Genomic DNA, 111,863 nt, shown 5'->3' with positions numbered 1-111,863 from the left:
ATGTATTCTCCTCATGAGTTACTACAAACAGTCTTTAAAAGGCACCTTTTTCCTATTTTCAGGTCAGTTTACTAAAAAATTTCAGCTATATATATATATATATATATATATATATATATATATATATATATACGAGTGTGTGTGAGTTTGTTTGTTTTGTGTGATCGAGCGCCGTTGGAAAGTTGATTTATGATTTTGCCCCCCCCCCCAATGTGAAAAAAAGGATCGACGCCCCTGTGTATATATAGTAAAAAAAATTGCATCTCAATTAATATACACAAGTATTGGCCTCATCGCAATAAAAGGGTTGGGACACGAGATTTTGAAATCGCACATAACATGCATAATTTGTGTTACTTTTTGCTTGTTTCTTTCTTTAATAAGTTTTTCAATCTCTCTCTATATATGTCTAAGAAAGATTATATGTCTAAATTCATGTATATTTTATGTTGTAATGATATATGTTTAAGTGGATTTCAGGGAATGGTCGTACGCAGCAAGGGGGAAGGGGGGGGCAAATTCCCGATCAGTTGTTGTGAAAACACATTTTTTCCCTTAACATTTCATGAAAACTATGAAAAATGTGCAAATGTGAGATGTGTACCAAATACTTTTATTACACTTTATAAAAAAAATAATCGCCGCATGAGCAGCTCGGTCCGTTTACTCTATCGTTTTTATTTTTATTTTTCAAAAATATGTTCGAGTTTTGCCCCCCCCCCCCCCCCGGAAATATTATCTGCGTGTGGTCATGCAAAATGGCATGACTGGAAATCCTACATTTTGAAAAGAGCATTTGACAGGGTCAGACTTTACCCCTTTTTCAACATTTTCTTTTATGGTGCAAAAATATGTGCGCCGCTCGGCGGTGCCCCCCCCCCCCTTTCGCCAAAAGCTGGATCCGCCTATGCAAACTACATGTAAAAGTTACACTGCAAACGAATAGTTACTAGCAATTTAATTAACTGGCAAGGTACATGTAGATCTGAACATAACGCTCTTTCATAATGGCTGCAAAAAATATATTTCATAAATACTGTACTTCAAAGGTAATGAGAAAATGTGCCTTCAAGTTTATTTATAGATCCAGACCGGACCCGAAATGAAATTGATAAATTATATACCAATCGAAAGCTTATAAGCTACTAAATACAGCAAGGTATGCTATATTAATTTTCACCGCTTCCCAGCTGAGTAATTTGCTTAAGAATATTCCAATTATCGGCCTTCGAACCCCGCTTAGAAAATAGGCTTTATTGTGCTTTTCACCTGCCTCGAGACCGTGACGTCACGTTGTGTAAGAAGCGTTGTGATTCCATAGGTTTGTACACAGAAAAACAGGGTGATTTTTTTGCTTTCCAGATAACGCATTTCATTCTCTTCACTTCTATCACAGAGGGATATCACATATATTTTTACCCACAAGCTTGAAATTATGAAATCTACAGTTTTGAACTAGTTTTTGCCATATTTATTTCCTGCTTACTTGGCGCAAATTTCAATTCTATCTGCATTTAGATTATGTATAATAACTTTTCCTGACATAGCAATTTAGGCCCAATAAGAGCCAAACAAAGAAATCACAAAAAAGGTAGTGAATAGTTGTAGGTTTACAACAATTTGAACAGTGAATAATTTTGAGTGCCATTTTCATCTGAAAACGAAAAAAAAATGGATTCATAACATGGAAATGGAAGAAAATACCCAATGCTTTTGTACACAAACCTACAGAATCACAACCCTCCTGACACAACGTGACGTCATCATTTCCAGGCGACATGGGGGTGCTCAATCGAAGCGTACTTTGGAGGAGTAGTTTCTTTGATTTTTATTTAATATTTTTAACTATTGGAAGAATCATTACCTTTATTTTAATATATGATTGTTTTTACACCGGTCAGGGTCTTTATCGAAGAGGCTTCGTGTACATCATTGGCAATATCATTTCCTGGCTACCTGTAGCTAGATAATAATGTAGCTGAACAACAAAAAATAATTGTACGCATTATCTATACGTCCATGTAAAGTAAATAAATAAACTAAAAGTTCCAAGGACAATTGCAAAGATTTTCTTCCAAAATCTGATGCACGCATCAAAATCCGCATTTGTGAGATTAATCTACTTTTAAAAATCAATAATGATTTTTATTCTGTTTTCCTTATCCCTTTCACAGCTCTGTACTAATCTGTACAAAGTACATGTACTTCTCAACCCTTTTTGTCATACTCTCTGCCCATGGGTGTCGATCGGTATTCTTGGTTGGGGGGGGGGGGTGATTGACACAAATGTTCTTGTGGATGGGGATCTTTCAACATTACCCCCACTAAAATCACAAGTTAGGACATTTGAGAGTGGTTGATATGCATGGTGTTCTTGGAAATTGCTTAATTGTTGCAGGGTACTTTACTTATATAATTTTTTTTTAAATTCAATTTGTGTTACAAGTAAGCTTATTATAAACCCATACGAAAGAAAAATGACAAAAAATGTCTGGACCATGTACAAAGTGATATGTTTATTGAGCATAATGTATACAACTTCTCTCTTAAATCTAACCCGACTGGCAATATCTTTTTTCTTCTTAATGCATGATGATAAAATGCACATTCGGACAAAAAATATAAGATTAGCACAAATTACAAACTGTGTGGCTTCTCGTGTGCCATCGGGCTTACCGTCATTCCTTAGACGATTTTAACCCTGGATTTTAACATGTTTTAAATACTTTATAAGTGCATGAAACAAAAACAAACATTAAAACAATCAAAACTCAACTGTCATGTCATGATATTTCTCCAACATTTTCTTGAACCATCAGCATGATCAGTGTGTAATATCAGCTAATATACATTATGTGTTACAATGAAATTTACGTACCGCATGAGTGTGCTCATATAGAATGTAAAACTGCCATCCTTTTCCAAACTCAAAAGATATTTCTTTTTGCCAAAATAAGAAAAAAATAATCAAGTTTAGTTATTCAAGTCCATAACAATAACAAGAATAACATGAAAAAAAAACATCCGATGTTCATATCCTCATATCCGCTTTAGAGAGAATGAATGATTATTCTTTCTGAAACCATCAATTGATTTCACTTATTAAAACATTTGTAAAAATATGATCATATTATATTGAGCTCACTGAACCTCAATATTTTCATGAGAGGTATCTGATGGGGTCACATGATAAAATGTTTTAATATCAATTACATCCAACCGCATACAACAAAGGCACCATATATTATGAGCTACTGATCACCAAACGACTATATATTATGACTTTTTTAAAGTGAATTTTTTGCATTTGATGTGGGCTCACTCTTTCATGACTATAGGCACCTCATTTCCACATAGATAGATAATGAGGACATCGATGCTCTCCTGCAAAATATTATTGACCAAAAGTTATCGTTCAAGCATGGACCTACTAGGTCCATGGTTCAAGTCAAGGTATTTGGATATACAAGTAGGGGTGACTTTCGTTTTGTGCACATCTTGCTTTTGGTATATTTTCTTGTTCAAAGGTTTACTGAATGCCGAACTTAATATATAACTAACATGACATACATCGGTAAAGTGTGTATAACCAGGCAAATAAATGAAGTGATAAGCCTATACTCTATAGAAACGCAAAGGTATTTTTCTTTTTCTCTGAATTTTCTGGGAATGAATAAGAAAAAGGGTGAAATAGAACAACATCTATTTCAGGTAGTCTCAATAATGTCCGAAAATCTTTCGCCTCATGTCAGACCTCATTGCAAATAACTTTTTATGAGCGGCGATCCCTGGCGATTTACTTATTTTACATAACAAAAAGGAAGTGATATTCAAAAGGGTTGTAGATTAAATGGAACAAACATCATGCACTTGGATGTGGGAGGGGTAAATCTGAGAAAAGTTATTTGTACTTTTTCAAAATTTACCCCTCTGGGATTTACGTCCATGGGGTTTTCCCTGTTTATCTTGCCACCCTTTTACTCCCGTTTATTTTTCCACCCGTTTATTTTTCCACCCTTTTGAATTAATTGATTTATTAAAATGTATTTATTCACCACTACCTGGTGGGATAGAACACCCTATCAACAAAAGTTGTTTTTAGTTCGTCGGGGTCCTTTTATGTCATGTGTTAAAACTTACATAAACATTTAAATTTTTGTCATCTTGAACCTCCACCCATCTGTTTTAAAGTCCTGGAAAATAATGTTTTTATTTAATAACAATATACACACATTGCGACGGAAACAAACTGATTGATGGCATACTATAATCATCACTATAATTATCATGATCATACTTTTTCATTTTTCATCATCATTATTATAATTTTTCTACCCTAAATTATTGGGGGGGGGATGATAATACAGGCCATCCCCCACTTGAAATATTAGGGGGGATATATCCCCCCATCCCCCCCCCCCCCCGTGATCGACACCCATGTCTTTGACAGTGAAATATGTGAAGAAGACTTTGAAAATGATATATTTACAAGTGCCCACAGTAAAATGTACCGTGATGTGATCCATTCACAAGAATGAGAGTTTAATTACATGTATGAGTCTGAATTTTCATTACCCATACTAAGACAAAATGCCTTTATGTAATTACATGTGTAGATGAAGAAGAATATAAAATATATCATTCAAACATGTACATTAATTATTCCATCTGAGTAAAGTGGAAAAACTATAGTCTGTATTGTTTTGAAGTTTGAAATTTGTGTACATTAGCACCTTCTTTCATATATCATGATGGTAACATCATACCCACAGATTTAACCAAGATATATGCACATAGAGTGAAATAACTATTATGCATGTAACGTAAGTAATTTCCCAACAGTGAAATTTCTATTTGTAGCCTTAAAAGTAATGAACTATCTCAAACTGTCGTATGATACATGTACATGTATTTACATCACATAGATCACGGACGCTCACGTCCCTGCATAGATATACTACATCAATCCCACGTGCACAATGTATGCAAATAACGAGTGCAAAACGTAAACAACGGTTCGGCGCAGCGAGATTGACAAGTAACTCATGCATATTCATGAGCACTCGTCCGTTGACCTTTGACCTCTGACGTCACCGCTGAGCAACTGTTCTAGACGATATTTTTCTCGGAGTACAGGTTCTCGGTTTTGCGCGCACACTCGGCGGGGCGTACGCACGGAATAGAACGTATATATCGGTGAAAACAAATTCGTTTAATATCGTCTAGAACTAGATATTTTTCTCGGAGTACAGGTTCTCGGTTTTGCGCGCACACTCGGCGGGGCGTACGCACGGAATAGAACGTATATATCGGTGAAAACAAATTCGTTTAATATCGTCTAGAACTAGACTAGTATCGGTACGGTCCGATAGGGTTTGCCCAATCAATAAAAATCGTCCAGGACGTGGACTACTCGAGCTTAGGAAGAGGAATAGGAAGAAAGTCATCATTTTCATATATGATGGGTCCTAAATCAAAATAAGACTATTATAATGCCCAGAATCCAGATCTCATTATTAATGTATAGGAAGGTACCCAATTACCCATCCTTTTCATGATTTCCAAAACATTAATAGAGTGTCTCATTTTTAGGTTTACCTGTCAATTTTTACCGCTCGCGCTTCGTGCTCGTATCATTTATTTAGTTATATACCTATCTTGTTCATGATCACAAACATTGCTCATAATGTTCAATGTGGATTTGTGAGATGTCAAGGTTTTTTCTTTTTACTCACACGGTATATATTTCATTCAGCGTTACACGTTAAGTATACACATATGCCCTTTACACTCTCTTGTTCCTGTTTTCTTTTCTCAAATATATTGACAGAAGCAACAACGTTTGTCCATCTCTTTCATATCCTCGATAAATCGAAATGTTCAGGTAAATATTAACATTCAAGATTTGTTTTTAATGATTAAAGCTATTTGAAATCATGCTTCAGTTTCTTTCTTTCGTTTTCTTTGAATAATATCAAACCGTTCAATTAACAAGAACTTCCAAAATGTCATGTATGTATTTTCTGTAAATATCGGGGTGGGTTGTCAAACAGTAAAGATAAGATTTTTCAGGTATAATTTCATCTTGTCAGGAAGAAATTCCTCCATAACCGTGAGCACCGAAATATTTTGTCAAGAGTAAATCTGAAATAATAGACTAGCGTCTTGAGCACATAACAAGATCGATTATGTGCAAATTGTTCTCGTTTGTCACTATTTTTTATTGTTATATACTTTATTATTATAGATATCGGAGGGTTTTTTTTTTAGTTTGACTATAGCATTCTTACTATAATTGTACTTGGTGAACGGGAAAACATGAACAAATCTCATACTAACATAAATACACTTTATTATCGTTATCGTTGTAACCGAATTAAATGCATTTATTATCATCATTATCGTTGATTTATGCAAATTGGTAATTAAAAATATACAAGCGTTTTTATCTTTGCAATATTTCATATTTTTGTTGTTGTTGGTTTCAGCCTTATATATATTTCATTGTTTTATGGTCCAGAGGAGCTATTTGTATTCACGAATAATTGACCCCGGGGTCACTGTCATTACAAGGTGGGCAGCTGCATGTTCGAGCACAAAGCATGTAATTTTTTTCTAAGGTATAAAAATTGTCAAAATCCGGGGGAAACTGTATACTTTTCAACCTTATCGTAAAAATTAAATTTGTTTAGAGTACTGCGAGATCAGAAATGAATATTTGTTTCTGGTCTATTATCGGCGTATTCTCTAAATTCCGCAGATTGAAAGTCAATCAGGGGCCAATCTAAAATTGGATCGTAAGTTCCAATCGAATAAGATTGAATTCTAAATTTATTAGATTGAAAACTTCAATCCAACTTTGCATCTGTCCCTGATCACAATCTGTTTCAATCAAAGGAATTTAGAGAGTATGAACAGGGTGTCAACCTGGCCCCCGTCAACCTGGTCCCCGAGATATTTAAAGGTCAAGTCCACCCAAGAAAATGTAGGTTTGAATAAATAGAGAAAAATCTAACTTGCAAAACGCTGAAAATTTCATCAAAATCCGATGTAAAATAAGAAAGTTATGACATTTAAAAATTTTGCTTATTTTTCACAAAACAGTGATATGCACAACTCAGTGACATTCAAATGCTGAGAGAGTCGAAGATGTCACTCATTCACTATTTCTTTTGTTTTTTTATTGTTTGAATTATACAATATTTCATTTTTACAGAGTTGACAATAAGGACCAACTTGACTGAATCATACAGTATTAAACAATGCTAATTCCACATGTTCAGGGAGGAATCAATCGTTGTTTCACTTGACAATGAGGAGAAAATTAGAATATTTCATATTTTATAAAATAAAATACAAATGAAATGGTAAGTCAGGGGCCTCGGAAACGGGGGGGGGCTGGGGGCTTCAGTCGCGCCCTCCCCCCCCCCCCCCTCCACTTCTTTTTTTCAAAACCGTGTACAAAAACGTAAAAATTACCATAGGATTGTGATTTTTTGCATGGTCAGCCCCCCACTTTTGGCTCAGCCCCCCCCCCCCCACTTTGAAAACCGTTCCGCGGCCCTCGTGAGTGGATGACGTCATCAGTCTTCTCATTTGCATACCGACCAGGATGTGCGTATAACTGTTTTGTGAAATTAAGCGAAACTTTAAAATGTCATAACTTTCTTATTTCACATCCGATTTTGATGAAATTTCAGCGTTATCATGGTTATTCTTGTTAGATTTTTCTTTTTATTCAAATCAACTTTTTGTTGGGGTGGAATTGTCCTTTAATGAAAGAATCGAATGAAAATATACTTTGAAAACAATTTCTCTAATTTATATTCGAGTCCCCATTGACTTTACGCACAAACGAATGCAAATATCGACCCCCCCCCCCGTGTAAATACCAAGCGAAAGTGTGACGTAACATACGTCACTCTGTAATTGTGCATGTAGAGCAATAAATACGCAAATTCTCAAAAATATAAGGAAACGTGATGAATAGGAATCGAAAACCAGCCAAAATTCTACCACTGTCCCCCTTCCCTGTGTAGGCATTTTTTCACGAAATGTAATGAAGTTTCAAAAATGGCATTCATGCGATTTCTTATAGCAACATCCGTTGCAGCTGGATCTTTTCTCCATGAATTTATTACCAATTCACTAGAATTTCTTTTCATAATCAATATCTTTTTTTCTAACCTTCGCTCTCATTGTTTTCATATCGCTCTCTTCCTCTTCACTTATCTTGCTCACTCTATTAATCTGATAATATTGTCAATGTTTATTCCTCGCTAATACATTATATCCCCCTCTCTTTCACACACATCCACACCCCCCCCCCCCCACACCCCCTTCCCTCCATTTTTCTCTCTCTCTTCCTCTTCTCATCATATTTTCATATACTTTTTATTCCTTCCCACCGCCACCATCTATACCCCTATCACGTAAACATAATAGCCTCCAATCATGGTTGAAGCTCCTTTCATATACTTGGGTCTTATAAACCGGTCGATGAATTTAAACACCTTTATTTCACACGACAGAAATACAAAGAGATAATCTTTTTATTTTCAACATATGATTGATATTTACATATAAAACATTATTCGCCATAACTATACAATGAAAGACGTGTGAGAATTACAAAAAAATCCCTGTCAGCCAATCTTGCTGTACCATTCGGACTGTTCTTAACGACAATAAACATTATAGACTGGACGGCATATCTTGATTAAACAATAAAATTAACTGGTACACGATATAAAAACACATTTCTTCAAAATCGGTTTAGTTGTTAGGTAACATTCCACAGCCACATAGAAATATCAAGGTGAAACAGAATTGCGTGACTATACCAAACTCAGTGTCATCATGTTTTGGTAAAAATACACCACCCAATAAAACCTGAATATTTACAAGATTTACACAAAAAAATGAGCGAAATTATCCAGCCTCATCCAATCATGTGAGCATAATCAAAGGAATAACTGAGATTTATTCTATATTCGGATTTGTGTAGAGATCAATTAAAGGAATACCATAAATACCCTATGACAAAAAGTATGGAATGTTTTCGATTTATATAATATCGCTTTCAGCTCAATACTCTGACAACTCTTGAATTTATTAGCTTTACTTTTAAACCAGAAATCTCAGCAAAATCGCATTATGTCACCTAATGCAACCATTTTTGAGGGTAGAAGTCGAACCTTCGCGAAATTCTCAAAAAACAATTCCTATCATAAATACTATAATCTCGAATTTCGCGGAAATTCAGCATCACACACGAGTTTCTGGTGTTTGGGGGAAGGTGCAGATCTTAGGTGTCTCGTTGAATTTTCCGTAATCAAGATCTAAACATGCATGAAATTCATGGGACACGCCTTTGCTGTACATGAGTTTATATCGATAGCATCGAAATATCTAAGTGCAGTTTAATGTCCAAGTTGAAGATCTCGTTGGTGCAGGATCAACATTTTAAGACACAATGTTCGTTATTGCCTATTCTCGGAGGAGGAGTTTAGTTGTTGATGACCGTGGTTCCGCCTCCACCGGTAGCTACGATTGTTGTATCTCCGCCAGAGTGGTAGTCAGCTGTAACACGGAGATAAAATATATATACATCACATTAGATTTCTCATTTTTAATGCCGACAGACAAAACAAATATTCATGTACTAATGGCTTATATGAGAGATAGCAAACGAGAAAAAAAAATACGTTTCAGACGCAATATAATCCTTGCACCATGACAGTCGTGAATTGACTGCATTCTATTGGTAAATAAGATTGGTTTATTCGAAGCCTGAAATAATTAATGTATCGCCCAAAAAAATAGAATATATGTAAATGTCAAAGCAAACTTATCAGTAAATGGAACAGGAAATACATCGGAAAGTTCTGATTATGATAACATTACTTATAGTACGAAAGATATATTTTTCTAATTACTTTAGATTTGGCATATCGACAATAACTGGTACTAATTATGAGCCTTATGTAACAATGATAATGATAAATGATTTTAACTTACCTGACATGCCGATGAAAGCAGCACCCCACATGATGGACCAGATCCAACCAAGGAAGAAAAACCAGACGGTTCCAATTTGAAGTAACCCTACCCAGAAGTTGATGCACATGGTTCCGACTTTGCTTCCTTCATCCTGTCCAGGGTTACCACAGCAGAATACAGCAAAACCAGCGATTATCGTACCTGGAGAAGTACGATGACAAGAGAAAGAAAAATCATTAACAACTGGAAAAATCACGGGGAATAAAATGGAGAGGGGAGTGGAGTGCATTTTCATTCTCTAAAGTAAAGATACCTCGGGAATGAGAATGCATGTATTTTGGTGTGCATATAATTTATGATTGCAAGTAGAAACATTAAATAAAACCTCACAAATAAAGCCAAACTTGCTTATTAAAATAATAAAATGATAATAGAACCTGGGGAGGGGATATTACTTGGGTAATTAATGTGGTATTCTGTTTGGTGCTACTGTGCACTCTCACCGCGGGAAGGATAAAGTTATGTAACACCTCGATGGAGACCGTGACGCAAGAGTTTTGCTTTACGCCTATTCAATCGCGCTGGTGTATTGGTGCATTATGCTCGTTGAGAAGGTCAATTCTATAGAATACGGAGCACATAATATAAATAGATTGACTGGTTGCTACCCAATATCGATCTTGTTGACTTCGCGATTCCTTGTTGCTATGTAACCCGGAGTAAACTCCGTTTCTTCTCGTATCGCTTCGGTACATCTATTCATTAAGATCGTACTTTCTAACAAAACCACATATATCCTATTCATGAATGGCGATAGAACGAATTCCTGTGGTATCACGTGGTACCGAAAACAGCAGTCTACCAGTGGTCGCATTTATCTTTGCACGATGATATATCGTATTGGTAATTTCTTACAAACAGCGAGATAATGAAAAATTTACATTAATTTACATTCATTCCAAGATAAAAAACACTTTCGTTTGAATTATTTTATAACGCTGTTATTGCATAGGAATAAATTTACATAGGTGTTTACCATAAACGTTTTTTCCCATTAAATGTTAAGATAAACTGTTCAAGATTCCATACTGATATCAATGATCGTGATTATTGAATGGAGAAATTTTAATAAAACTCAAATCAAAATCTTCAGACAATCATAAATTATTTATGGCATGGATTCGAACTTTTCTTGGTGTAAAGTAAAGTCACTCGCTAGGTATAATTTTATTATTGCGTGAATGTGTAAGAATCAATGTCGACGTTGACTTGAGCAGAACTCGGTTGCTTTTTAAGGGTAAATTAAAGCAATTTTGAACTAAATATTCATCGTTAGTGGGAGCTGAACTTTTACGAGTTAGAGTTTTTAGTTTTAACTTTTCGACTTTCCATCATTCTAATATTATTATTTTTAAATACACGCTACATGTATGTTTTTTTCGTCTTCAATTTTTTTTCCTTCGCCCTCACCATTTACTTTTCTTTTTTCCTTCTTCTTTCTCTTCTCCTCTTTCTTCTTCTTCTTCTTCGTCTTCTTTATAGTATTTAATAAGTTAATAAGAGTTGTGAAATGAAGACGAATCTAGGAGTAGAGTTAAAAGTATTCTGAAGATTTAAAAACTTACCGATGCCGGGGAAGAAAATGTTGAATATGAGACAGATGACGGCAGCGGCGATGTGGAGGGCGGGGATGGCTTGTCTGCAGCAGTTATCCTTCTTCTGGTTGATGATGACGACGTTGTTAGATGGGGCTGGGGCGGGTGCGGCAACGACCACGGTGTTGTTCATCATCATGTTGTTATTCTGAGGTGGAGGAGGATATCCATAACCTGGCTGAGGTGGTGGAGCCTGTTGAGGAGTAGGATATCCATAACCTGGCTGTGGTGGTGGAGCCTGTTCAGGAGGAGGATAAGCAGGTGGTGCTCCTGCAGGTTGTGCTTGTGGTGCTACTTGGGCCATTTTTGGTATTCAAGTGATATTTCAAGTTAAGTGAAAGTTAAGTGCTGATAGCTACGAGAGTAAGTCCCCGAACAGATGTTTGGTCAGTTCGATCCGAGTGGCGTCGCTTCCGTAAATGGCGTTCCTTCGCGACAGAGCGCCCAACTTATTTGTTCAGACAATGTGTGTGAAATTTGTTTGCGTTGGGAACACGTAGCAACCCTCACTAGCGATACCCGGATGCGATTAGTACCAACCACATGAGAGACCCTGATGTTTACCCATGCCTGGATCTGTTTATCTCTCCCACTTTGGTATACAGGTGAAATGAATGCAATCGCTCTGCGAGTATCTCAGTCATTTGTGAATGTAATTGGAAATCAAACAAACGAAACACTTCAAATTATTTTTGTTATTTCCTTAAATGAAATGGATGCGTTTCACTTCAAAATTAATGTTAAAATATGTAACGTCTCTTAACTATCATGACTATCATGGGAGTCTAAAATTTCGAAAAGGTTATATCTTTATTGGGATGATACAAAAAAGTGTTTAAAAATCACTACAGATAGAATGGTGCCGGTGTTGCATCGTATAGACGAGAAAATTCGTTTTGCCATCACTCGTATGTGCTAAATAATTTTAATGACGTTTGAAAATATGAAATTGTAGGAATCGTCTGAAATGATGTTATAGGAAAGAAAATATGCCCTATACGAGACATATTCATAAATCATCTGAAATTGAAACACTTATTAGAAAAAAGAAAAAAGAATACTAAATAAATGATATAAGGAGGATATTTATGAATCAAATATGATTATTCTGAATGTAAAGCTATCATAAAAATAAAATTGGTTGTTGTAGTACTTTCTTATAATTTGTTTTTTTATGGTCGCATTGTGATTCCTATTTTAAGCCATCTATATAGGACGTCTTCGCTGATTATTCCGAAAGAAAAAAATGCAAAGCGTTAAACATCCATATAATTATGTCTCATTAATAAATGTCTTTTTTCAAAGCGGTTTTGTCAAGTTTGTGGATCCCTCGCATATTTTATGATAGGCAAAAAATGAAAACCTTCAAAACGTAAAACAAGTCCGATGAATCAATCATATCTGCACGATTGAATCTTTGTTGCATAAGCCTACTCCCTCTCTCTCTCCCTCTCCCCCTCTCTTTCCCTTATCATGCTTATCCACCCACCCCCGCTTTCCCCTCTCCCTGACACAAACTTACATGCGCAGTATACAGATCGATGTGTGTAGTATTATCGATTTCTATATCCACAACAAATGTTGAATGGTCGTGCAACGTGATACAATGTATCATGATTTATTGAGAATATAGATGTTTTCACTTTGACAAAATGAAGAAAGTTTAAAAAAAATCAATGAATGGAGAAAAATAACATTGAAACGCGAGCATCGTCGCCCGTTATGAGGTTGATTTTGTATATACGATCGTTATAAACATGATATAAATGCATGTATGAATATTACTGCAATATCAAACTGAAAAGAATCTTGAAACTTTCGCTAAAATTTGAATTGGTTTTAACGAATTTTCTGTATATTGCATATCATTTTGTTCATTAAAATAACTGGGCTCTCCCATCGTCTCCACTTGAACAAAAATTTAGATAGAGACATGGGCGGAAATCCCAGGGGGGACAGCCCCCCTACTCAAAATAGTAGGGGGATACAATATCAAATGCCCCCCTACTATTTTTTGTCTTTCATGGTAAGAAATAAAATAAAACATGTATTTTGGGACGAGTTGGGACGAGATGACCGTACTTTTGGGATGATAACCTTTTTTTTGCTTGTCAAATTTTCCCGCCCCTTGTCCCCATAGGCGGATCCAGGGGAGGCCGAGGCCCCCCCCCCCCCCCCCTATTGGCGGAGCAAAAAAAGAAAAAAAAGGGAAAGAAAGAATGAAAAAGGAAAAAAGGAGGGAAAAGAGAGGAGAAAAGGAAGAGAAGGACGACGAGTGCATAAAACAAGATTAGGGGAAGACTTGGAAAATAAAAAGAATCTTTCGTGCCACTATATAAAATTTTCGCTCGCGCTTCGCGCTCGCATTGCCTGTTAGGTGATTTACATATCTTGTTCAATATGGAGCTCAAATATCAAGTTTGGAAGTCAATGTACAAAACATATTTCACCTCGGAAATTGAACTTTCATTATTTTGTGTGATTTACAAATTGATTTTTTTTAAGTGCTCTGTAAAAATGTCAGTTTTATGGTCTGAATAATTATATCAACATTTGCTGCTTGCGCTGCGTGCTCGCAAATTTTTATTTATCAGGTACCTATCATTTTCGTGTATTCCATAAAGTTTTCAAAATATCCCTTTTCAGGTCTGATTGTCAAGACGTATCAGCTGGCGCTGCACGCTGGCATTTTGATTGGCGTGTTATGTATGTTTCAATATTGATTATACAACAAACTACTTAAAATTCCCTTTTCATGACAGTTTATCAAAAATTTTAGCTCGCGATTTGCGCTTGCATTAATGTTTAAAAATATATTAACTGATGCATCATATTCATAATTACAAAAGTGAAATGTCCAGTTTTTATGCCATAACATCATCAGATTTCGCGCCCTCATTAGGCATTAATAAATATGATATTAATTTAATAATTAAATTGTCCCTTTTGTTTCATCTCGCGCTTAGCAAGAGGAATAGGAAGATAGTCATCATTTTCATTACATGTCGTAAGGATGTCCCGGTCCTATGTCAAAACTCAAAGTAATTATAATGAAAATTTTAGCTCTTTTTTTAAAGTGCGATCCATATCCACTTTACAATTTTCCTACAAAGTGCTTGAAATATAAAGCTTTAATTGACTCTTTTTCAGATCGGAATATCAAAGTTTCATGATTAAAGATGTATGCCTAGATTCTAGGTCTAAATATGAAACACGCGCGCGCATGTTTATTCAAATACTCAACTTGTTCTCTATTTAAATCAGTATCCAGTTTCAGATCACAATATCAAATTTTTTCTGCTCGCGCTTTGTGCTCGCATAATTAATGTAGGAAGACCCCCTATTACTCATCCTTTTCATGATTTACAAAACATTGATTTTTATTGATTTATTTTATTCAAACACGGTAAAAAGCCCTCGATCAGCCTATAGCTGTTTACAAAACATGAACAGAGTGGCCCATTTTTAGGTCTAAATCTCGATTTTTTTTCCTGCTCGCGCTTCGCGCTCGCATCAATTGTTGAATTATATAGCTATCCTGTTCACGATTACAAAAATTGATTAAAATTTTCCATTCTTTCTTTAGAAGTTTTCTAAATTTTTCAGCTCGCGCTCGCATTTTTTGATTGTTGAAATATGTAACGCCTTCATGGCTAAGTGCAAGCAGTCATTAACAGGTACCTTTTCAACAGGTACCAGTTCAAAACGTATATAAAAATTTTCTGCTCGCGCTTTGCGCTCGTATTATTAATACTCATCCTTTTCATGATTTACAAACCATGAATAGAGTGTCTCGTTCAGTAAATATTATAGGACTAAATCTCGAAATTTTCCGCTCGCGCTTCGCGCTCGCATCAATTGTCTACTTTTATACCTATTCTACTTGAGTTACAAAAACTGCTTAGAATTTCCATTCTTTAGGTGAAAATGTCAAAAAAATCAGCTCGCGCTTCGCGCTCGCAATATTTGATTGTTAAATGCTAACTGCACGCAGTCTTTAACAGGTATCTTTTCCATCAGTTCATTTCTGCTCGCGCTTTGCGTTCTTAGTAGTTATTAAGTTTCATACACATTTTTTTCAGGATAACAAACATTGCCCAGAATGTTCAAATTTTAGGAAAAAAAAATTCCAAAAAATTAGCTCGCGATTCGCGCTCGCATCATATAAATAAGGATTATGATATTATATATGAATTCATAAGAATAAAGCTAAGAAGTGACTAATGAGGACTATTCCTTCAAAGAAACAAACACAAATCATCTTCGAGCTGCTGATCGGGGAAAATATGGCTGAAACAAATTTCCGCCGCCCCCCTATTGGCGAAGGCTGGATCCGCCCCTGTGTCCCCCCACCTTTTGGGAGAGATTTCCGCCCCTAGATAGAGAGTATAAGATATAACGAAACATTGTAAAATTTCATGGACCGTGGATTTTATTTTATTTCTCACAGAGAGCATAATAACAATCCCTTCTATAATTGATGCAATATATCGTAGAAGATATTTCATCCATCACTTAACTTCTAATTTCAAGCACACATCTTGTACTTAAATGGATTAATTTGATAATAAATAATAATATACAAAATTTATAGAGCGCTTTATACAAAAGTTTCAAAGCGCTAAGAAAGAAGGGGGGGGGGAATACAAGATATCTCAGAAAAAGAACAACAAAGGAACTGAAAGTGAAAACACCATTACGAAAAATTAATTATACGTACAAATAAAGAGATAATCGCTGAATACACAACTTAAATATAACGGGTCGATAATCATGTATGTAAATTTAAATAATCCTAATAACTAAGCTTACAATCCGACTTTAAAAATCTGAACACAATATGATAATGCAAATTAACTAAGGGGGATGATTTCATACAGAACACAAAAGAAGCAAAAATAGGCAAGTGAAACTTATTAAAAGAGGTGGGTTTTAAGGAGGGACTTAAACAGTTCTAACGATGATGCCTCACGTACATTAATGGGGAGATTGTTTCAGAGCTTCGGGGCAATAACTGAGAAGGATCTGTCACCGTAGTTGGTTTTAGTTCTTGGTGATGAGGCATGTTAAGAGTTGCGCTAATGTAGAAAGTGACAAAATGTAGATTAAACTTCCCGAAGATATTGTAACTACATTATGCATACATATGTGCGATTCCCATGCTGAATATCACTTAGTTTTCTTTCATTAAGAACAAAATGAACACCCTGGATTAGGAGAGCCATTTTGGGTTCGACAATGCATGTAAAGTGCTTAACTTTCAGGAGGTGATAATCTCATCGTTGCGAGGAATTGACAATACATGTATATCGATTTTCCACGAGACCAATAGGTCGCGACACAGTTTTCACTTACCTTTTATCTTATGTGTGAGTATGAATGTGGGTGGGTGTGCGTGTATGATTGAACGTTGATAATGAATTATTTTGGATGGAAATATATGGGTACTAAAATATTGGAAGTAAATGGACCCGGGATGAAATCTGGAATTCTAGCTACTTTTTTTTTATATAGTATTGAATAAGCACAATAAGAAGAAGTAGTGGTAGTAGTAGTAGTATGTAGTAGTAGTAGTAGTAGTAGTAGTAGTAGTAGTAGAACAAGTAGTAGTAGTAGTAGTAGTAGTAGTAGTAGTAGTAGTAGTAGTAGTAGTAGTAGTAGTAGTAGTAGTAGTAGTAGTAGTAGTAGTAGTAGTAGTAGTAGTAGTAGTAGTGGTGGTAGTGGTAATGGTAGTGGTAGTAGTAGTAGTAGTAGTAGTATTAGTAGTAGTAGTAGTAGTATAGGAGTAATAGTAGTAGTATAGGAGTAATAGTAGTAGTAGTAGTAGTAGTAGTAGTAGTAGTGGTAGTAGTAGTAGTGGTAGTAGTGGTAGTAGTGGTAGTAGTGGTAGTAACAGTAGAAATAATATCAATAACAGCAATACAACTTTAATATTGTGATGATGATGATGATGATATAACTAGCTCCAAAAACCCGTTTATCTTACACGAGAAATGATTCCATTCTGATATTAGGCTACACTTGGTTTATAAAATATCAATAGGTAATAGAAAGGGCATAGTAAATATTAGTAATACATATTAATGAAAATAATACCAATATATATATATATATATATATGGTTAATAGCAATAACAAAAGTTACAAACGAAACAGGCTTAGTTTTTAAGTTTTTTTACAGGTCAGCCCAATTACTTATATGAGTCATTCTTAGGGCTTAGGCCTAATTCTACGCGCTAAATTGTGAAAAATAATGACATTGTATTTATATTTCATTGACTCTTGATTTTCACACTGCACCATTGATACTCATAATTATTGTTTTGGTGTCATATTACACAAGAACTGTATCTACTAGAATTCATTAGTCTCTAATTTTTAATGCACACAGTGGTCGTATTTGTAGTTTCTCTTCTTTGTGACGTTTGTAATATGCCTCATTATTTATCATGTATTTGTATTATAAATATTCATTCATGAATACTAGTAACATTGGCCAATTAAATGAAATTAGTAGGCCAATATGTATTTCAATTAAATTTAATTGAATAAACTGGATGATATATACCTTTGTCAATCGGACTGGTGTGATGTTTAGCAGCAACATCAAAGCAATTATATTAGACTTTATGACAAATAAAACCATCGCTTTCTACCTCATTATGTTATTATGTAATTTACATTAATTTGTCTTTGCATCATTAATATGATACTGCTTTACCATCGGCAAGCTTTCGGCTGTCAAGTAATTTGGTGGCGCTGCTCACGGAGGGTAAGCAATTTTGCATAATATTATATGCCCCATGCTAAATGTAATCTATCAGTCTTTCAATTTCTGTCGACGATATGCTCTGATCATAAATTCATTCAGTTTTCTTGTTGAGATTTATATCATTTTAGCTGCATTGTTTTTTTAACAAGTTGACACTACACATTTAAACGCTTTCTACAAAAGAACAAATTGTGTATTTGTTTCTTTTAGTATTTATTACATAATGCACTATGTCTATTAAGAGAACCGTGATAAAAAAAATTACTCTGATCCTGTACTCATGTTTGAATGAATAATCAACTGAATAAATACATGTATGATATTTTTATTCCAATGATAATCAAACAACGATATCATCACTCGAATGATATGGATTGAATAACAAGTAGGAAAATATTTTCAAGGACATTCCAATAGTTATAGCAACATCATCTTAAAAGAAGGAATGCGTTTTGGGGGCTTCTCTACAAACGGAGTGTGATCAAGATGATGTAACCATGGACCCTAGGATGTAACAGTGAGCACTCAAAAGAACTTTCTTCAATGCACTCTTTGAAGGTCGATAATTAGTATGCATTGGTGGACAGTGACAGACAGGAGTGAAGAGGAAGAATAAAATATAAGGAAGACCGGACATTTCTTTCACATATCACGCACAATATGCGTGCTGCTTTAAGCCGATGAAATGAATTTAGTTTACTGAATGATAGAGGAAGGTAGGATATAGGTTATAGGTCTAGTATTTATTGTTCTCGAAGTAAAAACATATTTTGTATGTAGTCTTCAGTGCGTAGCGGAATAGATGTATTATGCATGTATACATCTAAAGTAAACAAATAAACAAATAAGTAAAACAAAATTGAAAAATACTATTTATTTATATGAAGTATATGAAGAGTTTAGTTGCAAAAGGGGTTAGGTCCACTTTGGACCATTCCGAGAAAAAACATGTTTTTTATTCTCACTTATTGCAATATTCTTATGAGAAACTAAATTGTCATGATGTACTACCCTATCATGTGAACATAAGATTGGGTATAAAAGAAATCTACCTATCTTTAATTTTTTTTCTATATATTAAAAAAAATATCATTGTGGACCTAACCCCTTTTGCAAGTAAACTGAAATTAATCCACTCTCTTTTGATTAAAAAGTGATTTTTCTTTGCCACTTTCATTCACGTTTTCATTTGAATTTCAAATTGTCTTTAGTATCATCAGAGTGACTAAAGATTTAGAAACAGACAAATGAGTTCGTCAGAATAGTTTGGTTGCAAAAGGAAGAAAATAATTTTTTTAATTCTCCCATTTTGCAATATTCTTATGCGAAACTGAATTATTTTAGTTCTTAGTAGAAAAAAATACAATAAACCTAATTTCATATAATAAAATACAGAAGAACAAGTGGCGATATGACACAATCAGCACACCTAATGAATATTTATGAAGATATGCCTAGAACTGTTTCACCAGAATAATGCGAATCTTTAAAATTCAATAACTTTGTTATTTGTTATCCGATTTTGATTAAAATTTCAGCATTTTGCTTTGTGAATTGTGCTCTATTTTTTTAGATATAAATATCTTCAGGCCGGAGCATCCCTTTAAGTCGCCAGCGAGCAATTGAAAATGTTGGCCTGTTTAGAATAAAAATCTAATTTTGTGATAGATTTTGACATGATGTTCCAGATAATTTCATATTTCACAAGTTTCCTCTTTTTCTCCTTATTTCCATTATTGTAAGTTGTTAAACTTTTGGGGGCCAGAGCCCCCGAGCCCCCCCCCCCCCCCGATGTACGCCAGTTGGGATGAGGATAGTGGGTGAGAAAGAAGGAGGTGCGAAGAGGAATGAAATCACTGAGAGGGGAAGGGTAAAGAAAGATTCGGGTCCATGACAATCCCCGTTTGGGGGGGGGCAGTCAAATATATTGATGTACACATGCGTGACCAAAAAAACGCGTTTAAAGGGGTGTTTGTTTAGGTTTTTTTGCAGTTTTGGACGCGGGCCTCGCGTGCACTGATCGTTAGGGTATCAAAAACACAGATTTTCAAGAAAAAGGGTGGTTCTGAAAGACTGGTCAATGGTCAATCGCGGGCTAAAACGTATTTAGGGTATTCTTTTTTCCAATGCTTTTCCCCGGGGTCATATTCTGGCGACAACTTGTTTAGGAGCCAAAATGTGTGAATAAAACCCGCAAAAAACTTGTTTAGGGGTTATTTTGCACACAGAGAAAAAACACGTTTAGGGGGTGTTTGGAAATAATTTGGTCACGCATGTGTATACAGCAATGCATTAGACTGCCCCCCCCCCCCCCCACCGGAGACAATCACAGTTTCCAAACAAAAAGGGTCATCCCCGTTGGCTGCCATATCGAGTATATACATTTGAAATCAATGTTCCATTTGAGAAAATCGATATCAGATTAAAGAATTTTAATTAGCACTTCGAATGAGATCTAAATTGGAAATTTCGTATGAGCCATGGCCCATGGGTAAATATTTAGAGATCCTTTAGTTATTGGTTTGATTGGTGTGAATTAGGCATAAACAACTCCATACAAACCAGGAAAAAAACTTCACTGAAACATTAAAATTGTATTTTATGTAAGTTGTATAACAAATCGAGATATGGAGGGGGGGGGGGGCTGATTATACAAGCTACGAAATAAATACTTCAATGTATGTATTTGTTAAATCATTACTATATTCCTCTTATTACTTGTTTTGCATTTACCAAAACTGGCAGACGTCAGGGTAATATCCCCCTTTTAAAACTAAAATAATGTTCCCATTAACCTACTCCATCCACTTAAGTCCTAACTCATCCCCCATTCTCCTGACTCCAATGAACACTCTCACTCTGATGGGATCAACATGATAAAGTTAAAATTAAATTGCATTAAATTTCAATTTAATAATTCATGGAATTTGATTAAAGAACCAAAATTGATAATTAATTATCAAAACACTTTCAACATTGCAAATTCGAAAAGGACCCCCCTCTAAAAATCTGAAAGAAATTGAAAGGCTAATTCCTGCCCAGCCTATATGATTTTCAAACCCTTTATTTAAAGGTCAATTAAGTCCACTACAGCAAAATGTTGATTTGAATTAAGAGAGAAAAATCAAATTGGCATAACGCTAAAAATTTCATAAAAATCGGATGAAAAATAAGAAAGTTATGACATTTTAAAGTTTGGCTTATTTTTTCACAAAACAGTGATATGCAGTATGCACAACTCAGTGACATGCAAATGAGACAGTCGATGATGTTACTCACTCACTATTTCTTTTGTTTTTTATTCTTTGAATTATGCAATATTTCTTCTTTTTTCTTTAATCTGACAATAGGGACCAACTTGACTGAACCATATAGTATTAGACAGTGCTAATTCAACATGTTCAGGGAGGAATTAATCATTGATTCTCTTGACAATGAGGAGAAAATCAGAATATTCATATTTCATATAATAAAATACTAAAGAAATAGTGAGTGGATGACGTCATCAGTCTCCTCATTTGCATACCGACCAGGATGTGCATATAACAGTTTTTTTTAATTGAGCGAAACTTTAAAATGTCATAACTTTCTTAGTTTACATCCAAATTTGATGAATTTTTCAGTGTTATGCTTGTTGGATTTTCCTTTTTTTTCAAATAAACTTTTTGTTGGGGTGGACTTGTCATTTAAGTGGACAGTGCTCATCCAATCATGATTAGTTTTCTAACTTTTTGGTTTCATTTCAAAGTTGACTATACTGGCTTTCCATACATTTACAAATTTTCCTCCAATATTATATATTTGTTGTTTGGCCGCCATTTCAAAAGTGTAGTTTTTTTTTGGAGATGCACCGTATAACCAACTAATACTAGGTACATGCTTTTATATAATTATATATATTTAGAATTATTATAAGCCATATACCTTTACACTCAAAGTAATACCAACCAACCTATAACAACCCGGGAGCACTTTGATGTTTTTTTATGCTAAGTGGCAGTTGCTAGCAGCATGCTTTCTAAATCAACTAATAGTTAAAGGTCTAATAGTGAGATTAAAATTCACTTTCATGTTTTGCTGTACAGTCCAGATTCTGGCCTTTTTCCCACCGTAGATGACGTTATCAAAATACGCCCCGTGAATAGATCCATCAAGCGAGATACAACGCACCCTCACTGCTCACTGCATATTGTTGTCATAATTATTATTGTCCCGTCGAATCGTTGATTTTGGTTTCATGAAGTTTCTTGTTGTTGCGGCTTGTTTTTGTTTTCTAAATCATTATGAACTTTGTATGAAAAAAACTATTATTCGCATGTTAATAAAATGTTCCTGATGAAAATTCTCATATCATGGGATACGGAGGGAAGGTGACCCCGCCTTTTTTAAAGTAATGAAAAAATATTCAAAATGAAGAAAAGGGGATAGAAGAAGAGGGAGGAAAGGAGAAACCACTGGATGTTATTGTTGGCCATAAATAGACCAAATATTACAACAAAGTAGCGTGTTAATTGATCAACTGTTTGCACGTGACTGTTAACATTGGACAGATATTTGAGGGATATACACAATTAACATGGTTGGCATGAAAAACTAACATAATGATTCATGATAGAATTCGAAAAACAAATTTCTGCAGTTTTTTTTTTCTGCAACATAGCCTGCCAAAATGTTTTATTTTAACATATTATTTACATGCGGTTTTAAAATGGGAAAGACTGCCAAATACCACAAGGTATTCCTTTTTTTTGTATCAAATTAGATTATTATCCATTCCAAATTTAGGGATAAAAGTGCGCTTTACTCAACTGCTATAATGGCATGTATTTTTTTTAGAAGAATCAATTTACGTTACCAAAATACAATTTAAGAATGGTTTTTCTATTGAATAATAGCAAGGGGGTCGTGTGGAGACTTTTAAATATCAAATGAACACATTTTTAAATGTTTAAGGGTTTTCCAGTAGAATTCTAACTACTTAAACCCTAATCATGAAGTTGTTTCTTGAAAAGTTTCAGGGAGATTGACCTAGCCCTCATAATGGTGAAAATGTAGACTGTTCATTGGTTTAGGCCAGAGCCTTTTAACCCCCACCCTTCCGATTCGTCTGTTTATTTCGTTTTATTTCTTACATGGCTCGAACAAGACAAGGTGGTTTGAATGTAGGAAACCAAGTCAGAATATTATTCCCATGATAGAAAACATGTTTGAAGAGCGCAATTTAATGAATTCCCCCAAATTCTCAGCGGTTTCTGCTGTAGTGAATGTTCATAGAGCGAGTCTGTTAAAGTATTCGAACCCCGGCCGGATAAGTTTGCAAGTGGGGGCGGCAGCCAAAGCCAGAATGGGTCATCAGAATTGCATGACCCGTGGCTGCGTGGTATACAATCCCAAGATACTTCAGAAAAGAAATGAATATAGCAGTATTTTTGTTTTTCAAGGTTACAACAAAATGAGCCATAACACTCGTCGTCTGTTGGTTACCGTGATAAAAACTCGGCTGTGGCCATGGAGATACGGCTGATGCACTAGACGTGACATGACCGAAGAAATGTTGAAAATGCAGAAGCACTCTTTCGCTTTGTCAACCTAATAATTCATCTAAATTCGCATTTATCATGATCATGCGCGCATCACAAGTACAAAACACCACTAGTAACACTATCCTTGATTTAAGACATATGGGTCTATTTCTAAACAGTATATTCGTCACCCATTAATAATTTAGTGGGCATATAGGAGCTAAATTAATATTCTAGTCATGTTAATAATAAATAACGAACATTTTATATGGATGGTAATTTTGGTGCATTCTAAAGTATAACCAGGGAGCACTATCGTCTGGTAGGCACTCAAACTCGACAAAATAATAGGCCTACTTTTTACCATGCAATTGGGATCGTAGAAAACAGAGAATAATAATACATTTTGACCTATATGCCTATTTGGTTTACATCTTAATTACGTCACAGATGTTAAATAGAGCGGAATCATTGGAATAGGCATAAGGGGTCATAATCATGATGCTCTGCGTTTTATTCAGGATGCCAAGAACACGAAGATACCAAACGCCGAGAAAACATATATATGGCTGTTCATTGTGCTACATTCCACTCTGGAGGTAGATCGAAGCTCTGCAAACCAGGTTGAATTTATTCGATGAGAAAAGGGCGTGGCCGACGAGGGAAAACGAGAGAGCCCAACCAACGCACTATGCACACTATCGTACATGTATACCATCATTCCGCACTCTCTCCCGCGCTCGTTCACGTTCCGCGAACTCAAAGGTAAATAATTATTTTCCATTCATTCATTGATTTGCAAGCACCAATCTCATACCGTCCACGCGTTATCTCGTGTATTGTCTCGCATATAGCGGTGTTTTTACATCATCTCCATCATCACCATGCCCGATCTAGGAGACATCAAGCCTAAAGGGCCAAGCAAATGCAAGCTATGCTTTCTAAGATGTTGCTTCTGCTGTGTTCCTAGACCATCGGTTCCAGGAAAGGTCAGTATCAATATTTTTATACTCGGTCAAAATACAAATATATCCACTGTAGCCTACTCATGATGGTTACTACTGCTTTATAGGTGAATACAACTGTTGTTCATTGAGTCCGACCAGGGAAATCTTTGCACTGACCATGCATTGACCCTGGTGACCAAGTGTGACCTGGCATCAATATAGAGAGAGAAGTATTATCATGATTATACAGGAAAATATGGGATGTAATGAATGTGAAGGAATGAATTTGCAATCATGTGTAGGCCTACCCCGCGGAGGCCTACGTATTTTGTTTTGTATGGTAACATTTATTGGTAGGGTTGTCTTTGTTTTCAAAATGAGATGGGTGAACAGGAAACGAAACTCTTTGTCCTCGACCAAGGGGTCAACTGTAATTCAATTATCTATTATTGATCGTGTCATAATTCAACGAAATGTCTCTATCAGTTATTTGCTTTGCTTGCGTTGTGACACAACATATTTCTATAGTAGGACTGCTGAATATAGACCTAAAATGTTGCCATTTCATCATTTTTAAGTATAGAGAATTATGAAATCTCATAGGCCTATGTTTGGCGGTAGTGAGGGGTGTATGTATATGTGAAAGAGAGAGGATGAGTAAAATTTGGAGGTAACAAAATCTGTGACACCTCTTAGCTTAGCCTTCTTACATGGGCCTGGCGTATTGTTATCAAATATCAATCCTACATAATTTTGATAGAGCATTATATAATAACATAATGCTTCTGAAACAGGCATACACCCTGGGCTATGCCTCGGGCGTTTATCAAAGGTACATTGTGAGTGTAATTTTTACCATTGTGCCCTTGATGATTATAATGTGTCTGAAAAAATGATATACATATTAAGAAAGAAAGAAAGGTGCAACTCAAATCGAGAGCCTATACCATGCAGGTATAGTGTCCATTATTTTTATCCAAAAAGAAAACACGACACACACTGGACACAAAGAAGCAACTCATTATTGTCCTAATTCAATTGGTAGGCCTATATCATGATTTCAAACGTCATACACTTGAATAAACCAAGGACATAAATACTAGAGAAGAGTGAACATTATAGTGATTAACATAATTATGTAGCGGCATTATGGCATAATGACAAATGAATTTTACCAACTATATCGACATACACTTCTACCCCAATATGCCTTCATGTAATTTTGATAATTTTATGTACTTGAAAGATTAATTCTTACTGATTTTGATGAACTATATCAAAATCCTTTGGTAAAACAATACCTATGTACCCGCATGTCCAATATAATTATTCTCTGACATTGCGTTCGTTAGTTAGAATCATTATACATACAGTTTCCCTTTTCAACACGGCTGAGCCATTATACCACAGGACAGTGTATTTTCATGAGTCATTTCTATGCAGGGTCAAAACCACGCAAAATTTGAAATAAATAATTCCTCTTTGTAAATAGACTCCATCAGACATTCGAGTTTATTGTTTGATTATTTCCGCACAGTTACCCCCGAAAGTCATTGTGATTTTTAAAAGCTCTGTTATTCTCCGTTGTTAACTCGACCATAATCTGCAAGCGTGGGTTTCAGGTTGAAAATATTATTGCAATATATGTAACATTCTGGTAGAAAATAGAAACAATAATATTGTGTACGCTCCGAAAATAGGAAAGGATTTTTGTGTATGAGGTATGTAAGTTATGCGTTGCTATTGTCATGGATGATTATTTCCAATTAATGAAATGTGGAATGGCTCCGAGGAAAGGCTTTACCATAAATTTTCAGTGTAAACGAATCCCGGTTAGGAGTTGTTGATAACAGATTCACTATCAAAACAACTCTCAAAACAATCTATTCAAATTGATAAATTCCTTATCAGAGGATCGCTTTATAGAATATGAAAAGAAAGGAATATTTTCTTTTTAAAATGAATATATCATATATGTTTATTTGCAAAATATTTTTTATACTCACAAAGTGATCACAAGATACTACAACGCATTCTGTTTGCAATAATAGAATGAAATACTACAGTAGTAGTAGTAATAGTAGTAGTAGTAGTAGTAGTAGTAGTATAAGTAGTAGTAATAGTAGCAGTAGTAGTAGTAGTAGTAGAAGTAGTAGTAGTAGAAGTAGTAGTAGTAGTAGTAGTAGTAGTAGTAGTAGAAGTACTAGTAGTAGTAGTAGAAGTACTAGTAGTAGTAGTAGTAGTAGTAGTAGTGGTGGTAGTAGTAGTATATAGTAGTAGAAGTAGTAGTGGTGGTGATAGTCGTAGTATGCATGATGTTGTTGATGATGATGATGATAATAATATAATAATAATAATAATAAATGATAATAATAATAATAATAAATGATAATGAAGATTACGGTGATGATGGTAGTGATGATGACGATAATGATGATGATATTATGATATGATGATGATGATCACATTCAAATTATGATAATGATAAAAATAGTAATGATAATAATGACAATAATGTTAGTAATAATAATAATAATATTGATAATTCATAAAAGACTGACAAATATTATGTATATTATAAAATAATGCAGGCATACTTGCTGCCAAGCGAGTTTATGAACCAATGAATATGTTGTCCTTATAAATTCACAATAAAAAATATAAATTAACATATGAACATATGAAAGCAAGAAATAAAATAACAAATAAGAAAAAACATGTACAAAGAAACAACAATATGAAAATGAAAATCGGATGGATACCCAGTTCAGCTCTGCCCATAGACACTGTACTGTTATTCCATGGGGTCCAAGGATTAAATCACAAGTAATATAAGAAAAGCCTTACAAAAATATCTTGAAACAAAAGGGGAAAATTATGGATATGGGGGGATCCAAAATACTTCATAGGGCATAGATCAGAGAGGACCATTGTATTTACAACATCGTCTGTTTGATAAGGTTTTCCAACCCAAACGAACATCATAACTCACGTATAGACACACGACTGAATGGACTATTTTCTTCTGTATGCTCTATTTTGAAGTATCTGTAATGAATCGATGTATTTTGCACATGCTGATCCATATATCACTATAGTAAAACATGGGAAGGATAATGGCATTGTACACAATTTTCATATTTTTCTGATCAATAGAGTGACGCAATCGAGCTAATAAACGAGTTACTTTATCTCTTCTTTTTTTACCTTTTCAAATTATTGACAAGTGAGCTAGACATTTGGCACTAGGCCTATGGCTCGCATTTTGAAGTCCATTTTAACTTAGGCCTTGGTCTAACTCTGTGCTAAAAGTATGGGAAGGCGAAAATGCCAAAATTGTTTTGATCATCCTATATTTTTGTTATGTTTTCTGTACTCTTTCTCCATGCTAGAATATCAGTTATAATTCTAAGACAATTAAGAATTATTCTAGTGGGAAATGAGGTGGAAAATTGACATGTACTGTCAGAGATTGTGTGTCTCAATTGGCTATCCATATAGTTAAACCACAACTTCAGACTAGGGTTTATTAAACCATAGTTCAGAAACTGGCCTGTGTCAAACAAAAAAACGACGTTTTATGATAAAGAAAAGAAAACATGACAAATTAAGCTGTTTTTAAAAGGATGTTATTTATTAAACAAGGTCGATACCATGATTTGATAGGTAGGTATAAGCCAACCTGAATGTGACGATCTTCTCAATTGAAAAAAAAAAGAGGTAATACATTGTCACCAGAGGCGTCGATCCGGGGGGGGGGGGGGGTCGCCCCACCAATGAAAATGTTGGGGGGGGGCAAACATATAAGATTGTAATGTAACACAGAAATCGGCAAACGAGATTGAGATACACAACTCGTTCTTATTTAAAATCGTGCTCAAAATGTCCGCTTTTCAGATTGGAATAAATAAAAATTCAGCTCGCGCTTAGTGCTCGCATCATTTCTTTACCAAAACCATACTTTTCATGATTAAATAGGTGAATAGAATGTCCCGTTTTAAGTTATAAACCTCAAAAGAACTCCCGCTTCGATTTGCAATGATCGTTTATTGGATTTATATCTTGTTCTTTATTAAAAACGTCCATTATACTGTCAATTTTTTCAGATCGAAAAATCAAAATTTCAGCTCGCGCGCTTCGCGCTTGCATCAATTGTTCGTTTAGATAACCATCTTAATCATTGGTACCAAAAATGCTTAGAAAGAATATCAAGCATTCAGGTCAGAATATAAAGAAATTTCAGCTTGCTCTCTGCACTCGCATTATCTGTTTAGTGAGTCACTACATGAGTCACTACAAACAGTCCTTATAACAGGTACCCTTTTCCTGTTTTCAGGTCAGTATACTGAAAAATTCATTTATATATATATATATATATAGGCCTATATATATATATGTGTGTGTGTATGTGGGTGGGTGAGTGTGTGTGCGTGAGTTTGTTTTGTGTGATCGAGCGCCTTTGGAGCGTTGATTCATGATTTTGCCCCCTTCTGGAAAATGGATCGACGTCCCTGAGTGTCACACAACCTAGACCTCCCCTTTTCATGCTTTTGTATCTTCTTTCCTCGTCTCACTCATATTTTTACCCTTTTCTCCTTAAAATAAAAAACGTTTGAAAAATTATGTATAATAGGGCGTTGTACCCCAAGCACAGCCCTGGTAATAAATTAGGCATTCTTCATTGTCCACTTATACTCGGGCTGAAATCATTCTGTATATTAATATCATTATAATAATTATAAGTAATGACCTTTATTGATGATTATATCTGTATGGGCTTTACGTCAATATGTTTTTTCGTTATTCTTTTTGTTTTTCAGAAAAAGAAATGCGGGTGCTGCTGATAGGAGTGAGATGTACCAATGTATATAAAGGTGATATAGGCGTATAATATTACAACGTAAGTGTACAGCTCTTCTGTCATTCTTTTTAGATCAAAATGTTTATCGTCCGTCCCATTTCATATAGAAATAGTGCTTGACACTTAATTTGATTCAGCTTTAAAATCGCGTTTGATGAGATTTGCATATTGGCCGCATATTGGTTCTTTATTTGCATTTCCAATATGCGCTAATCATTTGAATGGACCATTACACTAATGAATATACAAGCCCAGTAAACTGCCCATTTGATTATTAAAGTGTAATACACCAAGAAAATCTCTTCATGGCGTTATGTGGAAGTAGTAATAGAAGCTAGAGTAGTGTAGTAATGTACATAGTAGAAGCAGTAAAAGTATAAGTGATAGTAGTAGTAGTAGAAGTAGTGGTGGTGGTGGTAGTAGTAGTAGTAGTAGAAGAAGTAGTGGTGGTGGTGGTGGTAGTAGTAGTAGTAATAGTAGTAGTATAGTAGTAGTAGTAGTAGTAGTAGAAGTAGTGGTGGTGGTGGTGGTAGTAGTAGTAGTAATAGTAGTAGTATAGTAGTAGTAGTAGTAGTAATAGTAGTGGTAGTAGTTGTTTAGTAGAATTAGTAGTAGTAGAAGTAGTTGTTGTTTAGTAGTTGTTTAGTAGAATTAGTAATAGTAGTGGTAGTAGTAGTAGTAGTAGTAGTGGTGGTAGTATTAAAGGTAGTAGTAGTAGTGGTAGTGGTGGTAGTAGTAGTAGTAGTAGTAGTAGTAGTAGTAGTAGTAGTAGTAGTAGTAGTAGTAGTAGTAGTAGTACTAGTACTGGAAGTAGTAGTTTAGTAGAATTAGTAGTACAAGTAGAAGTAGTAGTAGAAGTAGTAGTAGTAGTAGTAGTAGTAGTAGTATAAGAAGTAGTGGTGGTGGTGGTGGTAGTAGTAGTAGTAATAGTAGTAGTATAGTAGTAGTAGTAGTAGTAGTAGAAGTAGTGGTGGTGGTGGTGGTAGTAGTAGTAGTAATAGTAGTAGTATAGTAGTAGTAGTAGTAGTAATAGTAGTGGTAGTAGTTGTTTAGTAGAATTAGTAGTAGTAGAAGTAGTTGTTGTTTAGTAGTTGTTTAGTAGAATTAGTAATAGTAGTGGTAGTAGTAGTAGTAGTAGTAGTGGTGGTAGTATTAAAGGTAGTAGTAGTAGTGGTAGTGGTGGTAGTAGTAGTAGTAGTAGTAGTAGTAGTAGTAGTAGTAGTAGTAGTAGTAGTAGTAGTAGTAGTAGTACTAGTACTGGAAGTAGTAGTTTAGTAGAATTAGTAGTACAAGTAGAAGTAGTAGTAGAAGTAGTAGTAGTAGTAGTAGTAGTAGTAGTAGTAGTAGTACTACTACTACTACTAGTACTTGAAGTAGTAGTTTAGTAGAATTAGTTGTACTAGTAAAAGTAGTAGTAGTAGAAGTAGTAGTAGTAGTAGTAGTAGTAGTAGTAGTAGTAGTAGTAGTAGTAGTAGTAGTAGTAGTAATAGTAGTAGTAGTAGTAGTGAGTCACTGCCATTGCAGAGTGGACGGCATACGCGAGAAAAAGGGTTGTTTTCGCGGGTAGACGCGAATAGAGTGTCAAAATTAAGTGCCCGAATTGAGAGAAAAAAAGACCCCCAAATCCGGCCTGAAACGCGAATAGAGTATGTATCTTGCAAATCTGGTGAATCTGCACCAAAATAAACAATTCCCGTTTAGAGTGTGTAATTCTTGGACATTTAGAGAGACATCTGCTTAAAATCCACGTTTAGAGTGTCCTTGAAACCTGGGTTAGGGTGGTTTTTTTTTCAGGACTCATTCTGGCGAATGCTGTCCACTCGATCGATCTTTAGCAGTGACCCCCTTCCGGATTAGTTTCAGCAGTAGAAGTATCGTTAGTAGTCATTGTAGAAGTAGTATAGTAGGATGAGGAGAAAGAGGATATGTAGTAGTAGGTAGCAAACTAAAAAATATATATAGCATCAATGTATGTTTGTGTAAAACTTGAAATAACGATGTAAAGTACATAATCATTCTTTACAGGGCACCCTTATCCCTGAGATTGTGATGAACCTAATCTTGAAGAGTATAATAATGTTTATAACTTATCTGTTTTCTTCTCCTTCCTGTTTCAATTACAGGGGATTACACATGAGCTAATCTCTCACACAGGAACCATCATCGCAACATATGCATGGCTTGGCAAACTTGTGATTCACACCAAGTCATCAGCATTCATCCACCCTCGGACCTGGGGCGATGTGCCTAGATATTCTAAACAGCAAATTGCGATGTTATGGGTTGTAATGTAAAAGAAAGTTCATGTATGTTATGTAAAAGGGCCTATATTGTATTGATAATGCCTTATGAAATATTTTGGGCATGGTCGATTGTGTGAAATCCTCTGGATGCATTTCTAAACATTTCTAAGTAAAAATAGTATTTTGTTATCCTAAAACTCAAAAGAATGATGTAGACATATTTCTTCGTTCAAAAAATTCCCCTTTTTCCGAACTATCAAGATAATAGTCTGCAAAATTCAGGGAGGCGTCAGTGTACGAAGGGGGGATGACGATGAATTAGTCGCGATATTGTTTAGTCCCAATCAAGTCGATTTTTATCCCCATTTTATTCTCTATGCAGGCTTGTAAAATCAAAGGGGTGCCCCTACCCCCTTCCTAGCCTTTCCGCTGAATCGCGGAAACAGTGAGTGAAAATGTTATACCCAGGAAGGTACCAGTTTGCCAAAGTTTAATTAATAATTGACTGTGCGGTTGTGAATCCCATCCAAGTTTTAGACTACTTGTAATCCATCGGTTTGTTATAGCTAATTTGTTTGGCAGCAACCGTTGTGAATGATCTGTAAAGGAGATCACAAAGATCGAGAGACACTTTGAGGGGCACCGGTTCGAGATCGAACCTTGAAATTTAGGGGTCGTGTGTGATGGTGGGATACTCTGGTCGTTCACTTTGACATCCGCTCGATTAATAATAGAAAACATTGACGTTGTGTTATGTAAAAACGATAATGTTAATACCAATCATCTCAGACCATTGAAATTGTATTTCATCGCGGATTTTGCTTTGCTGATGACAATTACAGATGAACCTCTGCATGCCGAGGAAGGCTTGCAATACCCTGCAATACTCACACATAAAATTTCGGGCGTAATCATATTTGATTTGTTGTTGATTTTCTCACATTGATAGAATACGCTGCATTAATAAAAAGTAAAGAGTGGTATAAATTCACTTTTGCTTATGAACCCCGAGTAAATATCCCTATATAAGTCACTCACACTTTACTCCCTTCAGTGTTAAAAATAGCCCCCAAAATAGGATTTCACAAGTCGTGCACCATTCGGTTTCCATTGATTGTTTTCATCAAGGCTCATTCCAATCGACAATCTGACCTTGTCCTTGTTAGCAATAGACAACGTGGCTATATAAGTTCCGGAAATATGGGAGGCCCTTTGAACTTTTGGATGCGAGACTATTTCTGCTACCAATTTCAAATACGTATTGTACACATCGAGGCACAATTTTATGCGTTTCTTATTGATCAACGCAATACTTGCAAAAAAAATGTCCAACTTTTAGCTAGAAAACGGGTATTTTATTTGTATGTGTAACTGTACTTTAGATTACTCTAAAGCGACTTATTATAAAGTGACTTTCATTCCTTAATCAATTGCCTTGTACTTTGTATGTTATCTCTGAAAACTTATTTTTATAATTTTGTTTACCCTAAAGAAAAACATATCTTAGTAAGGTAATTCCTTGTTTACCACTATATTCACACCCACCTGCGAGATATTTTTTATTTACCCATCACCGTTATTGTCATTATATGATTACGATCGATATTATTATGGCATTCATTAACGTTATTCGTTTTGTCATTATTCTGTTATTTTTACTACTACTTGTACTTTATATTAACATTGTAGTTTCATGAATGTCATTGATATCATTTGACTCTCAGTGAAATATTATTTTATATAGTTTAGCCTCACTATTCAAATAAAGTGCTCGATTGTGGGCCGGATTCAGACTGTAGCAAGAATCGTGTAAAATGTAGAAATTTGTTTGTTTTTCTTGTCTGCTACTTAGGTTCATTCTTTTGGAATAATCATACATGTACAGTATAAAGACAGGTCCCCCCCCCCCCCCGTAAGCCAATTATTATTGTACGCTCTGGCAAAAGTATAGACAGTCCCACTTCCTTTCATTTCCGTGGACAGTCCTCCAAATGGTAGGTCTAGCGCCATCTACGTTCAGTAGAACCTGCTACTTTGGGAGAGCAGAAATGGAGAAGACAAATGAGACACACGTACGGAAATGGAGGAAAGAAATAAAATGGTGTACAGCGGCTAGAAAGGTGGTAAAAGTTGGTTCATCGGTAAAATTTGTGTTGAATGTAGGGATATGTTTCTTACCCCATCCTACTACAAGAATTTCTAAGTTTTGCACATTTTAGGGGCTGAGTTTGACCCCCATTCCATTGTTCCCAGTCCTATATAGCCCTATTGACTTGCATATTTCTTTAAAGGTCAAGTCAACCCACAGAAAAATTATGATTTGAATGAATAGAGAAAAATCAAACTAGCATATCACTGAAAATTACATAAGAAAAATAAGTTATGACGTTTTAAAGTTCCGCTATATTTATAAAAAAAAACAGTGATTTGCACCACTCAGTGACCTGCAATGAGGCAGTCGATGATGTCCTTCACTTTTTTTTTAAATTATACAAATTTTAATTTTTCACATATTCGACAAGGACCAACTGAACCATTTAGTCCGGGTTATAATTGAGCAAAGTGCCACACGGAAAAGGAGAAATTTTCATACAGTGCTTCTAGACCAGTTTTTTACGCTGAATATGAATATATGAGGTAACCAGGCTGTATCCTGAAAATTAACCCGTGAGGGCGCTTTTTTCAAAATGGCCGCCAAATTTTCAGAACATTTGAATTTTCGTACATAGATTTTGACATACACATTCCATTGCCACAAAATTAGTGTCATTTAAAAGACAAATAAATTCCCTACAATTTGGTACTATTTATAGGTGATAAGTAGGTCATTTGGCTGAGATTTTTAGTAGAAAACTGCATTTTTTGTCATTTTTTCCCAAAAATTGTAAATTTTGCAAATACATGATTTTACATAATTCTAAGAAAAATGAATCAATCACCTTGAAATGTTCCAGAAAACTTTATTGATATACTATTATCATGTGGATGAAATTCCAACTCTGTATCAGTCTTTTTATCAAATTTATAAGGTATCAAACTTGAATACTTCAATTTCAGAAATGTCGCTTTTTGTATGCATTTCCATAGACTAATACGTATAACATGTACATGTATGATATGTATAATGTATAGTTTAATAAAATTTGAATGCAATTATCTCCGCTTTTTAACCACTTGGAGAGTTAAGAGTATAGGCTTTTTTCTATAGCTACATAAAACAAAATGTTGGCACAAATGAGGCCTAACACTATCATGGGGTGGGGGTGTCAAAGCCCCCCCCCCCCCACCGGCCCACCCCCTTTGGCTATATCATATTGTTGTATATTGCCCCTTTCTTGGAAAATCACTATTTTTTTAAGCACCCATTGAGGCAAAAGGCATTTATGCTATACAGTACAGCCACTTTAATTACTTTGAAACCACTTGGAGAGGAAAAGAGTAAGCTTTGTCATGTTTGTTCTACCAGCTACATAAAAAGAAGTGGCACGTACATCGAAGCCAACCCCTCTCGGGGGGGGGGGGGGGGGCGCTGGGGAAATCACCCCTCCCCCTTTTGCTTATTGCCAATTTATTTGGAAATTCACCATTTTGGACCCAACATTGAGGCAAAAGAGTGTTTGTGCTTTATAGTATTTTATTGATTTGAGAGAGTAGAGTTCGTTCTACCAGCTATATGAATAAGCGCTAGCACATCGAACCCTAGCCCTCTCAGGGGCTGTCTAAGTCACCCCCTCCTCTATATCATGTATATTGCCTATTTATTGGATATTTCACCATTTTGGATCACCCATTGTGGTATAAGGGCGTTTCTATATCATACAGCCAATTTTATTTTCTTGCAGTTACTTGGAGAGAAAAGCGTAGGCTTTGCTCTATCAGCTACATATTATTAAGAAACGCTGGCACATCGAAACCTATCCCTCTCAGGGGCTGTCTAAGTCGACCCCTCCCCCTCTATTATCATGTATATTGCCTATTTACTGGAAATTACACCATTTTGAATCACCCATTGAGGCAAAAGTGCGTTTGTACTATATAGTACAGCCAATTTCATTGCCTTGCAATGACTTGGAGAAGAAAGAGTAGGCTTTGCTCTATCAGCTGCATATAAACAAGTGCTGGCAAAGAAAAGCCTACCCCCTCCGGGATGCTGTTGAAATCACCCCATCCCTTTTGCATTATAGCATATTTATTGAAAAATTCACCATTTTGAAGCCCCCATTTAGGCAAAAAGGCGTTTCTGATATATAGTTCTGCCATTTTAACATGCCTTGAAATCATTTAGGGAGGAAAGAATAGGTTTTTCTTTATCAGCCACATATAAAGAAGTGCTGGCAAAGCCTACCCCCTCCGGGAGGCTGTTGAATCACCCCATCCCTTTTGCATTATTGCCTATTTATTGGAAAATTCACCATTTTGGAGCCCCCATTTAGGCAGAAAGTAATTTCTGATTATGTTTCTGCCTTTTTTCACCCTTGAAAACACTTGGAGAGAAAAAGATTAGGCTTTGCTTTAACAGCTACATATAAAGACATGCTCGCAAATAATAGTCTATCCCCATCAGAGGGCTGTTGAAATCACCCCATCCCTTTTTCATTATTGCTTATTTATTGGAAAATTTACCATTTTGGAGCCCCCATTGAGGCAAAAAGGCGGTTCTGATATATAGTTCTGCCACTATAACCGCCTTGAAACTACTTGGAGAGGAAAGAGTAGGCTTTCCTCTCACAGCTACATATAAAGAAGTGGCTCTACTATATACCAGAAACACTTTTTTGCCTCAATGGGGGCTCCAAAATGGCGAGTTTTCCAATGAATTGGCAAAAATCTTAAAAAGGTGGGGTAACATCTATAGTCCCCTGAAGTGGGTCAGGCAGCAATTCGTTATATATAGCTGAAAGAGGGGAACCTACTCTTTCCTCTCCAAGTGGTTTCAAGAAAATGAAATACTGCAGGTGTTTTATATATACAGCAGAAGTGCATATCGCCTCAATGGGGGCTCAAAAATTGTGAATTTTCAAATAATTAGGCAATAATGCAAGAGGGGTGGGGTGATTTGACAGCCACCCAGATGGGTAAGCTTCAATGTGCCAGCACTTCTTTATACAGCAAAACATATTCTTTCCTCCTTAATTGGTTTCAAGGCAGTAAAAGTGGCAGAACTATATATCAGAGATGCCTTTTTACCTCAATGGGGGCTCAAAAATTGTGAATTTCCAATAAATAGGCAATAACGCAAAGGGTGAGGGGGGTGATTTCGACAGCCCCCAGAAGGGGGTAGACTTTTATTTGCCAGCACAAAATTATGTAGCTGATAGAGCAAAGCCTATTCTTTCCTCTCTAAGTGGTTTCAAGGCAATAAAAGTGGCAGAATTATATATCAGAGACGCCTTTTTGCTTCAATGGGGGCTCCAAAATGGCGACATTTCAACAAATAGCCAAATACCGAATATTAGTGGGTAACTTCTACAACCGCCAGAAGGAGATAGGCTTCAATTTGCCAACACTTCTTTATATGTAGCTAATAGAGCAAAGCCTACTCTTTCCTCTCTAAGTGGTTTCAAGGCAATAAAGTGGCAGAATTATATATCAGAGACGCCTTTTTGCTTCAATGGGGGCTCCAAAATGGCGACATTTCAACAAATAGTCAATTACCGAAAATTGGTGGGGTAAATTCTACAGCCCCCTGAACATTCTGAAGGGGATATAGGCTTTGATTTGCCAACACTTCTTGATATGTAGCTGATAGAGCAAAGCCTACTCTTCTCTAAGTCATTGCAAGAAAAGAAAATTGGCTGTACTATAGTAGAAACGCGCTTTTGCCTCAATGGGTGATCCAAAATGGTGAAAATATCCAATACATCGGCAATATACATGATATAGGGGGGGGGTGACTTAGACAGCCCCTGAGAGGGCTAGGTTTCGATGTGCCAGCGCTTATTTATATGTAGCTGGTAGAACAAACTCTACTCTTTTCTCTCTAAGTGGTTTCAAATCAATAAAATGGGGTGTATAACAAAGCACAAACGCTTTTTGGCCTCAATGTTGGGTCCAAAATTGTGAATTTTCGAATAAATTGGCAATATTAAGCAAAAGCCCTCCCCACCCCCCCCCCCCCCCGAGAGGGGTAGGCTTTGATGTGCCACTTCTTTGAATGTAGCTGGTAGAACAAAGCCTACTCTTTCCTCTCCAGGTGGTTTCAAAGCAATCAAAGTGGCTGTACTGTATAGTAGAAATGCCTGTTTTTGCTTCAATGGGTGCTCCAAAAAACAGTGATTTTTCCAACAAAGGGGCAATATACAACAACATGATATAGCCAAGGGCAAGGGGGGGGGTGTCTTCAACACCCCTAACCCGTGAGAGGGTCAGGCCTTGATGTGCCAACATTTTTTTTATGTAGCTGATAGAGAAAAGCCTACTCTTAACTCTCCAAGTGGTTAAAAAGCGGAGATAATTGCATTTAAATTTTATCAAACTATACATATTATACATGTACATGTTATACGTATTAGTCTATGGAAATGCATACAAAAAGCGAAATTTCTGAAATTGAAGTATTCAAGTTTGATACCTTATAAATTTGCTAAGAAGAATGACACAGAGTTGGAATTTCATCCACATGATAATAGTATATCAATAAAGTTTTCTGGAACATTTCAAGGTAATTGATTCATTTTTTTTAGAATTATATAAAATCATGTATTTGCAAAATTTACAATTTTTGGGAAAAATGACAAAAAATGCAGTTTTCTACTAAAAATCTCAGCCAAATAACCTACTTATCACCTATAAATAGTACCGAATTGTAGGGAATTTATTTGTCTTTCATATGACACTAATTTTGTGGCAATGGAATGTGTATGTCAAAATCTATGTACGAAAATTCAAATGTTCTGAAAATTTGGCGGCCATTTTGAAAAAAGCGCCCTCACGGGTTAATTTTCAGGATACAGCCTGGTTACCTCATATATTCATATTCAGCGTAAAAAACTGGTCTAGAAGCACTGTATGAAAATTTCTCCTTTTCCGTGTGGCACCTTGCTCAATTATAACCCGGACTAATTATAGTATTTAAACAAGACTAATTTCACATGCTAAGGGAGGAAGTAATCGTTGCTTCACTTGACAATGAGAAAATTCGAATATTTCATAAACAAGTAGAGTGAGTGGATGACATGTCTCATTTGCATACCGACTGATGTGCATATAACCGTTTGAGGAAATCAAGCAAAAACTCAAAATGTCATTAAAAAAAATCAAGCAAAAAAAAGTTTTTAACCAAAAATTAATATTTCATCCCCGAAAAAAATTGACAAGCAAAAAGTCTTCACTTTCAAAAGGGGGACTCACTTCTGTTTTAATGGCATTTTTACATTACAAACTTTAATTTTGCTTATCTAAAGGGGGGCATGGGCCGGCTGTGCCCCCCCCCCCCCCCCCCCCGATCCGCCAGTGATCCTTTATGAAGCATTTTAGTCTAGTTTATCTAGCAAAGTATATACCCTTTATTTTCATTATTTTAGTGTTTTTGACACCCTTATTACGTTACGTACGTGGCGTGCCCTATCTCGAAAAAGGGATCCTTTTTATACGTGTTTTTTGGTCACGCATGGTATCCACTAGTCAATGGAAGTGGCCCCCCTGGGATTTTTTTTTTCTTCAAATGCATGTGCATGAATTGATTGAAAGTCACTGCTTTAAATAAATTTAGAGGAAATATTGAACTCTAAATGAAGAGGAAAAATTAAGATTGTGTATATATACCGTTTACTTCACTAGCTGATGTACAATATGTTTGGAGTATTTTACACCCAACACGACAGTGGGGATTAAAGCATTAAAACGATGCAAGCCAGTGAGAGGTCAATGGAGAAAGATGAATGTATATAAGGGTTGATAGACCTCATGGGGTCCCCAGAGGAGCATTCCACTAAGCACAAGTTCTTGCAAACCAACCCTCAAGTCGGATTGGCCTAGAGTAGACCATGTATGAGATTACCGGGTATCCATGGAAAGCTCCCCTTGAAGGAATATTGTTCATTAATCTTGAACTGAAAATCCTACATGCATCTCCATTCTATAGATAAAAACATACTCCCCACATCAACAGCACAAGACAGGGCATATCAAAGGACATAGTTATCACCAAGTCCCTTAAATATTTGATGTCCTGTGCAGCTCATAAAACAGCAGCAATGATTTCCAGCTATGTTGTATAGCACATAGACAAGGCACACCCCCCCCCCAAAAAAAAAAAAAAAGCAGTGGCAGATGTATAAATAAAGAAATGCAATCAATTTTGATAATTTGCTTGTACATGGTTTGCAATGGTTTCGGGGGCCAAGGTGTTGTTCAAATTTCAACAAGCTGGAAATCCTTAATTGCCATCCCACTTCCTCTATCAGACAATTTTAACTAATCATATCTCTCCATAGCACCAGACGGACGGCATAATCAATTGCATACAACAGCACAGTTCAAACAAAAGCATACAGGGCCTTATTTGTCACATACGGATGACTTCACCTGTGTATGTATAGCTTAGCAAGCCCTTTTATAATTCAATCAATTCATTTGTGTAGTTAAATTACTTCTTTTTCTTTAGATATCAGCAATCCAATAGAATTCTTTTAAATATTGAGATAGGATGAAAATATAAATTGACTACCATATGTCAGCATACATCTGCTAGTCTAGGGTCCAAGTTCATGAAGACTCGTTAAAATTCTATAACAAGTTTACTATCAGCCAATCAAATTGCACATTTACTTAAAAGTTTGGTACTAGCTGTAACAAGTTTTATGAAATGGGTCCTAGGTGTGACAGCCCATCCAAGAGGACCAATTAAATCAAACATGACATTCCACATGACTGGAAAATGCAAAGTTCGAATCAAATAACTCAACTGAAGTTAGAGAATGTTGTACTAATTCAGTCAACAGTGCATGAGCTGGTTCCATGTTTAACTGCAATATTTCAAATATCAACATCTATGCCAAACATTGCGCAAGTTCAATGTCTACACACTTTAGTATAAACCCCTTGGTCTGATTTGTAAATTGTCAGAAAAATATTTCCATTCAATTTTCACCAAGCATCTATTTGCATCAAACTTTACTTTAGCTAGTTAAAGTCTCTTGGGACCAAAAATAGGGGAAAAAAGGGGGAAGGGATGTGTCTGGCATAATCCAGTCTAATAAACTAGGTTTGTAGTGTTTATCTCTGTTAACCCAAATCATCAGATCTGGTTACTGACTAAGGGGGTGTTGAAAGAAAATATTTGCAATCAATGGCAAATATTCTGTTCCAATTTTACAATTGATAGATAAATTTTAACTGCAGCAAATCAGATTACTCTGCTTGTTTCAAGAAGCAGATTAAAAATAAATCGCAATTTTGTAATTAATTTCGTAAACTTATGATTGATTGATGGACCGAACAAAGACTTGCAATTGATCGCAAGATTCTAGCAATGCCCCATGAAAGTGATATTTGGTAGTGAATTCAATTCATTTCCCAATGCCAAACAAAAACTAGAGGCAAAGCATGGCTGGGGCGACAAGAGCCTGTATCTCAAATTGGGGGGGGGGGGGGGGGGGGGTTTGACTTTTTTGTTGGTATTGCAAGGACACCTCTTGGTTTTGATTTCAAATGATCACACCAACCTATGGTATCAAGGGAAGACCTTCCCCCAATTGTTGCGTTATACGCCTACTTCTTCCCTCACCATAATGAGATTCAATCAAAGCTGCTTTGGAAACCAACTCTAAATGGGGACCACCTGTCTATAAAACACAATTTTTTTTTCTGGAATTTCCCAATTTAAACATGTATCACGAGAACCTGCCCATAAAGACGTGTTGGTATAGGCACCCCTTGTCTTCCCTAGCTAGATGGTCTTTAAATACAGGTTTGACTGTATTAGGTTTCTTGTCACCCCAGCAGCAATGACTCACACTTCAAACCACTCAACGTAGATCTCAAACCACTTGTCACGATTAAAGCAGGAACTTTCTGTAAATGATGAAAAATACTAAAACATTAAAACAAACAACTCTATGTTAATATCATGTACAAGATCAAAGAACATTTTTATTTACATACAGAATCACAAGCTTTTTATTCAAGGCTTATGTAATCTTCACATTTGTACAGTGTACATAATCCTCCCAACAAACATCAATGAAGGACATTCAATATAGAGCAGGCAATGCACATCTTAGATTTAAAGAAGAAAAAAAAGAAAACAAATATATCTTGTGGTGATTTTACCAACTTAACGAAAAAGAACACTAAAAAAAAAAAATGATGAAGATGTAGTTTTTCTTTCATTCCAAAATCATACAAAAAAGTACACCAATAAGTTCATTCTCAAATGGACTAAAAACAGATGCGAGGATAAGGTAGACATCATTTTTTTTTAACAGTAACATTTTCCCTTCATAATTCACGCTAGACCATTGTTTGGTATTAAAGCCAGGAGGGAAAGGAATTGCTTTAAATTCTATTGCATTTTGGTAACAAATTGTAAAATTACGACTGCACACTTTTCAAAAATAATTCAGAGCAATGTGCGTTACCTTTTGTAACAGATTCTGCAGATTTGGACATTACAAAGTTGTAAACATATATTAATTCAAATATTACTGACAGGACATTGAATCTATTATGGGTAAAATATAGACACCTGTTTTTTTAGAAAAACAATTCTGCCAACTGTACAAAAAAATATATCAAAGCTGGCTTTACCAAAGGGGAAGAAGATAGACAACTTAATAATATTAAGTTTAATTTTGAACTTTTTTTTTGACTGATCTTACAAATCATAGTGGAGGTGAACACAGGAATTAAAATGCATCGATTCCCATTTTATCTTATCATTTACTCACCTCTATACTTACTGTTTACTAGCATGTGTACTTGACCTCAGGAGGGTGCAAGGAGGCGCAAGCACTCATGAATTTGTTTCTCATTTTTGCTTTCATTTACCAAAATCTTTTTGTTGTTAAATCAAGAGAACACAGGTTCCCGGACACAGCGAGTGGGAGGAAAAAACGCAAGAAATAAAATGTGTCAATACAATACAACTCAAGGTATATTTACAATTGAAGCTTTTCAATATCAACACACTGTCTCTTATTTTTCTTTCTTTTTTTTATTCACTTTTTTTGCTGAATTGTTTCAAAACAACATTCCAAATAGTTTGCGAATACAAAATTCAACTGTACAATATCATTATTTTATTCTTCACAGTATGCAGTCATTTTTTGCCAATATACTTGATAAGCTCAATTTACACTCATTCATGTAAATATTCAATTAAAAAGTATTACCTTAGGTTTTACCTCAACCAAAATGAAAATTTAGCGTTGATATTTACAAGTATCAATTGTGACAAAATAAATAACATCTTGCTTGTATTTCCCTTTTTAATTTTGTGTACACATCTATGATTCAGGTATAGAATTACACTCAACAGGCAGTAGCCCAGCAATATTATATTCATATATACATGTATGTAGTAAAAAAATAATAAAAAAACTCAAGAAGTTTTGACATTTGAAATACGCAATAGAACTTACACCAAGAATGAACCAAAAAAAAAATTAGTTTCAGGCCTGTACACAATCTAAATGATGAGCCCTTAAAATACTTCATGAAAAGGAAAAAAATACCATGGACTAACAAAGATTTGTCTAATTTCAATTAACATGATCAATGGAGAAATACGATGAATAGTTCAAAAATTGAACAAAATATCAACACATATGACCTATGAATTGACTTGTTAAAACTCTATAATGCAGAGGGATGAAAAAAAGGAGGGGAAAAAGCAGCTGTAGGGGCCGGGGAAATTGTTAATAAATGCCTTACCAGAAGTCTGTAAATTGTGGCAGGTGATCCGGATTACAGCACCTAGAGAAGATAAAGCAGTCAAGTATTTCTGAGAGTACCTTGTCTTTAACAATTGGTAGTAAACAAATGAAAATCAACTTTTGACATATGCCATCTTTTTATTTTAAATAATATAAACATGCAACTGAATATACAATGTAATTGAATATCAATTCATTCTTTATTTTTATCCTGAAAATTGCAGATATCAGTTTGAAGCAAATTCTTTTTCTGCCATTTCAAATCTTTAACCCTTTAGGACTGTAAACTTTGTAAAGCATATGTCCTATGCTGATTTTCATTTGCTTATATACAGAATTGGAGACCTTCAAATGAAAGTAGAATTCAATTTGATCATTTCCTGAACAAGTAAAAACTCATTTCCATTGTAGATTCCAGGTCATATCAGTAAGTTTATGTCAGGAGTACCAACTACTGCATGGAGGCTTATCCCTATTGGTCTGGTGTTTTTTGTTTTGTTCCTCTCCAAATAACTTCAACTTGGCATGTTACCATTTTCTCAATAGCTTCAAATTCAAAAGAGCTGCTCTTAAACAGATAAATCTAATAACCATATTTTCATGAATGATATGAGCAGAGTAGGCCTAAATAAGAAAAAAATGTTTAGACAAGGTCATGCAACACCAAGTCGCATTTTCATGCACACTTATAAGATACAAGACTTAACCGACCATTTGAGTTCATCACATATGAACTTAGTGTGTCTTTGTGGCACCGTCTTTGAAGAGAAGACAAAGGTTGAATACATCCACATCATCCACTAAAGCAGAGACCTTGACAGTGTACATGTAGGTGTGCCTGTGGTGAATTCTCTAAGCAATTGACCTGCATAGGACAGAAGAAAAGAGACCAACTGAAAGCAAGATTAGTGAGTGTTCTTCAACAAGATTGTATACAAGAAATTACTAAAATAGAGAAGCCATATGCAACATATAGTAAAACTCACAAGTTGCAATTGACTTCTCTTTACAAAACAGGAAAGAAATGAATAAACCTACGATTATCTAATAATATAAATTATTACATGTCAATACTACAATATGTAGTTAAGAGTTTTTCTTGTATTTTGAGTCAAATGATTTTAAGATACGGAGCACAAGTCTGTGAATTAACTTAATACTAGTAACTTATGAGTTATGGCTTATGGAGAAAAAAAAACTGAATTCAACTGTACTTTCACCGTCATTAATCAAAGGTAAGAAACAACCGACCATATGCTTCCCAAATCATAAAATGACACTGTTCCTCAGTCACTCAACATGCTGCTCTGCGATGAAATACATGTAGTTCACGATCATCTGATTACTCCCAGGGCCAAGATCAGTGATGAACAGCTTCTTTGACTGAGATCTCGTCTCATTCATCGTGCTTCTTTGAGAATGGCTCAACATCTGCTTCCAGCCAAGTTTGCTTTCGCACTGCACTTTGAACAGAACTCGAGTGAGACATTCTCGCCTAAAACATGAAGACAAACTCCTCCTACTGCATCACAGTTTGAAAGATTCACATTAGCATCAGTTTCACCATCAACTTTTTTCCCTTTACTTCCAGACCTGGCAACTTTTGGAGGCTGGAACTCATCATCATTCTGCTCAAGACAATAGTCATGATCAAACTGCCTTTTTCTTTTCTGATTCACACGTGAAATACCTTTGGCAACTCTGCTTGGGTTGGACTGCAACGGCATTGAAGTATGAAACTCAAGTCCTGTTGCTTTAATATTTTTCAGAAGACTGGACAGCGTGCTTTGGTTTGCAAGAACATTTTTCACATATTGAAGTTCTCGGCTTAGAATATCAACTTTTTTTCGTAGGCGGCCATTCTGCTTTTTAAGGGCATCATTTTCAGTATCGAGAAGTCCAACCTTTTCTTCAAGTTCTACCATGAGCTGCTTCTTCCTCTCACGATTTAACTTGGCCATAACAGCATTTCTGTTTGGGCCTTGGATGCTTTGGCATGACCCTTTCTCATCAACAACGGTGAAGCAAGTTGTTGAAGAAGCTGGCATTTGTTTCGGCCCGTTTCTTCGGGCCTTAGACATGGACTTCCTACTCCTAGTGTATTTACGTGTTGTCACCACAGCTGATGGCAGCGGGGAGTCTGTATGAATATGATGAATGGTCGAGCCCTGATCCCGAGAACTAGCAGAAAATCTTTCAGAGTCATTGGATTTGGAAGATTGGTGTCTCAGCTGCTTCGTCTTACTTTGAGTTTGCCTGACTGGAGCGATGAGGTATCTCAGCAATTGATCAGCATCTTCATGTTCCTCCACCTCCCCCTCTGAAACATCATCACACTCGTAAACTGAACCCCTGTCTGAATAACTATCTTGTGAATGAATGGAAACGTTGTCGTTCAGCATAACTGACTGATTTTCTACAACGTCATCAGGCTGTTGTTGCAAAGACGATGCAGCATGATCAGCCAACGATTCAATGTCCACCATTTCGTCTGGTTCCACCCCAGTCAGTTCAGGAAACAGATCCTGAAATTCGCTCCCGTCGTAAGGCGGAGATAAAGCACTCTCGACCATCTGGAAAGTAGAATCAGGAAAATACATTCTTATAATATTCACAAGATGGACACAAATAAAATTCAATGCAGTTACCCGGTATTATTGTTCGATAAATCGTTCATATATACCTGGACAGATACAGAAGATGACAGCAGGCAGGCAGAATGTGTTGCAATGTCAATGGCAGTGGGCTTATGGAGATGCGTGTACAAAACGTACGGTGTATTGTACACGCGCTCAAAACGTACATATCAACGTATTGTGCTAAAACGTTTGCCAATCGTTGAGCATCACGTGATAATGAACTTAGTCTAAATTTATGTCTGCAGTCTTTTTCTCAAATAAATAATTGGAAATAGCTTGGTTTACGTTGCTCATTTCTAGCGCAATTTGTGCAATCATCTTTTAAAAACATTCTGATTAAATAAAAATATTGAAACACCGAAACAAGTATATCCATCAGTTGCATTAAGATCTTCACTTCACGTATCATTATTTTACACGTCTTCGACGTAAGGAAACGACTTTCCACTAAGTTTAGTGACGTCACCACGTTATCGCTCTGCGTCACCATGACAAGGCGGGATATATAATCACTGATCTCTCCACTAGCTGTGCTTGGTGGAGAGATCAGTGGATATATTATATACAAGCCCGTTCGGGTTCCGGGTTCGATCTAGTCTACAACTGTAGACCCACATCTGTAGTGTGTGTATCACAGCTGATTCAAGGAGTCTGCATAGCAGACTAGGTCTACTAGAGCCTGCAGATCTGAAATGGCTCGCTTCGCTCGCCCTTTCAGGCTGGTTCGCAAACCAGCTGCAGATCCCACTTCACGAGCCATTCAGAGTCTGCATAGCAGACTAGGTTCGATCCCCCCTTAAATCTTCAAAATCAAGAAAAATAGGGAATTGGAAGGGAATGGGAAAGAAGGAAGAAGAAGGAATCGATCGAACCCCCTACTAGGTTGTGGAGGTGCCATGGCCGAATGGTCTAAAGCGCCTGCCTATGCATGGAAATTCCGGGGTTCGATCCCCGGCACTTATATATGCCCGTGAGCAAGGCATTTAATCTACAATGCTCTTTTATCCTGCTTTTAAATAAATGGAAATGCTATATGCATGCATTATTGGTAACTAGGTGTGCACTCGTTTGTTAAAAAAAAAAAAAAAAAAAAAAACTAGAAAACCCTGGCTCCGGGGATTTAGGCCTACTATCATTATTTTTTTTTGACGTGACCTTCGACCTCCTCTTCACGTTTAGACACAACTTGTGGAGGTGGTAAATTGTCACAGACAACTTATGTATTTTCTGTAAAACAACAAAATCCTTTGTTCATGTTGTTTTAGAGTGCCCTAGCAACGCCTTTCTGGAAACGTATTCATAATGGTTAGTCGCGTGGAATTGAGTGTCCGAAAGTCCATGCACACACACAGCTTCAAGCTGTGTGCGTGTGCAAGGTCACGTCAAAAAAATAATGATAGTATAGGCCTAAATCCACGGAGCCGGCCGGCCCCGCGCGGAGCCAGGGTTTTCTAGTAGGGGGTTCGATTCCTTCTTCTTCCTTCTTTCCCTTTCCCTTCCAATTCCCTATTTTTCTTGATTTTTAAGATTTAAGGGGGGATCGAACCCGGAACCCGAACAGGCTTGTATATAATATATCCACTGATCTCTCACTGATTTTTTTTTTTCAAAACCGCTTGCTCGCTACGCTTTCTCACTGAGAAGTAAAACCTCCCAGGACCAAAATCCAATTGAAACCAGTTGGATTTCCAACTGGTTTCAATTGGTTTCAATTGGTTTCAACTGGTTTCAATTGGTTTTAACTGGAATATAACAATTTCCAGTTGAAACCAATTGAAACCAGTTGGGCAACTGGAAATCCTAACTGGAACCAGTTGGGTAACTGAAAATGACTTCCAACTGGAAATGATTTCTAACTGGAACCAATTGGGTAACTGGAAATCCTAACTGGAACCAGTTGGGTAGCTGGAAATGACTTCTAACTGGAAATGATTTCTAACTGGAACCAGTTGGGTAACTGGAAATCCTAACTGGAACCAGTTGGGTAACTGGAAATGACTTCCAACTGGAAATGGTTTCTAACTGGAACCAGTTGGGTAACTGGAAATCCTAACTGGAACCAGTTGGGTAACTGGAAATGACTTCTAACTGGAAATGATTTCTAACTGGAACCAGTTGGGTAACTGGAAATCCTAACTGGAACCAATTGGGTAACTGGAAATGACTTCCAACTGGAAATGATTTCTAACTGGAAATGACTTCTAACTGGAAATGATTTCTAACTGGAACCAGTTGGGTAACTGGAAATCCTAACTGGAACCAATTGGGTAACTGGAAATGATTTCTAATTGGAACCAATTGGGTAACTGGAAATCCTAACTGGAACCAGTTGGGTAACTGGAAATGACTTCCAATTGGTTTCCAATTGGAAATTTTCCAGTTACCCAACTGGTTCCAATTGAAACCAGTTAATTTGCATATTATCTGCCAGTGTGCACAGATTAATGTTTTATGTGATTCATCATCATTTAAAATGTATCTATTTAATTCTTTTCTAATTCAAGTACCATACTTGTTTCAGATAAGTGTTTAGAATGCTTAGCAGTGAAAACAATTTTCATAAATGTTATAGATTATAATTAAAACAGATTATAAGATAATTAGTACACCACTAACTGTTACCAAATTACATCAAATACAAATACATATATTTGAAGATCTTTCATATAAATAGATATACATGAAGAAAGTCTATTTTATCAATGCCCTTTACATTGGTATTAATAAACATATAGCACTGCTTCTTTGTTGGCATGAGCAATAGTTAGTGCAAATTCTAATTAATTTGTCATTAATTAAGTCATTCCAACTGGAATTTCCACCAATTAGTTTCAACTGGATCCAGTTGAAACCAGTTGCCTTCAATTGGTTTCAACTGGAACCAATTGAAACCAGTTGCCTCCAATTGGATTCAACTGGTTTTAATAGGGAAATTGGAACAACTGGAACCAATTGAAACCAGTTGCCAACTGGTTGCTTAAATTGGTTTCAACTGGAACCAATTGAAACCAATTGCCAACTGGTTCCAGTTGCCCAATTGGTCTTAACTGGAACCAGTTGGCAACTGGTTTCAATTGGTTCCAGTTGTTCCAATTTCCCTATTGAAACCAGTTGGCCAACTGGTTTCAATTGGTTTTGCTCTAATTGGTTTCAACTGGATTATCTCATCAATTAGAAATCACTTTAAAAAGGCTTTGCTCAACTTAATTTTCTACAAAACACACAACTACTTCACACAGTTCATAATCTCATTTTGAAAATACATGTATCTGTTTGCACCAAAATGCCCATTTTGATATATATATAAGTGCCTTTTTTTATTAATATTATTATTAAGTTGTCATTATCATCATTAGTCATGATTACAACACATTACCAATAAATTATGCTATTTTCATCACTGCTGTTTTCTTTGTTACATATATGTGATGATAATTCTTGATAATGGTGATTTAATAATTACAATTGATGACTAGTATATACACTCACTGTATACTGCTGCTGCTGCTACTGTTACTAGTGACTGCATTGACCATTAGTGTCATTAAATATACAGACCGATTGAAACATTTATAATTACTTATTTAAAACAAATGAAAGTACAAAATACAAAATGCCTTGACAATGCCTTGAAATGTCAAGGCTCAAAATCCTCAAGGCCAAGGCCCTCTCAAGGCCAAGGATTTGAAAAGGTAGGCCTTAAGGCGCCTTAAGGCCAAGGCCGAGCACCAATGCACTACAACACTGGCTTCAACACAGGGAACAGTGGTTTTCATGAACGTAATATTGCAGAAATCCGGGTATATCTTTATAACTATTAATAATCTCACACCAGATTGATAATAGTGTGAAAATTTTATCCAATTCTACCAATTTGATGTAAATATTATTACGATTAATTCACTATTTACGTCTCGCTGTTCATTTGAAAGTATTTATGTTCACAACTCTTGACCTTTTACACTGGAGAGCTAGAAAGGGTCAATGACCTTAACATTTTGGAATATTGACGCTAAACATCACTGTTTTATGATATACAGGTCTCGTGTAAAAATGGCAATACTATTTATTTCAACACAGTGCATCTCCATGAAGTCTCCAAAATGACATACCAAAAGTCCAAAAAAATCCAAGTGGTGGAAAGGCGTCTAATTTGCATCCAACGCAGGGGTGGATCAAGCTTTCGCCAATAGGGAGGGGGCCGAAAAATATTTTCATCAAAATTTTTTCTCGATTGGCCGCTATAATCTGATTTTTTTGTTGGCTTTTCAGGGGGTAGTCCTAACTAAAGACTGAAGTTTTAAGTATATGTTAGTTTTTATTGTTATAAACAAGTTAAGGTATCTCATGTGGTCTTGATATATAATGCGAGCGCGAAGCGCGAGCTAAAATTCTTTGATGTTTTATGTCCTTAGAACTGAAGATTCTGAGCAGTTTTTATAATCATGAACAAAGATAAGTATCCAACTAAACAATGCGAGCGCGAAGCGCGAGCCGAAATTTTATTATAGTAACGTGAAAAGGGACTCAATTATTAGGACTGTTTTTAGTAATTAATGAAGAGGATACAAGTATCACCAATTAAATAATGAGAGTGCGAAGCGCAAGCTCAAAATTTTTGATATTCCGACCTGAAAACTGGACAGTCTAAGCGCGTTTTTATTGAAATAAAGAAGAGACTGTGTGTCTCAAACAATTAAATGCGAGCGCGAAGCACGAACTTAATTTTTTGATATACTGACATGATAACCCTTACAAAAAATTCCTGCAGTACTTTAGTGGTACTCTGTTGTACCTGTGTGATACTTCTGTCATACACGACGGTACCTCAGAATTACCACAGGACTTCTGTGGTATCACTCTGTGATAGTTCTGTCATACTTCTGTGGTACAGGAAAATATGAAAATTTCCTGCAATACCTTAATGGTACTCTGTCGTACCTGTGTGATACTTCTGTTGTACAAAACTGTATATAGAATTACAACAGGACTTCTGTGGTATCACTCTGTGATAGTTCTGTCATACTTCTGTGGTACAGGAAAATATGAAAATTTCATGCAATACCTTAATGGTACTCTGTCGTACCTGTGTGATACTGCTGTTGTACAAAACTGTATATAGAATTACAACAGGACTTCTGTGGTATCACTCTGTGATAGTTCTGTCATACTTCTGTGGTACATAAAAATATGAAAATTTCATGCAATACCTTAATGGTACTCTGTCGTACCTGTGTGATACTTCTGTTGTACAAAACTGTATAAGGAATTACTACAGGACTCCTGTGGTATCACTCTGTGATAGTTCTACTTCTGTGGTACATAAAAATATGAAAATTTCATGCAATACCTTAATGGTACTCTGTCGTACCTGTGTAATACTTCTGTTGTACATAACTGTATACAATATCACTCTGTGATAGTTATGTCGTACTTCTGTTGTACATGAAAATTCTAAAATATCCTGCAGTACTTCTATGACAACCCTGCGATACTTCTGTTGTATATGAACATTTTTTTAATTTCCTGCAGTACTCCTATTACTAAGCACTTCTATGGAAACCCTGTGATACTTCTGTGGTACATGAACATTTTGAAATTTCCTGCAGTACTCGATCCTATTAAAGACACTTCTATGAAAACCCTGTGATACTTCTGTGGTAAATGAAAATTTTGAAATTTCCTGCAGGACTCAATATAGGCACTTCTAAAATTCTATGGCAACCCCAGTGCTATACTTTCAAAATTTCCTGCGGTACTTCTCATGCAGCCACCCCAGAAATATGACTGAAACTGTATCACAGACGCTACTGGTGTATTTTCTGTGGTACAGTACATGAAAAAATTAGTTTCCTTCAGTACTTGTATGGAAGCCCTGTTTGTACCACAGACTAATTTTTTTATTTCCAGTGAGGGATTTATCTTTTTTTTCAGTTTCGGGAGAGGTCAGTAGCGTATTGAGTCTTATATTTTTAGAAGGCCATATGGCTTAAAAGGGCACCATTCATTTTAAAAAGTACAATTTTTTATATGAAAATTTAATTTTGTGATAGCTAGATTGTGACATATAGGCCCTATTTCAAAATTATATTTCACCCTGTCCCATTGTGTAGGTCTATATCAGCGAGGGGGGGGGGGTTATGCCTACTGAGACTCAGAGGTTTTAAGTTTGATAGCTTCTATTTCTACGAGAAAGGGTACTATACGTACTAGATCAAAACTAGGAGCAAAGCGCGAACTGAAAAATGCGAAAAATTATCGACCCCAAAATGGGCAACTTATATTTTGAGGACTATTGTTCGTTTTCAGGGTTATTTCTTTTTCATGCGCTCTTTTAAATTTCAATTATCATTTTTGTTTTGTTTGTTCGCCACTTATTTTTCATAAAAAACAGGATGAATAATAAAAAAATGACTATATTTAAAAGGGTACGTGTTGAAATATACAGGACACACCTAACACTCTTAGAGCTTAATGGTTGTGAGGAAGCCGGGTTGAATTTCAAAGAGATATTGTAATGAATAAAAATATAAGCATGAACGTATTATTCTACTTCATCCATCTCTTTCTAACAATACAAGAAAATAATTGAAGGGGAGGTCAACGCTAGAGATAATCAATAAATAGAGTAAAATTCACAAAACAAAATGCTTAAAATTTATTCAAAATCGGATGACAAATAACGAAGTTAAGTTGAATTTTAAGGATTTGCAATATTCCCATGAAACAGTTTTATTTAGGCATGTCTCATGAATATTCATTAGGTGGGCTGATGATGTCATATCCCATGTTCTTTTGTACAATATATGAAATTAGATTTATTCAACATATTTCTACCAAGAACTTAAACAATTGGAATGACGACTAATTAACCGCATTAGTTATTTAATGCAGCAACTTTACAATGGGGACACATTATTTACACATGTATTGAAAAAATAGATAATCATAATTTCATATCTAACATTAAAAAAGAAAAATGGGAATGTCACATCATCAGCCCACCAAATGAATATTCATGACGATGTGCACACTATCTGTTTTCACAAAATATTGATAAACAATTAACATAAGAAAGTTCAGCGTTGAATGTTGATTAAAAAATAAATCTCAGTTAAAATGCTATCTAAGATTTTGTTTTACACGTTTCATAACCAAGTTTTAATGCGATTCTGGCCCCTTAAAGTTTTTATTGCGAGAAAATACATTTTTCCAAGTTTCCCATCTATTTTTTTATTTTTTTTTTTTTAGTAAAAAGGACCTATTTTCTTACAAATATATTATTATAAATAAAATTACTTCAATATTTGTTCTCCTATTCACAATATTTTTTACAGTTGGAATAGGATAAACTAAAAATAGGATATTTAATTTCCATTTTAAGGCCTATTTTTTGCTTTATATCCCCGGTTTATATCTTTGCCACCTTGCAATATGTTACCCAGGACCAAAATCCAATTGAAACCAGTTGGATTTCCAACTGGTTTCAATTGGTTTCAATTGGTTTCAACTGGTTTCAATTGGTTTCAACTGGAATTTAACAATTTCCAGTTGAAACCAATTGAAACCAGTTGGGCAACTGGAAATCCTAACTGGAACCAGTTGGGTAACTGGAAATGACTTCCAATTGGAAATGATTTCTAACTGGAACCAGTTGCATACTGGAAATCCCAACTGGAACCAGTTGGGCAACTGGAAATCCTAACTGGAACCAGTTGGGTAACTGGAAATGACTTCCAACTGGAAATGATTTCTAACTGGAAATCCCAACTGGAACCAGTTGGGCAACTGGAAATCCTAACTGGAACCAGTTGGGTAACTGGAAATGACTTCCAACTGGAAATGATTTCTAACTGGAAATCCCAACTGGAACCAGTTGGGCAACTGGAAATCCTAACTGGAACCAGTTGGGTAACTGGAAATGACTTCCAACTGGAAATGATTTCTAACTGGAAATCCCAACTGGAACCAGTTGGGCAACTGGAAATCCTAACTGGAACCAGTTGGGTAACTGGAAATGACTTCCAACTGGAAATGATTTCTAACTGGAAATCCCAACTGGAACCAGTTGGGCAACTGGAAATCCTAACTGGAACCAGTTGGGTAACTGGACATGACTTCCAACTGGAAATTATTTCTAACTGGAAATCCCAACTGGAACCAGTTGGGCAACTGTAAATCCTAACTGGAACCAGTTGGGTAACTGGAAATGACTTCCAACTGGAAATGATTTCCAACTTGAACCATGCAGTTGTGTAACTGGAAATCCTAACTGGTACCAATTGGGTGACTTCTAACTGGAAAGATGGGTAACTGGAAATGAATTCTAATTGGAACCAGTTGGGTAACTGGAAATAAAACTGGAACCAGTTGGGTAACTGGAAATTATTTCCAATTGGTTTCCAATTGGAAATTTTCCAGTTACCCAACTGGATCCAATTGAAACCAGTTAATTTGCATATTATCTGCCAGTGTGCACAGATTAATGTTTTATGAGATTCATCATCATTAACAATGTATCTATTTAATTCTTTTCAATTTCAAGTACCACACTTTTTAAAGATAAGTATTTAGAATACTTAGCAGTGAAAACCATGTTCATAAATGTTATAGATTATAATTAAAACAGATTAAAGGATAATTAGTACACCACTAACTGTTACCAAATTACATCAAATAAAAATACATATATTTGAAGATCTTCCATATAAATATATACATATGAAAGTCTGTATTTAATCAATGCCCTTTACATTGGTATTAATAGACATAAAAACACTGCTTCTGTGTTGGCATGAGCAATAGTTAGTGCAAATGCTAATTAATTTGTAACTAATTAAGTTCATTCCAACTGGAAGTTCCAATTGGATCCAGTTGGAAACCAATTGGTTTCAACTGGTTCCAGTTGAAACCAGTTGCCTCCAATTGGTTTCAACTGGAACCAATTGAAACCAGTTGCCTCCAATTGGATTCAATTGGTTTTAATAGGGAAATTGGAACAACTGGAACCAATTGCCAACTGGTTCTAGTTGCCCAATTGGTTTTAACTGGAACCAATTGGCAACTGGTTTTCAATTGGAACCAATTGGTTTTAACTGGAACCAATTGGCAACTGGTTTTCAATTGGAACCAGTTGTTCCAATTTCCCTATTGAAACCAGTTGGCCAACTGGTTTCAATTGGTTTTGCCCTAATTGGTTTTAACTGGATTTTGGTCCTGGGTAGCCAGGCTGGTTTATATCTATTTCTTTTTAAATCAAATAAATTTGGATATTTTCAATCTATTTTTATGATGCGAAGCTATATATAGTTTGTAAATATGTTTTTTAATTGCAAGAACAATCTTGTATCTCTGTTCACATATGATGGCAGTTTATTTTGCTTCTTTTTTTCTAATTTGTATGAAGTTTGTATCTATATATTTTCAAACTATTTTCCATCCTTAAAGTGTCACAACCGATATCATATTATTTTTTACCTCGTTGGCAAAGTTATTATCTTTTCTTATGTTTCGCTTCAAAATGGTATCTTTATATTTGCTTGTCTTGCTCCTCCACCCCTTATCAAAATACCCTGCCGGCACTTGATCTATTTAATTTTCTTTTACTACTTGAACCTTATAAAGGGATCTTTCCTTCGATCGCAAGAAAGGATAAAATGTGTGTTTTTGAAAAGAAATAAAATTAAAAATACATAGGATTGGAGCTGTGATTTTCCTCATTGCTTTCTTTGTCATCCTACTTGCATACTAGTATTTTCTGTAAAATTGTGAGACATGTTTTTAAATCCTATCGATCCTTATATTAAAAAAAAGAATAAAGAGAAAGAAAAAAATTAAAAGACATAGAAAAGAAAGGAAGAAGAAATAAATATTTGAATTTTACTTTATTCAATTCCTTTACGTTAATAATATGATATATAAATGATGGCGAAAATAGTCAAATTGTCTGGTTGCCAAGTAAAAAGTAAGACCCCCCCCCCCCCCTCCGAGCTCCCCGTACAAACGCACGGACTGTACCGTATACGTGTTTCCGGTTCCGCCATTTGAAAAAAAACGTTCGTAACTGCTCAGCTGAACCCGAAGCTTGATGAAGAAGGCCGTCAATATTTCAACAAAAACTAACAGAATATGGATCAGATTCGGACAACGACTTCTTAAGACATTCACACAACAGGCTAAACAGTAAGTTAGATCAATTTTTCGTAGTTTGGCGCGGCATGCACTTAAATTTCTTCGACTTTTTAATCATTACCGTACGGCCACTGCACTGCCGTTGTTCCCGATCGCTTATCGGGTGGGGGCTGATCTGCGGTGTGCGCGGCCGGGGACGGCCAACGGCTGGCTAAGTTAGTAGTATATTGATGGCGGCGGTGAGGATGTTTGTATTGTCATGATTGTAGCCAGGTCAGGGGTGGGCGCTAATGCAGTTTCGCACCGGCCGATTAATACCAGCATACCTCATCACCAATATTTGTTCCCAAATGTCATGACAAGTCTCTCAGTCACATTTGAAGTCAATATATCCACCACTTTTCAAAATATCGTGATCGGGAATGGCTGTAGGCCTAGCCAGGCGGCTTCTAGAGAGTGAAAATCATTTACTAACGTAACTTCGTAAGGTCACTCTCATATGAAGCCAGGGATCCTTTCTCATATACCCACACAGAGGAAGCCAAAACTTGAAACTTTCACCCCCGGCCCCGAGATTTCTACTTTCCTTCTAAAAGATCTAGCCTAACGACAAAACGTTAGACCTAAATCATGTACATGGGATAAAACTTAATTTCCAACATTTCTACGCTCTCGTCGTTATTTTTGAAGAAGAAATTCATTCCAAAAAATGCGAAAAATATCATGATTAGACGGAAGAGACTTGCCCGATGTTTACGCCGCCATCTTGTTTTCTATTGTTCTTCGCCCATGACGAAAACCTTTCATTTGAAAACACTATACCCCAGTTTCCCTCAATCAATTCTCTTCTCCAAGTACGACAAACCATAACTGCCCCAAGCAAGCAATTTAAGTATCAAAACACCTGTTTCTTGACCTCGGTCCGAAGATAACACAACAGCCCGAGCAAAGCATGCCGTCATTTAAATTCACTTACTTTCCTTATTTCGAGGTCGATTTTCTTCGTTCGAACTTGAAAATGGACTAACATTGGATTTCTGAATACAATATGCATTTGAAAACGTGATTAAATATCGAATACAATAATTTCATTCCGAAGGTCCTACTACAGGCAGAGAAGTCTTACGTAATAGCACAGCTGTTGTTTATCATTTCGTCCTTGGCTCAACGCTCATAATCTGGCCTGTGGAGGTAAAATTGAGACAGCGGGGATTACCTGGCCTAGCGGGATTGATCAGGCGGGTGTTTCATAAAGCTGTTCGTAAATAAAGAGCGATTGGTGATCCTGTCTTGCGGTAAATGGTACACACCATTGGCGAAGATCTAGCGCGCGAGAAAGGATCACCAGTCGTTCTTAAAGTCGCTCTTAACTAACGAGCAGCTTTATGAAACGGCCCCCTGGGCTTGGAAATGATTTTGGGATTTACAAACGCAAAATGGGGTATAGAACCGCAGTTTGCAATCTGAACTGCGGTCTTTCTCCAAACGGGGGTTTGACGTAATGCAACGTTACAGACGCGAACTTCGAGACCATGAACTCGATCTGATATTCTGAGTGACAGAGGTGGGATTTTATGGGGGTGGGGAATATAAAATTCATGCAACATCTTGATTTTTAAAAAGAATTAAAACTAATATTCTTACTTTACACAAAGTTTCATTTAGTTCCATGCTTTTATCAGTCTCAAAATTGGTGATTTAGAGCCAACATGAAGTTCCTCACACATATTTATAATTCGCTGCCGATTTCAAAACATTGCATGCGGATGCAATATTCGCGAGATACCGGGCCTGGTCTGACCCGACCGACCTCACACGCATGCGATGTATTGAATATTGATACGTGTGAGAAACTTCATGTTGGCTCTAAATCATCAATTTTGAGACGGATAGAGGCATGGAGAAGAACTGAAACTTTGTGTGCAGGAAGAATATTAGTTTTAATTTTTTTAAAGAGCGTGATGTTGCATGAATTTGATATCCCCCCCCCCCCATAAGATCCCACTTTTTGTCACTCGGAATATCAGATCGGCAGATCCAGTTCACGGTCTCAAAGTTTGGGTAGGTGGAGCGTAGTGTAGCAATAGTGAAGTGGAGTGGAGCCTGCACAAACTTCACTCGAGGTAGGCAATCCCACAAATTTAAAAGAGGTTTCTATAAAATCAAGTCCGGCCTTCTATGAACATGACAAACTTACGAAAAGATGTGAAGTCAATTCACCCTAAATATCATCAATATCCCTCAAATAGCTTCATTTAAGCACTAATTTCTCTTCCGGTTGATAAAATATGGATCCGTCTTTAATTTCCAAAATTGTTCGTCTAACTAGCTAAAGGACGCATGTTTTATCTACATATTAAAGACACTACATAGAAAAGACTAGGCACAAAGACTATTATACATGTAAATCGATGCAAAGCATTACGCGATGTCGGCAAAGTGCCCAATCTTCTTATTGTAAAGACTTTAGCGACAATAACAGACTGTGAGTAAGGTTAAAATGCTCCTCTACTTTTAATGTTTTCATTAGTGCTGTTGTCGGGAACAAAAATCCATGTCGACATGTCGCTTAAAAATTAATCCCGACATCGACAATGTCGACATGAAAAAGGGACCGTAATTTAGCCTGGGCTCCCTAACATAAAAAAAACGCATTCGATCGTGGAACAACACTCTCAATCAAATATATTCACCTTGACACGAGTGATATCCCCACACTAGATCTATATAATACAGGCTCAGTTCGGGAATTGAGCTTCCAAAATCACCGATTTAATCCACATTTTTTTTCTGGAGAATCAAGTTTTTGTACCAGGATCCGGTTTCGAAAGCATTGCTCAATAACACTCGTAGCCAATTTGAGAATCACCAATTACAACAGTGATCATTGCTGCAAACGCAAGCTCCTCAATTTGACAATGAAAAGTAATGAAAATCGACCGATAATTTCAGTATCACTTCCGCGGCGATCCGTGCAACGATCTCCAAACGAATGAAGGGAAGTTTTCTGTGACTTCGTGATATGAAGTAAGCGCTCAATTGCGGCAGTCACAACTTTGACAAAAACACGTGTTCGCTGCTGCTCACGTTTATGTGAAAAGTAATGCATTGAGGAGCAACGTATTATCAAGCACGGTGAATAGCGCGCGATGGGTACATATTTCCGTGGATGGGTACGGTGAATGCTACTCTCGCTATAACGGGATATCGAGGGCGGCTCGATCGGGCAGGCCGGCCCTGCACTGACGTATTTCTACTGCCGCACAGCTTGCAGATATTCTTTTTTCATTTAATGCGCTGCTAAGCTGAATAAACCTTTTAATCGCGCCAATTACTGTGGATAAATGCTTCTAACTTTTCAGCTAATCTTTACACTCGTGATTGTAGGCTAGACCCCTTTTTATTTTATGTTTACATGTCGATGTGGGTGCGTGCATGTCGACATGTCGGAATTTTGAAAATCCTTCGTATGTCGACATCAATGTCGATATGAGGCCTATCGACAACAGCACTAGTTTTCATTGATTTTATGTTGAATATTATTAAAGAATATGACTCTTTGCACCTGAATTGTAACACTGAAATATGGAAATGAAGAAGTTTTATCATGTATTTTTATTACATCATGTATTTGTATTAACCTGCAAATAAAATTTTACTATGTCACTCAAATTCATTTCATTTCATTAAAGATTCAAAGAGGGATCTCTGGATGATCGAGCAGCAAGTCCAGCATTATGTGGGAAAGATACTACAGGTGTACACAGAAAAGGCCATGTTCTTGTACAAGACACGGTTGGAGTTCATAAAAGGTGATTATATAGGCATTCACTTCAGTAGATATTATAATTACAAAATTAAGCAGATTGTATTCATGCAGTGGCATACAGTGTAATCCTTGTTAGAAGATGTAGATTTATTCTTCATTGTTTTATTAAAGAGTTTCAATATGTGCTTATGACAATTTGTTTGCATTATAAATTGTTTGTCACTCTTCGGCTTAGTTTGCTTTTATAAGCAAGAATATGCTAAGAGAGATAGCCGCAAGGACCTCATTATCCGATAGATATGTACTTGTGAAAAGAGATCTAGATGGGGGCAAAACACCTTATTTCTTGTATTTTTATGTTGTTCATGTTATCGTAATGGTATGTGTTTTTTTTTCTACAGATTAAGCTGCCTCGTGCTATACAGACTTGGATAAAAACAAGCTGTCCAATGAATGGTGACTACTCAAGAGGAGCCAGAAAGTCAACTAAAGCCAGGGTATTTTGGGAGTTGATATGGCCGGGGAAGGGGGGAGGGGGGGTTTCCAGGGCCCCCCCCCCCCTTCCTTGAGATCTTGACCGCACAATCGCGTCTAACATTGGCACATGGGTTGTCTAGGGCATAATTTACAAAATTAAATTGTAAATTATTTCACGCAAATTGTTAGTAAGTGATAATACTAATTTATGCGTAATTAGAATACAAAATCATACTTTTTCCTCTATTGCATTGACTTTGTACACAAAATCACGTTTTTGAGCAATTTTTGGTATGACATGTACTTACATAATGTCACGTTATTACAGAACCACGTACCGGGTGACACAAGATTGGTCTCAAAAGATGCACAAGACTAGAAAGAGGCATGTTTTAAAAAAATTGTGCGGCAGCATGGTCGCAAAATTTCTGGAAGGGGGGGGGGGTCAAATTGGTCCAATTTAACTAAGGGTTAATAACTGGGAGGCTGTTAGCTGCCTTTTTACTTTCAAGTCTTGCACATCTTTTGAGACCAAATTTGTGATGCCTGGGTACGCTGTTCCGAAATTTCGCAACATTTTTATGTATTAATCCAACACAAATACTGTTTCTTGCTAAAAATTCACAATTAGTATACCAGTAATATACATTTATCAAGTCAAATTATTTAATTACATTTATAATCATAAAAGCTTTGATAAAGTATTAAAAAAACCAAAGAGTTGTATGTAGGCCTGGGACTTTCGGGTTTTTTCTCTTCGGGTACCCGTGGTAATTTTCGGGTGGGTACCTGAAAATCATGTCACTTGAAATATGACTGGTGGAAACACCCCATAGGTGACGTCATCAAGCCAATGCGATGCAAGCCAATTTATGAATGAAAATATAGTAAGCATGCGCATTGCAAGCCTCCCGTGCCCCACGCAGTATTCCATCGAAACAAGTTTCAATACTCTGTCACCTCGTACCAAAATCGACCTAGAATTCCACTTTCCTATATATCATATGAATTATAAAAGGTTTTCTCACCGATACTGCACAGGTAAGCAAATTTTTATTCTTGCTTTTCCGTCAAAATCTTACGAAGTAGCATCGATATTACATCGTGTTCGTGAGTTTGTATCGCTACGTGAACAAAGTCAATTGATTTCCGGGTTTCGGAGCGTCAAATGCGCCAGCCAATCACGATCGTGTTCCCATTTTCGGTTTATGATGAACTAAAAATGGTAACAAGAACGTGATTGGCTGGTGCTTCGTAGGTCGATTTTGGTATGAGGTGACAGAGTATTGCAGACTTGTTTTGACGTAATACTGCGTGGGGCTGAGGCTTGCAATGCGCATGCTTACTATATTTTCATTCATAAATTGGTTTGCGTCGCAGTGGCTGGATGACGTCACTGCGCTGCAAAAGAAACATGGCGATGATTGAACGATCTCGGTCACATCATCATCACTTGAAAACTTGTATATTTATGGATATTTAGAGGGTAATTGGTGAAATTCAAAATGAGGCTTGTGTACTTTTGTAATGAGTTACAATCATGTCTTACACTACGCAATACAAATCAAATACATGTACATTATACTGGTGAGCAATTTTCGGGTATCGGGTATTGATTTTTCTACTCGGGTACCCGGGTTTTAGTCCCAGCCCTAGTTGTATGAAAATTTTCAAAAATAATGAAAGGTAAAAGAAAACAAGATTACAATGTCCATTGCAAGGGGGCTAGTCTAGCTATTCAGGATAATTGGGATTTTATTCAGTTTTTAATTGACATAACATTATGACAAGATCCCTCCAGTTAGTGTATAAACAGCACATGGCCATGATTGAAATTCATATAACATTAAAGTATGCAAACCAGGCAGCTACATGTACATGTAGGACTCACTGCTTGTCAATTCTATTGTCTGCCAGGGTCAAGTGACATACAGTGCACATGTATAACATGTGTGAAAGTACATAAGAAAATCAGCTTTTTATTTGTGTACTGTAACATTGGGTGAACTGGTGATCACTTTGGATATGATGCTCTTCATATTGGTTTATTTTATGTATATGAATTTTTGGATAATCATTAAGAATTAAAGCCATTTACTTAATATATGGAAGCATAAGACCATCAAAGAACAGAATTATGTCATGTACAGCTAATTCATTTTGCGTGATATTACAATTGTAATTGTTTACTTGAGCAAGTAATTTGAATTGCTGCATGACCTAAACAATGACATGTTCCAATTCGAATAGTAACATGACCTAAAGAAGAGTTACTCCACCTCGATTGAGAGTGCTTATGTTAAATAATTGATGTTGCTACTTCAAATAATTGAGGTCAATCAAATTGGTCATAATTATTCAAGTCAATTTTGAGCTATATGTCATAATTAATTAGGTCATATACTAATTGAAATTACTAAATGACTCGAGTAGGTATGAATTCACATTGCCACATGACCTTAATTATTTTATGTAGCAACATCAAGTATTGAACGTCATTTAGTTATCAATTATGACATGTAGCAAATCAAATTACATGCCGCAATTTCGTGTTTATGATGGGCTCATGCTTACATTCATATATAACCCTTCAATACGTAGTTGGAGCAATTCTTAGACAAGAAGACTGTGTAAAATGATATGCCTATTCAATGTCAAAAAGGTTAATGTCTCAATAGATTTGATCTACGTTTTGGCAAAGTAATCTTATGTAAATATTTTTTCTAACCTATGGTGAACGTTCTAAATCATGTGAAATTCATTCAAAAATATCTTTCAGTATTTATGGACTTAAGTGAATTCTGAGCAAAATGAAGTGATTATGATTACGTTCATGTACTTTAAGTTTATACTGGTGATCAACACATCATAATTTCATCCCTTACTGTATGTGCACCATGCATTATCTGTACATGCAGAAGTGGTTATCCATTGTTTCATAACATGGTTGAGTAAAGGATGTTCTGCTTTTAGTATTAAGCCAATCGGGTGTTGACAAGAAGGGGAAAATGCAATTGCTCAGCTATTACAGTTTTTTTTGCAACCATAATACTGGTTAAGCCTTGGTTACATTCGCCGGCTCATGGCCTTACGTCGAGTCAAAATTAACAGTCTTAATCATCCTTGTACCAGCTACTACCAGCTACACGTGGGTGGTTTGTACAGGAATACCTAAAACTGCTGATTTTGTCTCGCCGTAAGGCAACCGGTCAAGGAATGTGACCAAGGTATTAATAATAATCGCTTATTGTTGTGTTAGAGGGAAGGATTCTGGGTCGAATCTAGCTTTCTTTATGTGATCTCAAAATGGCAGCAATGTATGAATAGTGAAAGTAGTTCATGTGGCATCTCAATGTTCATGGATATAAATCTTTGTACATGTCTTATCCTAAAGATGAAATGTTACTGCATTATTCTAGCAGTCATTTATGATATCAAAGATGTTCTATACTGTGCATAGTACAGCTCATACATAATAAAGGTATGTGAATATGCTTTTAACGTCTTTGCAAATTTGTGGGTTTTTTCACGCCTCTTTTCATTAGTCAAGATGTCAAAGTTGTTGTGCTGGATCACAGGAAATTCTTACAAACTACTACGCCTAACAAACCAGTGCAGGACGGTGTCGTGAGAAAATCGCACAGACTACTACAGGACAATACCATAGGATTGTCACAGGAAATCAACAAGAATACCCCTGCAGGATTACCACAGTAAAGTATCACAAGAAGGCTGCAGGATGAGACCAATAATGCCACAGAAGATATCAAAGATCAGTATCACAGGAATACCACAGGACAGTACTGCAGGAATTGTCCTGGGGTAAGGTCTCTTGGTATTCCTGCAGTACTGTCCTGTAGTACTGTTCTGTAGTACTTTCCTGTGATACTGGTCTGCGGAATTCCTAAAGTACTGTCCTGTCATACTGTCCTGTGATACTATTTATCACCACAGGATAGTATCACAGGACAGTACTACAGGAATACCAGACCAGTATCACAGGACAGTACTACAGGAATACCAGACCAGTATCACAGGACAGTACTACAGGAATACCAGACCAGTATCACAGGACAGTACTACAGGAATACCAGACCAGTATCACAGGACAGTACTACAGGACACAGTACCAGAAGCCTGCGGTACTCCTGTAGTACTGTCCTGCGATACTGTTCTGTAGTACTTCCCTGTGATACTGGTCTGCGGTATTCCTGTAGTACTGTCCTGTCATACTGTCCTGTCATACTATCCTGTCATACTGTCCTGTCATACTATCATGTGATACTATCCTGTGATACTATCCTGTGATACTGTCCTGTAGTACTAATAGTAGTGTGGTAGTGGTTGTAGCGGTTGTAGCGGTTGTGGTGATCGTGTCCTGTCATACTTCCTGCCATACTTATGCGGTTATTACCACAGGAAGTATCACAGGACACGGACCTGTTGTACTCCTGTTGTACATTTCTGTAGTACCGTCCCAAATTACGTGCACGTAATTCCTGCAGTACTTTCCTGCGATACTTCCTGCAGTACATATCACAGAGTACTACAGGAATTTTTTGTAAGGGAAGGGAGCATTTTGACAAATTTTGGTACGAATTTCCAAAGAGGATAGGTATCTCACAAATTAAACAATGCGAGCGCGCAGCGCGAGCTGAAAATTTTGATATACATTAACAATTTGTGTAAATCAAACAAAATAATGAAAGCTTGATGTGCGAGCTAAAATATTGTGTGCAAATTGATTTCAGAACTCGATATATTAAGTGTAATTTAATCCTTTTGAATGGGACTCATTACACAGGCAATGCGAGCGCGAGCGAATTTTTTTTCATATATAGTCTATTTTCCAATTCTTCCCCTCACCTTTTTCTTGTTTCCTTTCGGGGTTGGGTCGGCCGTTACGAGGCTGTAAATTACACATCATGGGTATAATACCTCTTTCTTACTTTTCTTTCTGTTTTTCGTAGTTTCTATCAAGTTAAAGAGTACACTTTTTTCTACAGGTTGTCAAAAAATAGGGGGGCCGGGGCCGGCTCGGCCCCCTCCTGGATCCGCGCCTGCAACGTGATCCAAAATGATTAATCGTATAGTACAAACACTGCATCTGATCATAAATGTTACATTAAAATTATGATTAAAGCATTAAACTTTCATTAGTGTTATATTTTATCATAGGTTTCATTTTAAAATTCGGATGCAAGTCAGATTTGACCTGTGCTGAACACTAGAGGCAATGACCTAAAGGATTATTGATGTCGAAATATCATAAAAATTAATGTTTTGCATCATAATAGTTCATTATAAACATTGTTAGGTAATTGTGAGAATAGTTATAATTTTAACTTGTAAGGTCCCTTGATACATGAGAAAATTTGCAGGTATTAAAAGTTGTGACCTTTAACCCTGAAACTTTCAAAGGTCACTGTATTTTGAATTTTTGAATAATAAACGTAACTAGTTTACTATCCAGCTTCTGCTGAATAGAACAACCCGCACCAAAGTAAATATCTTCCATATGGGACCAGTCCAATGGACACTTCACCCGGATATTCATATTGAAGGAACAAAGAAGGGAAAGGCAGCACGCTTCGATGACATCCCTCTGAGTAAATGAGACATTTTGATCGTATTGCTTAAGAATGGCTTGTCAGCCTGTTCAACAATGTGCTACACAGTCTCATCTTCCAGAAATTTTGAGGAAGAATAAAGTAATTGTTATCCTCAAACCTGGGAAAGATCCAAATGTGCCTACATGTAAAGCTACAGGCCAATCGCCCTACTCTGATATCTCTACAAGCTACTTGAGCATCTCATCCTGAACAAAAGATGGTCCCATTTTAGAACAACATCCTATTCCTAACCAGGCTGGTTTTAACTTGGGAAATGATATACAGGCTAGGTTCTCAACCAGACTTAGTTCACTGAGGACTTAATAAGGTAACTAACGGGTGCAGAAAATGTTGTTGAATTAACAGCTGCATCTGACACTGTTGTCTAATCGTATAACTATACAACACATTGATGACATTCATCTGACCAAACTCATCAAACTTCTACTAGAAAAGACATCTCGTTATGGAGCTCAACAGGAAGACCAGCAGGTATACAATATTCAAAAGAATTGACTCTCTCAGGGAAACTCCCCCTCCCTGCACCCACCCCTAGGGAGCGCGCTTCGCGCGCTCTGTCAGTGTTGGCACGCTTCGCGTGCATTTACCGCCCCCTGCAAAATGAAATCCTAGCTACGCGATTGAGTTGGGTCAAAAGTATATAGGCCTCTACGGGGGCCGGAAGAAAAAAAAAGTTTCTTCTTCTTTTTCCCCCTTAGTCCCCCGGCCCCTATCTCTCTCTCTCTCTCAGTCTCTCATTAATCCCACTCTCTCTCTTTCTTTCATTCTTTCTTCGGCTTTCTTCCTTTCTAATTTCTTTTACTTTTTCCTTCCTAATCCCTTTTACTTTCTTTGGCCTTTTCTTTTCATTCCTTCAGGACTTTTTTTAGGGGGCCCTGCTCCCAAAGGATAAAATCTAGGGACCCTTCCCAGTGCCTACCCTATGCTTCCACCGCCTCTGAGTATGAAATGAATATCCTTTCAATGAAAAAAAGAGATAAAATTTGGAGATGTCTGAAATGAGTTTTTGTTTTCATGTCATAAAGAGTTACAAAGTATCTGCCCCCCCCCCCCATCCCACAAGAAAATGTACAGCACGGTCAGTTCATTTTTTACATCGCAGTGGCGTACCGTGGGTCACGGCATTGGGAGGTAGCAACCGAGGAAAAAAAATTAGTTACTTAGTGGGCGCGCTCAAAAGCCAGGTATATGACCAAAAAGAGACATTTTCAGGACTGTGCCAATATGCATCTCATTGGTAAAATAAGGCGAGCGCGAGCTGACAGTTTTTGATATTTTTTTTTCAAGTTAAAGGAATTCATTTTCTAGAGGATATCTCGTCATATATAGTCATCTAATGTGAGTGCAAATTGTGTGCATATTTTTTTAGAACTACAGCTAAACACATGAAGCACTTTCTGTAATCATTGTAATTATGAACACATAATGATACGTATTTCGAGCGCGAAGCGCGAGCTGAAAACTTTTGATATTCATACGTACATGAAGAGGGCATTCTAAGCCATGTTTGTAGGAATTCATTAAGACCATATACCTACTATCTAACCAAAATGATGCGAGCGCGACTTTTTTTTAATATTCAGAGCAGCCTGAGAAAAGGGGACATTAACCTGTTTTTAGGAATTTATGAAGATCTAGCGCAGGCAAATCCAACGGAAGTACGGACCAGAAATGTTTAAGTTACATTCAGACCTTAAAATGGGGCCGTTCACTGTATAATCATGAAAAAAAGAAGCATATTGTGATTACTTAAAATAATAAAAGATCGCGAAGTGCAAGGAATATATATTTGGTGTAGGCCTATATATTGACTTGAAAACGGGATGTGTTAGTACCCTTGAACATGATTATTCATCTCATTAAACATACAATGCGAGCACCAGGAGTGATGAACGTGCAGGCCCTAGTATAATTGTTTCATAACGTTATTTCTTAACTAATTTCTTCTTCTTCCCCACTATATGTTTCTCTTTCTTTCTTCCTCTTTTTCTCCTTTTCCTCCGAGTTTTTTTCTTTCTTTCTTTCTTTTCAGTTTAACCAGCTGCCTCTATTTTCCATTGACTCGATCAGCTAGAAAATCAATGCAAACCGATTGGCCTATAAATTATGCTACTCCAGCGTAGCCGGGACCTAAAGTTCTGTCAAAAATTGTACTTTCAACAGATAGATGAGACCGAAGTCATATAAGCGTGCAAAATTATACATTTTGTTCAATTTCGGGGAATCAATCATTTTAAGTGTTAATATATTTATTGATAAGCCCTGCATGTGTGTAAAACAAGACATTTTAAGAGCCATATAATTATTGCGACGTGTGCCTCATGAATGGGTAATGCGAGCGCGAGGCCCCCGGGGGGGCAGTCAAATCAAATACATTGCTATACACACGCTTGACCCCCCCCCCCCCCCCCCCAAAAAAAAAAAAAAAAAAAAAAAAAAATCGTGTTTTTGCGATGTTTTTTTTTTCAGTTTTGGACGCGGGCCGCGCATGTACTCGTTAAGGGTATTAAAAAAACCGATTAAAAAAAGGGGTAGTTTTGAAAGACTGGTCAATCGCAGGGTCAAACGTATTTAAGGTATTTTTTTCCAAAGCTTTTTTCAAAGACTAGCCAAACGTGTTTAGGGTATGTTTTTTTTCCCCGGGGTCATATTCTGGCGACAACTTGTTTAGGGGCCAAAATGTGTAAATAAACCCCGCGAAAAAAAGTGTTTAGAGGGTTATTTTGCACACAGAAAAAAATCGTTTAGGGGATGTTTGGAAATAATTTGGCCACGCGTGTGTACAGCAATACATTTGGCTGCCCCCCCCCCCCCGGACGCGAAGCTTCCTCTTCTTTTCATTATCCCAGTCTTCTTCTGATTTTTATTTTCTCTACTCCTTTTTTTCACCGTCATATGTAATAGGGGCTGCATTGGTCCCTGGATCTGCCTGTATCTTTCCATTTCCCTTCCCGAACAGTAAAACAATAAAAGCTTCGGGCTCTTCGCGACATTATAAGTAATAAAGGAGATGGGAAACCAGTGACAGTAATAACAATTTATTATACACCAACTTTAAGGCAAACTTCATTTACAGTGCGCGACCGCCATCGTAAGGGCCGATAAGACATCGTCCCTCGCAGAGGGCGAGATTTCACAAGACACATCAGACATACTTGTTGTACCCTTTTAAGTATAAATGTAGAGACTTATTCTTTTTGTATTGTCTTACAAAATATTGAGATATAAATATATACATTTTTTAATATGGGATAGCTTATTCACATCTTTATTAAACAAAGTATTATATATATATATATATATACGCAGATGATGTTGTTATTTATATTTCTGATAAAAGTGCCGAAGTCATTACGTCTAAATTACAGGCTGATCTTGAAAACATAAGTAGGTGGTATAAGAGAAATAAATTAAAAGTTAATGTTGACAAAACGTATGCTATGTTATTAAAACGAAGCACACATACTTCTCAAGAATCAAACATACATCTGGATAATAACATTATAAAACAAGTAAAACATATTCGGTATCTAGGAATCGAAATTGATGAGAATCTTACGTGGAATTTGCAGGTAAAGAACCTAAGTAGATCTTTAGCTTTTAAGTTATTTTCTTTGAAAAAGGTCAGTAATTTCACTAATACGAGTGTTCTCAAAAAAAATTATAATTGTACAGTTCAACCCATACTGGATTACTCTTGTTCGGTATGGGGGAACTGTTCTGTCAGTAATAGGAAAATTTTGTTTAGATTACAAAAAAGGGCAGCAAGAATAGTAAAAAAGAATTTTGATTATACTCATGATGGTATTGACATTATTAAGAGATTGAAGTGGCAGGTTTCAGAAAAAAGACGAAATTATTTCCTTGCATGTATTATGTATAACTGTGTCTATAGATATGCTCCGGTATGCTCAACATTGTTATACCTAAACCGAACATTGAGTTTTTAAAGAATAGCTTAAGATATGCAGGAGGAAATATATGGAATAGTTTAGATTCAGAACTTCAGAATGCAACTTCAATTGATACTTTTAAAAGGAAATATAAGAAAACACACTTCGCGTAACACTCTCTCCGCTCTCCATTCTATTCATCTTTATGCCGGTTTATGTTTTCAACTTTCAATTTAGTATTCATCACCCAGTGCACATAATTATATCTTTTGGTTTTTTTTATATATCTATGTTTGTTAATACCGATGTCACTCATTTTTTTATTATTATTTACTATGTCTGAATTTAAATTGTTTAATGCATTTTTTTCTGTACATTGTTAGATGTTTACTATGTCAACAGGACCATGTTGAAAAACAGTGTATATATTATCTGAACATGCTTATCCTGTATAAAGATTTTTGAATTAAAAAAAAAAATAAATATATATCAATTTTATTATTTTCTCAGAATTTAAAGTCTTTATGTTTGGATTTTTTTTCATCATACAATACCGCATTATTATACAGTAAATACAAGTGAAAATAACTGTTTTCTCTGTTTGTATTATGGGTTGTGATAATCTTTGTTAAAAAAATCATGTATAATATTTCATTTGTTATATTGCTATATACATGTACTTCACTTTATTTTGTATGCTTTCTTTATTACGCTTGCGGTATGTATGAAAAATGTGATATCTGAATAAAGGCTAAAAAGCATTTAAAAAAAATAAATAACTAACCTATTGGCGTAGATTCAAAATTCATATTAAATAATTCATCAAACGACATTTCCTCAATTACACGCTCAGTTCCTTTCGATCTTCTTCCTCTACTTTCTCTCTCTACTAACCCTTCCCTTCTCTTACTGCTGCTGCTACTACTACTACTACTACTACTACTACTACATCAACACCCACTAATACTACATCTATTACCATCATCATCATCAAATCACCACCACCACCATCATCATCATATTGATTTATTTCATTACTTTTATCAATAAACAATAATCATAATTTTGTAAAATAAGCATTATCATTATCATCATCGTATATATGCCATCAACATTATTTCCTATAAAGTATAAAGAACAAAAAAAAAATTTCTGCCTCCTGTTCTGAACCACCCCGCCCCCTGTATTAGATTGCTCTGTCTTCATTACACCCAATTCCCAAACAGAAAAAAGATGAGCAAAATATTTATTCCACACTTTTTTTTTTAATTGTAACCCACCTTCCTTCACAGACATCCTTATAGAAAAAAAAGAAGACACTCTCAAATCTAACTTCATGAAATTATTCATTTGTAATTACTATGATAATGCCACCGAATGGCTTTGCATGCAAGCATTCAACGCACAAAGACAAAAGTAGTATCATCACCATGCATTTCAATCCTCCAGCCAAGATGACAAACCAACTCCCTCATCCCGAATGGAAAATGTAACGCTTATTAGTTAATATTATAGCACAATATTTTCTGGTGTCAACTCCATTCACCTTTGAAACAGGGAAACCTAGGCAATGCATCATATATAGCTCACATTATATGACACCTAGATAGATCCCTGTGATTTGATTGGTTGTTTGATATCGTTCATTCAGCCCATTTTGCAATGACGTCATCAACCGTGCAATTTTGGATCCATTCATCGTGCAATTTTGGATCCATACGATTTTGTCCATTGCACGCCCGCACCGAGACTGCAGCTGCAGGCACCAGCAGTGCGCATGTTATAATGACGTAACAATCAACAGACCAAACTCGCACTGCATGAGCATGTTTTGCATCGAAATTCATAAATTTCATATGAAAAAAAAAAAAAATCAATTTTTAGGTGTCATATAAACCAAATAATGAATGTTTTTTCATTCGTGCAATGGACAGAATACTTCATTCGGTGAAAGATGAAATAATGATCCATTCAACTCGGCTATGCCTCGTTGAATGGATCATTTCATCTTTCACCTCATGAAGTATTCACTCATAAACATTCATTATTTGTATAATATTGGGAATTGATGGTAATCGGGGATCAAAATCTAACTTTAACTATCTAATGTGAAAAGGTCTTTTATACCTGGTTTGAACCAAGGTCTATTAAAAATTAAAGGAGAAAAGGTAAATTATTTGGAACAGTTCTAACTTTTATATTATACACTGTATTTTGACAATAAAATTCCAGTCTAATGCTTAAGTTGGAATATCCACTGTTTATTCAAATCAACCTTTTTTAAATGAACTTAACCATTAAGTAGCAAATGATAAAACTCAAGATTCTCCACTTTCAAGCTTTGAATTTGTTTTCAGCTGTAATGAAAGAGTATACTATGTGAACAAAGCAATCTAAAATCAAACATAAAATAACATAGAAATGTTGAGTCCCTCCCTGCACCTTGATTTTTTTTTCTTTAAATCGTATAAAACTGGGCATGGAATGTAGCAAACTTATCATGATACAATTGTTGCATATAGTTTTCTGACCTGTAAGAAAAAAATTTGAAAGGCCTTTATCAAAAAATAATTTCATCACAGACCTTATTTATATCAAATTCAATTTTTACAAGAATCAAATAGGTGAAAAATATATTCCATTGTCACTACACTTTTGCATAAAATAAAGATTTTAGTCCAAAATATTTCTTTGAGATCTTATAAACAGGTAAACAGGTTCCACAATCTGAGGGTGTTTCATAAATCTTTTTGTAAATTACACATGATTATACGCACAACAGGTGACCTGTTCTTAGATGTCAAATCAGATTTTCAATAATTTCCATTCCCAACAGCTACAGTTATTATACGATCTCTAAAAGTGTACTATTTGTTCAAATTTTATAAAGGTTTTAGGAAATTCAGACTCATATAAAAAACAAGTGGAATGCCTCTGGCCGTCTCACCTGCATCACGCAATTCAATATAGCAGCAGTGCTGATTTTGAAAACTACTATAACTCGCACAAGATGTTCAGTGATATTTGGTTACTCTTATTTCCACGTTTTATGAACTAGACCAATACACTTATAGAGATATGATGGCAATTCAACAAATACCCCCAACGTGGCCAAAGTTCTTTGACCTTACATGACCTTTGACCTTGATCATGTGCCCTGAAACTCGCACAGGATGTTCAGTGATACTTGATTACTATTATGTCCAAGTTTTATGAACTAGACCAACACACTTTCAAATTTATGGCTGTAATTCAACAAATACCCCAATTTGGCCAAAGTTCATTGACCCTAAATGACCTTTGACCTTGATCATGTGACCTGAAACTTGCACAGGATGTTTAGCAATACTTGATTACTATTATGTCCAAGTTTCATGAATCAGATCCATAAACTTTCAAAGTTATGATGGTAATTCAACAGATACCCCCAATTCGGCCAAAGTTCATTGACCCTAAATGACCTTTGACCTTGGTCATGTGATGTGAAACTCATGCAGGATGTTCAGTGATACTTGATTAACCTTATGTATAAGTTTCATGAACTAGGTCCATATATTTTCTAAGTTATGATGACATTTCAAAAACTTAACCTTAGGTTAAGATTTTGATGTTGATTCCCCCAACATGGTCTAAGTTCATTGACCCTAAATGACCTTTGACCTTGGTCATGTGACATGAAACTCAGGCAGGATGTTCAGTAATACTTGATTAACCTTATGGTCAAGTTTCATGAACTAGGTCCATATACTTTCTAAGTTATGCTGTCATTTCAAAAACTTAACCTCAGGTTAAGATTTGGTGTTTACGCCGCCGCCGCCGTCGGAAAAGCGGCGCCTATAGTCTCACTCTGCTATGCAGGTGAGACAAAAACAGGGAAATTCTGGGATATCACATTGGGCAAAATTACAGGTCACCAGTCCTGTGTATTCATGTATAACTTACAAACTACCTAGTCTAATAATTTACTTCAGCTTGTTTGTTTATCTAAATTTACTGTCATCTCACAGCACAGTTATCTCCACCTGCTTTAGACGATTCCAAATGGTTCTTTTCAAAGTCCCACATTCTATGAACGGAGGCATGGATTTCTTGAAGTTTATCAAGTCTTGGCATGGAATGCTGGAAAGTGAGAAGAAAACATGCAGAAAACATATCATTGGGAATGTAGAAAGAAATTCACCTTTCGCTCTGATACAGAAAGTGTGATCCAAAATTATTATCCGAACTTTAAAAACTTGAAGTTTTGCTATCCTAGCTTTTTCCATGAGAAGTCTGCCATTAATGAATATGAAAGTCTGTGAATATGATACGAGGAAAATTCGGGCAAGTTTAAAAAACAAAATTGGGAAACAAAAATGATAATTATAATGAAAATAAATAATCACTAAACACATGGGTATTTCTTGTTATTTGAATTATAATAGTTAATGTCACTGTTGGAGACATTTCTTCCTTTTTTCCAAAACAAATATGAATAACATGATGTCTTTTTTCAAAAAGTTTTACTCATACATTTGTTTCGTCAATGGAACCTATAAGAACATGATCAGTAGCATATTTTCATTAGTCTCTTGTGAAAAAAATCTTTAGAGAAACTGCAAAGTAGTCATTGCATTTCATGACTCAATGAAAATAGACTTCATGAACTGTTTTATGCCCAATTCAATCTCTTCCACATTTTTACCATTGTAGTTTTCTTATAAATTTGCTGCTATAATCAGACAAACTGAAATAAATTTTTGTTGTTTTATCAAGAGTTGTTTCTAAATAGTTGTGTTCACTCACCATAAAAACTGGCACCAATGAATTTGTCCACTCTTTACCATTTTGATGTTTCAAAAGAACAGCCAAATAGTAAACAACCTTGTTCTAGAACATGATAAAAGAGAGTGAGAGAGAGAGAGAGAGAGAGCTTTTAGAATTAATTTACACACATGTCAGTATTGTTGTCAAAAGAGAGCCAGTATCAAATATTAAATAAACAAATAACAACTACAGGCGCGGACCGGCTACAGTCAGACTATTATGGGACGCAAATTTGTCCGAAAAGCAAAAAAAACACACAAAAAACACAAAAGGTCCTTGTTCCATTGTACAGGGTGCACAATGAAGGAATTGTATGGGGTCCACCATTGTATTTTCAAATTTTACGGGGTGCGCCCGCAGCTGCTGCCACCCCCCCTCCTGGATCTGTGCCTGAAAAACTGTAATACTTCATGTCTCTTTTTATTTGTTATCTTGGAAATAAAACCTGAACTTGGGCAGTATTTTTCACTTGCAATTTGAAGAAAGTTACCACTTGACATACAATGTAAAGATAGGTGAGTCTGCCTAAGTCTTCTTGGGACCACAGACATAGTCCTGCATTGCTGTACAAATGCAAAACTATCAAAATGATTAATTGCACAGGTTACACAACACTTTATAAGGAGGGATTGTTATCATGGCACAAGAGTCAGTAACCCTTGGTAGGAGGGAAATCGCTGATGATGTTTAAGTGATATAACACTGTCCATCGATTCTCAAGTCAGCCTGGCTTTAAAAACACTCAAGTGATAAATAAGAAATCACTCACCATTGTTACAGCTTCATGGATAACAATGTCTTGAACTGCCCTGAAAGGAATAAACTGGGTGACTCTGCGTCCTGTGACATACTCCGAAGATATTTGCAACCCAAGGGAAGATATCAGAAGCAGTGTTTCTACAAATCAAGGTGGAAACAATACAGTACATCAAAATATTCAAAAGATAGTCAATTCAATGAGTGAGGATTACAAAATGAGATTATCAAGAACAAAGTGTACTTAAACACTCTAGAAAAATGATCTTAAAAAATAGGCCTAGAGTTTACAAATATGGAATTAAATTAAAATGTTATTTCTAATGAAGATTACAGAAATAAAAAAATTAAAAATACAGTAAAAATTGAGAATCGAAACCAAAAAAATATTCACAATGTATTATAATTGGTAATTTTATGTATGTTTCATTTTGTTTGATTTTAATCCATTCAGTCTGGTAAAATATATAGTTCTGTTCATTTCTGTATCACCTCAGTTCAGATTTCATGAGGTATTATTGGTACAATTTATCTGATTACCCTATGTTGTATGCAGGTTCTTCTCATGTCTCCCTCAGTCCTTTCCTATTAGGCCTACACACCAACACACATAACTTCTCCGAATTCTAATTTCAATCCATTTTATTTTGTCTTCTGAGTTCTTGCATTGTTTGCTGCTCTTTAGTTGTAGCTTTTATCACTCTATTTATGATTCACCAGTTTTATTACTTCTTAAGTTTTACTTTGTCATTCAGCTCCCCACATCAATGAACTGTTACTTTTAGAAAAAAATCATCACATGTAAGGTCAAGGACTTGTTAGTTTTACCTTTTGAAACTGAAGAATGAATGTACAGAAAGAACAGAACACTAATCATGATAGCGAGAACTGCATTCCAGAACTGTAAAAGAAAATTGGATTTAAAATAATCTTATTTGGGTAAAAGATTTAATAAATCATAACATTCATGAAAATCATTCCATGGAAATTATTCATTCTATACAGTAATCATATCTATTTAACTAAACATGATCTTCTCATCAAGCTTTCCAAATTTGACTCACAATATAGGCTAAAGGTATTATTAGTCTCAAACACTGTCATTTCAGTAAAGTTTCTATTTGCGACAAAATTTCGGTGTTTCATAATCAAAATGAAAGCTTCAACAAAAGCGATAGAGGCTGATGAGTGACAATGCCAAGAGCGACCCGGATCCCGAAACCAGGAAATTTGGAAAGTGAACAAGACCATGGAAGTAGAAAGACAAGACCCTACATTTCGGCTGACCATATTTTGCACCTAACTTCATCATTTTCATTTTACTTTCCATTTTTCATTTCATTTATGAAATGTTTCATACGACGTACACATATTACATTGTAGAATCTATTTCACATTCAATTAATCACAACTTTTACCAACAAAGTTAATACATCACTTTAATTTAGGGGGAGCTGGAGGGGACATAGCCATAGGCTGTTACTAAATTAGTGATGTAGAAAGAGCTAGATAATTTAGATTATCATCATGCAAATCACATTCAAATGCATGGTGATTCTTTTTAAACAAATTATGACTATATTTCATCTTTTTATTTAACCATTAACAGACATGACAGAGCCGCCTCGATTTACTTTCATTTTTGCGTTCATAAAAATTAAAATATAAACATTTTATTCAACAATAAACAAGCCCTGTCTTAATATACTCACCAAAACCGTGAGTCCTACTGCTGACATAAAGAAGAAAATATGCAATAGACCCCCTATATGACAACTTGGTTTTGACTGTTTTGCAGTCACAGATATTTCACAGACAAGCTGGTCATCTTTCCATTTCACACCTCCTTCATGTCCTTGGCCTTTCCTCAACAAGCCCTGGCCTAATAATTGCACATCCTCCTTCACATTTTGGGCATGGTAGAAATCATTCTTCAAATCTGTATCCATCATTATGTTAAAGGGCCGTCATCACCGCAAATTGACGTCGGATGAAACACAATTTGATCTAACTTAGAATTTAGATCTAGACAAATTTGAAGCCAGCACTAACTTCGTATGTGAATGTATATGCAAGTCGTCTGTCTTATTTTATACAAATAATGCATGCAGCCGAGTGCGTTAGTGGAAATGCAGAGCACGCGAGGTTTCTTTAGATAGGAGTCGCACTGTGCACGAGCCGCTTGCGGCGAGTGCCCAGTGTGCTCCATCTGAAGAAACCGAGCTTTCTCTGCATTTACTTTTACGCACGACAGAGCAAGTGCATTATTTGTTTTATAAAATAGCAACACAGAAACAATTTTTTTAAAAGTTACAGTACAGTTTTGTTGGACTTCTACCGCACTGGTTTGCTCGAGCGTGCAATGTCAATTTTCGTTGCACACCTTTTGCACTACCGTGCAGTGCACAAAAAAAGTTGGATGTCATGTGACGCGTATTGACCAATCGCGATGCTTGAAATAATACAGCTATTTTATAAACACAGATATCAGTACGTGGGATGGGACTGAACAAAATACTTCCGCTATGCTGCCCTCTGTAGTTGTTTACTTGCACCCCAGGCAACGGGAAACTCTTCGCGACCTACCGTACTCCAAAGTCCAAGTCCAACACGGTTTTTTTAAAACAGGATCCAGAGAAATTTGGCCAAAATGTCTGCCAGCACGGAAATGCCAGGAGTGAATGCTGCACTCCAGCGTCTTCAAGAATTAGGTTATTATTTAATTTGGATTACATTTGGGTTTGATGGGTTTTTATTTATTGCCCGGCCCGGCCCCTGCGGTTATACTATAGGCTATAGCCTACGCCGTATCGTACCATCGAATGGAACCCGGTACCATACCGGGAATTCACGTACACACACCCCGAAGCTCTGGCGGCCGGGCCCGGTCATGCCTAGACAGCTGGCAGCCGTCTGTTTCGAGGAGTTTTTTTTATTTACATTTAATTTTTTTTTTTAATTTCTCCTCGTACACAGACGGCTCGCTATCGTGCAGCCACCATTAGGGGGTTAACAATGCAATGCAAAATCCCCCCGACGGGGCTCATCGATTTTTTTCTTTATTTCATAAAAATATAGGGCCTAGCCCTAGGGCTAGGCCTAGAATAAGATAAGAACTGTAGGCCTAGCCCTAGGCCTAACTTAACTAGACCTACCAAAATAAAGATGATGATTGATTAATTATTCCGTTTTGGCCTGAAATGCACAAAAACGGGGGAAAAAACATTGACTTTGGCTGTCGTGCAACTTCACTTTCCTGTTTTATCCGAACTTAATAGTAATACATAAACATATGGCCATTGAGTCCCCTGTACAGATCGAGCTAGAACTTCGTCTTCGGTCTCTGTATTTTGGTGAGTGGAGCCAACGGAGTTCAGCGGAACAACCAACATAACAGAGACCGAAGCTTTTGACTGTTCTAGGTCATGCCTAACCCAGGGAGCTCCGGGCCAGAGCTCCCTCAGGCCTGTTGCATGAAAGGGTCTTTCGTAGAACCGTTCTACGTAAGAACTAAGAGTAAGAACGAGATATCGCTCAACTGTTTCACAAAGCCGATTTGGGCGATACGAAGAATGGTCCTTGACCTTAGAAAGACACCTCCAGACATGTCCTACGTAGGCATGATCGACTTTGCACACCGCCCGCCACCGTCAGCATTGAGAGAAAATGCGTTTACGGCAAGCCACACTGACATATCACATTTAAACATTTTTGGGGGTCATTCGATTGCACTCTGATGCATTTTATCTGGGATGGCGCCAAGTTATTTTTATGGGGGCTGTCATTAATTTCATGGCAAAACGGATGTCATTTTAACTTCTCCGGGGTAATTTAGGCCCATAAGGGGCCTCATATATAATATTTAAAAAAAATGTGTTTTCTTTTATTTTCTCACATTTTCTCCCTCTTTTCCCCACACCTTTTCCATTTTTTATTCAACCAAACTTGAAATATCGAAATGGCCGGCAATCTCTCTGACCCCTCATGCTTTATCATAAGATAAACAACATGAAAACAAATTTTTTTAAAAGAAATCATGTATGGTAAAGAAAACATGTTTATATAACGTTCAGGAAAAAACGCGATACAATACTAAGATCAGTAAGATGTTACTAAACATGCTAAATCATTTATCTATTTTCATTTTATTTTCATAATCATTATTATTTCTCACCTCTTTTTTGTACTTCCCTTTCTTTTCTGGTATGACAGGTTCCCCCAAGTCTGTGCAGTCCCCCTTTGTCTGCACATACGCATACCTGCGCGATTCTATTTCTAGTAAAAGAAGATACGCAACAAACACAAGCTATACATATGCAAATGCAATACATAGACAGACATTCATTAAAAAATACGACTCAAAATAGTGGAAAAATAATGAACTTTGGGCATTTGATTTCAATGGTAATTTCATGTGACGGCCTCAAAATGCAGCTGTTGTCATCAAAATCCCTGGATCCCATGCAAAGTGAATGGGTGCGCAGACATGGGGCACCATTTTTTTGTTGAATCTGAAAATGATTGACTGAGGTTTTTCCCGAGAAAATCATATATTTCTTTCAAATTTTTATGAGATTTTTGGCACACTTCCTCATAATAATATAAGGAACGTTATCAACCTAAAGATTTTGTGAAATAAAAAGAAGTTCATGTTAAATCTTAACTCAACTCTTAGGTGTGCAGACTTGGGGACAACCATCATACTCCCCCACCTCCACCAGGAGGCTCCTAGAGAGAAAAAATCACTAACGTGTGCTTATTCTCCACAGAGCCAGGGATTGTGCCCCATTCATGTGCGTATACTGCGGTCAACGTTGCAATTTTCGCCCCGAAGATTTCTACCTTCCCTGTAAAAGATCTAGCCCTAAATTATGCATGGGATACATGTAGAACTTCATTTCCGACATTCAAAGAATGTTGATTTCATTTTTAAGCAAATATTCATTAAAAAAAACCACCAAGAATTATATTTTGAGAAGACGGGGGAAAAACTTGCCAATGTTTACGTAGCCATCTGAAGACAAGACTGGGGATCGGGGAGCACATTATTTACAAGTGATAAAAAGTACATGGATGACGATTTTAATATAAAAACACCTTTCTCTAATTTGTGGTAAATTTTCCAAAGATTATTGGCCAAGAGCAAGAAGCTTAAATACTAATGGCAATGCGAGGTTTGAGTTAAACTTGTAGCTGCCATATGGGAATGGTGACAGAGATTTGCAAGATGGCAGTTTATGTGATGATTGGACCCAGAGTGTTGATGGAAGACAGCCATGATAACTGACATGTATTTGATCTCTAGGTAGATGTATCTTTTTAATTTATTGTGTTATGCTTTTTGCTTACTTTGATAGCTGAACGGATGAAGAGTGAAGAATTTGGCTTCAGAGATAATGATATTACAATGATTGACGGAGTATCAGAAGCTATCAAAGAATTGGTAAGAATTTCATATCAACCTTTGCCAAACCCCCACAATTTTCATAATAAATCTATCATTTGGTGAGGTTTACCTTACGTTTTCTAGGTCAATTTAATTTAATTCTAGGGTTTTGTTGTTCCTGGAGTTTGTTCTTTTCATCATCATTGTAACCTCCATTGTCATACAATTCTTACCACCTTTGTTATCTGATCATTGCCACCATTGTCATCTGATCATCATCATCGTCGTCATCATCATCATATTCATGATTAGTAAGTAATCACCTATATCCAGGGTTGGGCTCAATTACTTTCTTCAATTACAATTGCAATTTCGTAATTGAAGATATGCTAAATTTACAATTACAATTCAATTACTTTCTATAAGTCATAAATCAGATCAATTCATATTTTGTATGTAGCGCCACCCATTTTGTGCACTTCTTTATAGCAATAGCATCTCCTCTTTCCTCCCTATCATGGGAAAGGATACAGTTTCATGCAAGAGAGCACTATATAGCTAAGGGAAAAGAGAAATAAGCAATCCAGAGTAAATTGAATAATAAATTAAGTTATAATGTAATTGAATGTAATTAAAAGTAATTGACAGTAATTTGAGTCAATTACAATTTTTCAATTACAATTACGTTCTCCTAAAAAATTTCAATTACAAATTACTCTACAAATTAAATTGCTCCAAAAATGTAATTAATTACGTAATTCATCAATTACTTTGTAATTGAGCCAAACCCTGCCTATATCACCATTAGGTCACAATGATCATCTAATTGTTGTTCTGCAAACTCATTATATTGCCAGAATAAAGTACCACAAGGAACTAACATTATCCTGTATCTAACCTGCTGTTTACAATCGTTTCAATATTAATGTTAGCGATTGATTGTACCCTTGATTTTTATTTATAGATTGTACATTGTTGTCAATGCACACAATCATAAAGACATTGTTCTGCAATGATTGTTGAGCTTTGTGTTACAGGCCCATAATGGCCATTCTCCCTTACCATTTTATGATCTCCAATTTAGGGTTTAGCAACAAATAAACTATGATTCATGATTCATAGAGTTCTTGTTTTCAAATCAATCATCAAACCCTTGTTTCAATAAAAGATATTAATATACAGCCCAACAAAGTGTAATAGCCATTTAAAATCTAGTATTTGTGTTTGAACATGGGTGATATGAAAAAAATGTGTTTAAATCAAACAGCATTAACTTCCCTTAGGGGTTCAATCATTATGGTATTCTTTGTAGCTAGGTTGATGGCATATTTACATTATTGCAATATGTATTACAAGTGGTTTCTCCACCATCTCACTGTCACCCCCTCATCTCTGCCACTTCTCTCTCTCTCTCTGCTGTCTCTGCCTCTCTGCTTTTGTCCCTTCATCTCTCTGTTTCTCTGTACATCTCTTCTCTCAGTTCCTGTATCTCCCCCTTTATATACCTCCTCTCTCTCTCTCTCCCTCTATTTGTCTCTTTGGCTGTTTCTCTTTCACCCTCTCTCTTCTCTCTTCTCTTTCTCTCTCTCTGTCTCTTATCCTTTTCTAACTCTCACTTCCTCCATTCCCCATACTCTGTGCTCTCTTGATTATTATACCTGTCCCCCTCTTATTTTAATTGATTACAATCAATCATCATGATCCCTGAATGACATTGGCAGAAAATTCATTTATTTTAACCATTCGGGAGCAATATCAAAGGTCCCAATATAAAAAGATGGCATCAAAGGATAATCATCTTTGATATCATATAAATTGCCTCTTAGTCACATCAGTTATTTCAATAAAACAGTTGAAAGGAGTTAAGGACAGCTCTAATATATTGCAAGCAAGAGCACCATTTTAGATTTTCTGTGAGCACTGTATACTGTCATTATGTTATGAGAATCAGTCAGTGGATATGTGGACTCTAAGATCCTACAAATTTATTGGCATCAAATGTCAAAACTTATCAGAAAGAAATCACCACAAGTAAAATTATCTTGTATGCTTCTAAGTACTGATTATTTGGTAAGTTGCTTTAAGAAATTTGGAGTGTCATTAATTTGAACTATGAATAATACATTGGTATTCTTGTCATGTATTGTTGCATGAACAAGAGGGTCTAAAGACTTTGCATGGTGTGTAATTCTTAATGCATCAGTATCTGTTTTTGTTCAATACTGAAAAAAAAAATGTTTCAAGGAAACTGATCGTTCAAATACTTAAATCGACAATGCATTTAAATTGTAAAACACTATCTGAAGCCCTTTTTATATCTGATAATTAATCTTGTAGAGGAAAGATATATTGGATGCCAATATGAAGATTAAAAGCTAATCAAGTAATTCACTTTCCTTGTTTCAGGATGCAGAGCGAGTGAAGCTCCACATGCTTCTGGAGACAGAGACAATCAACTCAAGTATTCTTCGACATCAGCTTCAGTTCTTTCCTGATCAGATCAAGAAAGAAATCATGGCGGCTCTTGAATCAGCTCGACAGTCTAATGCAGATGAGCTCAAAAATTTGCAGGTGAATCACAGACATTTGAATTATCCTGTTTGAGAATGTCAAGGGAATTTGGTGATCTTCAAGTGTAGTATGACCTGTGAAATACATGTCTTGATTCCATTTATTGGGGTATTTTTTCCTTTTTTGTTGGATTGGGTCGATAGTGGATGAAATTGAATCAACGGAGAAACAGTATTATTGAGAGGTGGGAAAGTAAAAAGGAGAATAGTTCAGTACTTAGTTGCAGATGGCTTTAACCCTATACAGCCCAGGCTATATTGAAATTGCATACAGCCCAGGGAGGGCATAAACAGCTCCCCCCCCCCTCAGATTTCGGCCGTTGATCGCGCGATGAAAATTGGCACGCACATCACCCATGAAGTAATCCCCACGATTCAATTGTCAATTGTGCCAGAATTATTCAAATTTATTTTTAATTGATCATAATTTAATGCATAAAATCATAATTTGGCTGTAAATCTTTAAATATAGCCCCAACTTCTAGATTTTCGTGTGGACACTCTATATTTCTTTATTTTTCCAACTTTATTTTTTGCATTTTTTTAATGGATATCTTTGGCAACATTATTTCAGTCATAAATAACATGAAATCTATTGCTTTTAGTCAGTAATAATAAAAATAGTGATACATTTATGAATTTTGGCTACGTACTGAATTTGTATTGGATTTGTACATGAAATCACATTTTTAAGCAATTTTTGGTCTGACATTCACTTACAAAATATTATGTAACTTCAGAACTGCGTACCCCTGGCAGCGCCATGAATTTGGTCTTAAAAGTTGCGCAAGACTTGAAGGAAAAAATCCATGAAACGTCCCCGGCGCGATCTTTTCGGGTTACAGATTTATCAAGAAAAATGTTTAAAGGGGTCTTCAACGGGCTTGATAGGGTTGAGGTCATGCCCACCCCAACCCTAATCATAGGCAGTACCATGACATCACAAAAGGCTGCATTTTGAGGCTGTTACATGAAATGCCTGAAATTCAACATTTTTCCACCATTTTGAATCATATTTTATATTACATATCTGTCTAAGCATTGCAGGCATAAAGTTTGTGGTCACTCATTGTGGGTCTTCTTTTATTAGAATCATGCAGATAATATGCGTAGGGGCAGACTTGGGGTACCTAACTAAACAGCTTTATATCTAGGGTATGAAATCAAACTTTGTCAAATTTGTTGGGTTTTTTTTCCTCTTGTCTCAGGATAAATTGCAATTGCTGAATGAGACCATTGACGATCTGGAGGAAACACACAAGAAATTGAGCAAGGAGAATGCAATTCTTGCGTAAGCACCTGTTCTTTCACATTCTAATATAATGTTTATTAAATTTGCTTATGTCTTTATGACTCTACCTATGTGCTGTATACTGATGGTTTACTTTTAATTGAAATTATTTTGTTTTTTCTATTTCTCTCAGTTGAGATTGTTTTTTTTTATTGTGGCAGTATCATTTGCAGCTGATAAACCTGACTTGATATTTTCTTTGCAAGCATCTATGAGTAACAGAATTTACTTTTTTTGCTAAGATTGGTGTATGTAAAGGGAATATATAGAATATTTACAGATTTTCAATATGTCTATCATAGTAATTTTGTTTCTCTTATTTTATTATGTACAGTCCTGAGAGAGACATGGTGCGAGCCCAGCATGAAGAGGTCATTTCACAACTCAATCAACGTCTAGCTGATAAGGCTGGGTAAGAATAACCTTTCAAGCATCTTCCAACTTTTAGTTACTCTATTCCTATTAAGAGATAACTCATTTGTGATTTGTTTTTATTGCTATTTTTTTTTTTCCTTTCTTAAAGAAAAAAAAATATGTGAAAAACAAACCTATAGTACATTTTCATAATACAGAAGACTACACTATTGCAAAAGGCTTTGGGAGTAGTTCCAGATGAGAAAAGCAATCCTCTCACTTCATATTTATAGTAGAAATAATGAAATTGATGATACTGAACATCCACATCCTGGTGACGAACAAAGCTTACATGAGGAATCGCACTGTCATAGTCATAATAGGTGTAATGCATAGTCAGCTCTAGAAGAATATTTGTTTTGTGAAAATGACTCAATGGCTAGTACTGGGAAAGTGAAGACAAGATTGAAAAACAGCCACAATCTCTAAAAATTGTGATAACAGAATTACTTTGTTCATGTGGAATTGCCCTTTTGTTTATGAATGAGTCACAAGCTATTGAACTTAATAGAATCGTCCTTTTCTCCATTCGATCAACAGAAAACAAATTATGCTGAATGAGACAAGAGATCATCTACGTGAGACAAATCAAAAGGTACATTTTGATACATGCAGGGCACACATATTCATGATGAATATGCACAATTCAAGATTATGTTTTAATATGTGATATAGTTCTAACAGTGTGATTTTGCCAAAAGATTTAAGTTAAGAATTGAGATCTACATGTGACACTGATGCTTCAGTCTCACCAATGAGATCAGCTACAAATCAACCAGTGGTATGTCATTGTAATAGATTTGATGGGTGTGGTGTCGGTATTGCCATTGTGACTGTGGCATGAGACTATATTGATCATATTGAGTTCTGTAAGGACAAAATAATATCTATCATGAAATTGAAAAAAATATGTACATTGAGTGTTGATACAATTTAGACAAAACGAATTCTTCAATAATGTATAATCAATGAAAGATAGCTGTAAGTAAAATAAGGAAAGGAGGGACAACTGAAAATATTAATTCATCCATTTTGTAAGACATGACTCTTTTCACTATTGGTTTGCAACTACAAAGTTTTATGTATTGATAACTCATTTTGGATGATGCAGTGTATCATTGTGATATCAAGTTAGTTCTAAATTGTGAGTAACCTAATATGCAATACCATGGACACAACCTACTTAGCAAAAGTAATTTTTTATTGATATACATTGTATGAATAAAATTTATTGGCTTGGATAAAAGCTTGAGTTGTATGGGACTAAGATTGTGAATTTTTTTTAATTAAGTTTGAAATGTGAAAATCTAAAATGTTATTATTTTTGGGTTTTTTTGTGTGATGTGTAATAGATTGTAGATCTTGAGACGGGGATTGTGATTTTGAAAGAAGACATGATACAGGAGAGATCTGATGCAAGGCAAGAGAAGAAAAGACTCAAACAGGCAGTGGTAAGTCATAATTACAAATCGAATAATGATTACTTATATTTGCCTTTATAGTACTTAACACTTTATCTGAAATGTGGAAGTATTCTACAATAATGTAGCATAATCACCCTGCCTTTTAGCAGGATTGTGGGCTGATGTTTACAGGATATAATCTTTGTAGCTTTCTGATATGTAATCACTAAATTTGTAAGGTAAATTTAATCACTAAATTTGTAAGGTGATTTTAATCACTAAATTTGTAAGGTAAATTTTCAAAGGTGTGTATAGTATTGAAATCCTTTTGTGTGTGTGTGTGTTTTACTAAGATTCTGTTCACCCATTGACTCCTTGTACTGGGTAGTCCCTGTACAAAGTCTATGTGATGCACATAATTCAATAGTCAGCGGGTTAATGTTGGGTGTGATTTTTTTTTTATCTATAGCATGACACAGCCAAGAAGACCAAGAAACAGAAAGAAGCCAACATAGCTCAAAAGAAACAAGTAGATCTCCTTCAAGAACAGTTGACTGCCAAGAAATTAGAGCTTAATGACATTCTGAAGGTAAGTTTTAGTCATTGGGTCTTGTCTCACAAAGACCTATGGTAACAGTATTCTTGCCATTATGGTAACTTTCATGGTTAAAGGGCTCGGCATTCAATTAATGTCAAGGTGTATATGGTACTTACCATCATGACAAAGTTAATTTACTTATGAAAAAGGGCCTCTGCTGAGCATAATTAGTATTGAAATGTATGAAGAAAGTTGCTTCTGGGATATGAATTGCCTTACTTGAGGATGATTTCATTAAAGAGTACCGAAGTGATGATGTAAAAAAAAACTTTTATAAATTTCAGCGTTTTTGATACCATATTCTGGTATAGCATGATGAAAAACCCCCACTTCCAAAATTTGGTGAGAATCGGTCCATGGGGGCCTGAGATATGATCTCATGAATACATAATTAGCCCCAATGAAGTCAATTCATTATTTGCCTGGTTTCTAACTTTTAGAACCAGGCCAATAATACATTGACTTCAATGGGGCTAATTATGTATTCATGAGGTTACATCTTGGGATCCCTTGGACCGATTGTCACAATATTTGGGTTGTGGGGATTATTCATCAAGCTCTACCAAAATATGATATAGAAACACGAATATGCAAAAAGTAACGTCACACTTCGGTACTCTATTGCTACTGGGCCGATGAAAACTGTCATCTAAAAAAAAAAAGAATGATAATGATAGTGAAAAAACATGGCTACCGTTCTTCCTTTGACATGACCTAGTGCTGTAGTGTTTCTGAGATATGCAGTGTGGTTTTTTTGCATTATGAATTGTATCATGTATTGTGCTATTCCATTACAATGAACGAGTTTTTACATGATTCGTATCTATTCAATCTTATTTATTACCCCATTGTCAAACTTTCTATTTAGGTCATACGCCGTTTTGACACTAATCGCACCAGATCAGAAGCCCAAGAGAAACTGTTACAGGATCAACTTGATAAAGAATTAGTGCACAATGAACAAATGAAAGATGAAGGGTAAGAAATTGTTTTATTTCTTTGATTACATGTTTCATGCATTTTGTTATCTTTTTATTGTGATATTTTCTATTCAAGTTGGTAAGTCATTTTTTTTCAGATGTCTGGAGGATCATAGATATATTATACAAATATAACCGGGTTTGAGAAAGTATAATGGAAATATTTCATCTGAGGTACCAATTGAGGATGAATACTTCCACTCTACTTTTGAAAGAAACACGCGGTATATTTGTTATATATCCCTTCCATAATAAAGATTGTAAAAAAAATATTGGTAATCAAGATGTAGCAGACAGCTTATTTATTTATGGTATTACCTTGATAAAATCTCATAAATTTTGAAACTATAAGCCTGAAGATATTATTCATGATTCTGTCTGTTTTTTTTTCTAGAATAAAGCTTTCTCTTCAGTTGACTGACCTAGAAACAAAGACCGGTAAGAAAGAAGCTATACTGCAGACCAAGGTTACCGAGGTGAGATTATAATACACGGGAGTATTACATGAAGCATCTTGTTGTGGATTTTCACTGGCATATATTCTTTCAGCCAATCAGATTCAAGGATTTCAGTAGCTTATAACAGTTTTCTTTGAAAATTGCTGACGATTTGTTTCATAAAATACTCCACAGATTGATACATATAAAGTTTTATTTGTGTTTTGTTATGTAATGTTTTTTTATATTCTATTAAAAATAAAGTGCAAGTAGACTGATTATGTAATGGATTTACCTTAAAATATATGTGACAATCATTTAATAAACACTGGAAGTTGCTATTGCATTAAATACATAATGTAATTTGGAACAAACAGAAGTTTGAGAATTAGCTGTTAAATGAAATCTTTCGAAAATATATTTTCTAGTTATGTGTGAGCTTTGTCTGTGAAATTGGGAAAATTAATCCTGACTTCTTTTTAATGTATCAAACTAATTTGAATATTTATTTTGTGTTTCATTTCCCTTTCCAAAGCTTGAAAGAGACATAACAAAAACTAACAAGCAGTATGATGGACTAAAGACTGAACATGATGAGAAGAAAGTCAGTGAGTACAAACAAGTGTAGTGGCCTTGGTAACATATTCTATGTGTTTATGTTGATTTTGGAAATGAAGAGGAGGTGATATTTCAGTGCAAGATCCAATTTGTTGGCACCTTATGACAATATTGCAAGTGTGCCATGTTTTTAATATCTGGAACTCTTTCTTGTTTAGACTTCAGGGTCCTGTCGTACAAAGAATTGTGAACCATGCAAAACAAATCAATATTAGATTGATCTCAAATTATGTAATTAAATAGATTGGAATTTGAATTGAGATCAATCTCTATTTGAGTCTAAATCAATCTATCAATTGTTTGTGAGACAGGGCCCAGTTTTCAGCACTGTACTTGAACTCGCTGATTGATACACCATTTTCTCCATTCATGTGACAATTTTCCTTTTGTTTGCAGTTGTTGAAGAGGCTTTGGAGGTGGCAGAAAAGGAAGGCTCAAAGGTCCAGGAGATAGATAATATGTAAGTACAGCAGAATTAAAATGGACAAAGTTGTTTAAGTAATTGCTTATGAACTTGATTTTAAGATGCATGTTAATGACAATACTTGCTTAGACATGACACAACAAAGCTCAGTTACAAAAAATTCTGTTCAGAAAAATGATGTTTACAAAGTCAAATTATGTGAAAGTGAAGAAACGGTTGCAACAAGCTCTCGCACTATTATCATATCATTCAGGACGATTATTATATTGCAGATGTATGTTTCAAAGGATCATCCAAAAATCCCCCCAAATCAAAAGCAACTTTTCATTAAAGTCCCCTACATGTATTTCTCTGTGCTGTGCATGTTACTCTGAGTAGTTCTATCATTTTGTTGAACTCAAACATTTCACAATTCAATATTATGACTCGGGGGGGGGGGGGGGGGATTTCAAAGAGTTGAGTTACCTGAAAGTAACACATCAGTGCATTACTTTATGTGATGTGCCTGTTGGCTTTTTGTCTCACCTGCATCGCAGAGTGAGACTTTAGGCGCTGCTTTTCAATGAACTTAGACTTAGACTTGGGGGAATCAACATCAAAATCTTAACCTAAGTTTAAGTTTTTGAAATGTCATCATAACTTAAAAAATATATGGACCTAGTGCATGAAACTTGGACATAAGTTTAATCAAGTATTACTGCACATCTTGCCTGAGTTTCAAGTCACATGACCATGGTCAAAGGTAATTTAGGGTCAATGAACTTTGGCCAAGTTGGGGGTATCTGTTGAATTACCATCATAACTTTGAAAGTTTATAGGTCTGATTCATGAAACTTGGACATAAGAGTAAGCAAGTATCACTGAACATCCTGTGCGAGTTTCAGGTCACATGATAAAGGTCAATGAACTTTGGCCAAGTTGGGGGTATTGTTGAATTACCATCATAACTTTGAAAGTTTATTGGTCTAGTTTATAAAACTTGTACATAAGAGTACAAGTATCACTGAACATCCTGTGTGAATTTCAGGTCACATGACCAAGGTCAAAGGTCAATGAACTTTGGCCATGTTGGGGTATCTGTTGAATTACCATCATTACTTTAAAAGTTTATTGGTCTAGTTTATAAAACTTGTACATAAGAGTACGAGTATCACTGAACATCCTGTGCAAATTTCAGGTCACATGACCAAGGTCAAAGGTCAATGAACTTTGGCCATGTTGGGGTATCTGTTGAATTACCATCATAACTTTGAAAGTTTATGGATCTGATTCATGAAACTTGGACATAAGAGTAATCAAGTATCACTGAAAATCCTGTGCGAGTTTCAAATCACATGACCAAGGTCAAAGGTCATTTAAGGTCAATGAACTTTGGCCATGTTGGGGGTATTTGTTAAGTTACCATCATAACTCTGTAAGTGTATTGGTCTAGTTCATAAAACTTGGACATAAGAGTAATCAAGTATCACTGAACATCCTGTGTGAATTTCAGGTCACATGACCAAGGTCAAAGGTCAATGAACTTTGGCCATGTTGGGGTATCTGTTGAATTACCATCATTACTTTAAAAGTTTATTGGTCTAGTTTATAAAACTTGTACATAAGAGTACAAGTATCACTGAACATCCTGTGCAAATTTCAGGTCACATGACCAAGGTCAAAGGTCAATGAACTTTGGCCATGTTGGGGTATCTGTTGAATTACCATCATAACTTTGAAAGTTTATGGATCTGATTCATGAAACTTGGACATAAGAGTAATCAAGTATCACTGAAAATCCTGTGCGAGTTTCAAATCACATGACCAAGGTCAAAGGTCATTTAAGGTCAATGAACTTTGGCCATGTTGGGGGTATTTGTTAAGTTACCATCATAACTCTGTAAGTGTATTGGTCTAGTTCATAAAACTTGGACATAAGAGTAATCAAGTATCACTTAACACCCTGTCCGAGTTTCAGGTCACATGACCAAGGTCAATGGACTTTGGCCATGTTGGGGGTATTTGTTGAATAACCATCATAACTCTGAAAGTGTATGGATCTAGTTCATAAAACTTGGACATAAGATTACGGTAATCAAGTATCACTGAACATCTCATGCGAGGTTTTAGGTCACATAACCAAATTCAAAGGTCATTGAACTTTTGCCAATTTGGAGGTAATTATTTGATTGCTGTCATAACTTTCGAAGTTTAAAGATATAGTTTATAAAATGTGGATATAGGGATAATCAAGTATCACTGACAAGTCTTAGGTCGCATGATCAAGGTCAAATGTCATTTATTGTCAATGAACGTAGTATTGTATCATTATATGAATGGTGTTTTTTGTGAATAATTATTTTATAGTAGTTTTCAAAGTCAGCACTTCTGCTATATTGAATTCGTGATGCAGGTAAGACTGCCAGAGGCGCTCCACTTATTTTTTTTTAATGTCATGCTACAATTTACTGAAACAGCTCTATGAACAAACCTTATCATTACAGTTTGCAGAGTAAGAAAGATGACTTGACCAAGAAAGCAACAGATACAGCTCGAATGAAACTTGAGAATGATGAGATGGAGATGAAGATGAAGAATTTGGAAGAAAATCACCAGTAAGTACACACCTCCTTTTTTTATAATAGTATTATGGAAAGGATATGATTTGTAAATTTAAATCTATGGTAAGTATAATGATATAACCTGAGTGAGAAGGGCCATCTTTTCTAACTTTTTTTTTATTTAACATTGTACTCAATAGTTAAGCTGAAAATGTAACTTCAAGTTCAATTTGATTTTTAACCAATCAGATCTTTGCATTTGGGATTTGTGTTTGATTCATGTTTGTTTCATTTAACTGCTCCTCTATCTGAAAAGGGCAAATTGTATGTTTGCCACTTAGGGTTACTAATTTTCTATTATTGTTGTCTTAGAGCAAACATCAAAGACACAATATGAAACGTACCAGAGCAAGGGAAAGAGCATAGAAAGTCAGCTGAATCATTAATATATACCTTTACTTGTAATCAATCCATATTCATGATTTTTACATTTAATAAATTTTGTTTTCTCTCCTTCCTATTTGCTCTTCATTTCTGTTTCGTTCTCTGTGTCTGTACCAACTTCACACACTACCTCCTCATTCCCTCTCCTCTCTTTCTCCCCCTCTTTTCCCTTGTCTCTGTTTCTCTGCTGTATCCTAGGATAACAGTTCAACTGTTGACCAAGCAGATCCAGGACTTCAGAGAGAACCTGACCCGAGAGCGCAAGGAACGCTTTGAGCTTCAGGAGAAGAGGGATGCATTGAGTCGAGAGTTAGAAGACTTCAGGCAGGACTTTGCCAAGTATATGAGTACAATGAGTGATCGCATCAACAAGGCTAAACAAGATCATGTAGATCTTACAAATGAGGTAAGCTTGAATAATGTCAGATATTTTACAATGATATTATTGCACAGATTTTGTGACTATGCAACCTGGGCCCCATCTTACAAAGAGTTGTAATTGATCCAGTCAACCACAACTATGGAAGGCCAGCAACATCAACATCTGAAATACAGGTGTTCAAAATATTTTCCGAATATGATGTATATTCATACATTCACTGTTTTCTTGACAATTCAGTATGCTCCTCTTTGTTTGCAAAGGACATTGTACAAGTTTCCTAAAGAAAATATTATGACATTGATGGATTTCCATATACTTGAGTTTGAACAGATCAATCGTAACTCTTTTTAAGACGAGGCCGAGGATATTCTGTTTCTGATATGTCTAAAAGTGAATGAAAATGAAATGTTCATTAGAAAAGATTTCCTGTCATGAAGCAAAATTTCAAAATATTTCATTTGTGAACTGTATTGGATGTAGAGAATCAGTTACACCTGGGTCACTATTGTTCATTGAAATGTTTACATGAAAAAAGACATTGAAGAAGGCACTGCACTAACATATACTTAGCTGAGGCCCGTAACACAAAGCTTAGCAATGATTGATTGCATTGACTACAATGTAAAATCAATCATGAAAATCAAGTGTACGATTAATCGCTAACCTTTGTGTTACGGGAAGCAGAAGTCATACATTATTGCTTGAATACAGTATTTTAAAAAAATCATGCCGTTGTGATACATATTCTGATTTTCGTCATCATTATTTCTTTCTTTCCTTGATGTCAATAGGGTGAGCAGCTTACAAAAGATATCGCAAAAGATGACATCACAATCAAAACACTTGAAAAGGATTTGAAGAAGGCCGAGGGCAATTTTTCCAAAGTGAAGAAGAAGCTGCATGATGAGATTGCAAATATAGAAGTAAGTAAAATGTGAATTTAGAATCCTCTCTTTGTAAGCACATCAGTTCATGTTATTTCTTTATAACCAGTTTGTATAATATTGTGAGGCTTGCTGTATTTGCATGCTTAAATCTGCATCAAATATAGTTTGAATGGGGTTATAGGAATCAGTGTACGGTTGGATGGTGGTGAGATCTGGTACACATGTTAGTGTTTAAGTTAAGACCTGCAAGACTTTTTTTTTAATGAAAGGGAATATGCACTAGAGAATTTAAGATTTTTACAGGTACACCAGTATACTAGTACTTGATCTATTAAATTATGCTCTAAACATATACGTTTGAGCTATATTTAACTTTCCTCTTCTCTCGAGTGAAAATTTTCTTATGAAGAAAACATTTCAACATGATTTTAAAAAGTTATGACAGATAATATTTCCCCCCATTTTTCTGCTGAAAGAGATATTGAAAACAAAGAACCCTGATAATGGGTACTGCTCTGATGGCTATATCAGCACTATCAAAACCAAATTAAAAATAACCCCCTCCTAGCTGCATCCCATCCTTTATATCTTATTTTCTTTGTCTTTTTAAAGAATAAAATAGCTGATGCTGAAGCTACTTTGGAAGCTAAGATGAAAGAACTTGAGGAGAAGACACCTATCTTTGAGGAGCTTGAACGAATGTTTGAAGAGAAACAAGATGAATATAAAAATAAGAAGAAAGGCATAGTGGGTAAGTAGGAAGAGGAAAGAGGAAGAAACATTTTTCATGCTCATACACTGATTTTGTGTAAATGATATAAAACAGCATTTTCATGTGATTTATTGGATGGCTGATACCCTCTGCAATGTCAAAATATTAGATATAGGTATACATCCCCTTGCTGTCTGACTTGTAATATGGTGAAATTATTTCATTAGGTGTTGATTTCATAGAAAGTTTATTTATACTTTTTCTCTTAGCTGTTTTTTTTTAATGTATTTTCATTACAATATATACTAGATATTTCATATTGGTGTTATTTTTCATGACTTTTTGCAATTTTGCAACTATACTATTATGGAAATTATCACTTTCAGATATGCACATAGTTGCGCTGAAGTGTTTCTCCCTTCCATGCTTTTTAAAATTTGTACCAAAGAATATCTTTTATGAAACAAAGTACCCGTAAATAGAAATGCATTAGGGTTGTAAGAAGTATATGGTATGTAATGTGTATACATGCTTATTTACGTGCAGTTGAAGCATTTCAGATTACAATTTTAACCTTGTAATTGTGTAGAGTTGAAGAACAAGAAGAGTGTCCTGATGACGTCATCAAACAGGGCTCAGAGGGAGATACAAAAACTCATTGCACCAGGGGTAAGTGAGAAAATAAAAGAACGTCATATAAGTAAAGCAATACAGAATGCACTCAACCATCCAGTATTGCTCTTAGTGCTAGCACCTGGGTAGGAATGGTAGTTTGGGGTGGGACTAAGATTTGTTCCACTTAAGATATAACCAAACTTACCCATTTTAGGCTCATTTGGTAGAAAAGTGATACACTATTGGGGATTTTATAAATATAAAAATTTGTATATTGATTTATGTACACCTTTTTGGCTAATTTTGGGAAAATATTTGGTATAACTGATAAATGTCAAAATCATAACCTATGTTGACAGATTTATATATCTGAAAAAAAGTAGTATTAGATATGCACAATCCTATAATAACCTATTGATTTTACCCCCATCCTGTGGGTGATAGCCAAATCTGAAACAAGTACAAAAATGTCAATAAGACAAAATATTGCAGTAATGTTATTTCAAATGGAAAATAATATGATATTGACAACCATCACATTTATTAGGGAAGTACTAAAAGTCTTGTATTTACTGCATAAACATATACTAAATAAGAGTAAGAGAACAATATTGTCTATTTTCATATCATAATACATACTAAAATGTACTTTCATATCAAAATGTATACTTGGTATAATAATGGGGGGTTTTAAAGACATTTCTGTATTAAAATTTGTGGTACAATTTGATAAATGCAAATTAACTCATAACTGCAGAGCATCAAATGGTTTCATTTCATGTGTGATATAAGTACTTTGATTGTTGTTATTTAACATTTGAGTTTTCTCCCCATACTTGCTAGCGTGAAAGCAGCCATGATTCCATATATCTTTTGCTCTTTTTATGCTAATGAATAAGATCAGCCAAAGCTAATATCCTTTCTTTAATTTTATTTATAATTGAACTGTCACACCCCATTCCTTTTATTCTAATTATGACTTTAAAAAACAACCATGAATGCATGTGGAGACTTATAACTCGCATTTCCCATCATGCTTTGCTTCATGTATTTGCTGTTTGATGTTTGTCCGGGTAATTAATGAATGCAAATGTTCAATCTTCCATAAATATTTTCATTAATACCATTTGAGGCATATGTATTGGAAAGTTAACTTTTTTAGAACATAATATCAAATGTTAAAATGATTGAAAAATAATCATACACATGCATATACATATATGTTTCTTTTCCATTAGTTTTAATACATTTGAACATCAAGTTTCTGTAAAACCAACAGCACCAAATATATGAATTAATGGTAAAGATAATGCAAAGACATGTGTGTTTTTTTTTTATTAGAGAGATATTTATATGCATTACATAAAGTTTTTCTAAAACTAGTTGCATACTTCTACTTCCATTACACTCTATTAATGATTGGTTTATATTTGGATACTACCATGATTGCATTATGCTTGTATTTAAAGAAGTCATTGTAAGTATCTTACAACTAATTTGTTTATGACATGAATGAAACGATGCTTTCCCAAGTTAACCAGATTCTATTGAATCCATTATCTGATTTAGCCTGAGAGTGAGACTGAGGAAGTAAGTAGATATCAAGAGCACCGTCTCATCCTTGTTCAATATGGGTTTGTTCTTACAAGTTCCCTCCCCGCATAGTCCCATATGTTTAAATATATGTCACCCTGAATTTATTCAGCAATATGTCACATATATTCACAGCAATGGTATTCCCAGGTATTATGATGTAAGAGTTATTCAGTATGTTATCAGTCACCTCTTCTATTTTTTGTTCACCTTCATTATTTGTACATTACTCTCAGGGTACCATAGGAGGATTATGATTCATGATCAGTGGTTACTGGTACAAGGGTAATTGGCTAGAATACAGAAAGTTCGTTTGAAAACCACAGTTATGCAGATTTAATGTATGACTATTTGATTTAGCGATTGAGGAAGGTCTAATGTCACAAGGGAATTCACTCTTGTTACTGTGGTTGTAGACCACTCTGTATAAATCAATATAGATTATTACTGCACTCATTTAAGTAAGATCATTAAGATGAAAAGTAGGTGTCAAACCATACCAACATTTGTGAATTTATTACCCTGTGATAAAAGCACGTATTTACTATTGCATCAACTTTCTCACTGTATACAATAAATTAATCAGATTTTTGTCATGAAATCAACATTTGCTAATGGTTCAAAACCAAGGTACTAACTAAACTGCCGTTGTGAATTTGGACCATGAAGTTTTTATAAATTGTTAGGCCATTGGCCTAATTGTACCCAAATCCTATTCTGTACAATCAGAAATTTTATGAATATTTGAAAATCATCTATGATAATCCTTCATTTTCCTATGTATATTGTCTTATTGAACATATTTTTTCTCTTTGAACATACAGGATACTTTTGAAATCCTTTACCACTAAAAACCCTGATCATGTTATTCTCTATGGTCTTCTGACAGGCATTCACTTTGTTATGTTGCTCATCTTTATTCAGAAATTCCTTATTTGCATCATGTTCTCAACTTCTTCATTTTTCTTTTTGCCTTTTCTTTTTGTTTTTGTTTGAATTGAATGCTTCATGGTGATTGGCTGATGCACAGGACAAGGCACTTTTCGCCTTACCACCCAAGGTGGAGGATATTTCCGTCTTATTTATTTCCCATAATCATTGATAATCTCTCACGCTTGCTGCACCAAATGCACCGTTGTCCCCCATTAATTTCCCCCATCCTTAAAATAAAATGTGTAAGAGATAACTAATTATTAAACCTACTGGTATCATATGGATAATTTTAAACTGGTAATTGTAGTGTCTGAATAAGGTGTTCATGTATTATGATAAAACTCAATAATTTCAGTTGTAAATATGTACATTTGCCATTAAAACTTTTGTGCCATAAATTAGAACATTGAATACAGCAAAAAGAATGAAACATTATGAGAGAGAAAGAGGGGGGGGGGTGGGGGTAAACACTAATGAAATAATGCTCATCAGTCATTCAATGTATCATAAAAAAAATGCAGTATTGTCAATTTACTGTAACATGCATGTACTGAAATGGATTTCAACAGGTTTAAAAAACTTCATAGTATAATTTTAGTAAGATGGGAGAATTTGTGTTGTGACATATTTAGAAAAAAGCAATTTCTTTTTCTTAATAATTTAATTAACTTGGCTAAAGATATGGGCTGTGAATTGTAGCTTAGCTTAAATCTTTTATATGGTAATTAAGCAATTTATCTTCATTTGGTCATATTGTTGGTGCAAATAAACCGATAACGTGTGTGGTTACCAGCAAAGTTGCCAACTGGACACTAATTTATTTCCCATTCATGCTGTAAGATGAAGAGCATACATTGCTTGTGATTAATATGATTATCCTGGGTTTTCTTACTTTTGTTAATTCATCTCCATAATGTTGCAGTGTCTGGAGGGGTGAAATAAGGATTTTGACCCTGCAATAGAATTTATACATATTTTAGACTGGTTCACAAAGCTGTCTTATGAACAATGGGAATGTGGTTCATACAAATCTGTGCCTCATCCACATTAGCAGAAATGTGATTGTGCAGATAATGATGAACATTTTACCCATGTTAAAATACATTTTTAAAGTTTATATTTTTTGCTGTAATAAAAATTGATTCATTTGATTCATTTGACATACTATTTTGTTGATATGTCATGAAATTATTTGACCTAACCATCTTTGCACTTGACATTCCAGTTGCTTGTAAAATTATGTGTTTAGAAACAGCTAACTTATTTACAAAGAGCTTTGTAAAATTGTTTAAGGCATGTCATTAGAAGAAATCAGTCATTAGGTTTTTTTTTAATATTCATCTGTTTGCTGTTTGTTTTTATTTCATATTTTCAATTCAAGTTTTGTGGGAAGACAAAATCAATCTTCCCTTTCTTTACAAATTTCTACTTGCATTACATAAAGCAGAAATACAATTCCTTAAGCAGGGTATATTTGGGGCTGTATGAAATAAATATATGTATAATACCCAATTGTTGGTAGCCCTTCCTAATTTCAAGAAATAAAAATCTATCATCGCCAAAATAATGAAAATGATACAAATGGAAATCATTACATAGACAATTTTTATATTTTTTAAGGTAGCAAATTTTTGCATTATATTGCTGATTGACATTTTATGTTGAATCCAACCAGTTATATATTTTTATCAATATGTTTGATAGTAATGATGGAACATTGTCTTAATAAATGACAATGACTGAATATCTTTTAAACTTTTTAGATGGAACATTTCTTCAACTGCTTTTTCACCTACATTTAATAGTCTCTGTTTTTCATATTTCTTTAATTTCTAAAGCAATAATTTACATTTTTATGTTTCTTAGTTCTTCAAATTTTGTCATCATGTAATACAAAACCAACATACATTGCACATCAATACCTTTTGCAAATCACACAAGAATATTTATTGTGCATTTTATGTGCAATATTCCTATGTTTTACTGTATCTCTAGAGATATTCCTTTTGATTTTGTGGTTGGAATAGCTATTAGATTTTATCCCTTACATAGGTCAAAGTCAAACTACCTGAACTTCCTCCCATCGGAGAATCTCTCTTCACGTCAGAGGATGAGACCAGAAATAAAACCTTTAAGAGTCTCTCAAAGGTATTTCAGAGTAGAGCAGTATTTTGATCTATTTCTCTATGTTAAGTTCATAGTTTCTGTAGCTAGACTATAATTCACAATGTTCATTTGAAAATGTTATTTTTCTGCTTGCATAGAGCACTTTCCCAGCAGACTCAAAACTTTTTTCAAAATGTTCCAAAAACATTTTGAAAACCTTTATCTTGAAAACATTTTATGTTTCCGAGGTTTTGTTGTCATGGAAGCAAAGGATGGACAATTACCTTATTAATATTACAAATTGCTTATTTTTATAATTTTTTTTATACCTATGGAAAGGTAGTAATTTTAACATGACATGGGCCTTTAATAGCTGAATCATCATCAACTCGGTGGTCTGTAAAATTAAAAAAATTGTGTCATCAAAGAAAGTCAATATATTTATAAATCAGTTACTCAAGGAGTTATGGTCCATTCTCTCTTTTCCATGATATCAACTGTTTCATCTATCGTTTCATTTTATAAAAATTACATGTTATTAGTTTTTATAGGCATGTAAATGCACAATTTCAATACGCATATAGTACAGTAGTCAAATTCATACTATTGCATGTTAGTATATATTTACTCAAATTCTTTTTTAATTTACTTTTACAATGTTGGTAGAGTCAAATGTAGTCAATGATTCGTGTACCATATTACAGCTGTCACTACATATTTGGGAAGAGTGCTTTATTATATTTGGGCATATTGTGCCTCCGTAATTTGGTTTATACATGTATGTATAAACACAAGAATGAAAAAAAAATCATGGGCTTTATACCCTTTTAAGGGTTTTCCCCTTAAGGTTCTAGGAATGTGAATCTAATTTATGTACATATGACATGTAAATTAGGAATAATTGAATGAATAGCAAGTGAAATAGAATTTGTGTTATCCGTAGTAAATTTCACAATTTCATTGTAGATGTGCCTTGACATTAGGATACTAGTAATTGACTGGATTCTATAGCAATGCTCTCCTAGTCTTGTCAATACATGTGTGTCATGTATTGATTTGAATTATGGGGTGTTCCACAAAGATTTAAATCTGACTAAAAATTGCACTTAATTTCCCAGTTAAATCACCACATTGCAGGGCATGCTCTACTATGTATTAATCAATGAGATTATGTGTTAAATATCATGTGCATGTTGGCACTTTTAATCAGACGACTTTAAGCTCTTCATGAAACACCCCAGAAGCGCATTTTATTTTTGTTATGCATGAAATCTTATAGTGAAGATATTCTCTATTTATGATGTTACTTCATTTGACTGCTGTTAGGTATTAGATACATCTAATTGATGTATGTCATCGGTTCTATGGTGAGAGATTGAGGGTATAAAATTTGATTGAGGCATCTCTGTTTTTCATTTCATTGACTCTGTTTTATTGGTCATCTATTTGAATGAAGAAGAACATTAATTAAAGCATATGATACATCTGTATCATTTTATATAAAGTCACAGATGCTCTGCTAAAGCCAGGGTGTATGCTGCATAATCATAGAGCACTTAGACAGGTTCTGATAAAATATTATAAGTATAATAATTATCATTATTATCATCATCTTAGTTCATGTCATGTGACTAGTCATCCCTTTGCATGTTTTCCTTGGATTGTTTATCAGTGTTTTTAACTAACCATTTTGGCAAGTTTTGTGTGATTGCAGTGTTCTACTAACATAGTTATAGAAATAGAATCAGTTTTATATACCATGCATGTTAAGTGTACATTTGTAATGGTAGTAGTAGATTTTGATGTATGTCTTTACACAATTAAACCATAACTGCTTTCTTAATCTATTCTAAATATATCTTTTGCATGATTCCCATAGTTTACTAAAATAACACTTCCTAATATTAATATGTACATCCCTTATGTGGTGAGGTAAGGGTTTGATAATGATTAAAATGTAATAATCTAATGATAAGATTGCCAATGTCACTGATGTAATAAAGTACTACCAGTCGACAATAAAGTTAATTTTCTGCATACATTTTTTGGGAAGAGATTTTATAGAATACAGTTAACAAACAAACAGAACAAGCAATTGTGCCTGACTTTTATTCATTAAATTAGGTTTTGTTGAGATTGTGCTTTGGGGAGCCTTTCATGAAGCATCTTACCATTGATTTTCACTGACAAATTTGCTCTCAGCCAATCAGATGCTATGAATAAAGTATCTTCCAAAAGTTTTCAGTTGAAAAGCTGTGACAGGACTCTTCATGAAATACTCCCAAGAACCTGTTTCTATATCAGACCTAACATAGGTCATCAAATTTCTCTTCTTCATAGTGTGATATAAGTGATATAAGTTTATTTAAACCAATCAAGTGATATAATACAATTATTTAGCACAAAGGTTGGCAAAGAGAATATAACATGGAAGGTTTGGGACCCCATAGAAGCAGAGCTTGTGAAAGGGGCCCCTTGATGAAATAATATAAGAACATAATAAAATCCATTTACAATCATTTCATAAAAACTTATCATTCGTTTATCTTAGGCTGATGATGATGATGTCCACATCAATTGTATGGGGCATGAATTTGTTTGAAACATTGAAAGATGACTCCTTTTATAGATTAAATAATTGAATAGCATGTGGGAGGTTTTAATCTTCATTAAAGTTACTCCTGATTGCCAAATTTAAGGAGAAATGACAATTTTGATTCCTCCAGGTGGCATTGAGACACTTGCTAAAACAGCAACGTTCAGCTGCACTGGGAAGGATGAAAGAACAAGGTAGAGAGTTACAAGAGCTGGAAGAAAACATCTTTCACGCTGGACGTAAACTCAAGGCAGTCACTGAAGAGAATGTCAAATTCACAGGGGTAAGTGATTGATATCTCCTAGCCAAAGCAGGACAGTGTATTTTAAGCACCTTTCATTCAAAATGTTAATCTTCTGTCAGCTTGGTTGGTTGAGAAGTTTCTTGATAATAATAATAATAATGTACAAAATTTATAAAGCGCTCTATACGGACGTTTCAAAGCGCTAAGAGAAAAGAAAAAAAATATGAATATAAGTACAAGATATCTCAGTAAAAGAAACTGAAAGTGAAGACACCATTAAGAAAATTGATTATACATTAATTAAGTGAAGTTATTGAAATGCTATATCTAAATAGAGAATTTAATCCAGGGGATCACCTTTAATGGAAGAAAAGGTAGAGAGGAGCAAATAAAAGAAACATTTATCAAACATCATTATGGAATAAGAATGTAATGAAAGTTTGAGAATCCTCAATTTACTTTCTATGGTGATCCTCAAATGGGCAATGTTGCTTCCAAGTGCTGGGTTTAGGAGTACAACTGTTTGCACACAAAGATTTTTAATTTTCCTCATCTGTTGAGGTACAGCTTGTCTCTTGATCTAAGATATATCATTGGAAAATTATTTAAAACGACATGCTGAGTCACAAAAAAAGACATTTTGTGTTCAAAACATGTTGAGTGTTGTACACTTAAATAGTGAAGCCACATTGACTGTTTCAATTTGGAGCTTTGGATAAAGCAAGTATTAGGCAATATATAAGAAAATACTAGTATTATTTATTTTACCATGTATGATGTTCTTGAACACAGGCTTTGAGACCTGCTAAGTAATGTTTGTATGATGTTATTGAATGTAGGCTATTATTAATGAGTGTATGTATGATGTTCTTGAACACAGGCTTTGAGACCTAAATGTATTAATGAATGTTTGTATGATGTTGAATGCAGGCTATTGAGAAGATGAAGAAGGAGAGTGTTTCAATTGAAGAGCAGATATCAAGACACAGCAGCCTGGAGGAGAGCCTAAAACATCTTGTCATTTCCCAAAGAGGTGGGTTTATTACTCTTTTGGTTCACTACCTTCTATGGGGTCATTCAGACGTAGCATGACAAGGTTTTTGCGTACAAAGCTATTGGGAAATGAGGCATCAAATATTGCTGGGGCAAGAGACAATTTTATTGCAAACCAATAATTTTGTTTAAAAGCTGATGCAAAATTATAGAATGAGCAAACAATTTTTTGACATCATTCAATATGCCTCCTGATGTCATTACGAGTTAAAATGAAATCATGTGATGAGTTGTCCACACAATTTGGACATTTTTTAAAAATAGATTTCAAGTATATAATGTACTCTTTAGCAACATAAGTGGGGTACCGGTATTAAATTGAACTTGACTTGTGTGAACAGTGGGTAAAGGTTGTCAAATTTTGTTGCGTCAAATCCGAATAAGGCTTGTGGCATTGTAATAAGCATCTTTTATAAAATGCTGGCAGTTTTGATTTGTGTGAAGATATCAAGGTGACCACAATGATAATATGACTTTGCATGAAGATGTCCTGATAACAATAAAATTGTTTAGTGTTATTTATTGTACATTAGTTTCACTGAAATCATTCACAAAAATTTGTTCCTTGATCAATTGCTAGGCTTTGTGTTATGGAGCCCAGGTTACTGAAAGGTGAATGTTGTTTCTGCAAGTTAAGCTACCCTTTGTTTTACTCTGAAGGGTGAAACTATTGCTGATAGCAAGTCAATGTGACCTTATGTATCTTCTTTATTTCTGTGCAGGACACCTAGAAGTAGGTTGGGAGAAGGACAAGGCCCTGCAGGATGAGTTTGCCAAGCGAGATCAGGTGTTCCTTGATGATATCACTGATCTCTGTCGCCGTGCTGACCATCGGGAGCAGGTGGTATCAGACATCACGGACAAACTCCAGCAGGAGATACTGATGCTGGCCTCTCTCCTTGAGACGGTTGCTGAAAGAAGACCTCCGAGTGAGTATACTCGTGCTATTGGTGATGAGAGATTATGATGATGTGGATGATGATATTGACAATGATGTGGATGATGATGGTGATGATGATGCTGTTAGATAATTATAATTATAATGGTTGATGATGATTTTGATTGTAATTGTGATGATTGTGACAAGGATGATGATGATGATTAAGATGATTATAATGGTTGATGATGATTTTGATTATGGTTGTGATGATAATCATGATCTTGATGCTGGTGATGTTGGTTATGATAATGGTGATTGTGGTGATGTTGATGGCATCATGGCAATCTAATGAATGATGATGATGATCATAATGATGCTGATGGCAATGATGCCACTAATGCTGCTGATGATGGTGATGATGAAGAAGACAAACATGACAACGATTAAAATGATGATAGTGGTGGTCAGAATGCTATTGACCATGTTGACGATAACACCCTGATAATGACATGGTTAAAATGATTGAATATTTTAATACTTTATTTGTCTATATGTATTCATGGTTTAATTTCACCTGTAGATACCAGTCAGGGTAGTCGACCAACCACAGTCCCACGCCCACCTACCGTCCTGAGAGAATACCTAGAATCACGCACCAACCTCACAACCCAAGCAGGAAGAAAGACAGAGCTACAAAGTCAACCCAACTTTCTCAATCAGACTGTACCAGAAGAACTCTAGAAAGTAGTAAAGACTGTCTAACATCAGCTATCATGGAAGAATTGGACACAATTAGAGTGTTTACCAAGTAACAGGTGTTGTCCATCATCCAGAGTGGAATCCAGTTTACGACCAATAACCGTTTGTCATGCTGTATGTGGAATCCATCTCCTCATGTGGTAAAAATGATTATCTCACATTCCCTGAAGCAAGCAAAGCAATGTTTGGTGCAGCATAAGACTTGGCTGACCCCTAAAGATGCAATTACACTGCAATTTTTTTTTTCAGTACATTTCAGTCTGGTGCCAGAAAATTTTAATCTACTCCCATGGAAGCTCAAGATAGATTGCCTTTGATCTTTCCGAGGAATCCAAGGTCCATCAGATTATGTCATTTTGGAACATTATTTAGATGCCAGATTCAAACCTGCAGGATGTTTCACAAAGATTTAAGTCTGACTAAAAATCATACCTAAATTTTCAGTTTTGTGTAGTATACAATGCATGGTACATGTAGTATTGGTAATATGCTCTGGATATGTACGCCTCTGTGTAATAATCAGTGATAAGGTGCACATTGGCATTTGAGCTTGTCTTTTATTTAGACTTCACTCTTTGTGACACCCCCCGCTTGGTTTGAATTCCTCACTGCTGGGGCTTATCAGAGATAAAAGTTATCTGCTTTGGTTATGAAAACTTCTCATGTAAAAGGCAAGGCCTTGTAATGGCCAAAACAAAAAAATGCCTTATGTGGTATTGTATCCAAATTTCACCTGTATCTCAAAAAAATGAAGCCACTATCTTATGCCAAATGCAAAGATTTGAACGGTTTGCTACTCTCACGATTGTTTTTTAATTATGTATAATCTGTACATATTTGAATCTAGTGTGTGTTTATTTATTTTATTTGTGAAAGTGCAATATTATTCTAATATTTAATATTGTAGCCTTGGCAACATAAGTAACCTTGTCAACACAGCAACTTGAATTACATTGATTAGTTGTATGGTGAATGTATGAAATCTTTGTGAATGCATATATATGAATGTGCCTTTTGAATATCTATGCATCACAGACACAGGGGTAATTTCTTATTTAAAAAGTTTAGTTCCAAAAGGTATTATATCCATATTTTGATAATGCTTCAGAGAAAATGCATCATTTACCAAATTGACTACAGGCTTCAATGGAAGAGTGATTTTAGGAAGTGTGCTTTTTTACGTTGTTAGAAATTCAAGTTTGAAGCTCTTGTTCAAAGACGAAATGTCTGATTGAATATTAGATATGAATACCTCAGTATTTATCAGAAATGGATCTAGTACCTTTTGGAATAGTTTTAAGCTGTGATTCACTGTTTTTTCATTCATGAAGGATATCAATTGCAGATAGGAATAATTCAATTTGTGGCAAAGGTTCACAATTTTGTCAGCTTTTTTTTAATCTTTAAAGAAAATATGAAATCAATCTCATGCAATATTTTTCTATTCAAGCCAAGAAAATATACAGAGGCTAATGATTTTTTCTACAAAATGATTTTCATCCTATCAAAAATGTATATTTGGGATTGATTTTTTGAACTGTGTTCAAACACAACTTTTTCTGCAAAGTTCCCTTGAAGTTACAAACATGCCCCTGTAAATTGCTCTGGTTTCAATTGTTATGCTTTTAATGAAATTCAAAGAACAGCAAGAAAGTGCTCTTAATGGTTGGTATATGAAACATGGCCAAATGAAAGCTAACATGCTAATGCATTCAGGCAAACAAATGCACCAGATATTCTCTACAGGGTGTTCAATAAAATGACAATATGTCAAGTGCCTTTTATAATTAATATAAAAGGAAAATGTCACTTTGAAAAACAATGTGAATTGGCTTATAAACTTGATTCAGGTTTCTTTTCAATTTTAAATGCATAAACCAGAATTCAAGTAATGTTATACTTGGAACAGAACAAAACTGACACAAAAAAAGTGCATTTTACCATAGTTTTAATCCGAAATATTTCAGCTCGCATTACGTTTATGTAGTATTACATTACATATAATTTTAATTTTTTGTTCACTGATCATAGTACTGGATATGGATGTAGATGTACTGCCTTTTATAATTACGACATTCCATCATTTGTTATGTCAGTGCAAGGGGGTGTTAAAAGAAACATATTTGCAATTGATTGCATTATCTTTTTTTTTTCTTCAAATTTGTAATAGGTTGATTAACTAAAGCTAAGCAATTCATATTTTCTGTAGCAAGAAACAGACCAAAATCAAGAAGAAATCAATTGCAGGACATTACTTTTGTAACAAATACTATTGGAACAAAAAACTGATGTGAAATTGATTGCAAATTTTGAGTAACACCCCCTTTTCAATTGTGACTTTTTTTGTGTCAGTACTATATATATATCCCTTTACATAATTTCTATTGTCGATTAAATCATCTGTTCACCTACTACATAACTTTGTCAGCATGGCTCATAATTTATAGTAAAACCATTCTCTGTAACTAAATATATTTTAATAGTGATGAAGGGCTTATCTATATCTTGATTTTTCGACCCCTTCCACCTACCATCACTTAATAACTGGTTGAAATTTCAATTCAAAGATACACCTTTCACCAAATATCACCCAAAAATGTTGTGTAAGTGACATTTTCATATGGTGAATTACTTGAAATGTAGTCAATGATAAAGAGTTTTTGATTAATTAATGCCTAGTGTCTTAAAAGGGATGGTCCAGGCTGGAGATATTTATGTCTTAATAAATAGAGTAAATTTAACAAAGCAAAATGCTGAAAATTTGATCAAAATCTGATTACAAATAACGAAGTTATTGAATTTGAAAGATTTGCATTATTCCGGTGAAACAGTTCTAGGCATGTCCTTATGAATATTCATTAGGTGGGCTGATGATGTCATATCCCCACTTGTTCTTTTGTATTTTATTATATGAAATTAGATTTTGTCACAATTTTTCTACCAAGAACTAAAACAATTGGATTGACAACTGATTAAGTGCATTAGTTATTTATTGCCTCAACTTATTTTATCATAATGGAGACACATCATTTAAAGATGTATGAAAAAATGAATCATTTATTATTTCATGTAATAACATAAGAAAAAGGAAAGTGGGGATGTGACATCATCAGCACATCTAATGAATATTCATGACAATGTGCTTATAACTGTTTTCACAAATTAACGATAATCTTCAAAATTCAGTAACTTCGTTATTTGTTATCTGATTTTGATGAAATTTTCAGCATTTTGCTCTGTGAATTTTACTCTATTTATTTAGATATGAATATTTTCAGCCCAGACCATCCCTTTAAAGTAAACTCCAGAAAATTGTGGGTGAATGACACTCGTCAAAAGTGTTGCATCTTGTAACAATGAAAAAATCAATTAAAAAGCATACATAAATATCTGCAAAATGAAGTGCTTAAACTTAACAGACCTTGAACTTGAATTCACCAATTAGCAGTAATGCAGAAATGAAAAAGAGATTGTTGGGAAGGTAGTATAATAATAATACACAGTTCTTGTATAGCGCATGTCACAATTATGAATAATGTCTATATGCGCTTCCAAAGGACTTGGATATTATTACCCCAGCTGTAGCTTGGCAGCCATAATTACTAAGATTAAAGCGCACATGCATTTCAAGGAATAAATTCCTGCCAGGTACCCATTCACCTCACCTGGGTTGAGTGCAGCAAAATGTGGATAAATTTCTTGCCAAAGGAAATTACGCCATGGCTGGGATTCGAACCCACGACCCTCTGTTTCAAAGTCCGGAGACTAATCCACTGGGCTACAACGCTCCACATGGGCCTAAGAAGTCTTGTGCGTTGGACATAGAACTAGGCAATAACCTCTTGATGATTAACAATACTTTAAGGACGTTCCATAGTTATGTTTGCGCGCATTATGATCTGCGCATAGTTTACACTCTGCGCGCTGACGTCACAATGGATGAACAGGTGATTAATTAGCTGCGGGTATGAGCTGATTTTTCTCATCTTCTGCACTTTAACTGCAGATCCGATGCGTTATTTCATGAAGCTAAAAAATGGAATTATTCCATGGACCATTAAAAAAAATTCTCTACAATTTCAAAATACTTTACTCTGCAGTGCTGCCAAGAATCACGAATATTACCCCGAGATTGAATAAATGGTAGAGTGGTTTTGATTTTTTCTTCACATAGATACAAAGCATTCGGCGCATTTTTGGTGTTTTAAAAAGCACATTTGCTCTAATAAAAATGCTGATAGTTTAAAAACAAGCACATGAACCCCTATTTTTTAATGTTTGTACCTCTTTGAGTCTTAGCTATACCTTCCTCTACAACTCTGCAAATTTTGGTGAAAATGACATGGATTTTGAATAAAGTGCAGCATTTATTGTACGTTTGTAGTTTGTTACTGAAACTTCACATTTTTAAGATTGGGATTTTGTTATCTATTACGCCATTTTTAAGAACTGACAGTGCCGTTAAACTTAAAATTGCAAACAAATAGCACTATAAATAGATTCTCCATTCTAACGATACAATTATTAACTCTGATGACTTTTTCATGTACTTTGACCGAGTAATAGAGGTTTAAACTCATTGTAGTAATCTTGGGCGGTCTAGAAATGCCAAATTCTTTTGAATGCGCAATTCTTAAGAGCATCAGTTTGGGTGAACTTTAAAGCTCTATAGCAAAAAATCAAGCACATGGACCTATGTTAATTTTTGCATATTTCGAATATTAAGGTTCTAAAGTATCTATGTGCAAAGTTTGGTGAAAATGACATGGATTTCACTTTAACTGTGGAACGTCCTTAATTTGTATTGATAAGTCAGGCAAGCTTGGTGCAAGTTCTCAGCCACATGTGAATAAGTTTTGAGTAAAAATTAATGATGAATGATTCACTAAGGAATACCAGTTGACTTGTTTTCAGGACAGCACCCCTCCCCCTTCCCAAAACACTGTCAACCACCCTGATTTTATTCTGTTGATAAACTGAGGTACATAGTAAAATAGTATAGATCTTAACCCTAATTCTCCCGGGGGGGGGCCATAATGGCCCCCCCTCGACAATTTTCGCGATATATCTGCTGCGCGAAATTTTTTGACCTCGCCGCTCACTGACTTTTTACTTTCAAGTCTCGCGCAAATTTTGAGACCAAATTTGTGGCGCCCGGGTACGCGGTTACGACATTACGCAACATTATATAAGTGCATGTCAGACCCAAAATTGCTCATAAACGTGATTTCATGTACAAATCCAATGCAAATAGTGTATTTCGCCAAAATTCATAAATGTATCATTATTTCTACTTTTACTGATTAAACTAAATTAATTTTGCCTTGTTTATGATCAGAACTAAGTCTGGAACGATTTCCATTGAAAAAACAATAAAAAAAACAAAAGTAAAAAAACAAAGAAATACATAAGAAATTCATAAAACAATAAAATACATAAGAAATTGATTTCCAAACCGAAGTTTTTTTTAATTGCGATTGTTAAGAATGCTACAAAGAATATTTTTACCAAAAATTAGCATTCTAGGAGCTTTGTTTAGTGAATTAGCGCAAAAAGTATGATTTATGCATAAATTAGCATAATTAATTCATATAAAATAAAATCTCAATATTTTGGAAAATTTTACCATACAGCCTTGTAAATTACATCACACACTACCAGCGTGCAAATTTTTGCGTCGCTCGCGCGATCCGCGGCCGAGATCTTAAGGGGGGGCCATAATGGCCCCCCCCCGGGAATGACAAGAATCAAAATACCCCGGGAGCTTGAGGGTTAAAGGGGAAGTTCACCCTGAAGAATAGTTTGTTGTAAAAATAGCAGATAAATTATTAAAAAAATATTGGTGAAGGTTTGAGGAAAATCTGTTGAAGATTAAGTGATTAGGATTTCAAGTTTTGGATTTGTGATGTCATAAACAAACAGCTGCCCCATATGTTATGTAATATAAAATGCATGAATTTCATTTTCTAATGGTTCCTGATGACTTATTTTTCTTTTCTTTCATGATCTGGGGAGT

At 35.4% G+C, this 111,863-nt stretch overlaps 5 protein-coding genes and 2 long non-coding RNA genes across 16 annotated transcripts in view; 3 read left to right on the top strand and 4 right to left on the bottom strand.

Annotated features, from left to right (window-relative positions):
- Positions 1-8,534: 8,534 nt before the first annotated feature.
- Positions 8,535-14,306, bottom strand: LOC129264914 (protein SPEC3). The gene is made up of 3 exons (XM_054902877.2): positions 11,628-14,306; positions 10,021-10,203; positions 8,535-9,582 (listed from the first exon to the last, which is right to left on the bottom strand). Exons 1-3 carry the CDS (start codon positions 11,959-11,961, stop codon positions 9,509-9,511), a joined length of 591 nt encoding a protein of 196 aa, XP_054758852.2. The 5' UTR covers positions 11,962-14,306; the 3' UTR covers positions 8,535-9,508.
- A 9,119-nt stretch (positions 14,307-23,425) lies between these two features.
- Positions 23,426-33,800, top strand: LOC129265992 (uncharacterized). Its single transcript, XR_008585019.2, has 3 exons — positions 23,426-24,940; positions 29,719-29,798; positions 31,883-33,800. It is a non-coding gene; the product is annotated as an uncharacterized LOC129265992 (long non-coding RNA).
- An 8,274-nt stretch (positions 33,801-42,074) lies between these two features.
- Positions 42,075-47,049, bottom strand: LOC129264915 (uncharacterized). 4 transcript variants are annotated; one of them, XM_064101990.1, is made up of 3 exons: positions 46,562-46,724; positions 43,877-46,451; positions 42,075-42,997 (listed from the first exon to the last, which is right to left on the bottom strand). In XM_064101990.1, the coding sequence occupies exon 2, from the start codon at positions 46,449-46,451 to the stop codon at positions 45,303-45,305; it is 1,149 nt and encodes a 382-aa protein (XP_063958060.1). In that variant the 5' UTR covers positions 46,562-46,724; the 3' UTR covers positions 42,075-42,997; positions 43,877-45,302. The 4 variants fall into 4 exon arrangements, with proteins under 4 accessions (XP_063958060.1, XP_063958059.1, XP_054758854.2 ...); XM_064101989.1 differs by having other exon boundaries at positions 43,877-46,479; positions 46,562-46,650; XM_054902879.2 differs by having other exon boundaries at positions 42,075-46,451; positions 46,562-47,049.
- A 9,499-nt stretch (positions 47,050-56,548) lies between these two features.
- On the top strand, positions 56,549-64,395 carry LOC135154710 (uncharacterized). The gene is made up of 3 exons (XR_010294079.1): positions 56,549-56,699; positions 60,341-60,460; positions 60,819-64,395. It is a non-coding gene; the product is annotated as an uncharacterized LOC135154710 (long non-coding RNA).
- Positions 64,396-71,753: 7,358 nt separating this feature from the next.
- LOC129264917 (phosphatidylinositol N-acetylglucosaminyltransferase subunit H-like) lies at positions 71,754-78,413 on the bottom strand. 2 transcript variants are annotated; one of them, XM_064101984.1, is made up of 6 exons: positions 78,302-78,413; positions 77,695-78,062; positions 76,811-76,883; positions 75,996-76,123; positions 75,206-75,289; positions 71,754-74,539 (listed from the first exon to the last, which is right to left on the bottom strand). In XM_064101984.1, the coding sequence occupies exons 2-6, from the start codon at positions 77,932-77,934 to the stop codon at positions 74,417-74,419; spliced, it is 648 nt and encodes a 215-aa protein (XP_063958054.1). In that variant the 5' UTR covers positions 77,935-78,062; positions 78,302-78,413; the 3' UTR covers positions 71,754-74,416. The 2 variants fall into 2 exon arrangements, with proteins under 2 accessions (XP_063958054.1, XP_063958055.1); XM_064101985.1 differs by having other exon boundaries at positions 77,695-77,921; positions 78,302-78,410.
- LOC129264918 (myosin-13-like) lies at positions 78,116-108,262 on the top strand. Of its 5 annotated transcripts, XM_054902881.2 has the most exons (23): positions 78,116-78,693; positions 81,340-81,425; positions 83,775-83,939; positions 85,147-85,229; positions 85,564-85,641; positions 86,184-86,238; positions 86,996-87,094; positions 87,516-87,635; positions 88,513-88,622; positions 89,019-89,100; positions 89,597-89,669; positions 90,076-90,139; positions 92,587-92,697; positions 93,286-93,493; positions 94,261-94,392; positions 94,969-95,107; positions 95,658-95,737; positions 97,253-97,273; positions 100,262-100,357; positions 103,042-103,194; positions 104,086-104,188; positions 104,931-105,137; positions 105,669-108,262. In XM_054902881.2, exons 1-23 carry the CDS (start codon positions 78,633-78,635, stop codon positions 105,827-105,829), a joined length of 2,487 nt encoding a protein of 828 aa, XP_054758856.2. In that variant the 5' UTR covers positions 78,116-78,632; the 3' UTR covers positions 105,830-108,262. The 5 variants fall into 5 exon arrangements, with proteins under 5 accessions (XP_054758856.2, XP_063958048.1, XP_063958049.1 ...); XM_064101978.1 differs by lacking the exon at positions 97,253-97,273; XM_064101979.1 differs by lacking the exons at positions 97,253-97,273; positions 100,262-100,357 and adding an exon at positions 98,307-98,336.
- Positions 108,263-111,671: 3,409 nt separating this feature from the next.
- Positions 111,672-111,863, bottom strand: part of LOC129264919 (mitochondrial genome maintenance exonuclease 1-like) — an 11,194-nt gene continuing 11,002 nt past the window's right edge. Inside the window, exon 7 of one of the 2 annotated variants that reach the window (XM_054902884.2) lies at positions 111,672-111,863. This exon is cut by the window's right edge and continues 894 nt beyond it. The gene's annotated coding sequence lies outside the window, so the exon portion shown is untranslated. The other variant, XM_064101983.1, reaches the window with a different exon arrangement.

This window comes from Lytechinus pictus, chromosome 7 (assembly GCF_037042905.1).
Source record: "Lytechinus pictus isolate F3 Inbred chromosome 7, Lp3.0, whole genome shotgun sequence".
NCBI classification, from domain to species: Eukaryota; Metazoa; Echinodermata; class Echinoidea; order Temnopleuroida; family Toxopneustidae; genus Lytechinus; species Lytechinus pictus.
The sequence above is the reverse complement of the archived record's forward strand: the minus strand, read 5'-3'. Positions and strand labels throughout refer to the sequence as shown.

Excerpts from the sequence above, each read along its gene's own strand:
- LOC129264918 (XM_054902881.2), top strand. The coding sequence starts at position 78,633 with ATGTCTGCCAGCACGGAAATGCCAGGAGTGAATGCTGCACTCCAGCGT. Across the intron at positions 87,636-88,512 it reads AGCTTAATGACATTCTGAAG|GTCATACGCCGTTTTGACAC; the intron begins GTAAGTTTTAGT and ends CTTTCTATTTAG. Across the intron at positions 89,670-90,075 it reads ACATGATGAGAAGAAAGTCA|TTGTTGAAGAGGCTTTGGAG; the intron begins GTGAGTACAAAC and ends TTTTGTTTGCAG.
- LOC129264917 (XM_064101984.1), bottom strand. The coding sequence starts at position 77,934 with ATGATGGATACAGATTTGAAGAATGATTTCTACCATGCCCAAAATGTG. Across the intron at positions 76,124-76,810 it reads TCATTCTTCAGTTTCAAAAG|AAACACTGCTTCTGATATCT; the intron begins GTAAAACTAACA and ends CTTGATTTGTAG. Across the intron at positions 75,290-75,995 it reads TCCATGAAGCTGTAACAATG|AACAAGGTTGTTTACTATTT; the intron begins GTGAGTGATTTC and ends ATCATGTTCTAG.
- LOC129264915 (XM_064101987.1), bottom strand. The coding sequence starts at position 46,683 with ATGTACGTTTTGAGCGCGTGTACAATACACCGTACGTTTTGTACACGC. Across the intron at positions 46,480-46,561 it reads CATCTTCTGTATCTGTCCAG|AATGTATTTTCCTGATTCTA; the intron begins GTATATATGAAC and ends GAATATTATAAG.
- LOC129264914 (XM_054902877.2), bottom strand. The coding sequence starts at position 11,961 with ATGGCCCAAGTAGCACCACAAGCACAACCTGCAGGAGCACCACCTGCT. Across the intron at positions 10,204-11,627 it reads CATTTTCTTCCCCGGCATCG|GTACGATAATCGCTGGTTTT; the intron begins GTAAGTTTTTAA and ends GTACTTCTCCAG. Across the intron at positions 9,583-10,020 it reads TGCTTTCATCGGCATGTCAG|CTGACTACCACTCTGGCGGA; the intron begins GTAAGTTAAAAT and ends TCCGTGTTACAG.